Source organism: Bos mutus, chromosome 18 (assembly GCF_027580195.1).
Source record: "Bos mutus isolate GX-2022 chromosome 18, NWIPB_WYAK_1.1, whole genome shotgun sequence".
NCBI lineage: Eukaryota > Metazoa > Chordata > Mammalia > Artiodactyla > Bovidae > Bos > Bos mutus.
In genome coordinates, this window is record NC_091634.1 from 17,949,091 (window position 1) to 18,093,269 (window position 144,179).

General features: G+C 39.5%; 1 protein-coding gene and 1 pseudogene across 7 annotated transcripts; both read right to left on the minus strand.

Annotated features, from left to right (window-relative positions):
* Nucleotides 1-1,240: 1,240 nt before the first annotated feature.
* On the minus strand, nucleotides 1,241-55,114 carry LSM14A (LSM14A mRNA processing body assembly factor). 7 transcript variants are annotated; one of them, XR_011467691.1, is made up of 12 exons: nucleotides 54,816-55,112; nucleotides 30,587-30,750; nucleotides 28,227-28,356; nucleotides 19,314-19,436; nucleotides 14,653-14,829; nucleotides 14,312-14,377; nucleotides 9,997-10,179; nucleotides 9,716-9,887; nucleotides 8,374-8,605; nucleotides 4,362-4,398; nucleotides 3,344-3,400; nucleotides 1,241-2,347 (listed from the first exon to the last, which is right to left on the minus strand). XR_011467691.1 is itself a non-coding variant. In XM_070387982.1 (11 exons), exons 1-10 carry the CDS (start codon nucleotides 54,934-54,936, stop codon nucleotides 3,377-3,379), a joined length of 1,392 nt encoding a protein of 463 aa, XP_070244083.1. In that variant the 5' UTR covers nucleotides 54,937-55,112; the 3' UTR covers nucleotides 1,241-2,347; nucleotides 3,344-3,376. The 7 variants fall into 7 exon arrangements, 6 of the variants coding, with proteins under 6 accessions (XP_070244083.1, XP_070244082.1, XP_070244086.1 ...); XM_070387982.1 differs by lacking the exon at nucleotides 4,362-4,398; XM_070387981.1 differs by lacking the exon at nucleotides 3,344-3,400.
* Nucleotides 12,783-12,878, minus strand: LOC138991917 (U6 spliceosomal RNA; annotated as a pseudogene).
* Nucleotides 55,115-144,179: the final 89,065 nt, after the last annotated feature.

The following is a 144,179-nucleotide window of genomic DNA, read 5'->3' on the forward strand; positions in this document are numbered from 1 at the left end:
GTGCTTTTGGAGGGAGAAATGGTCTCTCCAAAGACAAGTTCGGAGGAATCAGCCCTCCCCTTTTCCCTCTTTTGCACCTGCCTGCCTGTAGAGCATGCATTCTAGCCTGAGGTTGCCAGTTTGGCCTGTATCTGGCTGGCTTAATCTCCTCATGTCATGGATTGTAACTAAGGAGCTGGCTGCATGCTAAGAGGGGGAGAGAAGGCTTCTAGCTTTACCTAAACACCTACGACAATATATAAATCCCAGGAAAATAGAAATTAATTTTGCTAATTTTAAGGAATATAAACCCTTACATGTTAAAGATGCCTTATACTGTATTTCTTTCTATTGTAAGGATAATGTTAGTGTTTAAAGAGAAAGAACTTTGACGAACATTTTTTATTGAATAATTTTATTCTGTCTCAGAATAAAAATCTGCTTTAATATTGTAAGGTGCACTGCAGGTATGCCATGCTGCCAGTTATTATTGGGGTACCAAACGCCCTAGTCAATGACCCAGAGGGCTTGGCAAAATGCATGAATTCATATTTTCAGAGCATGTAGAATTGGTATTTACAGTTTTTCTTTTTTCTTCAAAGTAGCCCAGGATATCTCCGACAGTCTACACAGGTATTGTCATAGCACTTGCTTTGATGTTCCGAATGTCTCGGAAATGTGTTCAATATCATGATTGGTGGGTCCTCCAAAAGACTTTGTTGTTAACATGCAAGCAAACAGTATTAAATGATATCATCTAAACTATGGCTGCCGAGAGCTGGACCTCGATACTGAAACTGAATCACAAAACATTTTCTTGTAGAGCCTTACAAAAGATATAAAATTAAAATTAAAAATATCAACTACCTTTAAATATTTCAATTCTCCTACAGTGCAGTTTTTTGTATCTTTACCACTACTGACTATTTTAAGGAGAAAGTTAACAAAAATCAAAATTGATAAAAATATTTAAATCTTTGGATCCCTTTATTCCATGGCCTTCATAAAACACAAAAGTGGCCAGATTCCCCCCCACCCCTGCCCGCAACTATAGCTTAAAATAGAAAAAAGATTTACTAATAATTTATCATTAGCAATGAACTCTATACTGAGTCACATCTGTGGGTCACAGGCCAAAGGACCAGTGTTATGGTATCTCGTAGGTTGCCAAAATAATTTCTAACACTCTGAATCCTCTTGAAATATAATGGAATAAGTCAAGGTATCACAACAAAATTCCAGGCATATCAGGAAGAACAGGTTAATTGACACCTAGTTTTATTGTCTTAAAAAAGGGGGGATACTTATTTGAAAATACAGCTAATACATTCTTATCTATGATTATTTACATTTGTATACTGAAAATATCTATTATTTGGATAAATCCTGTGATATGCCATTTGCTACAAAATAAACTTCTTACAACAAGCATGAGTAATTTATCCTTTTTAGATAATGAATGTATCAAATCTTCATTTATGTTCCAAACATTAAAAAAAAAAAATCAAACCAACAATCTTAAGCCTGAAAAGCTATGAAAAAAAGACCCACCCACAGTTCTGCTCCTCAGCACATCAACTTCTGCAAGGACACAGTATGTTTGCTGACTTTAAAATGTTTATTCTTTAAAAAATTAGTTGCTTTTTATACAGCTATACAAAGTTCTTAATGTTTCTTTGGCAATGGAATATAATGGAATTTTACAACTATATAAAAAGTTACCTTTGCCTAAGAAACAGTATTTACTGTGTGTACATAGTTGACTGACAAAATTCTCTACCATCCAGCACCCTAATTAATTGACGAAATAAGCTACCTCAAAAGGGATATTACAGGATCTCCAAAAAAGAAAGAAAGAAAAAAAAGAAAAAAGCAAAGAAAAGATACAGACAGACAGACACACACACACACACACACACACACACACACACACACACACACACCCTTCTGTGGCTCAAAACACAGTATCACGGCCCTATCTGCAGGTAACTTGCAGGAATCGCCAAATACAATTTAGTGATAAAGAAGATCCTTTCAGTGATGAAAAAATACCTGTAAGTTTCACTGGAGTACTGCTTTAGTTTAACTATACATAAGAAATTACTTAACCTTCTGCTATTCCAAATATAATTAATGCTCATTTTTTAAGATGAGCCTTCCCCCCACCCCCAAAAGTAACTGCATTGTATCTCTGAAATTAAGCAGAAAAACAAACAAACAAAAACCCAGTGCTGGTGACAAATATACAGCAAATTCACGTCTTCATTCTTCTCAAAGACTGAAACCAATTCTCAGGACCACGAAGAACTAGAAATCCATCTATTTCCAAAGACTTGTTTGTAGACTATGCAGCAACTTTGTTGTCCTTCTAAAAAGGAAAAAAAAAAAAAATTAGCTCATGTTTCAAACTACTGGGGTTTATTAATAAGTATTTCTCTCTAATTTGCTTAAGTATATTTTTCATTACCTTTAAATTCACCCTCCTAACTTTCACATATAAATTTGTTTCACTGATTTCCAGGAAACACTTTTGACACCTTACACACTCCGCAGTAGCTCATTACTGCTAACTGTATTTTCCAGTTAATAGAGGTTAAAGCAGTGGTGCTGTCCGAGCAAGAAGGCTCCCCGGTTAAAACAGAGGTATGCCCTACTACCTTTGGTGCTGTCCTAATAATTTCAAAAAATAATTAAGCCTTGAACATAGTAGTCAAACTCATCAAATACAACTGACAACATATACTGGAAGAAGATTAATAAAATCCCTAAGTCTCTGATATCTTTACTAAGCAATAAAATATCAGGTGGCAAAATAACATTTCTCTTCGAAGTTTCATGCCGGGAGAAAGCCAATGATTTGAAAAATACATTTTAAAAGGACAACTTTTATGAAAATATGAAATAAATATGACATGTTAAATATGATTAAATAAATCTTAAATATTATTATTTTAAATATGAAATCAAGTTCTGAAAACCAGAGCAGTGTTTGTGAATTTGTTTTTTTTTTTAAAAACTAACCAGGGAGAAGAAAGCAATAAAATTCTCAAGGAGCCTCTAGTTTTCCAGTGAGATTAATTCTAAACCAAAGGCCTGTACACAGAGCCAAGGGAAGGGCTTCTCTTTTCCTCAGGAATAGCTGCTAGCACGTGCCTGATTTTTACTGCCGATTCTTACCCTGTTAGAAACACACACTTTATGAAAAACTTTATCTGCATATACAAAAACCATTTGTACAATGTTATTAAGTTAGAATACAAACAGCATGGGATTAGTTGATGCAGAAAGCAAGCTGCTGAAGACGGTCCTGTTGTCCCCACCAAGGCCATATTTCACATGCCCCTATTTTTAATTTTTTTTTTACCTTTCAGAAAGCTGTATGATCAATCCAGACCTTTTAGGGTTGAAATGCTGTGGTTTTCTGAAAGGTGAAAAAAAAAAAAGAAAGCAAGAAAGAGAAGAAAAGAGGGAGGGAGGACGCAGAAGGAGGGGGAGACAGAGAGGTAGCAGGAAGGAAAGGAGAAAATAAAAGGGGCAAGGGAGAGAGAAAGTACTATGCTGAGTCATTTCAGATACTTGCCTCTGGACCCTCTGTGAAGAACATAAGACTCAAGTGGAAGGCAACCTATCTCACCCACCATGGTGGCTCAACCTCCCTAGCAGCAGCATATAAAATAATAGTGGGCTACTCTCTTATTATGCCCAGCCTCATCTTCCACTCCCAAAAAATAAAGAAAAGAAAAAGCACTACAGGACCAAACTCACCATAAGTTTATGTTTCTAACACTATCCTTAAGGAAAACTCAGAAGTCAAGGAGTGAATTTTGGCTTGATTAGCTTGTATCTAGATCAAGGAAGTTAACTCCTCTGGGTTCCTGGCTTCCTAACTATTTACTGGGAGGAGGGTGGGAGAGAGGTTCTAGTTTGACTGGTATTTCTGAGGAATCCTTAAAAAACAAAAAACCTATGATTCCATCTTTACCCACGTTTGCATTAAACAACCAGACCTACTTATATTGTTTATGTCAGTGAAGCATAAAGAAAAAAGCTAACCCATTACATGAAGGCTGCTGCAAATGTCATTGCACTTCATCTCTGAGAAATACTAGACGTTTCAGAACATGTTTAATCCTTTGAAGATAAATCTCCTTTATGTAATACTGGTCTCTCACTATTTCCACTTTTAAAGGTGCCAGACGGTATGATTTGGAACGAATACGCTGCTGAGAAGGTCTAGGATCTAGTGGTAGACAGAAGAAGGATCATTTAACTTTGGAATAAACAATCAATGGGTACCCACACTGATGGACCTTCAGCCTCACTGAAGGCTGATGTAACTTATTCCTAATCAAGGAATCACGCTAATCAGGCTAAGTACTTACTTCAAGCTCACTATGGCTCCACGCTGGCAAAGGCGTTCTGGTGGAAAGAAAAGTAAAATACATATTCACTAATGCCAAGAGGTCCCATCTAGTTGGTGATGCAGAACAAAATAAAACACCTGAAACAGGGAATACGGGTATATGTAAAATGTGTGGTGACGGAAGCAGATGCCATGGGAGGTCAGAAAAGAAAGAAATCAGAGGTGGAAGGAAGAGAAGCTTTTAAGGACACAGCAAACCTTGGGCAAGACCGAAAGGAAACCCCTGACTTTTAGCTCTGTCTGTCTTTCCACGGGAATCTAATATCAAGGCTCCAAGTGTTTTGTTACCACCAATGTCTAGCACAGAGCTTGGCATATCCTAGAAATTCAATATATTTGGTCAATGAATGAAGTTTAGTTGTAATCAAGCAACCGTTTAAGAGATGATCAAGAGTTAACCTATTTGAATTAGACAGTTTAAAGGGTAATAAGAAATGGGGCTGGATATAGCAAGTGGGACTCTCGTAGGGTAAAAACAGCAAGCAGTGCAATGTCATGTTAGAACCTTCTAATCATCAGCCTAAGGTCCACTCAGGTTTCACTCCTTGAAACACCCAAGCAGAGGTTGAACTATCCGTCAGGGATATCCCAGTATGGATAAAGACAAATGCAGGACTTCCCTGGTGGTCCAGTGGTTAAGAATATGTCTGCCAATGCAGAGGACAAGGGTCCAGTCCCTGTCTGGGAAGACCCCACATGCTGTGGGACAGCTAAGCCTGTGAGCTGCAACTACTGAAGTCCGTGTGCTCTATAGTCTGGGTTCTGCAACAAGAGAAACCACGGCAATGAGAAACCTGCACATCACAGCACCACAACTAGGGAGCAGCCCCTGCTTGCCACAACTGGAGAAGGCCCATGTGCAGCAACCAAGACCCAGCAGAGCCAAAAAAAAAAAGACTGATGCAGACACCCCCTAAATGCATTCTAATTCTGCAATATATATGACAGAAGTTTTAACTAAAAGCTCAAGAGAGCTGAACAGTGAGACTCGACCTTAAAAAGAAGGCTGGCATTAGTAAACGGATATACCATGCACACAGTGTGTTGTTACTGTTCAGATAAAGGGAAGTAATGGTCCAGTCTTAAAGATAACATGACAGCTATTTTTTTTTCAAATATATGAAAAATCATCATGAAGAAGAGTATATATTCTGTGTGAAGAGTTAAACTAATAGGTTGACGATAGAGGGAAAAAGATTTTCATTCAAATTCCATGTGTCTGTGAAATTCTAATAATTAAGAGCACCCTTGTGGTGGAATGGATGCTCTTAGAAACAGTAGTAAGTTCCCAGTCCCTACAGGGGTACCAACAGAAGAGGCGTTTGGGTTGGCCAGGAGGTCACATCTTTCAGATGTTTCCCAACTCTTGAGACTTCAATGGTCTTTAAAAAGTGTATCTGAAATAAATCTGTTCAACTCTCTACCCACAAATGTCAAAACCGAGGGCCTGATAGGTTTAACAACTTAAATCGATGCCATACTGGCAAAGATTACAAAAATTCTCATCAGGATCACGGTCTGATTTAAATGTATTTTTTCTCAAACCATGGACCTCCCTGGTGGCTCAGACGGTAAAGCACCTTGCTTACAATGCGAGATACCTGGGTTCGATCCCTGGGTCGGGAAGATCCTCTGGAGAAGGAAATGGCAACCCACTCCAGTACTCTTGCCTGGAAAATCCCTTGGACAGAGGAACATGGTGGGCTACAGTCCACTGGGTCGCAGAGTTGGACACAACTGAGCGACTTCACTTTCACTTTTCTCAAACCAAGCTGACTCAATGTGGTCTTCAACAAGGAGCTGCCATAGGTTCTTCAACAGGTAGCTGATACGCTTCAAGTGAGGTAAAGACAGACTGAAGGTCTGAAGAGCCATCAGTGGGTTACTATGGTAATTGGCAGAAATATCTCAAAGGAATGAATGCGATGACGTGGACATGGATACTCCACCACCAGGGTGACCAAAAGAACACCAAACTGATATGATGGGAAAGTGAGAAGATGATGAGGTCATTCTGAGGAAGGTTAAGTTTAAGCTGATCACAGGACACAATGCAAGTAAATAGAGAAATATGTAGGTCAAGGTCCAAGTTGAAAAACTGATTAGAAGCTATGAATAGATCAGCTCAGAGAAGGGAGGGGGAAATCTCTGCAGGAGAGGAGAGAGGGAGGAAGACAGAGAGATCAAGCCTACACAAGAGTACAAACGTGAGCTCGATAGAGCAAACTGAACACTGCAGGCAGAAGGAATGGGTAAAAAGGTGAGACAGGAATAAGCTTGGCATTAAACAAGAACAAGGTCTGTATATCTGTGGTGGAATGGATGACAGAAACAGCTTGCAGTCCCACCAGCAACAAGATATAGAGTAAGTACTAGACTTGTGACCTGGAGAAGCAAGCAGATCATGAAGTACCTTATAGGCTGTGGTGAGGAACATACTTAATTTTTATAATGAGAAAAATATCAAAAGTATTTATGGGAAAAAAAATACCCAAGAAGATTCCAGGTTGGGTGGTAGTTATCAGTGTCAAATATTGCAGAGTTATGAAGGGCAAATATTTGTGAAAAAGCTATTGAATTCGGTAAACAAAAGCTCACTGGCAACCTCAAGAGGAGTAATAGTGGCAAGTAAGAAGCATTCCATGATTCCTAAGACAGTCTCCAAGTTGGAATGGCTATTTTGGAAGTCAAAAGTCCTGCAGATACATCAGGCTGCGTCTACCATGGCTGGATGTCCTGACCTAATGATCTGAGGCTAATTTTCAGCAGTCTTGGCTGTGATGATACAGTATCAAAGGCATTAAAAATAACAGAACAGATCCAAAAGCCACAATTAATGATCCTTCAAGAGGGAGCTCAACAATGACCAGTTTTAAATATAGAAGAGTGAAATTCCTGATAGTGGGTCTTTAAGTTTCTAGCTGCTTTCTGTAATTCCTAATAGACTTCTTTATGATGGGATTTTCATCCTTTCTTTCATTATATACTTTCCTCTCCACTATCCCTAAAGTCAATAACTAGGATAGTAACATTGACTTAAAGACTCCTTTAAATACATTATACATATATTTTTTTATACAAGGTCCTACTGTATAGCACAGAAAACTACATTCAATATCCTATAATAAACCATAATGGAAAAGAATATGAAAAAGACTGTGTATATGTGTGTGTGTGTGTATGTAACTGAATGACTTTGCTATACACCAGAAACTAACATTGTAAATTAGAAATTGCAAGCAGCAGTTTCCATATACCAATATGATATTTTTAAGACCATGGTAAAATAAAAAACCAGGGAAAATGTAGTTGAGTTTTCCACAAAACTAATTAAGATCATGGACTGAGGAACAAATGTACTAGGTTCAAGATCCAGCATCATCACTTATTAGCTAACCTTGGGCAAGTTATTTAATATCTCTTTACCCATTTCCTCATTTGTACACACAAAATACTACGTTAGCTATATTAAATGCACAGGTTTGCCTTCCATTCTGGAATATGTTCTTCCTAGATTCTTTTGGTATTAAAGCATACTTTGTAACATGAAATAAAAGTGATATAATATGGTCTTTTTTTGTATTGTGTAATATCTTTTAGCGATCCCCTGTGCCTTCAACAACAAAACTTTTTAAGAAAAAGAAATTAAGTCAGTCTCTAATAGTTTTTTGGAAGAAATTTTACCAGTCCATGAAATCTGAAACAATGGTTCTGTAACAGAAGATAAAAATATATTTCTCTCACTTCCTCCAATTGAAAAGAAAATAGTTTAAAAAATTAGATCCATTAGCCAAGAAGTTACTTCTCCTTAAAATTATATAAATATCATAATCAAGTATATCCTCCACTGAAAAGTCAAATGGAAGTTACACAGATGTCCTAGAAATACTCACTCCCAATAGATAAAAATTTAAAACATTTTGAGTTTCATCCAACTGCAAGCCAACCCCAAAGCATGTAATAACACTTACCCTATACTCAAAATCTGCAAACTCCCTGCCCCCACGACCTCCTCTGAATCCACCACGAAATCCTCGAGGAGTGGTGAAGGCACCGCCTCGGCCACTGCCACGCCCTCGGCCACCACGGAAACCAAGACCCCCTCTGCCTCTGTACCCTCCACGGCCACGGTTTGGACGAAGCGGGATTCCAAATGTTTCTGCATTTAATCTTCTCTCTTCAGCCCAGGTTGGTCTCCGTTCTCTATTAGGAGGACAAATAATCTTTAGTATATCAAGTTGTTTTTTTTTTGTAGTGTATCAACTTTTAAAGAACATTTGCCAGCAAGACTATGTAGCACTTAATTTCCAAATTGAGGCTAAATAATTTCTAAGCATCAAAAAAATCATAAAAAACAACAAAAAACCCCAAAAAAGTACCTAATCTAAGTCATCACAAGCTGTCCATGGCAATATGTTCCTATTATATTCTGTTACACTTCATGTGAAAGTATGACTGGTATTGTTTATTGCAAATGCAGCTGATGATACAAAGAAACTGAATAGCCTCAATAAATGGACTGGCAGTTGACTCTACCCTCCAATCAGCCTCAAAGGAAGAAAGGGAAAGGAAACCCTGCCTCAGGATGGGAGGAGATAAAGGGTTGATTCCCAAGATCCTACTAGGCTACTGGTCCAACCTCTGGACCTGATGCCTAAAGTTTCTGAATCACTGCTGCTGGCCTACAGCCCAATCAGATTCAGCACCATCGCCATCCATGTTTAAACTGAAGCAGACAACCACCACTGGGTGGCACCAAAATGCAGCAGAAGGACGGCCTGAGCCAGGCAGCAGAAACTCTGCAACTTTTGTTATGCTGAGTCCTCTAATCAACCAGTTTTCTGGATTCATATTTACTGCAATAGAGCAGAGTTTTACTACATCAGCAAACTTCAACTGAACTACACTGTAGAGGGGTAGAGTAAAAGGTGTTTAGATGTTAGATGAATGCTTCTATTTTAATTACTAATTTTCGAATGTGAACGCATCCCCAAACAAAAATATATGATTATTTCTTCTTTTCCAAAAGTAGTATCATTTAAAATTTTAGTATAAGTTATTTTCTTTTATCAAAACATTAAAAAATTGTAGTCATTAGATTTTTTGGGGGGGTTGCACCACACAGCAAGTGGGATCTTAGTTCTCCAACCAGGGATCAAATCTGTGCCCACTGGGAAGCATGGATCCTTAACCACTGGACCATCAGGGAAGTCCTTAGGGACTTTTAAATATTCATGACACTTTGTGAATTTATCAGGAATCACTTCACACTTCAACCTCCTAATTGCGTAAGAGCAGCTTAAAAGACTGTACCTATTATCATCACAAGAAATATTATCAAAGAAGGATTTAGTTTTGTCATAATAGCAATTAGGTCCAAGTGGATCTTCTTCATCTGCATTTCCTTCACTGTTTTGAGTATCAACTCCTGAGTCTCCTTTATCTTCACCATTGACAGGCTTCTCCTGTTTCTCAAGTTTATCTTCTAATGGAAAAAAAAAAGTACATACCATATTAGTCAAGATTTGGCCTAAATATCCATAATTCACATGGTCAGAAAAGAGTACTCTCTGAGGAGAAAAATAAAAACTCACCTTTCAGTTTAAGTTTATTATGAAACTCTCTGTCAATTTCCTCCTTGTTAAATTGTGCATTTGCACTTTCAAAGTCAAAATCTTTCTCAAATTTCATTGGACCATCTCGTCGAATACCAAATCTTCCTCTGCCACCTCGATGACCCCCACGCCCTCTCCTTGGAGCTGAAGGAGCACCTGTAACTATATTAATAAAGAATAAGCTGGTTTAAAGCAGAAGCTATTATTATGGTCGTTACGGTCAACAACAGAAATGCTTATGTCTCTATATACCTGACTATATTTGTATTTTTTTACTATAAAAAAGAGATGAAGTTTCACAAATATTTAATACATAGTAGACTGAGAAGAAAGTGAAAGAAAGTGAAAGTCACTCAGTCACAGCCAACTCTGTGGACTATACCATCATGGAATTCTCCAGGCCAGAATAATGGAGTGGGTAGTTGTTCCCTTCTCCAGGGGATCTTCCCAACCCAAGGATGGAACACAGGTCTCCCACACTGCAGGCAAATTCTTTACCAGCTGAGCTACCTGGGAAGCCCAAGAATGCTGGACTGGGAAGCCTATCCCTTCTCCAGTGGATTTTCCCGACCCAGGAATTGAACTGGGGTCTCCTTCACTGCTGGAGGATTCTTTACCAGCTGAGCTACCAGGGAAGCCTCCCTAGACTGAGAAGAGTGCACATAAAATTTATAAATATGAAATTTATAAATGTCCTTAATGAAATTTATTCCTATGGGGTCTGTACTCAAACATGCTGCAGATACAGTATGGTAGTAGTGGTTTAGTTGCTAAGTCGTGTCCGGCTCTTGCGACCCCATAAACTATAGTCCGCTAGGCTCCTCTGTCCATGGGGTTCTCCAGGCAAGAATACTGGAGTGGGTTGCCATTTACTTCTTGAGGGGATCTTCCCGACCCAGTGATTAAACCTGGGTCTCCCACATTACAGGTAGATTCTCCACCAATTAAGTTAGGGCTGATACAGTATACAATCAAACAATTTGGGAGATTTCTGCACTACATTACTTTGTTCTGCTTATATCCCTAATACCTATTAAGTGTCAAATGTATACTGGGTTCTCAAAACTTATGAAGCCTTTTATGGAAAGGATAATAGAAACCAAGATTTACAGGGAGAAAAATAAATGAGCACATTAGCACAAACTGCAAGAGAACTCAAAAGACAAGAAGCACCAGATCTCAATCCCTCCAGCCACTTCCTGCTTCACCTTCACTGTCTCTCTCTAAATAGATCCATATTAGTCAAGTCTTCCTGTATCTATCCTTTCTCTACAATTCAATACAATAACAAGATTTATGAGGCATGGTAAAGCAATACCAAAGTAGCATAAATTACAGTGAAAACTTGAGAATCCAAATAAGAGGAACAGTTAAAAAAAATTATAAGAGAAACATGGAATAGTATTTGATGAGTTAACCGAAAAATATGGGCTCCCCTAGTGGCTTAGAAGGTAAAGACTCTGCCTGCAGTGTAGAAAACCTGGGTTTGATCCCTGGGTTGGGAAGATCCCCTGGAGAAGGGAACGACTACCCATTTCAGTATTCTTGCCTGGAAAATACCAAGGACAGAGGAGTCTGGTGGGCTATAGTCCACGGGGTCACATAGAGTTGGACATGGCTGAGTGACTTTCACTTTTTTCACTTTCAACAGAAAAATACAGAGCACAAAGCAGGATGAATTCAATGATTATAATTATGTGAAATGTTTAACACATAATGACTACACAGTAATAGACATCTCTGTGCTCAGTTCAGTTCAGTCGCTCAGTTGTGTCCGACTCTTTGCGACCCCATGAATCGCAGCACACCAGGTCTCCCTGTCCATCACCAACTCCCGGAGTTCACTCAGACTCACGTCCATCGAATCAGTGATGCCATCCAGCCATCTCATCCTCTGTCGTCCCCTTCTCCTCCTGCCCCCAATCCCTCCCAGCATCAGAGTCTTTTCCAATGAGTCAACTCTTCCCATGAGGTGGCCAAAGTACTGGAGTTTCAGCTTTAGCATCATTCCTTCCGAAGAAATCCCAGGGCTGATCTCCTTCAGAATGGACTGGTTGGATCTCCTTGCAGTCCAAGGGACTCTCAAGAGTCTTCTCCAACATCACAGTTCAAAAGCATCAATTCTTCGGCACTCAGCTTTCTTCGCAGTCCAACTCTCACATCCATACATGACCACAGGAAAAACCATAGCCTTGACTAGACGGACCTTTGTTGGCAAAGTAATGTCTCTGCTTTTCAATATGCTATCTAGGTTGGTCATAACTTTTCTTCCAAGGAGTAAGCATCTTTTAATTTCATGGCTGCAGTCACCATCTGTGCTCACTAGTCTCTAAATAAAACTTTGCAATTGTCCAAGTTTGAGAAAACAAACCACAAAAACCCGTAGCAGTATAGCCAGACACTTAAATCTGGACAGGCAGGATGTTTAAATATTCAGCTTTACTACTGAAAATGTCTTGGCTACGAGCCAGCAAGTACAGCATGATATGTTTTAAATTTTGAAAGGTAGCTAAAGATACTTATATTTATTGTTTGACATGATTTATTTATTTGCTTGCTTATTTGGCTGTGCTACATGGCTTGTGGGACCAGTTCCCTGAACAGGGATTGAACTTGGGTCTCTGGCAGTCAGAGTGCAGAGTCCTAACCATTGGACTGCCATTCCCTATTTATTTTAGTAACTGAAGTATACTTGATTCACAATGTTGTATTAGTTTCTGGTATATAGCAAAGTGATTCAGATAGACACACACATTCCTTTTATATTAAAATATGAAATCTTCATGAATTTGCATGTTATCCTTGTGCAGAAGCCATGCTAATTGTTCCAATATTAGTGTATGTGTTGCCAAAGTGAACACTACTTTACATGATTTTTGAATGATGGAAGCATAGCAATTATTTTATCTTGAGAAGAGAGGAGTTCTTTCATTTTTGCAAATTAAAAAAAAAAAAGTGAAACAGTAAAACCAAACCCCAACCTCTGTTAATTCTATGGCACACAGCATAAATAAAAACACATATGAAAATGTACAGAAGAAATACAGTGTTTTCTAGCTTGCTAAACTTAAAGATCATCTCCCAATTATTATGTAATTAAGTTGATCACACACTGCCTTTCTTTTTTAACTTGGAAGAGTTTTAAATCATAATTTATTCTCTGCTAATGAATATGAAAATAAAAAAATAGATGGATTTGGGGTATGTTACAGATTACCAAAAAGATCAAGTTTACAAGTATTAAGTCGATAATTATGAAAGAAAGTTAAACTTCTTGAATAATTCAAAAAAAAAAAAGGAGGACTTAATTTTAATGAGAAAACTCAAATTTTTAAGGTATAGATAATTTCATTATTTTTTAAAAATTTATTTTATTGAAGTATAGTTGATTTACAATGCTATGTTCATTTCTGCTAGTGATTCATATACATATATATATTATAGTCTTTTTCATATTCTTTTCCATTATGGTTTATCACAGGATATTGAACATAGTTTCCAATGATTCCATTCTTTTTTCTTTTCTTTTTGGCTGCGCCATGTGGCTTGTAGGATTTTAGTCCCCAGAAGAGGGACTGAATCCAGGCCATGGCAGTGAAAGCACCAAGTCCTGACCCATGGACCACCAGTGAATTCCCGATTCCATTTTTAAAAGCATAAAAAACAAAGAAAGCAATTTTATAATGCTAACATGAAACTGATACAAAAACATAAAAAAATACAAAAGACAGTACAAAAGGGACAGCCATTAAACAATATAAAATATAAAAATAAAAGTATACAAATCTCACTAGCAGATATTTAAGAATATATTAAAAGACAATTGCTTACCAACAAGTAGGTTTTATTCCACGTAATGATGATTTAAAAAAAAATCTTTTTAAATAATTAGATTAAAAAATGGAAAAAGTAGTACAGAGTGCCCATCACCCAGCTTCCCCTCCAACAGTAACATCTTGATTATCTATTGTACATTATCAAAAACTGGGAAAAACGAGGACACTGGCACAATATAATTAACTACACTAAGATCTCATAGTCAGATCTCAATAGTTTTGCATGTACTCATTTTTTGGTATGTCTTTACATACAGTTTTATGACCTCTTGCTACATACACAGATCCACAGCACCAGCACCATAATCGAGGTAACACAATCAAACTCTCCTGTGCTACTCCTGTATAGCTACCAAACCTTGCTGTTCTTTTTTAAAAATAGTAATTACACATCATACATTTCAAATGTTTAATTGAAAAGCAGAGGATTAGACTTTCAGATCCATGTAACAACTTACCTATTTGTCTCTTGCTATCATTTCTGAGTTGCTCATTTTCTGGTCTTGAGACTTTATGTACTTCAGCTATAGAATATACAGAAAGTGACAGTCAACTTGGGACACATAATCAAAAACTTCTGGAAAGTCAGAAATGGAAAAACAAACAAACCCAAAAATCCATATAACCCCACCACCATCACTACTTTGAGTAGAATTTGAAAGACTGAACGAACATTCTCTCAAGTTCAGTTTACACCTTCTAGGATCATTTCACATAAAGTAAATCTTTTTAATAAAAATAAGTTGAATGGAAGATGCTGACCGGTCAATCAAGAAATAGTAAACAGCTAAAGTTCTACCTCGCCTGTGCTCTTGATTCTCTATTGGTTTTTGGCTGGTAGATGGTAAAGGCCTGGTTGATACAGGGCTCCTTCTCCCAACAGGTGCTGGAGCAGGTAAGTGAGCCGAGGCGGTCTGTACTGCTTGTTCCATGGTTGGGCTTTTTCTCAAAGGGTCTAACTGAGGGCTTGAACGACCTAAAACGTAACCAAAAGATAAGAAACTACCCTAACCTTTGGGGGTTTCAAAATAATCTAGACCCTAAAAATACATCTAGAGCTTTATTTCCACCAATTCAAATCCTTTGAATAATTTGAATCCATCTACTTATTAGACCAGAACTTAAAATTATCTTTAGTGGGCTGTTCACTTAACTACTGTAAAAAAAAAAAAGAAGAAGAAAAAAAAGTAAAAATAAATCCCACCCAAACAAACAAAAAACTGTGAAAACTGAATCTGTATTTCTAAGTATGAATGAATATTATCAAATGAATATTATCAAAGAGCATTTAGGCAGATCAGATGTAGGCTTTCCCCAACAACCACAATCACAAGATTATACTGACACTTTAGTCATTATTTTCAGAGGCTTTAACTTTTTTAGTGTTTTCTGAAGATATATCTAAAGTGATACACTTATATCTGTAAGTATTATAAAGGAAGTAAAGAATTAGAAAGTACAATGAAGTTCTTCAATACCTTAGGGGCTTGGGTAATTAATACTAAAAGACCAGCAACAAATAAAACCTTCAGATAATTACATAATAACTATACTCAATCTTTGCTATTTGAATGATCTCTAGGCAAGTTTTTGCTTAATATGGTTTGGTACTTACAAATTCCATTTTTCCTTTTATGAAGTCAGAGCCTGGTCACAGTATGAACAGAAGAGTGTAACACTGGGTGCTCCTATCATGCTTTTGTCCCCTATGTTTGCTGTAAATCTCTGCTCAACGTGCTCTCACATCCCATGATATTGTAGCAAAATAGGTTTTGCTTTAAAAAATAATGCTCACTTTTATGTAAAAGAAAAAAAAATCCCAAATATGCTGCAAATGTTCCTATCTACCTGTGCTATTATGCACAGGCTCCAAACTGGTGACCTGGCCGAGTGCTGATAGCACACTGGCTGTTGTGCACCAGGTGCTTCAGGGATTATTTATCAGTATCCTCCCCTGGTTCATGGTTATCTAAAGTATGCAACAACAAATGTGTGTCACTATTTCTAGCATTACATTAATGTCACAGTTCAGTCTGCCAACAACAGAAACACTGTAATTTTCCCATTAATTATAATGGGAAATCATGGTGCAAGTTTATGTAAGTTTGGACCTAAGAGAAAAATTTCTGTAATTATTTATCACCTTACAGAAGTATTTATTTGTTAAAATAAAGGTGATTTATTTACTGAACAAGTGTTATGTTTTTTGAAAAGCTTGTTATTTAGGTAATTCTATCTTTAATCTCTGTTTATTTAGTCACATCAGGTCTTAGCTGAGGCATGCAGGATCTTCAACATGTCATGTGGGACCTTGTGGCACAGACTCTTGTAGCTCAAGGGCTTAGCTGCTCCACAGCATGTAGGATCCTAGTTTCCTGACCAGGGATTGAACCTGTGTGCCCTGCAATGTTATATGGATGCTTAACCACTGGACCACCAGGGAAGTCCCTGTTTATAGGTAATTTTATGATAGTCCATTAAATGATCTTATTTATATAGGGGCTTCTCAGGTGGTGCTAGTGATAAAGAATCCGCCTGCCAATGCAGGAGATTTAAGAGACATGGGGTTCAATCCCTAGGTTGGGAAGATCCCCTAGAGAAGGGCATGGCAATCTACTCTAGTATTCTTATCTGGAGAATCCCATAGACAGAGGAGCCTGGTAGGCTATATACAGTCCATAGGGTCACAGAGTCAGATACAACTGAAGCAACTTAGCATACATGCAAACATAAAACTCAAAAGCTCTTATTATAAACACACTCCCTCAAGTTACCTTCATTCTTATCTTCCCAGTTGCAAGAAAATTCTAGGCGTTAAAATTTGATAAATTTCAGAAATTTAGTTGGTGAAATTAAAATGCAGAACCCCAGGCCTCCTCTCTGTTTCTTGTAAATTTTTTTTAAAAAAACATTTTAATTTATTTAAAACTTAGTCTGAAGTATGAGGGAAGAATTCTGGAGTTAACTTCCCAAATGATCAGACAGTTATCTGTTAACATCATTTACTGGACAACAAGTCTTTCTCCACTAATTTAAAAACAGCATCCTTATCATATATTAATTACGTATTTATACTTGGATGTATTTCTGACTTTTGCTCCATTCATCTCTAAATTTATTCCTGCATTGTTTATTTTATGTATACTTTATTAAGAGGTAAGCCCTATCTCATTACTTTTATTTTTAAAACATGTCTAGGTATCAGATCAGATCAGTCGCTCAGTCGTCTCCGACTCTTTGCGACCCCATGAATCGCAGCATGGGGTCCTGTCCATCACCTGTCCATCACCAACTCCTGGAGTTCACTCAGACTCAAGTCCATCGAGTCAGTGATGCCATCCAGCCATCTCATCCTCTGTCGTATCTGCATGCTTTTAAGACAGTCTGTGTATGTATTTTATTAGGTTCTCTTACAAAGTACAGTAAAGTTATTATGAGAAGTAAAGTCTTCCTAAAACTAAATCTTTGTATTTAGAGATAAGATATGCTTTTCTGATTATAGGTAACTTCTTTTATGTCCCTCTATTATACTTTCTTTCATCAGAGGCTGGTCATATTTATTATATATTTTCTATATAATTTCTATTTCTCATTATTGTGAACATTTTCTTTTATCCCCATTAATAATCAGTGGGTTAGGTTTTAGGACATCTATTGATTTTTGTACTTATTCTCTACATTTTACCTCTAATTGAAGTCCCTTATTAGTTTTAGGTTTTTCAGTGAATTCTCAATTCCAAGAAGAATGTTACCATCGACAAATAATACTAATTCTAGTATTCATATTTCTTTCTTTTTCCTGACATAGCTAAAAATTCCAGAACAATGCTGAGCAGCAATGAGATCCAGAGTTATTATGATTTTAATAAGAATCTTTCTGGTGCTTCAATATTAAGGTTAATGCTAGTTATTAATTAAGACCGCTAACATCTACTGAGCATGTTCCCTGTCAGGTACTATGCGGAGGGCACTACACACATTTTTAAAAAATTAACCCTTACAATAAGTCTGTTAGTTTATCAGTAAGTCCTATTTTATAGTACAGAAAATTAATGCTTAAAAAGAGTAAGTATTTTCTCTCAGAAGGAAATCTTATGTTAAAATCTGCAAATAAATATGTTATTTCTGGGCAGTGAAATCAAGTATTTTTATTTTCTTCCTATGCTGAGTGTAATTCTTTCTTTAAAGATGTATTTTATTGAAGTACTCACAAAGTTGTGTAATTTCTACTGTAAAGCAAAATGATTCCGTTATATACATACACACACGCACATTCTTTTTTCATGCTTTTTTTCTATTATGGTTTACCACAGGATATTAAATATAGTTCCCTGTGCTATACAGTACACTTAGTCTATTTCTAATTTATTAATACTTATAAGAAATCTTCAGAATGTTAACAAATTAAAAATTAAGTTAATATGAATAAGAGTAACTACAACTATTTCAAAATATCTAAAGTGAGATACACAGGATTATGTTTAGCACTGGCTTGATTTTACCCTGAAGAGTTTTTGAAAATATTGTCCTGATTACAGCGTATTTCTGAAATGACTTTACATTGTTTTATTTGAAAGTAAATATCCATATAAAGCTATGGGCCAGTATCATCTACTTTAGCAGCAGATAAAGACAAGGAATCTTAGAATCACTGAAGGTTATGAGACTGGCTGGTAGAAAAACAAAATTAAAAACAAATGAAACAGGATCCTTTAAGAAGTTTATTAAAATGCAGATCTCCAAGCTCCCAGGATTCTTATGTATCAGTTCTCAGGATCTACATTTTAAAGCATTCCAGATTAGATTTGGTTCTAGGTGGCGGCCACACTGAGAGCCACTGCTCTAGATTATGAGGATGCTAGGAAAGATGCAACAGCATAAGGAACAGCTTGTTTCCTCAGCTACTATTTCAAATTCAGAGAATTCATCCTCAGTAGTGAGTCTGAGTATAATATTTTAAGTATTGTATACAAGTACATATTATATATGGCTTCCCTGGTTGCTCAGCCAGTAAAGAATCTGCCTGCTATGCAGGAGACTCGGGTTAGATCCCTGGGTCAGGAAGATCCCACAGAGAAGGAAATGGCAACTCACTCCAGTATTCTTGCCTGGAAAATGCCATGGATGGAGAAGCCTGGTGGGTTTCAGTCCATGGGATCACAAGAGTCAGACATGACTTAGTGACTCAACCACCATATACAAGTAATATAATCGCTTTGTTAGAAAAAAAAAAAAAAATTCAAACAGTGTTCACCGTTTTCATTTTATGATCTAAGAATTGTGAAAAGTCTAAACAGTGGAAGTCATTCAATAATGTACTTATTTGGATGACAATTTAAAAAGAGCTAAATAGAAATTATATACGTGATTCACAATCTGCAAAAGCTCTTCCATTCAAAGAAAGACAAAAACCACCACAGAAATTTAGAATGGAAATTTTTGAAGGAAAAAACAGCTTACCTTGAGATAGCTGTGTTTTTAGAGCTCTTGAATCCTGTGTAAAGGCAGAACCAACCGCACTACTTTGGGAGAGGGCACTGCTGCTTGATGCTTCTGTTCCAAAGGATGTCAAGGAGCTTCCGGCTTAAAAAAAAAAAATTTTAATGAAAATAAAAAAAATTTTTTTTTAACCTTTCTATTATATAAAGTAATATACCATGTTAGTGATGATAACTGTCCTTCCCCATAACACCTGAGCAAGTTAGTAATACTAGAAATTAATGAAACTGAATCAAAAAATAATTTTGAGAAAATTTTGGCAGTATATACATATAAAAGCAAGCCCATATGTACTCCAGCTTCTTTGGAAACGATTTTTGTAACATATGCAATACTGTCCTGAGCAGTTATACAGGTAGGACAGCAGAATGCACATCAGATAGAGAAGTAGCAGAAATGGTATATTCAACACTAACATGAAGGTTCAATTATTTTAAAACCAAATATCTGTATAAATAGCCAAATCAGCAGACAGGTCTACAAAGAGCTTTTCCAGCATTTCCAATGGACAATGTACTCCAGTCCATTTTAATGCTTCTCCTCAGGACAGTATTGTGGGGCTATGTTCTGCCTAAAGCAACCACAAAAAGCTCAGATAATATGAAGAAGAAAAAAATCCCTCAAAAGGACTCAATTCTTTGCTATATTAGGTTATGTCAATCTTCTCTACATTTCTTCAGAATTTATGAATCAATCACTTTCCACATGCTGTGATCTCTTAATATTTAATCTACATAGGTTTTCAACAGTCTTCCTTACCCACCTCTATCTGCTTTAGTTTATAAGCAATCGCCTCCGCCCCCCGCCAATCTGCCTACCCCTCCCCTCATTATTTTCATGTCTACTCCACAACAGAAGTTTAATTACCTGCTTTTAAATTACTTGAACATTATGGACATGTCCCTCACATCTTATTTTCAAGCTAAGCAACTCTAGTTCCTTCAACCATTACTTACCTTCACATATTCTTTAAGCCTTGCCTCTGACTTCCCCCTAATTAATGGGGCAGCAGAACTTATCACAGCACCTCAGACAGTAAGAATGAATGGGATTCCTTAAGAGTTGTAATCCATTCAGTCTGTGGCCTCAGTCAGCTAAGGAGAGGCCTAACATAATCTCCCACAACATGCCCAGAAATGTTGAGACTAGTGCTCTCAATAGTTCTGTAGAATGCTGAGTCCCTCATCCCTAGCATTTCTAGGTAATGACCAAGATATAGACTACTCTGATGATGCGTAGGCAACCCCCACCCTGCTCTGTTTTCTCACCTGACTCAACCTCCTACTCCTTGCCCTCTGGTTAGAAAACTCTTCTATATTCTCCATCTCTTTTCTGAGCTCTTGGTCATACAACACCCACCTCCTTCATGCCAATTCTGCTACTGATTTATCTCAAATTACCTTTTATGCATAGGGTTAGGGAGGGATCAATGTTAATTTTTTCCAAATAGATACCCAGCTGCTGCAACATTATCTGTTGGAAAGATTTCCTCCTTTCCACTGAACTGCACTGGCATCTTTGTCTTAAGTCAGCACTTAAATAGGTCTATTTCTAAACCCTCTATTCTCTACCTGTGTTTGTCTATTGTTGTACTGATCATTCCCTGTCTTGAATCTTGAAACAGCATATACTTCAAACTTCCTCTTTCTTCCAGAGTATATTGGTTATTATAGTTTGTATTTTCATACAAATATTAGGATCAATGTGTTAATTTCTATTTTTTAAAGTGTGATGGGATTTTTACTAAGATTGTGTTCAACCTGTAAATTTGTAATTTGGAGGAAAAGTGTCACCATAAAAATACTGAATCTTTTAACCCCTAAGCATGGATTTATGTAGATTTGTAATCTCTCTCAGCAACGTTTTGTCATTTTCATTGAACAGCAGTTTTCCAAGCATCAGCACTACTGACATGGTGCGCCAGACAATCCTTTGTTTTGAGGGCTGTCCCATGCATGATAGGATGTTAAGCAGCAACCCTGGCCTCTGTCCACTGGATAGTAGTAGCACCCAAGTTGTGACAGCCAAAAATGTCATCCAACATTATCACATGTCCCCTGAGGGAGGGGGATGAAACAAACTTCCCTCTACTGAGAACCACTAGTACAGAGGCTTTTAAATATCTTTTTTTATATTCATTCCTGGGTATCTGATGTTACTGATGCTATTATAAGCTGCATTGGATTTTGTATTTCATTTACCAATAATCTGTTCTAGATCAGCAAATTTTATAATTTGTCAAATGGTAAATAAAATATTCTAGGCTTTTCAGGCCACATGATCTATTACAACTATATAACTCTGCACCTGTAGTGTAAAAGTAGCCACACATGCAAATAAATGGGTATGGCTGTATTCTAATAAAACCGGAGGCTGGCAAGATTTGGTCCACAGGCCATAGTTTGTCAACCTGCCTATTCCGAATATAAAAATCGGGTTGATTTTTGTGTGCTTACCATGTATCCCTTACCATGTTAAATTCACTTATTCATTCTAGTGGTTTTAATATTTCTTTGCATTTTCTATACACAGAATCATGTCACCTTCTGATAATGACATTTTTAGTTCTGCCTTTCCAATCTCTGAATCTTTTATTTTTTCTTGCCTTGTTGGACTGACTAGGAACCTCTAGAAGAACACTACATGAAATAAGATACAATTCTGCTTTCACTTTATTCCTTACCTTAAGGGAACAGCCTTCATTATCCCACATTATGTATGCAAGCTTTTCATTATCCCACTATTATGTATGCAAGCTTTTCATTTCACTGATCAAATGAGGAAATTCCCTCCTATTCCTTAGTTGTTGATAAATGATATCAAATTTTATTGAACACTTCCTCTATATCTTTTGGGACTGCAGCTTTTCTGCTTCATTTTGTTAATGTGGTAAATTACCAATGATTTTCAAATGTTATAACATCTTTGCATTCCTGAGATAAACTTTGTCATTATGTACTAACCTTCTTATGAATTGCTGACTTCCACTGATAAGACTACGTTGAGGATTTTTATATGTATGTTCATGGAAATTAGCTGTAATTTTATTTTCTTGTAATTTCACTTACATTTTGGTATCTTATCTTGCCTTCATTACCTGGTTAGGAAGTGTTCTTCTCCTTTACTCTCTCAAAGAGTTTGAAAGATTGGTAAAATTATTTCTTCCCTAAATGGTAGAATTTACCAGTAAAGCAAACAGTCTAGAATTTTCTTTATTTTAAATTACAGTTTCAACTTCTTTAACAGAGTGCTAGTGAGATTATACTTTCTCTTGTATTGGTTTAGGAAACCTGTAGTTTCAAGAAATTTGGCAATTTCATCTAAAATGACAAGTATGTTGACATAAAGTTGTTCACAGTATCTTCACATTATCCTTTTAGGATCTACAGTGATGTCTACTCTTTCGTTCTTGATATCAGTATTTGAGTTTCTCCCCCTTGTTTAGTTTTGTTAGAAGATTATTAATTTTATGAAATTTCTTTAAAAGCCAATTTCTGGCTTTATTGATATTATATATATACATACTTTTTTTTATTAGTTTCTATTTCCTGTTTTAATTTTTTTCTTCTTTCTAGTACTTTTGGGCTAATTTTCTTTCCTTTTTTTGTTTTACCCTTCTTAATAAACTGGTAGCTTAGAGCACTGATTTTAAAATATTTTTGTTTTCTTATATATGTGTTTAAGGTATGAGCTAAGCAATGCTTAAGCTCCACTCAAAAATTTTGATATGTTGTGGTTTATGATCATTATATTTTAAAATATCTTCTAATTTCTCCTGTGATTTCTTCTTTAATTCATTAATGATTTTATGTTTGTTCAACTTCTAATTACTTGTCTATTTTTTCAAGTTATCTTTATTATTAACTCCAAACTTAACTTCTTTGTGGTTTGAGAAAATACCGTGCTTTCAATCTTTCTGAATTTAATGTAACTTCTTTTATAGACCAAGATTTGATCTATCCCAATGATTGATCCACACTTACTTAAAAAGAATCTGCTGCTGCTGCTAAGTCACTTCAGTCATGTCCAAATCTGCGATCCCATAGACAGCAGCCCACCAGGCTCCTCTGTCCCTGGGATTCTCCAGGCAAGAATACTGGAGTGGGTTGCCATTTCCTTCTCTAACGCATGCATGCATGCTAAGTCGCTTCAGTCACGTCCAACTCTGTGTGACTCCATGGACGGCAGCCCACCAGGCTCCTCTGTCCATGGGATTATCTAGGCAAGAATACTAGAGTGGGTTGCCATTGCCTTCTCCATGAAAAGAATCTATATTCTGCAATTGTTGGTGTTGGTGTATTATTTTATAAAAGTCACATACACATTTAGGATTGTTACAGCTTTCTGATGAACTGCCCACTGTACTGTTATAAAGAATCCTTCTGTATCTTTGGCAGTACTTCTGATCTTTAAGCAGTTCTGTCTGACGTTAATTTTTCTAACATACTTTTCTTATCATATAACAGGGTCTTTTTAAAAAATTTATTTTAATTGGAGGCTAATTACTTTACAATATTGTGGTGGTTTTTGCCATACATTCACATGAATCAGCTATGGGTGTACATGTATTCCCTATCCTGACCCTCCCTCCCCATCCCATCCCTCAGGGTCATCCCAGTGCACTAGCCCTGAGCACCCTGTTTCATGCATTGAACCTGACTGGCGATCTATTTCACATATGATAATATACATATTTCAATCCTATTCTCTCAAATCATCCCACCCTTGCCTTCTCCCAGAGTCCAAAACTCTGTTCTTTACATCTGTGTCTCTTTCGCTGTCTTGCATACAGGGTCATCGTTACTATCTTTCTAAATTCCATATATATGCATTAATATACTCTATTGGTGTTTTTCTTTCTGACTTACTTTGCTCTGTATAATAGGCTCCAGTTTCATCTGCCTCATTAGAACCTAACAGGGTCTTTTTTAAAAAATTCAGTTTGATGATCTCTGCCTTTTAACCGGAATGTTCAATTCCTTTACACATTACTGAAGTAGGTCTTTTATTTATTTTTGGCCACATCACATGTCATGTGGGATCTTAGTTTACCCCAACCATGGGTCCCCTGCAGTGGAAACACAAAGTCCTAACTACTGGACTGCCAGGGAATTCCAAAGTAGATCTTTAATAATCCTTAGTCTGTCATTCTTAATGCAGGAAACACTCTCCTGGTTTATACTAACTTTATAAAGTTCATAAGCAAGTTAAGTGTTCATTAAACTCAGTGATTAAAAATTAATCTGTACAAAACACTAGAGACCTAAGAGAATCACTGTCCAGTATGATTTGATTATTTAAGCAGCTAAAATGTATTCATTTGCCTGACTGTTCAGGCAATATACCTCCTCTTGCGCACAAGAGTAGTATGAGAGAAAGCACGCCATGGCTGTTTGCTGCTTCAGTTTATTGAGATAATTAATTTTTCCTAAAGGCCTATGAATTAAAGGCAGTAGTGACCTAATCTTTGCACATAAGAACAATCTGAGTGTCAGCTTAAAAAAATAACGTTGTAATTCTACGCACTGCATCATTTCTTTCAAAGTATGAGAGTATCTGTTTCCTCATAATCATGACAAAACAGAATATATTCAAACTTCTGGGTTTCTGTCAAATTGATAATGAGAAATGGTGTTGTGGTGCTGATTTAATTATCTCACCATAAGCAAGATTTAAGCATCTTTCCATGTTTAAGGGCCATCTGTATTTTTTTCTGAAAAAGGCAAAGTTAGTTCCTAATCTTTATCTATTTTTCTGCTGGGTTGTAGATCTTTATTTTCAGAAGCTCTTTAGATATTACAGATACTAATCCTTCATGATATAAACTGCAAATAAAACTATAAAAAGATGATAACATATGAAAATTAAAATGGAAAAAATTCCCCCAAACAGCAGTAGAGTAATCCCAATTTATTTAAACGTTCTCTTTACATCAGAATACTAGGCACAGAAAATGAAAACAAGAGGCTTAGATTAAAATCTGGCTTAATTTGTATCAACACAAACTGTATCTGAGTTAATTCTGTTTCTAAAGAACATCTGCCACCTTAATCAATGCTACAGTTTTCCTCCTCCTCATTTAACTATTTCTAAATACTATATATAGTTCTTTAATTAGCCACTCCACAAATTATTCTACCAGTATGGAAATCAAACAATCAAAAATAATTTGCTACTGCAAAAGCTAGTCTACTCATATGGAAAACACAAGTAAAACCTATGTTTTGACATTCAAAGAACAATTAGATAAAAGTATTTATAAGGAATATATTAATGTATTTCACCACCACAAAATACTCTGATCAGAGGAGCAGGATGTGAGGAATAGCAAAAGCAGCATTTACTATGCAGACATTTTGTGTTAGACCCTGTTTCAAATACTTTTATAAATACTGTCATGCAACTTCACAGTAATGTAGAAGGCAAGTACAACAATACAGACGTTAGCTAACTATTCAACTTAGTGAAAGGAATCTCAAAAGGATAAAATAATTTGCAACTGTCCCTTATTTTGAATCCTCAGAATAGGATTCTAATAACATAGGGTATACCTTGATTTAACATGGATAAGTTAACATTGATCTTTCCTTGAGTAGGATTAGGAGGTACATGGACCAAAGTTATTCCACCTATCCAAGAAGTAATTAAATATTTAAATTCTGATTAGAGATGAAAGAACTACCACCCCCAACAAAAATATATAAACTTGAAAAATGTCAAACTTGTGTCAAAAAAAGGGAGTACACTGAATATCAATATATTCCTCACCTAGCTCACCAACTACTAACTTCTCACCACGCCTATCCCATTTTTTTCATTTTTTCATATTGCGATATACAGACTTCTCTTTTCACCTACATATGCCATAATCAATCTGACTCTTCACCCTTCAGTACTAAAGTCATCTCGCTAAAACATATTCTCCTATATGGTTAACCACAATACCATTACCATCTAAGAAAATGAACATCATCCTACATTTAGTCCTCACTCAAAGTTCCTCACTAGTCCCTAAAACATTCTTTATTATCAGCTTTTCCTGAAACTTGGGATCTGACCATATATTACATTTGGATGCTATGTTTCTTCAGTCTTCCCAAGTCTAAAACAGCCCTGCTCCCTCTCTTCTTCACAACACTGAATCCTTTGAAAAACCTGACCTTCTGAAAATGTATGTCAGTTTCTTCAAGGTTAGAGTCTGCAGTTTTAGCAAGAATGCCCAGAAGTAAAGGTGTTTACACCTCTCCCATGTATCATCACACCAGAAGACATATAATCAATAATTATGGCAATACCAAACTTGACAAATTAATTAAGATGGTGACTGACCATCAGATTTCTCCATTATAAAGGTACATCTTCTCCCTTTGTAATTAACAAGTAAACTGTGTGATGATACTTTAAGATTATTTTAATATCCTGTTTCAATCTCATTCACCCAATGATTTTAGCATCCACTGCTAATCCCTGCTAATTATTTCACTAGAGATTAACAATGGTGATTTTCTATGTCCACCATTCCTTATATTTCTTAGCTAGTGCTATTTTACTAAAAAAAGAGTTTCCTTTTTCTTGTTTTTAAAAGGGGCCTAGATTCCGTTTAGTGGGGAAAAGTATTTAGAAAGCAAGAACTGGGTCTACACATGTCCTTTGCTACTGGGTATCATTGCTTCTAGGCCTTTTCTATGAACAGAATCAGGAAATAATCATTTTTAAAACTTTTTTTAAAAAAAAAAAAGTTTTTTAAAACTCAGTTTTAAAAAAATGAGTTCACACCTATACCTCCAATTCACATTCACTACCACAACACTGTTCTTTACCTTTCCCCATTCAATATGTGTATCTCCCTTCTCCAAGGTAAAAATACCGTTTATCAACATCAATATATTATTCATATGCCTTATCCTATTATACATACAAAAAGTAGTTTCAAAATGAACACCACCAATACCACTACCAATTATAAACCCTAAGTCACGTTTTCTAAGAGTTGTATTTCTTCTTTTAAGAGTGTAAAATATCAGTGTAGAAGTTTACTTAATTAATAAAATCTACTAATATACTAATGAGTTTCAAGATAAACTTGAAAACTGGATTTGTGATTCAGTGAAATAAACTGATAAGTGATTATTTCAATGAAATCAATAAAGGTATACTTAAAAGGTAAAATGCACAGCTACAAAAACACAAAAAAGTTCATCTCATTATATCTAGTTGTACATGAGAGCCTTTGTCTTCTAGTCACAAGTAGGACTGTTACTAGCCTAGCCTGTCTATATTTTCTATAGTGTTGTGTATATTAGTTGCTCAGTTCTGTTCAACCCTATGCAAAGGACTGTAGCACGCCAGGCTCTTCTGTCCATGAAATTCCTCTAGGCAAGAATACTGGAGTGGATAGCCATTCCCTTCTCCAGGGGATCTTCCCAGTCCAGGGATTGAACCCATGTCTCCTGCATTGCAGGCAGACTCTTTTATGACTAAGACACCAGGGAAGCCCGTACTGTTGTTTACTATTCCTTAACAACAGGATTATCTCCATTTCCCTTTTTGAAAACCCATCCTATTGGAAAAAAATGTTTATTTTAAATGGCTAAAAAAAAATTTTTTTTTAAAAATAAATGGCTATATCTTGTGTAAATTTAAAATAATATTCAATAAAATTTGGTAATTGGATATACCTAGATTTTTAAAAGTTACTATTCTAAGAGATGGCCTTTATAGAACCACTAATCATTAAGGACCAAAGTCTTCAAAATAACAGGTTATAAAAGGAAGATCAAACAATGTCTGAAAACTTGTGGACGGTTTTATACATCTTTATGATAAAGACAGGAAAATTACAAAAAAGAAAGAAAGGAAAAAAGCACAACATACCAACACCAACAGCCCCAAACTGCTGTCCAACTAATGAACTTGGACTGAACTGACTGTACGTTGGCATCCTGCCAAAAGGTCCATAGGAGCCCACTGACTGGAATGAAGAAGTAGATGAACCTAGTGAAGACTGAAGAAAAGATTATGGGTTAATTTATCAGGCTCTAAACAATATGTACATAATGGAAATAAATTTGCATATTTACAGTTTAAAGAAAACTATTAAATTACAATTACTAGACACAGAAGCAATTATAACAACTTGCAACATGCACTTAATGTTATAACAGTTGAATAATCTGACTGCAATATTTGATTTTATTTGTCAATTATACTTAATGTGATTTATAAATACTTTTTTCTACAATGAACTCCTCTTTTAGGTTTCATTTTAGAGCAGATTTAGGAAAGAACCAAAGAAAAGTTACCTGAGTAAGTAAATGAACTTTGTTTAAAGAAAGAATACGAGAAAAATCAAATTTGGTTATATCAACAGTACTAAGTTTCAGTCTTGTAAGATATTTCACTTTTGATTTTACTCTTCTTTTCAATCGTTAGAGGTATACTATTACATTTACAGGAAAGAGACTATCCCATACAAAATCATTTACTATTTATACTTTAAATATAGTTATTATTATGCTGGGGCTTCCCTGGTGGCTCAGACAGTAAAGAACCGGCCTGCAACGCAGGAGACCCAGACTTGATCCCTGAGTTGGAACAGCGCCTGGAGAAGATTCCTTGTTCAGTGCAGGCAACTATTTACACGAGAACATGCCTTTTCTCCCTGCATTAAAGAAGTTTGCATTTTCTCAGGGATCTTCAGTTGTGGCATGTAGGATCTTCATTGCGGTTTGTAGGATCTAGATCCCTGACCAGGGATCGAACTCAAGCCCCCTGACCTGGGAGTGTGAAGTCTCAGCCACTGGACCACCATGGAAGTCCCAGCCATTTCTTAATAAAAAGCTTATCTTGTATTCAGAAAAAACAGTAAATAAATGTTAAAAGGTACTTTTTCTCTCCCCCCCTCCCATTTTAATTTTACACAGCACTTAATATTTTCTTTAGGAGCGTTCATTAGGTATTTCCTTTTAAAAGCTGGAAAGTACATTCTCTGCAAGATAATGCATATACATTTTGTGTGTTTTTAACAATCAGTTTTGTGAAAAACTAAGATTTTTATCACTCTCAGCATAAAAGAGTAAGTTAAAAAAGCCAACAAGCATAATTTAGTGCAAATTACCAAAGGCTTCTGATAGAAAAAAAGTTGGAAAGAAAATGGATTCAGAAGGAAAGTCACATGGGGGCAACAAAGCTTTCAATCAGTTATGCCCACAACTAAAAATACTCTTATGTTAACCTGTCTCCTGTGCTGCTGCTATAGTAGAAATCCAGAGTTTCTATGTATTTCCAATTAACATATAAACAGGTACTATAATGAACATCCTCTTTAACTCATAATTTGCAATCTATTAGACATCACATGTTTCTGTTTTTAATAAAATACACAAATTTTGAAATTTCTCTTAATGAGAAGCCTTAGGATCTTCTTTTTAATACTTTATTACAGAATCGAATAATATATCTGTATATGTTAAAATCCTTTTGTGTTTGTGCTGACTATATAACACTCCATGTACACTATACAAACATATAACGTGATTCAGCATTTTTCTCATTAAACCTAGTAACATACCTAAGAGTAGCCACTATCACCCTGGTTTGTAAAATGAACCACGTATGAATAATATAATATATAATAATAGAATATATGTGAATAATATAGTGGAATGGATCCTGGATTCTGGAGCCAGAATGCCTGGGTCTGTTCAAATTATGACTCTAATTCAATTTCCTCACTTATAAAAAAAGAGAATAACTATAGTACCAAGCTCAGAGAGTGTTGTGAGGTTTGCTTTATTATATGTGCAGTGCTTTTAACAGTGCTTCTCATAAACTCAGAACTCAATAAACATTAGCTACTTTGTTGCTGCAATCAGAGAATTCTTATGATAAAAATTAATTCCTGGGTTTCTCTGGTGATCCAGCGGTAAAGATTCCAGGCTTCCACATGGGAACTAAGATTCCACATGCTGTGTGGCCCAGCCCAAGAAAAAGAAAAAAAAAAGAAAAATCCCTCAGCTATTTCTTACTCTATTTAGTTCCGATTTATCATCTAAAGAGAGAAACCTGGATGAGAACATTACCCAGGTATTCTGGGTACCTAGGTAACTAGAAAATGGTAATAAGCTACATGAATGTTCAATAGAGAAAATTTAAAAGACTAAAACGAGGTAAAATCCAAGGCTAGTTATGTGTATGAAATTTATTTGTACTCCAAGACAGATTTACAATGTTACCTGAACAATAGCTGGGTCCTGAGGCAAAGAACATTGTGGTTTTGGCGGCTCACAAACAGTAAGGTCTTTAATATCACTCCCACGGAATATTATGTATTCAAAGACTTCATCTCGAGGTGGTATTGGACGATCTGTTGGTCTGTCTTCTGTACCAAAGGAGCGAACTGGTAAGAAAACAGAGGATATGAGATAGGTGTCTACTCACTGTATTCAGGTAGCGCCTCTTACAGTGCACTGTTTCCAGTACTAAGGAGCAGTCCTTAAACGCCTTCCATGAGAAAGTATTCATTAATTTGTTGCTAAAGTAAATTCTTTTTAAAAGTGGAAAAGAAAGTGGGTTTTGCATAGAGTTACATGTATTCAATTTAAAAGACTATCAGTATTATGAATATTGTATTAGAAAGTATTGTGTTCTTTCTACATTGTCACTTACTTATATCTTTGGTGGTTGTGGTAAGAGGTGCTAAAAAAAGCCCTTTCATTGTTGATTTATTTTTAATGTCCCCATTCAGCAAAATAAAAAAACTGGCAACTTGTGTGTTGTGTGTGTGTGTGTGTGTGTGTGTATAGTCAATCTTCACTGAGTGAAGATTTTCCCAATCTACAAAAATCCCAAAGTCTGGGAAACTGAGCTTCAGGTTTAAGATAAGACAATGAAAAGAATATCTTCCTTGGTTAGTAGTACGTCCTCTAGAAACCAAGTAAAGCCTCTGTCAGCTACTCGGCTCCATGGGACAGCCTGAAATGCCCTAGTTACCTAAAATATCTACCTCGTAATTAAATCTGACTATTCTAACACTCAGGGTGGCATTATTCAAAGTTGAACTGTGACCAGCTGTTTCAGGGTAAACTAGCTAAAAAAAAAGATTCTGGAATCCACTGACTCAGATTTTCTGTGAAGAGGATACAGAAATCTATATCTATATTTTAAATCAATTCCTCAAAAGTTTCTTATCAATACTACAGTTTCAGGTTCACTATCTGAGGAGACTTCTGAAAATGTTGACATCCCCACAGAAGCTCCAAATAAGAAAGTTTGCCATATCAGATATTATTCATTTAAAGAGTATCCTAGAGGAAGCAAATCCCTTAACACTGTGCAAAGTTTTATATTTCTCTGCAGAACTTATCCATAGCTAGACTGAAGATACATATTTCTGCTTAAATGCCTTTTTTTAATCCTAAAAATTTTTTGAGGTACTCATGAGACTTTCAGGAAAAGATGATGGCATCTGTAGGTTTGCAAATGACTATTCTGCCCTATAACTAAAGAAAATTAAAAAGTTAAAATACCCCTAAACCAAGAAAATACCTCAAACCTATGCCAGAAAACTTTATTAAAAAGTATCATGCAGATATTTTTTGAGTTAGTCCACTCTGGAAGGCCAAATCCAGTATCCATATATAGCATGCTGAGAAATTTTCCCAGGCATACTCCAACTTGATGGATGGGGACACAGATGTGATAAAGGAAAAGATGTAGAATGTCAGAGCTGAAGCTCCCCTCCCTCTCTGGTGGCCAAACAATACTGTATCAGGGCAGAAGTAACAGACATGGTTTTACGTTTTGTCCTTTAACCAAAAAGAAAGCTAGGAAAATTACAAGCGGATCAATCTCACTCCTAAACTCAGCACCAGCACTATTACCACCATACAAAGTTTTATAAAGTCCCAGACCTCCAAGGTAACAAATTAGCTCATCCTGAAGCTGCGGGCAGGTGGGGTGGGGTTAAAGGTCTTCCATCTATAAAACCAAAGAGAAGCTCTATTAGGCTATCCAAGGCTTAACAAAACCATTCAAATGATATCCATATATCCAAAAGAAAGATGAAACAAGAAAATTTCAGAAAGAACTGCTTTATATTCTTAAGAAAAATAAAACTCACATACTGAAAACACATAGAGTTAAAGAAAGAAAAAAGAGGTAAGACAAATATAGCTGCAGAATAAACCTAACAAGAACAGTCTATGAGAAAGACAACAGAACAAGTAAGACAAAATGCAACTAAAGATAACAAATTTCCTGACATAAGGACCTAAATATGATGAGAAGGTTTCACTGTATTTCCAGAAAAAAAAAAAAAGAACTTTAGTGCACTATAAGCCATACAGACTTATCCTTTGCTACATCAAAATAAAGAACTCACAGAGACAATGGCATTAAAAAATAAAGAGATGGACAATAAAATCATTTAAACATATTAATGTATGTGACAATTTACCAAGGTGCTAGTGTGCATGCACGTTCAGTCACTCGGTCATGTCCAACGCTTTGCGACCCCATGCCTGCCAGGTTCCTTTGTCCATATAATTTTCCAAGAAAGAATATCGGAGTGGTTGCCATTTCCTACTCCATTCCCCACTCAGGGATAGAACCCATGACTCCTGCATTGGCAGGCGGATTCTTTACCACTGAAGGTGCTAGGATAGAATGTAAATTTAATAGTTCTGAAAAACATTACAAAGTTACAAAGTGTTAGAAAAGTTAAGTGATGTTGCTCAGTCCTGTCTGACTCTTTGCCACCCTGATGGACTGTAGCCGACCAGGCTTCTTCGTCCATGGGCTGTTAAGATGGTATCTATTTCACACTCTATTCTCACAAAAATTGGGAGATGAAAATAAGAAGCAAAGGAAACATGAAAGGAAATTCATAAATGAATACTCTCAACTTTTACAGTAAGGAGTTACCTAATAAAAGATTGGGGGAAGTTGATAAATTCACATACATTGGCTTAAAAATTTGTTATCTGCACTCCTAAAGATAACCCACAATAGAGCTGAAAATTAAAAGCATACTTTCCAAAATACGGTATGAAGACAATCTCTATCATACAGCAGGAGAGTCAAAGCAAAAAATTATGGCAACAGACACCATGAAGAATGATTTGCACACACTAAGAGTTTGAGAAACAGGTTCTAATGATAGAGACTATCTGATCAGATTTAATGTTTTCAAGACAGTTCTTGTAGTATTATAAAGAATAACTTAATTAGAACAGCAATCAGAAGGGTATACATGTCTGGAAGATAACAGAACAAATGAGAGGTAGTGAAGGCTGTAACCTGGATGCTAAGAGCAGAAAGAGAAAGCAGGACAAGAACAGAAAAAGTAGAAAATTACCAGTAGTATTCTGCTACAAATAATTTTAATACATGAATTAGCTCATGTGCAACTGGCTAATAAGGGAATTACGTCAGTACAGTCAGAAATCACATTGTTTCATTCCTAATTTATTATAACGTGCTATTTTATTTTGTTTTATTTATTGTATTTTAGGGAGCAGTGGCTAAACATAGAAAACCACATAGGAACAGTATATGATTCCCACTCACCCCAAGTTTCCTCCTGGCTCAGTAACCAGTCCTTTCTGTGTGGTTCTTCCTGATCCTGAGGCACTCTTTCCTTGCCTCCAAGTAGCAGACTCAGCTCTTTGTTATACTTTCTTCCATCGTGCTACCTTACTTTTTTTCCCTTTCAAACTGGCAGACAACTCCATTGTTAGGTATACTTCACCAGCAATTTTGTTAATGTTATCTATTAATTCAATTCTTTTTCTTTTTGGTCGCATCACCGGGCTTGCAGCATCTTAGTTCTCTAAGCAGTGATTGGACCCAGGCCTCAGCATTGAAAGCGCCAGGTCCTAACCACTGGACTACCAGAGAATTCCCGATTTTTCTTAATCGCATTGTTGTTTAGTTGCTAAGTCATGTCCAACTCTTTTGCAACCCCATGGACTCTAGCCCATCAGATTCACTGTGGTAAGAATACACCACATGAGATCTACCCTCTTAACAAAATTTTAAATGTACATCACAGTATTGTTAATTACAAACAAAATTACAGCAGAGCTCTACAACTTTTATCACCTTGCTTAAAAACTTTTTGCCCATTGAACCACAATGCATCTTTTTCCCCTACCCCTAGCAACCACCATTCTCCAGTATTTTTCCTTCTGTGACTTGGAAGATAAAATGAAAAAGGAAGCACAAGGTCAGTTTGGAAGTTATTGGGCAAGTGATGGTGAAAAGGTACTTAAGGTCAAAATATAACATGATTTATTAAATGTAATTTCTTACTCAGAATCTACAACTCTGTCCACATTTTTTTTTCCAAAATAGACTGCTATATTATTTGTAACATCAAAAAGTTAGGTAAACATACAACAACATTAAACATGCTATTCATGAGGCAGATTATAAAACTATTAATTTCAAAAGATTACAACTATTTAAAATAAATACATAGGCGTGAGGGGCATCATGCAAGATGGTGGAGTAAGAAGATCCAGGAATGGTCCCTCTACCCAAATAACTACTGGGCTGGCAAACGATCTGAACAAACCATTTTGGAATTATGGAGTCTAACCAGATGCCTGTAAAATCCAAGTGAGCATCTAATGAAGAAAGAGGTCGCTAACTTTTGGTGAATTCTGGCATTTTGCAGAGTGGCTAGCTATTACCATTCATCATCTCCCATCTCTGTAAAAGGCAGCTATGGGGACAGTCGCCCATGTTCCTGGCTAGCTTGCTGGTGCCATGTGGGGAACAGGGATATTGTCCTCCAAAAATTTAGGGTTGTATGCTATGATCTACCTAAAAATTCACTGAGAAGCCAGCCAGAGAGGCTGACCATTTTTTTAACCCTCAAGGGCAGGGCAAAACTGACTTCCTCAGTAACACTGGAGAAGGCATTTAAAAGATTTAGAATATCTTTTCTCCCCCTCAACAACAGCAGAATGCACATTACTTTACATTGCACATAGAACATTCTTCACAACAGACCAAATTTTAGGCCAAACCAACTCTCAATAAATGAAAAGGATCGAATTTTATCAAGTATCCTCTCTGACTAAAATGGAAATAAGGCTAGAAAGTAGTAATAGAAGAGAAATTAGAAAATCACAAGTATTTGGAAATTAAACAACTGACTCATAAAGAACCAATAAGACAAAAAAGATACCATTAAGGAAACTAAGAAAAAATTTGTATGGCTGATTCATGTTGAGGTTTGACAAAAAACAACAAAATTCTGTAAAGCAATCAACCTTCAATTAAAAAATAAAGAAAAAACTTGAAGACAAATGAAAAAGAAAACACCACCTGCCAATATTAGGGGATATAAAGAATGCCATACTCAAGAAAGAAATTTATAATTATAAATGCTATATTTTAAAAATCTCAAATCATCTATTAAGAAACTAGAGGAATTTGCCTGTGGTCCAGTGGCTAAGACTCTGTGCCCTCAATGCAGGGGGCCCAGGTTTGATCCCTGGTCAGGGAACTAGAACCTACAGGCCACAACTAAGAGTTTGCATGCTGCAACTAAAGATGGAAGAAACCGAGTGTTGCAACTAAAACCCAGTGCACTCAAAGAAAGGAGAACAAAAAGAAGAAAGAAATCAGAAAAAGAGCAAACTAAGCCCAAATCCAGCAGACAGAAGGAAATAATAATACTGAATTCAACCCAAGATAAACAACACAGCAAACAGAGACACAGAATCATTAAAACCAAAAGTTGGTTCTTTGAAAAGATCAACAAAATAGACAAAACTTTAGCTAGTCTGCTGCTGCTAAGTTGCTTCAGTCGTGTCCGATTCTGTGTGACCCCATAGACGGCAGCCCACCAGGCTCCCCCGTCCCTGGGATTCTAGTCTAGACTAAGGAAAAAGATGGGGAAATGTAAATAACTAAAGTCAAATGAAAGCAAGAACATTACTACCAATCTTACACAGACTAAAAACTTATAGGAGAATACTATGAACAATTGTATGCCAACAAAATAGATAATCTAGACAAAAAAGAAAAATTTCCAGAAATATACAAATAACCAAAACTGACTCAAGAAGAAACAGAAAATCTCAACAGATCTTTAACAAGTCCAACAAGAGACTGGGCTGGTAGTCAAAACCCTCCAAAGAACCAGGACCATACTTCACTGGCGATACCAAATTTCACTGGTGAATTTTACTGAACATTTTAAGAATTAACATCAATCCTATTCAAACTCCTCCAAAAAACAGAAGAAAAAGGAATATTTCCTGACACATTCTATGAGGCCAGCATTATCTTGATACCAAGGTTAGACAAAGTTTCCGTAAGAAAACTACATGAAAATCTCTTAAGAATACAGACACAAAAATCCTCAACAAAATACTGGCAGACTGAATCAAACAGTACATCAAAGGGACTATACTTCATGACAGTATAGTCCCTCTGACTAACTGTGCTGGCTAGGCCTTCTAATACATTGCTGTGTAACAGTGGTGGAAGTGGACAACCTTGTCCTGTTTCTGTTCCTAGGGGAATGTTTTCTCTTTCACCACTGAACATGATGATGCTGGCTATCATGGAGTAGACTCCTGAAAGTCCCTTGGACTGCAAGGAGATCAAACCTCTATCCATGGAATTCTCCAGGCAAGAATAGTGGAGTGGGTAGCCATTCTCTTCTCCAGGGGACCTTCCCAAGCCAGGGACTGAAGCTGGGTCTCCTGCACTGCAGGCAGATTTTTAACCATCTAAGCCACCAGAGTGAAAGTGAAAGTGAAGTCACTCAGTCGTGTCCCACTCTTAGTGACTCCATGGACTGTAGCCTACCAGGCTCCTCTGTCCATGGGGTTTTCCAGGCAAGACTACTGGAGTGGGCTGCCATTTCTTTCTCCAGGGGATCTTCCCAACCCAGGGATCAAACCCGGGTCTCCCACATTGCAGACAGGCGCTTTACCATCTGAGCCACCAAGGAAGCCCATATAAATAGGTTCTCATCTCTAGCTTCTGACCAGAGCTCCAAAATTTCTGTTTTTTCTTAAAAGATAAATGTACTAAGGGCATCTTATGTTCTAATGTTTGGTCTTTGACCCTGGTTTCTGACACAGAGCTCCTAAATCTCTTGGAATTTCCTGAGTGATATCAGAGCATCACCCAGGAATTATGGATGGAGGTTTGTCACACAGTGGGAGAAGGCAATGGCAACCCACTCCAGTACTCTTGCCTGGAAAATCCATGGATGGAGGAGCCTGGTAGGCTGCAGTCCATGGGGTCGCTACAAGTCAGACACGACTGAGCGACTTCACTTTCACTTTTCACTTTCATGCATTGGAGAAGGAAATGGCAACCCACTCCAGTGTTCTTGCCTGGAGAATCCCAGGGACGGGGAAGCCTGGTGGGCTGCAGTCTATGGGGTCGCACAGAGTTGGACACGACTGAAGCGACTTAGCAGTAGCAGCAGCAACAGGAGGCGGTGACCAAAACTATCCCCACAAAGAAGAAATGCAAAAAAGCAAAATGGTTGTCTGAAGAGGCCTTACAAATAGCTTAGAAAAGAGAAGCGAAAGGCAAAGGAGAAAAGGAAAGATATAACCATCTGAATACAGATTTCAAAAGAACAGCAAGGAGAGATAAGAAAGGCTTCCTCAGCAATCAGTGCAAAGAAATAGAGGAAAACACTAGAGATCTCTTCAAGAAAATAAGAGATAACAAGGCAACATTTAATGCAAAGATGGGCACAATAAAGGACAGAAATGGTATGGATCTAACAGGAACAGAGATATTAAGAAGAAGTGGCAAGAATACACAAAGTGTGTTAGTCGCTCAGTCGTGTCCAACACTTTGTGACCCCATGGACTGTAGACCACCAGGCTCCTCTGTCTATGGAGTTCTCCAGGCAAGAATACTGGAGTGGGTGCCATTTCCTTCTCCAGGGGACCTACCTGACCCAGGGGTTGAACCCAGCTTTCCTGCATTGCAGGCACATTCTATACTATCTGAGCAACCAGGGAAGCCCCCAATGTATCTGGTATAATGGAAGACTATTTAGCCATAAAAAGGAATTAAATTCTGAAATACAATACAATATGATGAATCTTAAAAACACACTAAGTAAAAGAAGTCCATCACCAAAGATCTCATATTACGATTCCATTTATCTGGAGTCAGAAAATCCACTGAAATTGAAAGCACATTAGTGGCCACCAGGGGCTGGGGAAAGGGAAATGAGAAATTAAAGTAAGTGTCCTTCAAACTGTGGGCAGAACACAGAAGAACTATACAAAAAAAGATCTTCATGACCCAGATAACCAAGATGGAGTGATCACTCACCTAGAGCCAGACATCCTGGAATGTGAAATTAAGTGGGTCTTAGGAAGCATTCCTATGAACAAAGCTAGTGGGAGTGATGGAATTCCAACTGAGCTATTTCAAATCCTAAAAGATGATGTTGTGAAAGTGCTGCACTCAATATGCCAGCAAATTTGGAAAACTCAGCAGTGGCCACAGGACTGGAAAAGGTCAGTTTTCATTCCAATCCCAAAGAAAGGCAATGTCAAAGAGTGCTCAAACTACAGTATAATTGCACTCATCTCCCATGTTAGCAAAGTAATGCTCAAAATTCTCCAAGCAAGTCTTCAACAGTATGTGAACCATGAACTTTCAGATGTCCAAGATGGATTTAGAAAAGGCAGAGAAAAAGGCCAACATCCGTTGATCATAGAAAAAGCAAGAGAATTCCAGAAAAATATCTACTTCTGCTTTATTGACTATGCCAAAGCCTTTGACTGTGTGGATCACAACAAACTGTGGAAAATTCTGAAAGAGATGGGAATACCAGACCACCTGACCTGCCTCCTGAGAAATCTGTATGCAGGTCAAGAAGCAACAGTTAGAACTGGACATGAAAAAATGGACCAGTTCCAAATTAGGAAAGGAGTATGTTAAGGTTGTATACTGTTACCTTGTTTACTTAACTTATATGCAGAGTACATCATGAGAAACGCTGGACTGGATGAAGCACAAGCTGGAATCAAGACTGTAGGGAAAAATATCAATAACCTCAGATACCCAGATTACACCACCCTTACAGCAGAAAGTGAAGAGGAACTAAAGAGCCTCTTAAGGAAAGTAAAAGAGGAAAGTGAAAAAGCTAGCTTAAAACTCAACATTCAAAAAATGAAGATCATGGAATCCGGTCCCATCACTTCATGGCAAATAGATGGGGAAACAGTGACAGACTTTATTTTCTCGGGCTCCAAAATCACCGCAGATGGTGACTGCAGCCATGCAATTAAAAGATGCTTGCTCCTGGGAAGAAAAGCTATGACCAACCTAGTCAGCATACTAAAAAGCAGAGACATTACTTTGCCAACAAAGGTCCATCTAGTCAAAGGTATTATTTCTCCAGTAGTCATGTATGGATGTGAGAATTGGACCACAAAGAAAGCTGAACACCGAAGAATTGATGCTTTTGAACTATGGGGTTGGAGAAGACTCCTGAGAGTCCCCTGGACAGCAAGGAGATCAAACTATTCAATCCTAAAGGAAATCGGCCCTGAATATTCTTTGGAAGAACTGATGTTGAAGCTCCAATACTTTGGCCACCTGATGAGAAGAGCTGACTTGTCTTCTGGAAAAGACCCTGATGCTGGGAAAGATTGAAGGCAGGAAGAGAAGGGGACGACAGAGGATGAGATGGTTGGATTGCATCACTAACTCAATAGACATGAATTTGAGTAAACCCTGGGAGTTGGCAATGGACAGGGAGGCCTGGTGTGCTGCAGTCCATTGGGTCTCAAAGAGTTGGACAACTGAGTGACTAAACTGAACTGATGGCTACACAACACTGTGACTGGATTAAATCATACATTTTATGATGGTTAATTTTATGTTATTTGAATTTTACTTCAATAACACACATAGTGACTTCCCTGGCAGTCCTGCACTTCCACTGCAGGGGTATAGGTTCCATTCCAGGTCTCCCAGGAACTAAGGTCCCACATGCCTTGAGGTGAGGCAAAAAACAAAAACGAAACACACACACACACCCCCCTACAAATATAGCAGTAAGAGAAAACACAAAATGACAGTAAATAGTTGGAATAGAATGCTGAAACTAGGAGTAGTTGTCCTCTATACTCTTAACTTCACATTGTTACATTGCTTTAGTAAGTATTCTAGTTTTTCTTATTTCCCAAAATAGAAAAGTCCACATTTTAGGCTACCTTTCAAAAGACTGGGAAGTAGGGAAAGTATTTTTTCCTGCATTAGTCTTAAAAGAATATAATCAATTCCCTACTTCTGGCTACAAATAGCAAAGATTTATTAATAGAAATGCATCCCATGATACTATTTTTTAATAAAAAAAGAAATAAGGTCAAAGTTCTGGCAAAATCATTTATCTAAAATATCTCTATCTCTGAAGCTGAAGTGAATTTGCTCAGTCGTGTCTTTGCGACCCCACGGACTGTAGCCTACCAGGCTCCTCCATCCGTGGGTTTTCCAGGAATAGGTAGCCATTTCCTTCTCCAGGGGATCTTCCTGACCCAGGGATGGAACCCAAGTCTCCCGTGTTGTAGGCAGACTCTTTACCATCTGAGCCACTCTATCTTTAGATCATGGCAAACTCAAACATACACTAATGTTAAACTTGGTTCACAGTGTATTAATTACCCACGTATGTGCATACTCAGTCGCTGAACTGTGTCCCCATGGACTGCAGCCGGCCAGGCTCCTCTGTCCACGGGATTTCCTAGGCAAGAATTCTAGAATGGGATGCCATTTTCCTTTTCCAGGGGATCTTCCCGACGCAAAGTTAGAACTCACTTCTCCTGCATTAGTAGGCAGGTTCTTTACCTCTTGGCCACCAGGGGAAGACCCTTAATACCCACACATATAGTCAAAGTACACAACAAGAGGGAAGAGCTGTAGTGACCAAATTCCCAATACAGTATCTCCATTATAAAATACCAAAGCTTTGTTAAGTTTAAATATGATAAATATACCCATAGTTAAATGTAGTTGGCACCATCAAAATAACACTAATATTTCCCAAAAGCCTTAAGTTTTGGACACAAACTAAAAATTATAAATTAGGCTCTGATACTGATTGATAAATAAGAAAAACAAGTCTCCTGAATACTAAAATGTGAGAGCAATAAATAAAAGGCTGATTATTCAAGAAATGTCCAAAAGTAAGTTGGGAAACTAAGTTCAAGTGGAAATCCATAATAACATTTATGAAGTAGTCTTAAAAGTAAAACTCCTCTCAAGTATCAATTACAAGACCTGGTCCCAATCACTTATCTGAATGTGAGTTCAAACCAAGCTCATCATTCTCCATATACAGACCAAGTTTTCTGTCCTCCACCAAAGTGCCTCTCCACACGTGACCTATCCTAAATTTCAGCTTAGATACTACTTATATTCATCATAGTTCTGCAGAGAAACAGAACCAACAGAATGCACATATATAGACACAGAGAGATTTAAGAAATTGGCTCCCATGAAAATCCAAAATGTGCAGATTAGGCCAGCAGGCTGGAGACCTGGAGAAGAGTTGCAGTTTGAGTCCAAAGGTGGTTTGCTGGTAGAATTCTTTCCTCCTGGCTCAGAGGAGGTCAGTCTTTGTTCTATTAGGACCTTCAACCTGACTGGATGAGGCCCACCCACATCCCACATCATGGGGGAGCAAAGATGCTTTACTTAAAGTACAATAATTTAAATATTAATCTGGTTAAAAAAAAAAAAAACCTTCAGAAACATCCAGAATATATGACTAAATATCTGGGCACTGTGGCCTGGCTACGAGTGGGCTTCCCTTATGGGTCAGAGGGTAAAGAATCCATCCACAATGCAGGAGACCTGGGTTCGATCCCTGGGTTGGGAAGATTCCCTGGAGGAGAGCATGGCAACCCACTCTAGTATTCTTGCCTGGAGAATCCTCATGGACAGAGGAGCCTGGCGGGCTACAGTCCATGGGGTCGCAAAAAGTCAGAATGCCTGCACAACTAAGCTCACAGTGGCCCAGGCAAAGTGACCTAACACTAGCCATCACACAACTCCACCAGTAATTCCCAGGTGTTGGTAACATATTCTTCCTTTAAAAATCATACAGCATTCTACCACTGTATATAGTGACCTCTTTTAAAATCGAAAGATCTTCAGGACAAAGATTTGTATCCTTGCAATTAACACAAGTAGCTAACACAGTGCCTTAAATAGTGCTGACATCTGAATATTTCTTGAATAAATTTCAGAGTGGAAAAAGCTATTAAGTAAGCTATTTCCAAAATTACTAAGCACTGTTTAATACCAAAGGAACTGAATTAAACCACACAATAAACCTACTTAGAATAAAATGGGAAAATGACTATTTACAGCAAAAAGAAATAACAGCTGGACATCAACAGGATGGGAAAACAGAAAGCATAGCACATGGATTAAAAAAAAACCCCAGCATATAAGCATCAAATGGGGTTGGGGGGAAGTGCTGAAAAGCTACATTTGGGGGCTTCCCTGGTGGTCCAGTGGTTATGAATCTGCCTTACATTGCAAGGGACACCAGTTCAATCCCTGATCCGGGAAGATGCCACATGCCATGGAGCAACTAAGCCCATATGCTCAGAGTCCATGCTCCACAAGAGAATAGCCTCTGCTCATCGCAACTAGAGAAAGTCCATGTGTAACAACAAAGACCCATCACAACAGCTAAGGTAAAATAAATAAATTTAAAAACAAACAAACAAAAAGCTCCACTTGGTATTTCTATTTTCCTTACATTTATCTTTAAGTACAGTTCTTAGTGCATATCCAGTATGCTATACAAACTCTTGCTGAAACTATTTGAGACACTACATATTTGGAATAAGCTGTTATATAAGGGTTTAACACAAGGTTTAATTAAATATTAAAAGATCTTCATTTATCAAACTATCTCTTCTACAACACAGTACCCACAGACCCTGAGAGCAGGATAGTGGTAAGTGGGCTCCGGGTTTTTTTTTTTTTAACTTGGGTGGGGAGATTTATTTATTTTTTTTTTTATTTTTTTTTGGGGGGGGAGATTTAAAATATAAGATTTCACAGGGCTGCTCTTTGAAATCACGTCACAGCTTGTAACTGCAAACCTCCACTTTTGGCACATCTTGTACTCTCTGCTTTGGTCCATTCTTCACCCGTATCCACACTACTTTCTGTTAGGGTCTAATACTGCGCTAAATAAAACCATCTGTCTCCAGCCTCTGTAATCCTTTCTTGTACGTACTTCAGACCTGTCCTCCCCAACAGTGACTTTACTATTGACCTCTCTGCAGTATTCTCAATCTCCTGGCATGGGTCACATGCCAGTCACTGGTGACTCTAAGATAACAGACTTCATGGCCCAGATAACTTTCCTCTTACCTTTTCAAACATATTCTTAAAACCAACTCCTTTATCACTTAATTCTAAAAGTGAAAGTAAACTCCTCTTTGACTAAAATGACTCCAAATAATCTCGTCCTTTTCATTAATACATTTCATATCTTCACTCATTTTCTCCCCTCTTCCTCATAGTTTTGGGGGAAGAAAGACTTCTACATTTCTTTCAGTCCAATGTCACCTTCCATGATTATAGATTTGAGACCCTGCAACTTCACTTGCTTCCTCCCAGTGGATTATTAATATGTGCAGATTTACTCAAGACATACCTTTTTTTGTTCAACCATTAGCATTTCAGATTGAGTACAAGAAAATAATGACTAGCCTAAGAATTTAGAAAGAGTGCCAAGAAGAAAGAATTATAAAACCAAAAGGCACTTTGATAATTTAGATGGTGATACAAAACAGCAGCAGCGGTAATGCAAAACACAAAAATAGGACTTTTTTGAAATGGCAACAGGAGAGATCCTGAAACAGTTCTGTAAAGCATAGGACAGCAAAAGTAAATACTTATTGTTAATACTTATTATTACTTATTAATACTAATCTGAGAGAATAAAATATCAATACATACCATCTTCATTTATCATAGTGTCCTTTCCTATAAAACGTCAAGTTCAACCACACATTTTCTGACGAAGGAGACTTCAGAAATAATAATCCTTCATATTATCAACAGTTAATTTGTTAAGCACAAAGGACATAAGGAGGGAAAGATGTTGAAAAATAGTCTATAGTGAAAAATAAGAAAAGTTTGCTAAGCACAAAAAGAAAACAGAAGATAAACTGCAAACACAGAAGATGCAATATAGTTTCTGACTAGGGTAACTGGGGAAGGCTTTGAAGGGGTGAGGATGCTCAAGTAGCATCTAGAAGGATAAATGTGATTCCCTCTTGTTCCTTTCCTAATTTTGGTGGATAGGAATCATTATAGGTACTGTCATTCAATACTGTCAGCTCAAATTGTCCCTCACTCACAATTTTTGCACAATGCTGTCAGCATAAACATCCTACAGCTGGACTCTGACAAATCACTTCATTGGCTAAAAACTTTCCAGGGATCCTTACAATCCACCTGATAGCTCAGTTGGTAAAGAATCCACCTGCTATGTAGGAGACATGGGTTTGATCCCTGGGTTGGGAAGATTCCCTGGAGGAGGGAACAGCTACTCACTCCAGTATTCTGGCCTGGAGAATTCCATGGACTGCAGAGTCCATGGGGTCACAGAGAGTTGGACATGCCTGAGCGACTTTCACTTTCACTTTACAACCCACCAAGAAAACTCAGACTTGTTATTGTGCTATTCAAATGACAAACTGAATAAACTAAGATAAATGTAGCAGGGGAAGAAAAATAAAAGGGGAGGGAGGGGCTGGAGTCTGTTATTTGACACATTTTCACTGGGACCTTCCAGAGCTGTTGGTTCTCTTTCCTTTGTGACTTTGGTTCACTTTCCCAACAGACTGCAAAACTCCCCATGACCTAGGACTGGAGACTTTCCTAGACATCCTCTTCCTGTGGCTAACTGTGACTATCTGTCAGGCCCTACCTTAGCTGCTGGGTCCTCAAGAACCCTGTCTCTGGCTCTTTGGTTTCCTAGCATATAGCACAGTGTTTAACATGTAGTCGTAAAAGGTACTCAGCAATTCTCCTGAATGGATGTAATAAGCCCCAGGCATGTGCAAGCTTCCCTTATGCTCCCTGTGCTCCATGATGTCTTTGGTGTGGTAGGTACCTCTGCTCCTAAATGTGCTGAGGTTTCTCCAGAATCTCTAGTTTAACCTCACCAGAGTACCAGGATCGAAGAAAAGTAGCTATTCATCCAGATGTGGGAAATGCAAAAGAGGCTTTGGAAATCTGACCACTGTTGAAACAAATTTCAAGTTAATCTTCCAGTTCTGACCTCTATCTTCACCCAATTACTATAGTCCTTGTTTTCACTGCATATGATGATGTCAATTCCTGAGACTTTTAGGAGTTTGGGTTCACTTCTTGGCTTTACCCACTGCCTCCTTAGTCTATAGCTAAATTCTGCTAAGACATTTAAACTCAAAAGACAAAAACTTTTTTTTCACCCTTCAAAATGTTGTTGCTGTTGTCCCCTTTCCAATTCTACTTTCTCTTTTATGGGTTTATGTGTTTTAAAAAAATGCCTTCTCATGTAGTTTGAGTTAAGACTTATAAACAGGAAGAAAAAGGAAAAGCATGTCCAATTTGCAGTCTAAATTTAGCCTCAACCCTCTAAGCTGCTTTGTTGGGTATTCTTCCTTATGGTTGGTTTTGTATTTTACTCTCCCAAAGATATAACCAACAGAGATATAAAAATATCTTTAAAAGCAAATTAATTAATTAAAAATAACTTTATCCAATAGGAGTTAAAAAATAAAACAAAAAACAGAGGAGTGAAAGAGAAACTAATCTGAGAGTTGGACAAATTTACTAGGTTAAAGAAACTTGAGTCTTCAGATTTACAAGGCCCAGTGAAACCACTCAGGAAAAACACACTCCAGTGTGGCAACATTTCGAAACTCCAAGAACTTCCAGAGAGAAAAGTGAGAATCAAATTGGTATCAGCAACACCAGAATGTTAGAATACAATAATCCAATAATTTAAAATGTCCATATGAAAAAACAATCTGAATTCATAATATAGCCAGTCATCAAGCAATCAAGAACAACATAGATTCACTAAGAAAATTTGCCACCCACACATCCCACCTTTTTTTTTAATGACAAAGATGCACTTATGCAAAACTGAGGGGAAAAGAACCAACTAAGAAGTCAACATGGTAAACAAGAAACAGGAACCCCTGAATGTCTCTGAATAGACTGGACAGAGATAATGCAAAGTAGTAAAGTAGCAGAGGTGGTAAGAAGTAAAATTCTGCATGTATCTTGGAATTAGTTGACAAGATCAGAATCACAGTACGTGAGAGAAATTTAAGGATAACTCAAAGATCTTTTTATCTTAACCAACTAAAACAATAAATTGTCGTTCAATTAGAAGGAAAGGACTAGATGAAGAAACAGGTTTGGGACATATTGAATGGGAGGTGCCTAGCAGACATCCTTCCAGGTGGAAATATTAAGGAAGCCGATGGATACACAAATTAGGAGTCTGCAGGAGGGGTGCAGGATGGAGACAATAATCTACAGACAGCATCTGAAGTCATGAAATTCAGAATGAAATCAAGAGAAGAGTGCACATGATAAAACAAGGAAATAATCTGTAAACAACACAAAAGAAAAAAGAGAAAGAGAATAAGAGAGTGAAGATGTGAACTAAGCCCTGGCACCCTCCAACAATGGGAGGATTAGGAGTTGAAGAATCACAAAGGAGACAGTGAGGTCTAAGAGAAAACTAGGATCACATCAAGTGAAAAAACGGTTAGAAGCAGACGAGATTGACTGAGCAGTATATTGCTGATCAGTCAAGTAGACTGAGGATAAGGACCAGCCACTGAATTTGGCAACATGGAAATCTCTGGCAACCTCGATATAGACAACTTCTTCAAGGAGTTTTGGTGTAAAGGGAAGGAGAGAGAGGGGGCAGTAGATAGAAAAGAGTAACTGCGTTAAGAATAGCAGTGTTTTTGTTGTTGCTGCTGCTGCTGTTTTTAAGATGGGTGAAATAACAGCGTATCTGTGAGTAGACAGGAAAGGTCTGGTAGAGAAGGAGAAACTAAATATGCAGGAGAGGCTGTTGGAGCAATGTCCTTGAATCATGAAGAGGGGATGAAACCTACTGCACAAATGCATGGGTGACCTTAGGAGAGAACAGTTTATCTAAACAAAGAAAAGGAGAGGTTTGGGACAGATGCAGGTTACTGGGCACATGTGGGATGAGTTGAGCAAAATTCTCTTGTTTGCTATTCTCTTCTCAAATAAAGAAGAAGCAAGGTTCACAGGCTGAAAGTGAAGATGGGGGAAGAGATGATAGAAGTCTGAGGAAAACAAGGAATGGAATGGTCATGTACAAAACCGGAATGAATGGACTAAGGACATACAATATATGGGAAGTAACCATGACTTCTGGGCTTAGTGAACATAAATGTACAGTGAAACTGGCCAGCATGTCTGTGCTGATATAATTAGGGCTGTGAGGTTTGTACAGAAAGTGGGAGGGGGAAGAGGGTTGACAGTATAAGCTCTGTTCTGACTGTAACAACTCCTCATGGAATTAAAACAGGGGGTAAAGTTATAAGGAGAGTGTGGGTCAATGAAAGGTAGTAAGATCAAGAGACTGTAGGCTACAGTAGATCTGAATGACTGATGGAGATAGGTTGCTGCTGCTACTGCTGCTGCTGCTAAGTCGCTTCAGTCGTGTCCAACTCTGTGCGACCCCAGACGGCAGCCCACGAGGCTCCCCCGTCCCTGGGATTCCCCAGGCAAGAACACAGGAGTGGGTTGCCATTTCCTTCTCCAATGCATGAAAGTGAAAAGTGAAAGTGAAGTCGCTCAGGCGTGTCCAACTCCTAGCGACCCCATGGACTGCAGCCCACCAGGCTCCTCCGTCCATGGGATTTTCCAGGCAAGAGTACTGGAGTGGGTTGCCATTGCCTTCTCCGGGAGATGGGTTACCTAGACAAAGATGGAGATAGTGGTTGGAAATAACAATGAGAAAGCTACTCTAGTAAGCACTGTAACAAACTAGTTATTATAATACTTCTGGTATTATCTCATTTAATTCTGAGAATGACTCTGAAAGATGCACGTTACTATCCTTACTTAAAATATGAAGTTAAAGCTGAGATTAAATTACTTGTCCAAGGACACTACTAAGTTTTCCAACTGGCCTTTTAGGTCACATTTGCTTCCAAAAACAAACACTCCACAACACTAGAATAAATCTTTGTGAGTAAAATACTTCACAGACTACCTCACACTTGATCAATTTTACTTCATTGATATCCAGTTTTTAAAATAGCTAACTGAAGGACTACTTTAAAGTATCACAGAGAAAATAAAAGGTAAATTGCTCCTATAGGGAGCACCTTCTATCATGGAGTAATAAATTCAAGCTAAACCATCTACAGTTACTGCTATTACTACTTTGGCACTGAGTTAAATACAAAACTCTTGCTATGTGTCACACAGGTAAGATCCCTTTACTCTTACTATTTCTCTTCTTCTACTATTATTTTCCTCAGGCTTTATATTGTTTTCTTTACTTCCAATTCAGATAGTCATGTCTTGGGACATTCCTGATGGTCCACTGGTTTCCCTGAGCGCCCAAGGCAGGGGGCCTGGGTTTGACTCCTGGTTAGGGAACTAGATCCCACATGCCACAACTAAAGACCCCACAGACTGCAAAGAAGACTGAAGATCCTGGTGCAACCAAACAAAAGAAATAAATATAAAAAAAAGAAAGAAAGAAAGAAAAAGAAAGCCATGGCTTTTCTTACTCTACTGGAAAATGTACAGTTAGTTTCTGGCACCTGACCTGAGACTCTCAGAATTACCAAGAACTTCTGAGGACTATGCAACAACAACAAACTGTTTCCAAGGCTCCAAGTTCTGGCAATCTCACTAAATAGGGCAACCAAAAGAAACTGCAGCATTAAGTTTCACTAGACCTTTGCTGTTCCTAAGTAGTGATTTTGTGAATTGCTAGATTCAGATCCCCAAATCAGAGAGAAGGCAAGAAATCAATAAAGCACTTCACAGGCATTTCATCCAACACAAGCTCTCCCACTCTCTCTGGAGTTTATGACTATGTGGATAATTAACAATCAAGAGGTGAGTAAGCTACGCCAATGGGCAATATAATCCATTACCCACTTACCCACCAACTTACCCACTTTTATATTCCTCCACCAATCACTTGATTCTTTAAGAACAAACTGTTTGTTTTAAAAGCAGCTGGCTTATATAATCATTCTTCCTCACAAAGTCTCTTTTCCTAATTCAATGGCAACATGATTTTCATTTTAAGGGTTTATTAACCAGGTACAGTTAACTAAATGCATGTTAGATAAGAATTTTACTCACTTTTGTCTATTTAGTCTATTTTGGCCACCTGATGCAAAGAACTGACTCACTAGAAAAGACCCTTACTCTGGGAAAGATTGAAGGCAGGAGAAGGGGACGACAGAGGATGAGACAGTTGGATGGCATCACCAACTTAATGGACATTAGTCTGAGCAAGCACCAGGAGCTGGTGATGGACAGGTAACTGGCATACTGCAGTCCATGGGGTCGCAGAGTCATGAATGAGTGACTGAACTGAAATGAGTCTATTTTACTTAAATACTTTTAAAATCCACATATATAATGCTTATAGGATATGTAAGTTTTCTCCAACTTTGAGATTCCCACAATGAGAAACCTTCAAAAGCTATGTTTCCTTTCATTTATTCAAATATTACCAAGGGTCTGCTCTGTGCCTGGCACTATTCCAGCTGCTGAGGACAGAGCAATGAATGAGACAGAACCCTTGCCTTTACAAAGTTTCCATTCTGTGGGGAATCTCTTGGTATCCAGGATCTATTATGTGTTTGGGTGTCATATTCACAAATACAAGTACATATACAATTGGAAGTATCCTACAAACTACTGATGCACATCATCACTTTGCAGCTCCCTCAAACATTCTGAATTGATTCTTCTTTAAATTTTAAATGAAAATTATAATTAAGCTTGAGCCATAAGGTGAAAAACTCTGTATGCCCAACAATGTCATTTATATCATGCATGTCTTAAGATTTTATCCTGGACTTCTCTGGTGGTACGGTGGATAAGAATCTGCCTGGTTTGGGAAGATTCTACATGTCACAGAGCAACCAAGCCCATATGCCACAACTACTGAGCCTGTGCTCTGGAGCCTGTGAGCTGCACCTACTGAAGCCCATGCACCTAGAGCCTGTTGTCTGAAACAAGAGAAGCTACTGCAATGAGAAGCCCATGCAGTACTGTTCACAGCAACTAGAGAAAGCCTGTGCACAGAAAGACCCAGCACAGCCAAAAAAAAAAATTTTATTCTCTTATATTCCCATTCTCCAAAATTTCTTACTGTTGGTGGAGGGAACATACTTTATATATTTTAATTTTAAAGCGATACAACTGCAAACACTTAGAGATATCCCCAAGAGACTTCTATAAGATTAATAAACTAAAATGCTAAATAATTTTCATTTATTCATTCATTTAATAAATATCTGTTCATCCCAGGGGCTTAGACAATAAATACATGCAAATAAACAAAGATGATTACATGTAGGTCATGATCAGTACTAGAAGAAAAAAAACTCAGACCATGATAAAGACCTCAAGAAACAAACAACAATCCAGATTATCTATTAACATACTTATACTGACATTAAATTCTTCCTTACTTGCCCTTAAAACTTCCTGACATTGATTTAGAAGATTTCAATGTATCAAAGTTCATCAAACTTATCTCAATTTCACTTTTATAGAACTAAAGCTAGTCTGTGAAATCTCTAGCAGAAAATAAAAGATAACACCTATTTGACAGTATCTCTGGCATTGGGCTTTTGACTACATACAGTGGGACCATACAATTTATTATCCAAACTGCAAGATTTTCAAGAGAGAAAAAGGATGTTTTAACAATTTCGCCAAAATAACAGGCACAAACAAGGACTTTCCACCAGGGCAAAACAGGCCATATGGTCATCCTAATTATATACTACATCAAACAGAGCTAGCCCAAAATATCAAGAGTATTTTATAACTGCAGATGGATTTAAATTGTAAGTAATATCCAAGTAAAGAAACCAAATTATAATCTGGACCATATAAGCCAAGTGACTTCCTTACTAAATGTAAAGATTTAAATACCTCACAACATACACAAAATCAATTACAGGGGCATCATAGGCCTAAATGTGAAAAGGCAAAACAGAAAAGTTTTGATAAGATAATCAAAGTAAGTCCATGATCCTTGGGTAGGGAAAAGCTCCTTTGAAAGAAAAAAAAAAAAAGGACAAGAAACATTAGTCACAATGGAAAAGAGTGGTAACATATTTACAATAGAAGGAAGAACTTCTATACATCAAAAGAAACCATTAAATGAGAAAAGATACTTGCAACAGATATATCCAGCAAAGGATTCATATTCTGATACTGAACTCAAGAAAAACAACAACAGCAGCACGCATTTCAACAGGAAAATGGGCAAAAAATTTCTAAGGCACTTCATGGAAGATGAAATCCAAATGACCAAGATATGAAAAGGTGTTTACCTCACTAGTAATCAGGAAGGTTAAAACCACATACAAATACATACCCACCAGACTGGACAGAACTAAAACACCTGATGAAAGTGGCAGTTACAAGTATTACTGTTGGTGAGAGATGTGGAACAACTATAACTCTCATATGCTTTACTAATAACTGAAATAAAAATTAGTAAACAACTACTTTGGAAAGCAGTTTTTCATGATCTAATAAAGACATACTCCCCAGGATCCTGCAATTCAAAGTACAGAGCATAAAGAAATTTACATAAACATGTATCAGTAAACTCAAACACAAAGTTACTGTTCATAATTGCCCAAAACCGTAAACAAGTTGAATAGCTTCAGAATATCCAAAGCAACTGGAGAAATAAACAAGTTACATGCATGACGGAATCCTTTGTCACAACAAAAGTCAAAATAAATATATGCAACATGATTCCATTTATATAAAGTTCAAACAGGGACAAAACTCTTATCATTCAGAGATGTAACTTAAGTGATAAAACGATCAATGACAGAATAACATTTATATCTAGCTTAAGAAGGCAGCAGTTGTTGATGGGAAGATGCAGGAGTGGGAGGCTTGTGGGATGTTGGCAAAGCCAGTCTTTCCCTGGGTGGTAGTTACAAGAACCTTTGTTTAAAAATATTTCATTTTTATCCACATATCTTTACAACATGTGTGGTTATATTTCACACTGAGGGGAAAAAAAAAACACCTCTCTCTAAAGGGGAAAAGGATTAACGTCCTAAATAGAATTCTAAGAATGTTAGAGATAACTCAATTCATAGTTTAAAAAGAGTTAGCAAGGATCTCTAAATCCAAATACATACTGTATTCTAGACACACTGTAGTCTAAAATCCATGAATATACTTTTGGTTTCGTTGGGTAGACTGCCACTCTTCATCCAAATTTTGAAAAAGGTGGAATTTCAGATATCAGATTACTCAGCAAATTACATAAATTCTAAAATCTTAACACCAAACATCCCACTTCTAATTCTGAAACCTGAAATAAGTGCCTGGTTGTTGACTGCACAGTTACAAAGCAGTTTTAGATTAGAAACTGCCAAGTAGAATAATATCCACATTTGGTAACTCCAATTTTTGCAAACACAATTCCCAAGCCTCTGTTATATCAACAACTCAAATTTCTTTAGAAAAAAAGAATATATTACGTACGTGGGATTACATATCAAAGCCATGAGAACAGACATAAATTAAATCAATGATTAAAAAAACCTTTTCATTGCTATATAGATGTTTTTAGGTTCTTGCACAAAAGAATGTATTTATAGGTTTTTGTTTTTAAAAAGACAAATACATTAGAAATCTTAAAAATGCTTAGGTTATTTTCTTTGTAAGAAGTAAAGGTACCACAGTCAACTCACTGATAAGTCACTAACCTGGCAAGAAATCTTAAAAGTCAGATTGGGCCAAACAATGCTTTAAAAAAAAAAAAAAAACTATTAAATCACTTTAATGAGAAATACTATTTTCAGCTTATATGTGGCTCTCATCAAAAACTTTAGAGGGCCCTTTTCACAATTCCACAAAACCATAAAAATTATACAGCTAAATATGCATGCGGGTGGGTGGAGGGACGGGTGGGAGAGGAAAGAAAAGAAAATTAAGAGAAAATAATTTAAAGACTCCCTACCTAGATAGAAAATTTGTCCCAACAAGAGTGTTTTAAAAAGGATGTACCAGGTAATCCAAAAAGTATCTTTAAATACTTGCGTGATACCGCGAAATGACTCTCCTATCGGTCAAAGACTAATCTTTTTCTTAAAAATAGATTTAGAAAATTTTCTTCCTATCGCCGGACTTCTCTCCTTACCATGCTATTCTTTCTATAACTCTCCCAGATGTGCTGCGAAAATGACCTTAGTTATCTTGCTTCCCTCTCCTATATGTTCCCAAAACTTGTGAGGTTTAAGATCAGGAGCTAAAGTTTATTTTCTTCCTGGTTTCCTGGCGGAACAAAAACCCAGACTTGTGAACGGAAACAAAACCCACAAGACTGGGCGATGGTACGTACTTTGGGGTGGACACCTTCCTCCCCGACCCCAGAACTCTCGGACCCAGAGTGCCTCCACCGGGGTCGGTCAGCGCCCACTGACCACTTAGATCTGCCCTGGGAACAAGGGACCCGGAAAAAGCTGGCACCCTTCTTCCCACCGGATTTCCAAAAACAAGGCCGAAAGGAGAGCAGCAAACATTTGAAAGAGATAGTTGCACAACAGGTTTGGTGAAGGATTCCGGTTTAACAGGTAAATACCACACAGGAGACAAGTGGGATGTGATCTGCTCCAGGTACCAATGGCATTTCGAGGCCGTCTGCGTCGCAGGAGAAACCCAAACTTTGGGCACATTACTTAAAGTTCACCTGAGGAATATGCAACGAATTGAAATTAAAAACGCGAGAAAATGGGTGCTGGAAAATCAGCAAATCAGCGCTTTAAACTCAGGCTGGGCGGAAAAATTCTTTGAATACTCAGGCTTTGTTTGGTGGTTAAGAAGACAGAACCACCGAATTTCGGAGTTGGAAGACGCGTATCTCCGTGTTCTTCGGCCCGTTCTCGGACTTCAGGGCTGCCCCGCCCGGCCCGGCCGGGGTCCTTAGTCACCGGATCGAAGGCGGAACCCTGAGAGCCCCGGGGAGGCCGCGGCTCGGCCCGGCCCGGCCCGCGACGCCGGAGCCCGGACGGAGGGAGGGGAGCGGCACCCCAAGGAGGACGGTGGAGCGGGGAGGGAGCGAGGAGGTCGCGAGCCGAGAGCTCGGCGCAGCCCCGAACGCTCGGCCCGGCTTCGACCCCGAGGCCCGCCCCGGCATACCTTTGGCGAGAGCTACGGTAGAGTTCTCGGTGTCGATAGTGTAGAGGATGCCCTCGTAGCGGATCTCCGCCTTGGAGATAAGGCTGATCTTGCTGCCGATGTAAGGGGTGCCCCCGCTCATGGCGCCGCCGCCGCCGCCGCTCCCGGCCGCTCGCAGAGAGGCAGATCCCACGCCGCTGTGGCCGTTCTGCTCGCCCACTTGCTCCGTCGGCGCCTACAGCAGCCGCCGCAGACCCAACATGGCGGCAGCGCCGGCTCCGCTACCCTCCCCCAGCCTCCCGCCCTCAAGCCGCGGCGCGGCGGCGGCGGCGGCTGCAGCGGCGGCGGCGCGGGGCATGCTGGACGGGGAGGCCGAGGTCTCGCGAGATTCGCCTGGCGGCCGGTGGCTCAGGGTTCCTTCGCTCCCTCGGCAGTCCTAGCAGCGCCGCTTGGCCTGGTCTGTCGCTGTCGTTCCCCCAGGCCTGAGAGGAGATCCAGGGAGAGGCCAGGGCCTCGGAATGTAAGGATACTGTGGGCTGGCGTGGCGCCGCTCGCGGTCCTCTTGATCTCCGCTGTGGCCCACACCATTTCCAGACCCTTTGTAACCTGTCCTGAGTCCGGTTTCATTGCAAAAGCGGATCCTTCTAGCTAGAAAGTTCCAACGTGCCTCGAAGCTCTTGGTGAGCACCTCTGAGACCTGGTCATTTTCCTCTGGAAGCTACTGCGCCCCTCATGGAGCCATCATTACAGCGTCTGTCACCCGGCGAGTCTCCCTTCTACTCCCCTTCGCTGCTTCTAGACGTGGGATTCTGTCCAGAGCTTTCAAATGGTTCTCATTGCTTTCAGTGCCATTGCACACAGACCAAACCCTACTGTCTGCAGTTTTGTTCAGTTCTGTGAACTCTGGATTCATTTAAGCCATAGCATTGTTAGCTTTAAAAAAAAAAAAAAGCTCAACCTAAGCGTGAGAATTGTGCTTTCTTCCGGGGAGGTTTGGTGAGGACTTAAATCTGGAGATAGCTTCTCAGCTCTGAGGGACTGCTCGGAAGAAGTAAGGGAGAAGCCAGGATATATAGGAGTTTTTGAAAAATAGCAAAAACAACAAACGCAGGTAGTTTAACATCAAAACATTACTCTTAAAGAAAAACCATACATCTCAAGTTAATGAATTCAACACTTTTCTGTGTATGGGAAGAAGTTAGAGTCTGGGCTCATTGAAATCTTTTCCTTAACTATCTAACGTTAGTAAACCTTTTCTCCATCCTGAATCCCCTCAGGGTTCACAGTTGGGGCTGACTGCAGTGGCTGATGGCTTAATAGCTGCCAAATCGTTTGTTTACTTATGTGTCAGGGGACATCCACAGCCTTTTCAGCATCTTTAGTTGAATTCCTAATTGGCAAGTTTGTGTGTCTGAAGATTTCCGCTCTAAACCTAATCTTGGCACTCAACAGTTCATCCTTATAATAGTGAGACTTCTCACTCAGGCCTTTATCTGTTCTGACTACAAAATTCTGTCCTTTTCAAGTATAGACTGTATCCTGAATCTGATCATTTCTCACCATCTCCACCCCTGCCCTACAACAAACCACCCAGAATTATTGAAACATCCTCCTAGAAGACCCTTCTACCTCTGCTTTTGTCCCCCTAATTCTCAACACAGCAGCCAAAGGGATCTTGCTAAGATCGAAGTTAGATTGTATCCCGCCTCTACTCAATACTCCTTTCCCCAGTGAACTCATATCACACAGAATGAGAGCTAGCTAGACTCCTTACTTTGCCCTATAGAGACATATATGATTTAGTCCCTTGTTTCCTTGCTTCACCATTCTGTTCTAGCCATCCCCTTTTCACCTCAAACTTGCCTGCTTCATTCAGATCTCTACTCAAATATTGCTTCTGCAGATGACTCTTTATTGTCCTGTTTATAATGATAGCACCTGAATCACTCTACATACCCTTGCTCTGCTTTCTTTTTATTCATAGAGTTTATCTTCCTCTAATTGTTTAGTCACTCAGTGTGTCCGATCTTTTGTGTCCCTGTGAACTATAGCTCACCAGGCTCCTCTGTCCATGAAATTTCCCAGGCAAGAATAATGGAGTCAGTTGCCATTTTCTTCTTCAGAGGATCTTTCTGACCCAGGGATTGAACCCATGTCTCCTGCACTGCAGGTGGGTTCTTTACTGCTGAGCCACCAGGGAAGTCCCATCTCTCTCTAGTATGTTTAATTGGGTCTCTCTAGCCCCTTCTCTAGAATCTAAACATTTTGAGATAGGGATGTTACTCTGGTTACTACTATATGATCAGAACCTAGAACAGAGCCTGGAACAGAGCAGCTTTTCAGTAAGTTGGATGAAGCTGAAGGCAGAGCGTAGGTAGGATGTCTGGTGAGCTGAGTGAACAAATGATGAGAAGCCTGGCAAGAAACAGAGAGGGAAGCAGTACAGAAGACTAACAGCTGTGTTGGGTCTGGTTCACAGTAGCTTCAAAGGAAGACTGAAATACCTGTTTCAGTACAAGATTCCTGCCAAGGAGCTGAACTCTTACTTCCTCGCGCTTCCAGGCCTGGGACCTAGATTATCTTCCGTGCTTCCTGAGTGATCTCATCCTTTTTCATATATTAACTAATTCCCAAATTTACATCTTCATTCCAGATCTCTTGACTCTCAGGGTCACACTGCTGCTGCTAAGTCACCTCAGTCATGTCCGACTCCGTGCGACCCCACAGACAGCAGCCCACCAGGCTCCCCCATCCCTGGGATTCTCCAGGCAAGAACACTGGAGTGGGTTGCCATTTCCTTCTCCAGTGCATGAGAGTGAAAAGTGACAGTGAAGTCGCTCAGTCGTGTCTGACTCTTCGCAACCCCATGGACTGCAGCCTACCAGGCTCCTCCATCCATGGGATTTTCCAAGCAAGAGTACTGGAGTGGGGTGCCATCAGGGTCACACTAGTACCTACTTACTAGATACAGTTGCTTGGGTGTCCCTCAGGCACTTCCAACTCAACATGTTCAAAAATATATGCATCTACTCCATTCCCCCAAATAAACCTGCCCTTTATCCATGCTCTCTGTCCTTATCACTGGCCCCAGGACTCACTCAGGTGTCCAGTCTAGAAATCAGAATCCTTATCTGGCTGTACCCAGTCAATCACCAATCTTGCTGATTCTATTTTATGTTTGCAGTTCATGGCTTCCTGCACCCTAGGGCACCAGGAACTATGCGTAAGTGCAGCTGATCAGTGTGATAGCCCATAGTGTATTATGCATGTGAATCTCTAACTTAGGTACTAGAAAAAGACTGAGAAAGTGGCACCTTTCACTACCATTGTTTCTGAAAACCCAAGTCCCATGTTGCTCCCCTGCTTAAGAGCCATCAAGTATGTCTGCTGGCCTACAGAAAAAAAAACCAAACAAACAAACAAAAAAACCCTCTCCATTGAATGTTTCCAACAATAGAAAGTCTAGAATTTCTACATTAGAGAGGCAGTCAGGTTGGAAGAAGAGATGAAAAACATGGGAGACTTGTCCAAAGTTACGTTTCTAGCTGGCACACTGTTTTTTTTTTAACTTATATTTGTGTTTGCTTCGTGACGCTGGGGATTGGGTAATGGAGAATATGGGAGAAACAAGGTTCCTGCACCTCACTGGCTTTTGGTGTGCCCACGGTTATTCGTTGCAACTCCCAACATATTCTCTGCATGCCTTAGGCTCTGGCCATGCTGAATTCATTGCTTCTCAGAACATACATGTCACTCTCCCACCTCTAACCATTCCTTTGTCTCCTGTTTGATATGAAAAGCTCTTTATTCCATCTCCATTTGACAAGATTCAAAATCACTTTCACAGTATAGATAAAAATTAGAATAAATCAAAGACCTTAACGTAAGAGCTAAAACTATAAAATTCTTAGAAAAGGGGTCCCCAACCTCTGGGTTGTGGACGGGTACATCCTGTCAGATCAGTGGCATCATTAGATTGGAAATAAGAGCACAATAAATGTAATGCACTTGAACCATCCCCAAACCATCTCTTCCCCAACCCTAGTCTATGAAAAGTTGTCTTCCAGAAACTGACCCATGGTGCCAAAAAGGTTGAAGACGACTGTCATAGAAGAAAACATTGGGGTAAATCTTCTTGACCTGGATTAGGCAGTGATTTCTTGGCTATGCCACAAAAAGCTCAAACAATCAAAGAAAAATAGGTATATTAGATTTCATAAAAATTAATTTTTGTGCTTCAAAGGACATCAAGAAAGTGAAGAGACAGTTCACAGAATGGGAGAGACTATTTGCAAATCATAGATCTGATAAGAGATTCAGGATATATAAAGAATATGTAAACAACTCTTACAACTAAAAGAAATTATAACACATTCAATTGAAAAACAAATTTCCGGATTAAAATTTGTAAACTATCATGGAACACAATATTAAAAAAGAATGTATATGTATGTATGTATCACTTCGTTATACAGCTGAAATTAGCACAACATTGTAAATCAACTATACGTCAATAAAAAGTAAATGTTAAAAAATGTGTAAAGGATTTGTATAGACATTTCTCCAAAGAAGATATACAAATGGCCAAAAAAAGGGACGGAAAAAGATGTTTAACATCATTGATCTTTAGGGAAATGCAAATCAAAGCCACAGTGAGATGCCAATTCATACCTTCTAGGATGGCTAGTAATTATAAAGGTGGACAAGAACAAATGTTAGTAAGGTTGTGGAAAAATTGGACCCCTCATACAGTGCTGGTGGGAATGTTAAGTAGTGCATCCTGTTCAGCAAAGTTTGACAGTTCCTTGAAAAGTTGAACATAGTTACCATATGATGCCACTGTTCCAATCCTGGGTCTATAACCATGATAACTGAAAATACGTATCCCACAAAAAACTTATATGTGGATGTTTATAGCAGTGTTATTTACAATAGAGTGGAAACAACCTAAATGTCTATTAACTAATAAATTGGTAGACAAAATACATATACCCATTCAATAGGATATTAGAGCCATAGAAAGGAATGAAGTACTGGTACATGCTACAACATGGGTGAACCTTAAAACTGTTATGCTAAGTGAAAGAAATCAGACACAACAGCCACATATCATATGATTCCATTAATATGAAATGTTCAGAGTAGGAAAACCCATAGAGACATAAAATAGATTAATGAATTAGTGGTTGCCAGGGGCTAGGGGTTATGGCTGGGGTCTAGGAAAGGGGAGTGACTGCTAATAGTTTCTCTTTGGGGTGATGAAAATGTCTGGAATTATTAGTGGTGGTAGTTACACTACATTATGAAAATTCTAACTTATACACTTGAAAAAGTGAATTTTATGGTATGTGAATTGTATCATAATAAAAAGTATGTCTCCTCATTTTATGACTCTTTAAAGTTACATGGCAAATGGGCACAGGTGTATAAGATATATATATATATATATATACACATAAAAAATTCCGTATAGTTGATTTGCAAAACTAACCTGCTAGTTTCAGGTATACAGTAAAGTGAATCAGTTACACATAAGAGAATATTTAAGATAAAAAGCTAGATACAAACTTACATGAGTATGAAGACTTCTTTAAAAGAAAAAAACCAGACAGCATGTTAAAGCAAGAGAGTAATAATTTCCAAATGCTACTGTATCAAGGTATTACATATAAGATTTTATGGTACTTTTTTCCCCTCTATTAGTTACGCAATTTGGAGAAAGCAATAGCACCCCACTCCAGTACTCTTGCCTGGAAAATCCCATGGACAGAGGAGCCTGGTAGGCTGCAGTCCATGGGGTTGCAAAGAGTTGGACACAACTGAGCGACTTCACTTTCACTTTTCACTTTCATGCATTGGAGAAGGAAACGGCAACCCACTCCAGTGTTCTTGCCTGGAGAATCCCAAAGATGGCGGAGCCTGGTGGGCTGCCGTGTCTGGGGTTGCAGAGAGTCGGACATGACTGAAGCGACAGCAGCAGCAGCAGTTAGGAGATGTGCTCTGGCTATCTATTGCTGTATAACAAACCATTCTAAAATTCAGTAATTTCAAACAATTACCTTTTGTTCTGTTTCACAATTTTTTGGAAGAGGCATGACTAAGTAATTCTGTTTCATGTAGCATCATCTAGGATCATTGAGTGGCCACTTGCCTGGTCTAGCCGGTCCAAGATTGTTTCATTCACTTGACTGGGAGGAATGCCTAGAAGGCTGGGACTTTCATGACACTGTGGAGCCACCTTACCAACTTGGCCTGTCAACTATCTTACTTGTGTCAGAGTTATTTTAAGTCTCTCTTAACTAGCAGTCAAATGCATTTCCTGAATGATGCAAAAAGAAAGACAAATGCCTGGGTCAGTCATTTTACATACTTTGGAGGAGCCGCATCTTAGGAATTCTAAACTCAGAATATGTGTCAGTTCGTCCTTCTCAGAAATAGATATTGAGACAGGAGCGAAAGAGGTTTATTGGAGGTAATGCCTGTGAAAGGTGAAAGGGAGTGGAAGCAGGATGGAGCAAGCAGAATTTGCAGATCTGACCAAGTCTCAAGTCAACTTAACAGGAGGCCTGGAGCAAAGATTACTTTTTAGAATAGCCCCATATCAGACAGAAACTGTCAGGCCTTAGGCCTGCTGTACCCTGTCACTGGCCTTGGTTACCCAGGAAAAGCAGGGACTTATGAGCATGGACTTGGATTGAAAGCTGTCCACTAAACACACTCCTTGCAGCAGCCTTGCAAATCCTTTCTTTCTTTCCTTTTAAAATTTTTGTTGGATTACAGTTGTTTTACAATGTTATGTTAGTTTCTGCTGTACAGCAAAGTGAATCAGCTATATGTATATGTATATCCCCTCTTTTTTGGATTTTCTTCCTATTTAAGCCATCACAGAGCACTGAGTTGGGAGAAGGCAATGGCAACCCACTCCAGTACTCTTGCCTGGAAAATTCCATGGACAGGGGAGCCTGGTAGGCTGCAGTCCATGGGGTCACGAAGAGGGGGACACGACTGAGCGACTTCACTTTCACTTTTCATTTTCATGCATTGGAGTAGGAAATGGCAACTCACTCCAGTGTTCTTGCCTGGAGAATCCCAGGGACAGGGGAGCCTGGTGGGCTGCCATCTATGGGGTCGCACAGAGTCTGACACGACTGAAGCGACTTAGCAGCAGCAGCAGCAACAGCAAAGCATTGAGTAGAGTTCCCTGTGCTATACTGTAGGTTCTCATACGTTGTTGTTCAGTCACCAAGTCAGGTCCAACTCTTTGCAACCCCATGGACTGTAGTATGCCAGGCTTCCCTGTTCTTCACTATCTCCTGAAGTTTGCTCAAATTCATGTCCACGGAGTTGGTGATGCTATCTAACCATCTCATCCTCTGCTGCCCTCACCTCCTTTTGCCTTCAATGTTTCCCAGCATCAGGGTCTTTTCTAATGAGTCAGCTCTTTGCATCAGGTGGCCAAAGTATTTGAGCTTCAGTTTCAGTATCAGTCCTTCCAATGAATAATCAGGGTTGATTTCCTTTAGGATTGACTGGTTTGATCTTGCCATCAAAGCAACTGTCCAGAGTCCTCTCCAGCACCACAGTTCAAAAGCATCATCACATCTTTGGTGCTCAGCCTTCTTTATGGTCCAACTCTTACATACATACATGACTACTGGAGAAACCGTAGCTTTGACTATATGAATCTTTGTCGGCAAAATGATGCCTCTGCTTTTTAATACACTGTCTAGGTTTGTCATAGCTTTCCTTCCAAGGAGCAAGCGTCTTTTAATTTCATGGCCACAGTCGCCATCCCACAGTGATTTTGGAGCCCAAGAAAATAAAATCTGTCACTGCTTCTACTTTTCCCTTTCTATTTGCCATGAAATGATGGCACCAGGTACCCTGGTCTTAGTTTTTTGGATGTTGAGTTTTAAGCCAGCATTTTTTCTTTCCTCATTCATCCTCATCAAGAAGCTCTTTTTTAGTTCCTCTTCACTTTCTGCCTTTAAAGTGGTATCATCTACATATCTGAGACTGTTGATACTTCTCCTGGCAATCTTGATTCCAGCTTGGGGTTTATTCAGTCTGGCATTTCGTGTGATATACTCTGCATATAAGTCAAACCAGCAGGATGACAATATACAGCCTTGTTGTACTCCTTTCAAAATTTTGAGCTAGTCAGTTGTTCCACGTAAGGTTCTAACTGTTGCTTCTTGACCTGTGTTCAGATTTCTCAGGAGGCAGGTCAGGTGGTCTGGTATTCCCATCTGTTTAAGAATTCTCCACAGTTTGTTGTGATCCACACAGTCAAAGGCTTTGGCATAATCAGTGAAGAGAAGTAGATGTTTTTCTGGAATTCCCTTGCTTTCTCTGTGATCCAACGGATGTCAGCAATTTGATCTCTGGTTCCTCTGCTTTTTCTAAACCCAGCTTGTACATTTGGTTCTCATTAGTTATCTATTTTATACATAGATCTGTAAATATGTCATTCCCAATCTCCACAAATCCTTTCTTGAAGCAAGTAAAAATTAGGTAAAGTCAACAGTTCCCTGGGCTGCCCTGGTGATTCAGCAGTAAAGAATCCACCTGCATTGCAGGAGACTCAGGAGACATAGGCTCAATCCCTGGGTGGGGAAGATTCCCTGGAGGAGGGCATGGCAACCTACTCCAGTATTCTTGCCTGACTAATTCCATGGACAGAATATGGGGTCTCAAAGAGTCACATGCGATTGAAATGCCTGAGCACAAGCATGCTGCAACAATTCCCTAAAGTCTTTTTCTATGATCACATCTTACTTTAGCAAGTGTTAGTGAATTTGATCCCCATTTAATAAGTTTCTCTTCTGTAACACTTTATATTCATACATTAGAACTTCTGAGATTTTGTATTTCTTCTATCAATTTCTCTGTTTTTTTAAAAAGAAATGTGATCTAAGTTGTGGAATGTATTGGCATTAACTTATTATAACCTGTTAACAAACTTTTAACGTTTGTAGGCTCTGTAGTGATGTTTCCCCTATAATTTGAGTCCTCTTTCTTTTTTCCCTCTATCAGTCTTGCTAGGGGTTTATCAGTTTTGTTAATCTTTTACAAAGAACTAGATTGGGTTTTGTTAACTTTATCTATTGTTTTCCATTTTATTGACTTCTGTTATCTTCATTATATCTTTTCTTCTAGTTATTTTGGTTTTAATTTGCTGTTATTTTCTCAGCTTCTTAGGGTAGAAGCTTAAATTATGGGTGTTAAAGAATTCTTCTTTTCTAGCATAAGCATTTAAACCTGTAAGTTTCCTTCTAACAACTACCTTGGCTGTATCCCTCATGATTGATATGTATTGTTTTTATTAGTTCAGTTAGAAATGTTTTCTAATTTCCCTTTATCATTTCTTCTTTGGCCCATAAATTATTTCCAAGTGTGTGGGATAATTTCCAGACATTGGAGAATATTCTAGTTGTCTTTTGTTAATAATTTTTCATTTATTTCCATCATGGTCAGAGATTGTGTTCTGCATGCAGTCCTTTGAATTTATTGATACTTGTTTCACAGCTCAACTTCTTAATGAATGTTCTATAGGCACTTAAAAAGAATGCGTATTCTGCAGTTACTGAGTGTAGTATTTTATAAATTTTAAATTGGTTGAGAATGTTCTTCAAATATTTTGATTTTTTTGGTCTGCTTGTTCTATCAATTACTGAGAAAGGTATGTTAAAAACCTCTATGGGTATATATTTATCTATTTTTCTGTTATATCTATCAGCTTTGTTATTTAGTGAATGCAGTTTGGATTGTTACTCTCTCCTGATGAAGCAACCCTTTTGAAATGTCTATGAAAACAATCACTATGAAATACTTTCAGGTGATTTACCTGATACTAGGAGAAAAGGAAAGATATAAACATCTGAATGCAGAGTTCCAAAGAATAGCAAGAAGAGATAAGAAAGCCTTCTTCAGCGGTCAATGCAAAGAAATAGAGGAAAACAACAGAATGGGAAAGACTAGGGATCTCTTCAAGAAAATCAGAGATACCAAAGGAACATTTCATGCAAAGATGAGCTCGATAAAGGACAGAAATGGTATGGACCTAACAGAAGCAGAAGATATTAAGAAGAGATGGCAAGAATACACGGAAGAACTGTACAAAAAAGATCTTCATGTCCCAGATAATCACGATGGTGTGATCACTGACCTACAGCCAGACATCCTGGAATGTGAAGTCAAGTGGGCCTTAGAAAGCATCACTACGAACAAAGCTAGTGGAGGTGATGGAATTCCAGTTGAGCTATTCCAAATCCTGAAAGATGATGCTGTGAAAGTGCTACACTCAATATGCCAGCAAATTTGCAAAACTCAGCAGTGGCCCCAGGACTGGAAAAGGTCAGTTTTCATTCCAATCCCAAAGAAAGGCAATGCCAAAGAATGCTCAAACTACTGCACAATTGCACTCATCTCACACGCTAGTAAAGTAATGCTCAAAATTCTCCAAGCCAGGCTTCAGCAATATGTGAACCGTGAATTTCCTGATGTTCAAGCTGGTTTTAGAAAAGGCAGAGGAACCAGAGATCAAATTGCCAACATCCGCTGGATCATGGAAAAAGCAAGAGAGTTCCAGAAAAAAACATCCATTTCTGCTTTATTGACTATGCCAAAGCCTTTGACTGTGTGGATCACAATAAACTGTGGAAAATTCTGAAAGAGATGGGAATACCAGACCACCTGATCTGCCTCTTGAGAAATTTGTATGCAGGTCAGGAAGCAACAGTTAGAACTGGACATGGAACAACAGACTGGTTCCAAATAGGAAAAGGAGTTCGTCAAGGCTGTATATTGTCACCCTGTTTATTTAACTTATATGCAGAGTACATCATGAGAAACGCTGGACTGGAAGAAATACAAGGTGGAATCAAGATTGCCGGGAGAAATATCAACAACCTCAGATATGCAGATGACACCACCCTTATGGCAGAAAGTGAAGAGGAACTCAAAAGCCTCTTGATGAAAGTAAAAGTGGAGAGTGAAAAAGTTGGTTTCAAGCTCAACATTCAGAAAACGAAGATCATGGCATCCAGTCCCATCACTTCATGGCAAATAGATGGGGAAACAGTGGAAACAGTGTCAGACTTTATTTTTCTGGGCTCTAAAATCACTGCAGATGGTGACTGCAGCCATGAAATTAAAAGATGCTTACTCCTTGGAAGGAAAGTTATGACCAACCTAGATAGCATATTCAAAAGCAGAGACATTACTTTGCCAACAAAGGTCTGTCTAGTCAAGGCTATGGTTTTTCCTGTGGTCATGTATGGATGTGAGAGTTGGACTGTGAAGAAGGCTGAGTGCCAAAGAATCGATGCTTTTGAACTGTGGTGTTGGAGAAGACTCTTGAGAGTCCCTAGGACTGCAAGGAGATCCAACCAGTCCTTTCTGAAGGAGATCAGCCCTGGGATTTCTTTGGAAGGAATGATGCTAAAGCTGAAACTCCAGTACTTTGGCCACCTCATGCGAAGAGTTGACTCATTGGAAAAGACTCTGATGCTGGGAGGGATTGAGGGCAAGAGGAGAAGGGGACGACAGAGAAGACTCTATACATGGACATCACCTGATGGTCAACACCAAAATCAGATTGATTATATTCTTTGCAGCCAGATGGAGAAGCTCTATACAGTCAGCAAAAACAAGACCAGGAGCTGACTGTGGCTCAGACCATGAACTCCTTATTGCCAAATTCAGACTGAAATTGAAGAAAGTAGGGAAAACCACTAGACCATTCAGGTATGACCTAAATCAAATCCCTTATGATTATACAGTGGAAGTGAGAAATAGATTTAAGGGCCTAGATCTGATAGATAGAGTGCCTGATGAGCTATGGAATGAGGTTCATGACATTGTACAGGAGACAGGGATCAAGACCATCCCCGTGGAAAAGAAATGCAAAAAAACAAAATGGCTGTCTGGGGAGGCCTTACAAATAGCTGTGAAAAGAAGAGAAGTGAAAAGCAAAGGAGAAAAGGAAAGATATAAACATCTGAATGCAGAGTTCCAAAGAATAGCAAGAAGAGATAAGAAAGCCTTCTTCAGCGATCAATGCAAAGAAATAGAGGAAAACAACAGAATGGGAAAGACTAGGGATCTCTTCAAGAAAATCAGAGATACCAAAGGAACATTTCATGCAAAGATGAGCTCGATAAAGGACAGAAATGGTATGGACCTAACAGAAGCAGAAGATATTAAGAAGAGATGGCAAGAATACACAGAAGAACTGTACAAAAAAGATCTTCATGTCCCAGATAATCACGATGGTGTGATCACTGACCTACAGCCAGACATCCTGGAATGTGAAGTCAAGTGGGCCTTAGAAAGCATCACTACGAACAAAGCTAGTGGAGGTGATGGAATTCCAGTTGAGCTATTCCAAATCCTGAAAGATGATGCTGTGAAAGTGCTACACTCAATATGCCAGCAAATTTGCAAAACTCAGCAGTGGCCCCAGGACTGGAAAAGGTCAGTTTTCATTCCAATCCCAAAGAAAGGCAATGCCAAAGAATGCTCAAACTACTGCACAATTGCACTCATCTCACACGCTAGTAAAGTAATGCTCAAAATTCTCCAAGCCAGGCTTCAGCAATATGTGAACCGTGAATTTCCTGATGTTCAAGCTGGTTTTAGAAAAGGCAGAGGAACCAGAGATCAAATTGCCAACATCCGCTGGATCATGGAAAAAGCAAGAGAGTTCCAGAAAAAAACATCCATTTCTGCTTTATTGACTATGCCAAAGCCTTTGACTGTGTGGCTCACAACAAACTGTGGAAAATTCTGAAAGAGATGGGAATACCAGACCACCTGATCTGCCTCTTGAGAAATCTGTATGCAGGTCAGGAAGCAACAGTTAGAACTGGACATGGAACAACAGACTGGTTCCAAATAGGAAAAGGAGTACGTCAAGGCTGCATATTGTCACCCTGTTTATTTAACTTATATGCAGAATACATCATGAGAAACGCTGGACTGGAAGAAGCACAAGATTGCTGGGAGAAATATCAATAACCTCAGATATGCAGATAACACCACCCTTATGGCAGAAAGTGAAGAGGAACTCAAAAGCCTCTTGATGAAAGTGAAAATGGAGAGTGAAAAAGTTGGCTTAAAGTTCAACATTCAGAAAACGAAGATCATGGCATCCGATCCCACCACTTCATGGGAAATAGATGGGGAAACAGTGGAAACAGTGTCAGACTTTATTTTTCTGGGCTCCAAAATCACTATAGATGGTGGCTGCAGCCATGAAATTAAAAGACGCTTACTCCTTGGAAGGAAAGTTATGACCAACCTAGATAGCATATTCAAAAGCAGAGACATTACTTTGCCAACAAAGGTTCGTCTAGTCAAGGCTATGGTTTTTCCTGTGGTCATGTATGGATGTGAGAGTTGGACTGTGAAGAAGGCTGAGCGCCGAAGAATTGATGCTTTTGAATTGTGGTGTTGGAGAAGACTCTTGAGAGTCCCTTGGTCTGCAAGGAGATCCAACCAGTCCTTTCTGAAGGAGATCAGCCCTGGGATTTCTTTGGAAGGAATGATGCTAAAGCTGAAACTCCAGTACTTTGGCCACCTCATGCGAAGAGTTGACTCATTGGAAAAGACCCTGATGCTGGGAGGGATTGGGGGTAGGAGGAGAAGGGGACGACAGAGGATGAGATGGCTGGATGGCATCACTGACTCGATGGACGTGAGTCTGAGTGAACTCCGGGAGTTGGTGATGGACAGGGAGGCCTGGCGTGCTGTGATTCATGGGGTCGCAAAGAGTCGGACACGACTGAGCGACTGATCTGATCTGATAGCTTGTTTACTATGCTGTGCAGTAGAAACTAACACAACATTGTAAAGCAGCAATACTCCAATAAAGTCTTAAAAAATTTAGTACTCTATAGTTAATTACATGTTGTTAGCATTATTCAAATGTTTGTCCCTTGATCTTAACAACAAGCAATAGAAATGGGTAAGAAGTGGGTCTGATTGGAAAGTCTTATCTTTCCAAAATAATGAAAATTAATCTATAATGAGTTTATCTGAGGAAAATGTTTCTAAAATGCAAATCTGATGATGCCAGAACTGACCTGCAAGCCTTTCCCCTCAATCTTACTTATTCTTAGAGTACGCCAGGGTATGTTGTTTACAAAACCCTGTAGAAGTTGGCTCCTGCTTAGCTCTCCCATCTCACTGTCCCCGTTCTCTCCACTTCTCAGACTTTGTCCTCTATTACACAGGCAAGGTTAAACTTCTATCAGATTCTCTCCCTGAGCCTTCCCACTGCAGCTCTCAGCCTAGGTACCATGTCAGTTCAGGAGCTCCCTCACTGATGTCCTGAAAGCAGCATCTGAAACAGTTGCTCCTCTCAGGTGACCCTATCCAAACTGTACTAAGGCCTTTGTGCTAATCACATGGTGGTGAAATTGCTTGTTTCCATACGCACAGTCTGCCCTAGTCTGTAAGTTGTGCCTAGTTCAGTTCAGTTCAGTCACTCAGTCGTGTCCGACTCTTTGCAACCTCATGAACCGCAGCATGCCAGGCCTCCCTATCCACCACCAACTCCCAGAGTCCACCCAAATCCATGTCTATTGTGTCGGTGATGCCATCCACAGGGACTATATGTGCTTTTCCACCATTGCATTCTAGCACCAACTCAGGGCCTTGCATAGAGCTGACATGCAAAATATCTGTCAGATGAATTAATAGTTGTTTTTTTTTTTACTCCCCCCTGCCCCTCAGCGGGGCTTCCTTGGTGGCTCAGACAGTAGAGAATTTGCCTGCAGTGCAGGAGACCTGGGATCAATCCCTGGGTTGGGAAGATACCCTGGAGAAGGGAATGGCTACTCCAGTATTCTTGCCCGGAGAATTCCATGGACAGAGGAGCCTGGCGGGCTACAGCCCATAGTTTCTCATTTTTTTTTTTCATATTTTGTGAATTTACAACAAAGATACTCACAGTGGGAGGTGACCTTTAAAAAAAAAACCCAGAAGATATAGAAGGAACTACTTGTAGTTTGAAGATTGTTTTCATACATGAAGGCTTAAATGAGTTGTGTGGGACATCCATTACTGCACCTATGTTCTAAGTTTGGTTTTTAACATAAAATATTTTGCCCCAAATCCAAGCATTTTTATTCATTTCTTGTTGTGTACTAAGTTAACATGCAAATTTCAATTGCCAGTTGAGTGGTTCTCTATGGCAGACACCCATGGCTTTCTCATTCACCCCATCTGGGCCTCCAATGTGGTCTAATTATCCTGAAAAGCCAAGATGTGTTAGAGCCGAGCTTGATTACTCTAATGGCGCACAATGTTTTTACAAATCTCCCAGTTTCCTGAATAATTATCATTATCATATGTATGTGTTTAGCCAAAAGCTTAATTGGAAAATTCTAGAACGAAACAATACTACATGAGAAAAAATCTTTCAGTCATTTTCTTTGAAAAACATTTAAAAAAATCAAAATGCCACTAGTACATGCATAAGGTTAAACCATCATATCATGCAGAAGGACTTATGAAGCACAGCAATTATTCCTAGCCTACCTCTCCCCAGCCATGGACCTATGGAGGCCACCACTTCTAATTCTTTTTAGCTGCTTATCCTGGTGGTTATCTGCATCTCTAAATAATATGCTTATAGCATCTGTTCTTCATTCATCCATTGTAGACATTCACCATTAATTTCCAGCTATAATAAATGAAGATTTATCTCACAGAATAAATACTTAGATATATTTAGAAATTATTTTCCCGAATTGCTTGTATTTCCTTCATGAAGGACATAAGTCCAAGGCTATATGCATTGTAAGGTAGGCCTGATATGTCCTGGTGGTGCCTATTTTTGACTGTATATTCTTTGCTGTATTAACAGTTCCCCTTGCTTCTTGGGGACTTCCCATGGGCTTCCTGCTGGCTCAAATGGTAAAGAATCTGCCTGCAATATAGGAGGCCTGGGTTCAATCCCTGGGTCAGGAAGATCCCCTAGAGAAGGAAATAGCTACCCATTCCAGCATTCTTGCCTAGAGAATTCCATGGACAGAGAAGGCTGGTGGGCTACAGTCCACAGGGTCCCAAAGAGTCAGACACAACTGAGGGACTAACATTGCTTCTTGGCCGTGATTTTGTATGCTTATTTTAGAGTGAGTCTTTCATGTTGGAGGCTTTCACTGAAGTCTGGTGGCCACTGGAGCATATGTAAGAATGAGATCATGAATCATCCTTGTGATTGGGCCTTTGTGTTTGTAGTGGACTCACTGATAGAAGAACTTCACTGATGGTGATCAGGTGGGAAGCCACTCTTTTATTTAGTTAAAATTTTTAAAAAAATGAAAAAAAGTTTTAAAGGTTAGTTTTCCACTCACAGTTATTACAGAATACTGGCTATGTGCCCCATGTTGCACGATACATCCTTGAGCCTGTCTTACAGCCAGTGGTCTCTGCCACCTTTGCCCTCACCCTTATGTTGCCCCTCCCCCTCCCCCACTGGTAACCACTAGTTTGTTCTCTTTATCTGTGAGTCTGCTTCTTTTTGGTTTTATTCACCAGTTTTTTATTTTATTGTTTTAGATTCCACATAGCAATGTTGTGATAGTTTCAGGTGGGCAGTGAAGGGACTCAGCCACACACACACAAGTATCCATTCTCCCCCAAACCCCTCTCCCATCCAGGCTCCCACATAACATTGAGCAGAGTTCCTTGGGCTATACAGTAGGTTCTGTTGAGTCCTTCCCCAAGGCCACAGGTGCGAGACCTTGAACCAAGGCCACAGAAAGGCCCAGAAACCTGGTCACCTCTGAAGCTGACTAAGCCCTTTTGTAAATATTGCCAAAAGGCCCCCTGATCATCACTAGGAGGCTTCCTGACCGCAATCTGTTGAAAGTTCTTATCTCTTGGTGGATTCCCGGCTCACTGTGAATGGTCATTTCCCATCTCTTGTTGCACCTTTTACCTCTTTACTATTAATTTAGTGGGGTATGGGGAGGGCATGGGGATAAAAGTGTGGGTTAAACAATCATCTTTAGGGACTTCCCTGGTGGTCCAGTGGCTGTGACTCCAAACCCCTAACACAGGGGGCCGGGATTCAATCCTTGGTCAAGCAACTAGATCCCACATGCTGTAACTAAAGATCCCACCTGCCACAATGAAAATCAAAGATGCCCTGTGCTGTAACTAAGATTTGGTGTGGTCAAATCAGTCAATCAGTCAATGGTAAAAACAAACAAAAGATCCCAGCTATCTTTAACCAGGAGTTCACTCATTTTGAAAAGGAAGTGTTCTAACAAAAGGACAAATACTGTATGATACCATTTACATGAAGTACTGTGCTGCTGCTGCTAAGTCTCTTCAGTCGTGTCCGACTCTGTGTGACCCCATGGACTGCAGCCCACCAGGTTTCTCCGTCCATGGGATTTTCCAGGCAAGAACACTGGAGTGGGTTGCCATTTCCTTCTCCAATGCATGAAAGTGAAAAGTGAAAGTGAAGTCCCTCAGTCGTGTCTGACTCTTAGCAACCCCATAGACTGCAGCCTACCAGGCTTCTCCACCCATGGGATTTTCCAGGCAACAGTACCAAAACAGTCAAATTCATGGAGACAGAAAGTAGAATGGTGGTTACTAGGAGCTGGGGGCAGGCAGGGGTGGTTTTTGGGGTTGTTGTTTAGCTGCTAAATCATGTTATACTCTTTTGTGACCTCATGGACTGTAGCCCACCAGGCTCCTCTGTCCATGGGATTTCTCAGGCAAGAATACTGGCATGGGGTGCCATTTCCTTCTCCAGGGGAATCTTCCCAACTCAGGGATTAACCTGCGTCACCTGTATTTCAGACAGGTTCTTTGCTGCTGAGCCACCGGGGAAGCCCTAGGCAGACAGGGTAGTGGGGAATTTTGTTTCAAGGATATGAAATTTCAGTTTGGGATGATGAAAAAGTGCTGGAGGTGGATGATGGTGATGGCTATACAACAATATGAGTATATTTAATACCACTTAAAAATGGTGAAAATGGTAAATTTCTCAGTTATGTATATTTTACACAGTAAAAACTAGAAAGATTTATCTTCACTGTATATGATTTTACTACAATTGTCTAAGGAAGAATAACTCCTTTAAAATGGACAGTGAGGTTTTAGTTTGGAAAAAAGGAGTTTAAAATAACTCCTTTAAAATGGACAGTGAGGTTTTAGTTTGGAAATGATAGTATCTTGTATTGAACCGACTTATCTCTTGGTAACAATTATTAACCCTAGACCAAAAAGCTCTTTTGAATGCTATTGCTTGAAGGCACTGGTGAGCAATCTAAAGATGTCAGGAATTAAAGGGAATATGAGTCTTGTAAGAAGGGAAAGAAACTTGGTTGCTTCCAATTTATCAGGCTTTTCCATTAAGGGTACTTCTATTTTTCAACAACACAAGACACATGGTAGAATAGAGCTCAATTAGAAAGTGACAGGGAACTATACTCAATATCTTGTAATGACCTATAATGAAAAAGAATAAAAAAAACAAAAAAAATTTACTCAATATCTTCAGTTCAGTTCAATTCAGTCGCTCAGTCGTGTCTGACTCTTTGCTATCCCATGAATCGCAGCACGCCAGGCCTCCCTGTCCATCACCAACTCCCGGAGTTCACTCAAACTCATGTCCATCAAGTCGGTGATGCCATCCAGCCATCTGATCCTCTGTCGTCCCCTTCTCCTCCTGTCCCCAATCCCTCCCAGCATCAGGGTCTTTTCCAATGAGTCAACTCTTCGCATGAGGTGGCCAAAGTACTGGAGTTTCAGCTTTAGCATCAGTCCTTCCAATGAACACCCAGGACTGATCTCCTTTAGGATGGACTGGTTGGATCTCCTTGCAGTCCTAGGGACTCTCAAGAGTCTTCTCCAACACCACAGTTCAAAAGCATCAATTCTTCGGCACTCAGCTTTCTTCACAGTCCAACTCTCACATCCATACATGACCACTGGAAAAACCATAGCCGTGACTAGACAGACCTTTGTTGGCAAAGTAATGTCTCTGCTTTTGAATGTCTATGCTATCTAGGTTGGTCATAATTTTCCTTCCAAGGAGTAAGCATCTTTTAATTTCATGGCTGCAATCACCATCTGCAGTGATTTTGGAGCCCAGAAAAATAAAGTCTGACACTGTTTCCACTGTTTCCCCATCTATTTCCCATGAAGTGGTGGGACCAGATGCCATGATCTTCATTTTCTGAATATTGAACTTTAAGCCAACTTTTTCACTCTCCTCCTTCACTTTCATCAAGAGGCTTTTTAGTTCCTCTTCACTTTCTGCCATAAGGGTGGTGTCATCTGCATATCTGAGGTTATTGATATTTCTCCCAGCAATCTTGTGCTTCTTCCAGTCCAGCGTTTCTCATGATGTACTCTGCATATAAGTTAAATAAGCAGGGTGACAATATACAGCCTTGACGTACTCCTTTTCCTATTTGGAATCAGCCTGTTGTTCCATGTCCAGTTCTAACTGTTGCTTCCTGACCTGCATGTAGATTTCTCAAGAGGCAAGTCAGGTGGTCTGGTATTCCCATCTCTTTCAGAATTTTCCACAGTTTATTGTGATCCACACAGTCAAAGGCTTTGGCATAATCAATAAAGCAGAAATAGATGTTTTTTTCTGGAACTCTTTTTTTTTTTTTTTAATTTGCTGACATATTGAGTGTAGCACTTTCACAGCATCATCTTTCAGGATTTGAAATAGTTCAACTGGAATTCCATCACCTCCACTAGTTTTGTTCATAGTGATGCTTTCTAAGGCCCACTTGACTTCACATTCCAGGATGTCTGGCTCTAGGTGAGTGATCACACCATTGTGATTATTTTTGTCACAAAGATCTTTTTTGTACAGTTCTTCTGTGTATTCTTGCCACCTCTTCTTAATATCTTCTGCTTCTGTTAGGTCCATACCATTTCTGTCCTTTAGCAAGCCATGTGCAGGAGACAGGGATCAAGACCATCCCCATGGAAAAGAAATACAAAAAAGCAAAATGGCTGTCTGGGGAGGCCTTACAAATAACTGTGAAAAGAAGAGAAGCGAAAAGCAAAGGAACAAAGGAAAGATATAAGCATCTGAATGCCGAGTTCCAAAGAATAGCAAGGAGAGATAAGAAAGCCTTCCTCAGCGATCAATGCGAAGAAATAGAGGAAAATAACAGAATGGGAAAGACTAGAGATTTCTTCAAGAAAATTAGAGATACCAAGGGAACTCAATATCTTATAGTATCTATAATGGAAAAGAGTCTAAAAAAGAATCTAGAACAGAATAACTGAATCACTTTCACACCTGAAACTAACACAACAGTATAAATCAGCTAAAAAATTATTTTTTAAAATGGTGGTCTTACTAGCTGAAGACTGAGATTTTAGGATTGTCAAAACTGCCCTAAAATTGAAAACTGATGGAGGACATCTCAGAAGGGAGTGAGTCATGGAGAGTAACTACAAAATCTGCATATAAATTCCCCTCAAAGCTCTGGTTGACTTCTAACAGGAATACAAAGAGGGTGAGACTTCAGGGAACCCAGCTGAAAGTTTTAGCTATTAACAGAATTTTAGGCAGAAATTTCTGTACTAATTTTGAAGTTCGGTTCTTGCAACTAAGATAGGCTTGTGGAACTTGGAAAGTTTTCTTGTTGTTGTTCATTCATTCAGTCATGTCCAACTCTGTGACCCCATGGACTGCAACATGACAGGCTTCCCTGTCCTTCACTATCTCCTGGAGTTTGCTCAAACTCATGTCCATTGAGTCAGTGATGCCATCCAACCATCTCATCCTCTGTTGCCCTCTTCTCCGGCTTTCAATCTTCCCCAGCATCAGGGTCTGTTCCAATGAGTCAGGTCTTCATATCAGGTGGCCAAAGTGTCGGAGATTCAGCTTCAGCCTCAGTCCTTCCAATGAACACCAGAGTTGATTTCCTTTAGGATTGACTGGTTTGACGTCCTTGCTGTCCAAGGGTCTCTCAAGAGTCTTCTCCAGCACCACAGTTCGAAAGCATCTATTCTTTGGCGCTCTGCCTTCTTTATGGTCCAACTCTCACATCTTTACACGACTACTGGAAAAACCATAAATAAGTATAACTTTCTATTAAAATCCAAAATAAATAAAGCTTTCTGTTGAAATCCAAAAGGGCATGGCCATGTCTTACAAGTAAGCCCAGGATTAAGGATTATCAAATGTATCCATGGTATAGACCTAATGCAGAATGGAGCTGCAGAACACAGGAGAGTCAAATTGAAGACAGGTTTGTGGAAATTATTCAAATGAAGTATAGGGAGAAAATGGTTGAAAAAGATGAACAGAATCTCAGTGACTTGTGAAATAATATCAAGTTGTCTAATATATGTGTAGTTGGAGTTCCAAAAATGAAGGAAAAATATATCAAAGACCAGTGGTCCAGAATCCCCCAAATTTGGTGGGATACATGAACCCACAGGTTCAAAGTTCCAAAGAGAATCTACAGCAGAGGTTCATAGGTACTCTTACACTTGTTTCCCCCCTGAAATGTATGTGCAGATGTAAAGTTTGCAGAGAGCAAAGACTTAAGACAAGATGGGACATGAAGTTAAAATTCAATGACTTCGAGGCCCACACTGTGAGCCCAATGCAGAGGAATGCAGGGAAATGTAGAGGGTCAGTCCCTCTAGGATGGAACTTCAGTACCAGAGCACACTAGACCAGGAAACAATTACACTGGCTTATTCCTACAGCTGCAGGCTTTGGGTCTCCCCCCAAGGAATCAGGGCCAGGGCTGGTGAGAGACAAGGTAGGCATCAAGGTAGGGTGCAAAATTTAAGGAGGTAATTATTCTCAATGTACAATTTCAGTAAAGAGGACTGTTCCTGCAGGCTGCCACACCACTGCGGCATGAGGGATCATGATCCAATGAACAGACTTTACATTCAGTGGGATGATCACAAATAGCACATTAATATACTGTTAACAAAACATTTTATCAGTCGATCTTCATATGACTTCATGTGTGGCAGAGCAGGGAATCAGTATTAGCACACTCCTCTCTTTACACTGGGAAAACCAAGGGCCAGAGAAGGTTTTGACCTCAGGTGGACGATGGTGGAGTCAAGACTTGTACTCATGTATTTTCAGTCCAAACCTCAGTTCTTTCTATTACAGCACCCAGCTAGAAGAGAAAGTGGCCTACTTAGGAACTGGTTCTGCTTTACTTCCTTGTGGGAAAAATTCCTGTTTTTGCTCTATTGTGTATCTTAACTGATTTTGTGTTCTGATAGCTGACCAGGGTTATTGAAGATATAAATAAGTAAATTGTGGTAAGTAACAGGAATAACTATTGGCAAATAAAAATGATGGAGTAACTAATCAATGCATTGTTGCAAAACACTTACATAAAAATTTCCTTTTTCTGGAGATTCAAAGCATCATAAAAAGAAACAAATTACAATGGAACAACTTTTAGCGTTTATGTAGATATAACCTGGCTTCCCAGATGGCTCAGTGTGAAGAATCCACTTGACAATGCAGGAGCTGCAGGAGATGGGGGTTCGATCCCTGGGTAGGGAAGATTCCCTGGAGGAGGAAATGGCAACTCACCCCAATACTCTTTCTGGGAAAATTCCATGGACAGAAGGAGCCTGGCAGGCTAGAGCCTATGGAGTCACAAAGAGTCGGACATGACTGAGCAACTGAGCATGCATGAATATATATAACACATAGACACACACACACACACACACACATTGGCCATACCGCAGCAGTCTGTGGGGTCTTAGTTCCCCAACCAGGGACTGAACCTGGGCCCACATCAGTGAAAGCACCAAGTCCTAACTATTGGACTGCCAGGGAACTCCCTAGAGTTTATATGACATTTATAGAAAGTAATTTTAGAACAAAAGTAAAAAACTGAGCAAAATAATGAAAAAAAATAGTAAATTACATAACAATAAATTATATGTTCCTATAAATTTGAGAAGGAAATGGCAACCCACTCCAGTAATCTTGCCTGGAGAATTCCATGGACAGAGGAGCCTGGCAGGCTACAGTCCATGGGGTTGCAAAGAGTCAGGCATGACTGAGCAACTATCACTCACTCATATTATTAGTAATTGTGTAAATCATGTGGCAGTAATTAAATTTGGATGTTTTTGGCTGTCTTACCGAAAGTATTACATTATCGAAAGTGATATTTACAGACTTACCTCTAAACAACATTAAAAGTTAGAGGTACTTCACTGGGTAATATTTTTTAAAATTGCTCATTTTTCCAGATACACCTCACTTCTAAGATCTGGGCACCATATTGGTGTTATTTACTTAGTTGGAATTCCAAAGTGTCTTGGACATAAGTGTACATTAGTGTTGGTAAGATGCACCCCCTGCAATATCTTTTGGATTTAGAGTGTTCTGGGAAGAGAAAATGAGCCTTAGGACCATGCGCTGACCAGGGGCAGTTGTGGCAGTGTGGATGCGGTATTGAAACAGAGCAGGACTGTATGGTCCTTGCCCCCCATCATGTTCTCTGCCTTCCTTTTGCCTGTGGAAAACGTCAATCGAAGGATAAATTTAATCAGAGAAGTGAAAAATGCTGAAACAAAGCAAAACAGTCTAAGGAGACTAAATAATAATAACGTAGTCACTAAGAACAGTCAAGGCCGTTCAGTTCTATTTCAAAGGCTATAGATAATATTCTGAGCCGTATCCTGTGAGCTGTCTTGTAGGTACCAAAACACCAGGTGGAGGAGTTAACTACATGATAACCAGACTGTACCTGGACTTGAGCTGCCACAGTTCTGAGAACTGACTGAAAAGAAATGGGAACAAATGCACACCCGAACTGAAGGTTAACTGTACCTAAAACAAGCAACATGATGCTAGTCAGACCACTGATGACCAATTGAAGATGACTGTCAGAGATGACTGTGCTGTTTCTGCATGTGACCCCAATCCCCACTCTGTCTATAAAAGCTCTTATCCCCTGCTTGTCAGTGGGGGGAATAGGCCTTTGGACAGATGTCCACCCCCCCACCCCCCACCCCCAGTTGCCAGCATCTGAAATAAAACAAACTTTCCTTTCCACCAACCCGGCCTGCTTTTTGACTTTTGAGGGGCGAGCATCCAGATCCCCCATCCGTACCTTTCAGTAACAGTAGCTATGGTGGTGGTAGTAGTGTGTTAAATAAATAAGAGGAAGACTAACTTCCAAAGAGTCTTCCCTGGCAGTCCACTGGTTAAGACTCTGAACTTTCACTGCATGAGGTGAAGGTTTGATCTCTGGTGGGGGAACTAAGATCCCATATGCTGCGTGGTGTGGTCAAAAAAAAAAAAAAAAAGAAAGAAAGAAACGTCTAGAGGTCTTAAGTCCATCATAGGGGATTTTTTTTTTTTTTGTCAAATATCAAGCTGTTCAAAGAAATTAGATAAACTAGAAAGAAAAGATATTCCAGAGGTAGAGAGTGGAAAGAACGAGGAATTGGCCAGTTTGGATTCTGCACTGTTGTTGAAAATGCTGAGCACTAAGCCTGGGGCTTGTCACCAAACTGAGTGGGTGCAGGCAAGGGAGGCTGGGCGACATTGCCACTGACATTCCTGATTCTCCCAGGGGCAATGTGGAGACAGGAGTCAGCTTGCAGATTACCTTCTCAGGTGAACACTTGTGGGGACCAGTTCACCCTAAGACCGTTCTGAGAAGTGTTTGTTCTTTTACACAGGGTATTCCATGGTGGAGCAAGGTCAAATTACAAATGGGTCATGTATCATATGTCGAAATGTTTAACAGTTACAATTCAAGCAATAAGAGGTTAAACAAAATGTTACTTTATTTTTCTAGATAAACTGGATAACATCACCAACTCAGTGGATATGAATCTGAGCAAACTCTGGGAGATGGGGAAGGACAGGGAAGCCTGGCGTGCCGCAGTCCATGTCTGACTGCAGAGTCAGACACGACCTAGAAACTGAAAACAGCAACAGATAAACTGTACCTTCAAACTGACTGGGAAGACCAGGTCAAATATAGACTTCTCTGACTCCTTGGAGTTCCATGTCAGAAGAACATGGTGAAGGGGGAGAACCACCCCCAACCATGGCCCAGTCCCTCTTCTCTTCCCACTCTCAGCTCTTTCCAACAGTGTGAAGGCCCCATCTGTGTGGTCGAATCTGTCCACATTCCTCCAAACAGCCAAGTCATACTCAAGCCTAAGGAAAAACATCCTGTAAGTGACAATGTGTCATGCTTCAGGATGGTGGACTTAGGAAGAGAGGCCTGTGGAGGCCTATTTAGAAACAAGCTTGAGGTGGGACTCCTCTGGTGGTCCACTGGCTAAGACTTTGTGCTCCCAGTGCAGAGGACCCAGGTTTGATCCCTCGTCAGGGAACTTGTCACAGCTAAAGATCTTATGTGCCAAATAAGTAAATAAATATTAAAAGAAGAAGAAGAAGAAATAGGCTTGAGGCTCTTTGGGCATGGAATTCTGGAGTCCTGAGCCACTGGGATCTATGGAAATTTTCATGGGTCTGTTAATTAGGTAATAGCATTGTGTTGATATTAATTCCCAGTTTGAAAATTGTACCGCAATTATGTACATAGATTTTTTTTAATGTGGACCATTTTAAAAGTCATTATTGAATTTGTTACAATATTGTTTCTATTTTATGTTTTGAGTGGGATCTTAGTTCCCAGGTCAGGGATCAGAACAGCACCCCCTACATTGGAAGGTGAAGTCTTAACCACTGGACCACTGGGGAAATCTACATAGATGTTTTGCTTTTAGGAAGTACACAATAAAATATTTAAGAATAAAGGGGTATGATGGCTGTAACTTACTCTCAAATAAAAATAATGATAATAAGTATGTATATATATATATATATATATATATATATATGTAGAGAGAGAAAAACATAAAGCAGTGTGGCCAAATGCTAACAATTAATCAATTTTCTGTGAATCTTTCTAGGAATTCTTTATATTCTTTTTGCAACTTTTCTATATGTTCAAATATAGAAAATATGCTTTTCATAATAAAAAGGGAAACAGTAAGCCATAGGGACATGGCATCCCTTCTCCCCTTGTCACCACTGTACTCCTCTCCCTCCCCTCAGCATTATGCTGACTGTAATTCAACAAATTATAACAAATAACAAATAAAAAGGAAATGAATATAGTTACAGAAAACAAAAGGGAAAAAAAAAGACATTTTGGGCAGCTGACTTAAGTACCTATGCAAGGCCCACTGGGCCTCTTAGGCTTATTTAGGAGTTCAATCCTTGGCTCAGAAAGATCCCCTGGAGAAGGGTTACCCACTCTACTCTTCTTATCTGGAGAATTCCTTGGACAGAGGAGCCTGGTGGGCTACAGTCCATAGGGTTGCAGAGTCAGACACCACTGAGCGACTAACAGTTTCACTTTCAGGCTTATTGAGACTCACAAGATAACTGCAAGCCACACTCAGTCTGTTTAGAGGGAGATAGGTTGGGGGAGCTTCAGACGTTCTTTGCCACAGTTCTCTGGGTAGGTACAAAGATGCTAGATGCACATTGGACCTCAATGAGAGCTGCTTTGGTTTAAATGTCTCATGCCTCATGGCAACCCACTCCAGTATCTTTGCCTGGAAAATTCCACAGACAGAGGAGCCTGGCAGGCTACAGTCCATGGGGTCGCAAAGGGTCAGACACGACTGAGTGACTTTACCTCACTTCACTCTCTGCCTCACAAGAGACAATCTCATAATTCCACAGGCACAGTTTCCAGGGTTTCTGCAAGGGATATGCCTAGGTATAAGAGTCCAGCACTCACAAAGCCCCAAAAATGGCTTCCCCGTTAGGTAGTTGCAGATCTGTCAGTCCAGTTTACCAATGATAAAACATTTTTTAAAAATTAAAATTTTGGGGGGCTATACTGTGGAGCATGTGGGATCCTAGTTGCCCAACCAGGGATTGAACCCACACCCCTTACATTGGAAGTGTGGAGTCTTACCATTGGACCATCAGGGGAAGTCCCACCAATGATCATTTTAAGATTAGCTTTTAAAAAAACTATTTAATTTTTATTTTTGACTGCACTGGGGCTTCGTTGCTGCGTGCAGCCTTTCTCTAGTTGTGGCGACTGGGGGCCACTCTGTTGTGGTACATGGACTTCTCGTTGAGGTGGCTTCACTTGTTGCAGAGCACGGGGTCTAGGCAAGACGGCTTCAGAATTTGGGCTCAGTATTTGAGGCTTTTGGGCTTAGTTGCTCTGCAGCACGTGGAATTCTCCCAGATCAGGGATTGAACCCGTGTCCCCTGCATTGGCAGGTGGATTCTTAACCACTGGACCACTAGGGAAGTCTCTACCAATGATCATTTTTACTGTAAGCAATGTAGCCTTTCTTTCCTGGTGACTCAGTAGTAAAGAATCCACCCGCAATGCAGGAGACACAAGTTTGATCCCTGGGTCGGGAAGATCCCCTTGAGAAGGAAATGGAGATCCACTCCATATCCTTGCCTGGAAAACCTTGTGGGCAGAGGAACCTGATGGGCTAGACTGAAGTCCATGGGGTTGCAGAGTCAGACACAACTCAGCAACTGAACAACAGTAACAACATATAGCCTAGCAACACACTTGACATACGTTCAGGGAAATAAACCTAAGGTTAGGTTATCATGCAGAAGTGTTTTTTTTTTTTTTTTTAAATCTTTGTCATGGCTTTGATTAGAACTTTAAAAAAAATTAATTTTGTTTTAATTGGAGGCTAATTACTTTACAATATTGTAGTGGCTTTAGCCACCACATCGACACAAATCAGCCACGGGTGTACATGTGTCCACCATCCTGAACCCCCCTCCCACCTCCCTCCTCAACCCATCCCTCAGGGTCATCTCAGTGCATTGGCCCTGAACACTTTGTCTCATGCATCAAACCTGGACCGGTGATCTATTTCACATATGCTAATATACATGTTTCAATGCTATTTTCTCAAATCATCCCAACCTCACCAACTCCCACAGAGTCCAAAAGTCTGTTCTTTACATCTGTGTCTCTTTTGCTGTCTCACATATAGGATCATTGCTACCATCTTTCTAAATTCCATATTTATGTGTTAACATACTCCATTGGTGTTTTTCATTCTGACTTACTTCACTTTGTATGATAGGCTCCAGTTTCATCCACCTCATTAGAATTGATCCAAATGCACTCTTTTTAATAGCTGAGTAATACTCCATTGTGTATATGTACCACAGCTTTCTTATCCATTCCTCTGCCGATGGACATCTAGATTGCTTCCATGTCTTAGCTATTGTAAACAGTGCTTCAGTGAACATTGGGGTACATGTGTCTCTTTCAATTCTGGTTTCCTTGGTGTGTATGTCCAGCAGTGGGATTGCTGGGTTGTATGGCTGTTCTGTTTCCAGTTTTTTTTAAGGAATCTCCACACTGCTCTCCACAGTGGCTGCACTAGTTTGCATTCCCACCAAGAGTGTAAGAGAGTTCCCTTTTCTCTCCACCCTCTCCAGCACTTATTGTCTGTAGACTTTTGGATAGCAGCCATTCTGACTGGCGTGAAATGGTACCTCATGGTGGTGTTGATTTGCATTTCTCTGATAATGAGTGATGTTGAGCATCTTTTCATGTGTTTGTTAGCCATCTGTATGTCTTCTTTGGAGAAATGTCTGTTTGGTTCTTTGGCCCATTTTTTGATTGGGTCATTTATTTTTCTGGTATTGAGCTGCATGAATTGCTTGTATATTTTTGAGATTAGTTGTTTGTCAGTTGCTTCGTTTGCTATTATTTTCTCCTATTCTGTAGGCTGTCTTTTCACCTTGCTTATAGTTTCCTTCGTTGTGAAAAAGCTTTTAAGTTTAATTAGGTCCCACTGGTTTATTTTTGCTTTTATTTCCATTACTCTGGGAGGTGAGTCATAGAGGATTCTGCTGTGATTTATGTCAGAGAGTATTTTGCCCATGTTTTCCTCTAGGAGTTTTATAATTTCTGGTTTTACCTTTGGACCTGTAATCCATTTTGAGTTTATTTTTGCGTACGGTGTTAGAAAGTGTTCTAGTTTCATTCTTTTACAAGTGGTTGACCAGTTTTCCCAGCACCACTTGTTAAAGAGATTGTCTTTTCTCCATTGTATATTCTTGCCTCATTTGTCAAAGATAAGGTGTCCATAGGTGCATGGATTTATCTCTGGGCTTTCTATTTTGTTCCATTGTTCTATATTTCTGTCTTTGTGCCAGTACCATACTGTCTTGATGACTACAATTTTGTAGTAGAGCCTGAAGTCAGGCAGGTTGATTCCTCCAGTTCCACTCTTCTTTCCCAAGACTGTGATTATCACTTTTAACATAAAGGACAAGTTTGAATATTTTGCCATCACCAGGATTTGTATTACAGTAAGGATGTTCCCGCCATATCCTATGAATCTAGAATGATCTGATCATCTGTATTTATAGTGCCTACAATACCTTATTTTGGGATTTCTAGGTATTTTACAGCTAACAATATTACATGATTAGTTTTTAGCAGACAGAACATACTACAGTGAAATTTATTTAACTTTTTAAGAAAAATGATCTGTTCTCCCTATATACCATTTGTATATCAAAGGTTTTATCCAGTCTGAAAGTGTACAGTGCAGGCCTTTAAAATAACGAAGTATTGCTTTAACAACCTCTTCTCACTTTAGAAAGTGTTTGCATTCCCACCAAGTCTTCACTAGATGGCAGCAGAGGACATTGGTCAGGCTCTTGTGTAGCCTTAAGTGGCCTCAAGCATTCTCAATCCACAGCTTTTATCAGAATTATAAGGTATCCCTTACCATTTTCTTTAATCTTTTATTGGTGACCCCATATGCTATTATACTGCTGTAGCTCTGCTTGGACCTGATGGTCATCACACAGCCTGCTGTCTGCTTTTGCCTTCTGCTCTCTTGGGCACTCACAAACATCTCTCTGTAGATTCAAGTTTGCATGGAATCAGTCTACCTGGCAGTCATGCCTGCTTTATCAGGTGGCAGTCCCATCACAGGCATGGTGTCTCATGATTCATTCTTTTGTCTTTGCCACCCCTGTCCAACATCTAACCAACCAAAGTTTGTTAATAAGTTTCTGTGGCCCAGCTGCAGTGGGTCCCACAGTGAACAGTGAGAAATTTCTTCTCTCAGTGTGAAGTTGGTTTTACTTCAACCCAAATCTGCTTCCCACAAGGGGATGATTTATCCCCTCTTATATACAGCAGAGTTTTCAACATCAGAGAATGGGTAGATGGCTTCTCTCGCACATTTAGTACCTTGTCAGCAGTTTCTTCCTCATTCCCTTATCTCACAGTCCATTGGTAAAATTGAATGGAGGGTCTAAAAGTCTAGCCTACTGCTGCTGCCACTCTGCAATGCCCGTGAGGCTCCTTCTTAGATTTGACTAAATATCTTCAGACTCACAAGACTGTTGCAGGCCACACATGATATAGGACAGGCCTATGTAATGCAGGAGACACCAATTTGATCCCTGGGTCGGGAAGATCCCTTGGAGAAGGAAATGGCAAACCACCCCAGTATTCTTGCTGAGGAAATTTCATGGACAGAAAAGCCTGGTGGGCTACACTCCATGGGGTCACAAAAGAGTCAGACACAACTGAGCAACTAAACAACAGCAACAACATTCAGGACATAGGACAGGAACCACACAGGCAACCAAGCAGTGTCAGATATTCCTACCAGTGGGAATATTTGCAGCAATTCACTCAGCAGATGGCCAAGCGTCCCTTCAAGGGACTTGCAGGTTAAAAATGAACTACGGTGACTCCAAAGATGGAGAAGCTCTATATGGTCAGCAAAACAAGACTGGGTGCTGACTATGGCTCAGATCAGTTCAGTTCAGTTCAGTTCAGTTGCTCAGTCATGCTCAGATCATGAAATCCTTATTGCCAAACTCACACTTAAACTGAAGAAAGTAGGGAAAACCACTAGACCATTCAGGTATGACCTAAATCAAATCCCTAACAATTATACAGTGGAAGTGACAAATAGATTCAAAGGATTAAATCTGATAGAGTGCCTGAAGAACTATGGATGGAGGTTCATGACATTGTACAGGAGGCAGGGATCAAGACCATCCCAAGAAAAAGAAATGCAAAAAGGCACAATGGTTGTCTGACGAGGGCTTACAAATAGCTGTGAAACGAAGAGAAGCTAAAAGCAAAGGAGAAAAGGAAAGGTATATCCATTTGAATGCAGAGTTCCAAAGAATAGCAAGGAGAGATAAGAAAGCCGTCCTCAGTGATCAATGCAAAGAAATGGAGGAAAATAATAGAATAGGAAAGACTAGAGAGCTCTTCAAGAAAATTAGAGATACCAATGGAACATGTCATGCAAAGATGAGCTCGATAAAGGACAGAAATGGTATGGACCTAACAGAAGCAAAAGATATTAAGAAGAGGTGGCAAGAATACATAGAAGTACAAAAAAGGTCTTCATGACCCAGATAACCACAATGGTGTGATCACACACCTAGAGCCAGACATCCTGGAATGTGAAGTCAAGTGGGCCTTAGGAAGCATCACTACGAACAAGGCTAGGGGAGGTGCTGGAATTCCAGTTGAGCTATTTCAAATCCTAAAAGATGATGCTGTGAAAGGGCTGCACTCAATATGCAAGCAAATTTGGAAAACTCAGCAGTGGCCCCAGGACTGGAAAAGGTCAGTTTTCATTCCAATCCCAAAGAAAGGCAAGGCCAAAGAATGCTCAAACTACTGCACAATTGCACTCATCTCACACGCTAGTAAAGTAATACTCAAAATTCTCCAAGCCAGGCTTCAACAGTATGTGAACCGTGAACTTCCTGATGTTCAAGCTGGTTTTAGAAAAGGCAGAGGAACCAGAGATCAAATTGCCAACATCTGCTGGATCATAGAAAAAGCAAGAGAGTTTTAGAAAAACATACACTTCTGCTTTAATGATTACACCAAAGCCTTTGACTATGTGGATCACAACAAACTGTGGAAAATTCTGAAAGAGATGGGAATCCCAGCCCACCTGACCTGCCTCCTGAGAAATCTGTATGCAGGTCAAGAAGCAACAGTTAGAACTGGATATGAAACAACAGACTGGTTCCAAATTGGGAAAGGAGTACGTTAAGGCTGTATATTGTCACCCTGCTTATTTAACTTCTATGCAGAATACATCACGAGAAATACTGGGCTGGAAGAAGCACAAGCTGGAATCAAGATTGCTGGGAGAAGTATCAATAACCTCAATATGCAGATGACAACACCCTTATGGCAGAAAGCAAAGAACTAAAGAGCCTCTTGATGAAAGTGAAAGAAAAGAGTGAAAAAGTTGGGTTAAAACTCAACGTTCAGAAAACTAAGATCATGGTATCTGATCCCATCACTTCATGGTAAATAGATGGGGAAACAACAGAAACAGTGACAGACTTTATTTTTCTGGGCTCCAAAATCACTGCAGATGGTGACTGCAGCCATGAAATGAAAAGATGCTTGCTCCTTGGAAGAAAAGTTATGACCAACCTAGTTCAGTTCAGTTCAGTTCAGTTGCTCAACATCGTGTCCGACTCTTTGCGATCCCATGAATCACAGGACACCAGGCTTCCTTGTCCATCACCAACTCCCAGAGTTTACTCAAACTCATGCCCATCAAGTCAGTGATGCCATCCAGCCATCTCATCCTCTGTCGTCCCCTTCTCCTGCCCCCAATCCCTCCCAGCATCAGGGTCTTTTCCAATGAGTCATCTCTTCACATGAGGTGGCCACAGTATTGGAGTTTCAGCTTCAGCATCATTCCTTCCAAAGAACACCCAGGACTGATCTCCTTTAGGATGGACTGATTGGATCTCCTTGCAGTCCAAGGGACTCTCAAGAGTCTTCTCCAACACCACAGTTCAAAAGCATCAATTCTTCTGCGCTCAGCTTTCTTCACAGTCCAACTCTCACATCCATACATGACCACTGGAAAAACCATAGCCTTGACTAGACAGACCTTTGTTGGCAAAGTAATGTCCCTGCTTTTTAATATGCTATCTAGGTTGGTCATAACTTTCCTTCCAAGGAGTAAGCGTCTTTTAATTTCATGGCTGCAATCACCATCTGCAGTGATTTTGGAGCCCCCCCCAAAATAAAGTCTGACACTGTTTCCTAGACAGCATATTAAAAAGCAGACATTACTTTGCCAACCAAGGTCTGTTTAGTCAAAGCTTTTTTTTCAAGTAGTCATGTATGAATGTGAGAATTGGACTATAAATAAAGCTGAGCACTGAAGAATTGATGCTTTTGAACTGTGGTGTTGGAGAAGACTCTTGAGAGTCCCTTGGACTGCAAGGAGATCCAACCGAAGGGAGATCAGTCCTGGGATTTCATTGGAAGCACTGATGCTGAAGCTGAAACTCCAATATCTTGACCACCTGATGCGAAGAACTGACTCATTGGAAAAGACCCTGATGCTGGGAAAGATTGAATGCAGGAGGAGAAGGGGACAACAGAGGATGAGATGGTTGGATGGCATCACTGACTCCATAGACCTGAGTTTGAGTTATGAGTTGGTTATAGACAGGGAAGCCTGGTGTGCTGCAGTCCATGGGGTCGCAAAGAGTCCGACAGACTGAGCAACTGAACTAAGTAACTAATGGTGACTCCCAGTCCAGATAAAAGTTGCAAACCATGGGCGACATTGTTATTATAAACAATGTTACCTAGTGGGCACTTACCATCTTCATCTACTTCCAGGAAAATATTGTTAGAAAATTAACCAAAAGTTAGATGCTCATATAAAGGAGAAAAAGTTTTAACATTTTACACATGACCTAGAAATAAAAATAATCAAATGAAAAACTACTAAAATGAATGAAGGAGTTCAATAAGGTGGCCAGATATTTTTGAAAAAGTAAAGAGCTTTTTAATATACCAACAGTGATTAGAGAATATAATGAGATAAATATTTCTTTATAATACAATAGAAATCATAATTATGTAATTACATCATATACATAATATACCAAAAAAATGTTCAAGTCCTACATAACAATGCCTTAAAAGTTGGTTGAAAATTCCATGACTTTTCAATAATGAACCATGTTAATTGAATGGAGTCAATGTTGTAGAAGGGCTTCCCAGGTGGCACTAGTGGTAAAGAATCCACCTGCCAGTGCAAGAGATGTAAGAGACACGGGTTCGATCCCTGGGTCAGGAAGATGCCCTGGTGGATGGCATGGCAACACACTCCAGTATTCTTGCCCATGGACAGAGGAGCCTGGTGGGTCACAGTCCACAGGGTCTCAAAGAGTTGGACATGAATGAATGCACACACACACAGTATTGTAGAAATGTAATTGTTTTACAAATTAACTATATAATACAATCCCAATTAAAATCACAATAGAAAATTTCTAAAGAATTAGAAAAATTGATCCTAAAATTCACTTGAAAACATACATTTGCACTGGGATGACCCAGAGGGATGGTATGGGGAGGGAGGTGGGAGGGGGGTTCAGGATGGGGAACATGTGTATACCCGTGGTGGATTCATGTTGATGTATGGCAAAACCAATACAATATTGTAAAGTAATTAACCTCCAATTAAAATAAATAAATTTATATTAAAAAAAGAAAAGAGTTAAACTTATTTTGTAGATATCAAACTTACTAGAAAGTTATAGTGATCAAAAGAGCAGTTTGGGCCCAGAAATAGGCATACATATCAGAAGAATTGAATAATTATGTTCAGAAACAGACACTTTAGTTTTCCTTTATGTTGATATAACTTGCATACATAAAATGCATACATTTTACATGTAGAGAATAGTGAGTTTTACATGTGTATATGTAGCAGCTTAGACACTACTCAGACCAAGATATAGAGCATTTCTGGTACCCCAGTAGGTTTGTCTGTACTCTCTTCCAGTCACTATCACTTCCTCCAACAAAAGTAACTTTTTGGTGGGTTAGTTTTGCCTGTTTATGAGCTTCACACAGGTATAATCTTTTGTACTCAGCATATTTTGGTCAATGTTGTATTTGTGAAGCTTTCCAGGTGGCGCTAGTGGTAATGGGCCAGCTTGCCAACGTAGGAGATATAAGAGACGAGGGTTCGATCCCTGAGTTGGGAAGATCCCCTGGAGAAGGGCATGGCAACCATTCCAGTATTCTTGCCTGGAGAATCTCATGGACAGAGGAGCCTGCTAGGCTATGGTCCATAGGGTCGCACAGAGTTGGACCCAACCGAAACGATTCAGCACGCAGCACGTATTTGTGATATTCATTCCCATGCTTGCACATAGCAGGGATTTCTTCTTTTTCGCCATTGTAGTATTCCATTCCATACAGTAGCATTCCACCACGTGAATATAATACAATATAGCCAGTTATCCATCCTACTGGTGATGGACATTTGAGTTGTTTCCAGATTTTGGTCATTATAAATAAAACTGCTATGAACATTCTTGTACATGTCTTTTGGTGGACAGAAGCATTCATTTATGTTGGCTATACCCAGAGATGGAACTGCTGGGTCACAGGATGAACATGTATGTTTAGCTTTTGTAGATACTGCTAGTTCTCCAAAGTGGGTGCAGCATGGTGGAGGTGAGTATGTTGGTTTGTAGTGGTATCCCAATTGTGGTTTTAATTTGCATGTTCTTGCATGACTATTGATGTTGAATGCTTTTTCATCTGCTTATTGGCCATTTGGATATCTTCTTTTGTGAATATCAGTGCAAGTCTTCTGTCTCTCTGCTCTCTTAAAGTTGATTCAGATTTTTTTTTTAAAAAAATCAATTTACAGGAGTCCTCTGTCAGATACATGTTTTGCAAATATCTTTTCCTGGCCTGTCACTAACTTTTCCACTTTCTTCATGGCAATTTTTTTTTTTAAATAAACATTGTGTACCTTTTTTTAAAAAGAAAGTTTAATTTATCTGAGGCGGGTCTTAATTGTGGCATATAGGATCTTTAGTTGCATTATGTGGGATCTTTAATTGAGACATGCAAACTGCTAGTTACAGCATGTGGGATCCAGTTCCCTGACCAGGGATCGAGTCCAGGCCCCTGCGTTGGGAGTACAGAGTCTTAGCCACTGGACCACCAGAGAAGTCCCCTTCATGACATCTTTTGATGAACAGAAGTTTTAGTAATTAAGTTAATATGTAAATTAAACTTAATTCATACATTAAATGGAATTAATTTATTAATCTTTTTTTGGGTCCCATTTAATAAATTTTTGCCTGCTCTTAGCCCTTAACATAGTCTCTTATGTTTTCTTTAATAGTATTATTGTCTTACCTTTCACACTTAGCTCTATAATACTTCTCAAATTAATTTTTGTGTGTTATGTGAGGTAGGGGTCAAGTTTCATGTTTTCTTAGATGAATATCCAATTGACTCAGCTTCACTTATTGAAAAGACAATCCATTTCTCACTGAACTATACTGGAGGTTGTAGCTAGTGCAATAGGTAAGAAAAAGCAAAGTCATCCAGATTTTAAAAAAAGAAGAAATTTATCTTTATTTACTGATAACTGATACTATGATTGTATCTATAGAAAATTCTATAGAATTTATAAAAAGCTACTCAAACTATTGAGTTTAGCAAGTTTTCAGGATATAAGATATATATATATATATAAATCAGTTATATTTCTATTTATTAGCAATAAATTATTAAAAATGTAGAAACAGGGCTTCCCTAGTGGTCCAGTGGTTAAGAATTCCTGTCAATGCACAGGACACAGGTTTAATCCCTGGTCTGGGAAGATCCAATGTACCTCGGGGCAATTGAGCCCACACTCTAGAGCCCAGGAGCTGCAATTACTGATTCCACATGCAGCAACCACTAAAGCCCATGAGCCCTAGAGCCCATGCTCCATGACAAGAGAAGCCACTGCAACGAGAAGCTAGTGCCCTGTAATGAAGCATAGCCTATGCTTTACACAACTAGAGAAAGCCCTCATACACCAGTGAAGATCCAGTGCAACCAATGAAGACCTGGTGCAGCCAAAAATAAATAAATGAAAAATTCTTTTAAAAATGTAGAAACAATACTGTTTATACTAGCATACAAAGTATGAAATAGGCATAAATCTGACAAAAGACTTGCAAGGTGTGTACACTGAAAACTACAAAACAATTGTGAGAGAAATTATAGAATACTTAAGTATTATAGAATACTTAAATACTTAAATGGAGATATATACCATATTTATAGACTAGAAGACTCATTATTTTTAAGGCATCAATGTGCCATAGATTAATCTACAGATTAATCTGTAGAAAGACTAAAAGTCTTTACTGAAAGACTAATCAAAACCCCACTAGGCTCTTTTTTTGTTGTTGAAATTGATAAATGGATTCTAACATTCCTTTAGAAATGCAAAGGATATAGAATAGCCAAGACAACTTTGAGACCAAAAAACAAAGTTGGAAGATGTAAATGACCTTATTTCAAGGTTTATTATAAAGTTATGGTAACCAAAGGCTTCCCTGGTAGCTCAGCTGGTGAAGAATCCGCCTGCAATGCAGGAGACCCCGGTTCGATTCCTGGGTTGTGAAGTTCCCCTGGAGAAGGGATAGGCTACCCACTCCGGTATTCTTGAGTTTCCCTGGTGGCTCAGAGGGCAAAGAATCCACTTGTAACAAGGGAAACCTGGGTTTGATCCCTGAGTCGGGATGATCCCCTGGAGGAGAGCATGGCAACCCACTCCAGTATTCTTGCCTGGAGAATCCCCATGGACAGAGGAGCCTGGCCATCTACAGTCCATGGAGTAGCAAAGAGTCTAACACGACTGAGTCACTAAGAACACACATGGTAATCAACTTCAAGACAGAAAAATAGATCAATGAATGGAATAGATTCCATAACTAAACCCACATTGATTTGATCAGTTGCTTCTTAATCAAGTGGCAAAGACAATTCAATGGAGAAAGAATAATCTTTTCAACAAATAATTGAAACAACTGGATTTCTGTATTTGAAAAAATTAACTTCAACTCATATCTTTCACTGTATATTAAAATTAATATAGCATAAGTGAAAAAAGGTGAAAGTTGCTTAGTCATGTCCGACTCTTTGTGACCTCATGGACTGTTCAGCCTGCCAGGCTCCTCTGTCCATGGAATTCTCCAAGCAATAATACTGGAATGGCTAGCCATTCCCTTCTCCAGAAGATCTTCCCAACCCAGGGGTCAAATCTGGCCTCCTGCATTGCAGGCAGATTCTTTACTATCTGAGCCACCAGGGAAGCCCATAATGCACTACTACTCAGAAGTAAAAAGGAATGAACTGTTGATATACTCAACAACATTGACTAACCTCAAAATAATTAAGCATGACTCACCCCCAACCTCTCCCAAAGCTCGTAGCATATAATTCCATTTATGGTCAATTCTATAAAATGTAAACTGATCTACAGTGACCAAAAGCAGTTCTCTGAGGAGTAAGTATAGTAGGTTGTGACTGGCAATAGAGATTACAAATGAGCAGAAGGAAATTTTGGGGGATGATGTGTATGCTTACTCTCTTGACTTTGATTATGGTCTCAGGGGTGTATACATACACATGTAAAAATAAAATTGTACACTTCAACTATGTGCAGATTTTAAGTATATCACCTCAATAAAGTCGTTTGAAAAAACTATGGAGAAACACAGAGGCCACGTGTGACCCAGATTATGTGACCAAAATTGGGCTGGTGTTCCTGGGCCAGTCACTTAAGAATCCTCAGCTGTAGAGATAATACCGCCCTTGCGACGCTTGAGAGACAGTGAAAACTTGTGTAATGCATATGACCCTTGGCCATACATTCTGTTGTTCCACCACTCAAAGTGGAAGGGTAGTAGGCAGTCTGCAATCTATTTGAAGTTCTAGTACATCTTGGATCTCTGACTTTAAGCAAGTTCTTTAACTTGTTTCAGTGTCAGTTGCAGAGGGTATTAAAATGACATAATGCATGGAATTAGCGTAGTGCCAGGTACACAGGTGGGGAGGAGGTGTCAGTAGCGTTAGACCCTGGCTGGTTGCTGGGATCACTGGGTGGGTCGCGGCAGGAACTTTCTGGGTTAGGGGCTGGTAAGCCTGGGAGGTAAAGACGGCTGGAATAGTACCAGTGGTAAAAGCGATACCCAGTGGCCGCGGCGAACACCTGAGCAGCGGAACAGGTAACCAACCTACGCACCATGCAACAAGCCCCTGACACCTCCCAGCCTGCCCCGCGCCTTCGGGCGCAGGCGCAGTGAGATAGGCGGTGGTGGGGGCCCAGTGAGGTCCGGCCCCGAGGCTGGGTGGGCGTGGCTTGGACCCTCGCCCCGCCTCTCGACCTGGGCGGTGGTCGGAGGCGTGGCTGCGGGTCTATGAGCTACCGTACCCCCTCAGGTGAGAGCGGCGGGGCGATTGCGGGAGCGCGGGGTTATTCGTACCAGCTGAGTTGCTGAAGGGAAGGCAGGATGTTGCCGGTGTTAAGTGGGATGATATTCCCCAGTTCGGTGAGCTCACTTAGGACCGAGCCCGAGTCCGGCGGCAAGTGGGACCAGCTATCCAGGAGACGCTCTCCTCGTCCTCGCGCCGGCTTCAAGAGCGCTTTTGAAAAAGAGACGAAGCATTTGGGTGGTTTGTTTCTTCCTAGGTGGGGAGTTTTAGGCTTAAATATAGTTGTTCCTTCCCATGCTGATATAGTATGACAGTGCATGAGGAAACTGAGGTACAGAGTAGCAAAGTTGCCGCCCACAGATCTCACACACTGTTAGTGTGACAGATCTTGACTGCAAGATCGAAATCTCCACAGACTGCAGACTGGCCTCAGAGATTATGCTGTTCCTGATTACTCAGTATTGCCTCCAGGTTAATTCCCTGTCAGACTGTGTTAGACGTTTACTTAAATTGCTTAAAAAAAGAGAAAGAATAAAATGCCTGAATTCTGGATGCTAATTTGCTTCATGAAACAAAAGTTATCCAGGGTAACCTGATGTGTTCCATTCATACTTGAATTAAAAACTCATGGTTTAGGCAGTTGTTATTTTACATACCATCAAGTTAGCAAAAAAAGTTCAGGTGGCCCAGTGGTAAAGAATCTGCCTGCCAATGCAGGAGACATAAGGGAGTGGGTTGGATCCTGGGGTTGGGCAGATCCTCTGGAGGAGGAAATGGCAAACCACATCAGTATTCTTGCCTGGAGAATTCCTTGGACAGAGGAGCCTAGTGGGCTACAGGGGTCGCAAAGAGCGGCACCAGGTCATGTCCACGGGGTTGCAGAGTCGAACATGACTGTGTGACTCACACACAAGGAGTCTATGGTGGTTTTAAGATATGTCCACAAATTATTTCATACTCCTCTCTTCAAGAGATGGAGCCTAATTCCTCTCTTTTTGAATGTGGGCAAGACTTGGCTACTTACTTCTCACAAATAGAATAAAGTGGAGGTAATATACATTTCAGAAACGAGGTCATAAGAGGCACAGAGTGTCTTCCTTGCTCTTGCTTGCTTGCTTTGGAGGAAGTCAGCTAAGGAGTCATGATGAAACGCAAGTGACTGATTAAGATATCCTTGAGTTGAGAAACTGAGGCTTTGTATCAACAGCCACATGAGTGAACTTGGAAACTGGCCTTTCACCCCCCAGTCAGATCTTAGATAACTATGGCCACATCTGATATCTTTTATTGTTATTGGTGTGTGTGTGTGTGTTTTGGTTGTGAGGTATTGGTTGGAAGGAGGCTCATTTTACTAATATAGGCAACTCTAACTTTAAAGAAAATTGTTTTGATGTACAGATAACAGAAGGGCATGGTGGAAGAATAAGGAAAAACAGTAAATTAAAAGTAGATTTTGAAATACTGATCACCAAAAGTTGTTCTAGAATGAGAAATTCAAAGATAATGGTTAAACAGGGATCAGCAAACCATGGCCTGTGGGGTGACAGTCTGGTTTTTTTTTTTTTTTTTTACAGTAGGGGTAGTCTCATTTTATTTTTTTTTTTTTTTTTTTTTTTAGCTTTATTTCATTTATTATTTTTACAGTACGCCTGTGAAACTGTCATATTTCTACTTTACAGAAAAACAAAACAAAATGAAAACAACTAAGAAAGCAAGCTAAGTAAACTGTCTAGAGAAATATAGAAATACAGGATGGGAGTTTAGTCTCTCAGCTAGTAGACTCCAGAAGGATTTGGAAGGAATAAAACAGCTGTTTGAATGTGACTGTTTGCACTTTTTTTTTTTTTTTTTTCCTGGTCTGGAGGATTTTTATTTTTTTTTTTTTTTTTCATTTCAGTATTATATATTTTTGCATAAAATTTTTTTGTTTGTTTGTTTGTTTGTTTGTTTGTTTTTCCTTGTTAATTTTCTGTTTAGTTGATCTATCCATAAGTGTGAGTGGGTATTAAAGTCTCCCACTATTATTGTGTTATGGTTAATTTCTCCTTTCATACTTGTTAGGATTTGTCTTACATACTGCATGGTGCTCCCATGTTGGGTGGATATATATTTATAATTGTTATATCTTCTTCTTGGATTGATCCTTTGATCATTATGTAGTGACCTTCTTTGTCTCTTTTCACAGCCTTTGTTTTAAAGTCTAATTTATCTGATACAGTATTGTGACTCCTGCTTTCTTTTGGTCCCAATTTGCATGGAAAATCTTTTTTCCAGCCCTTCACTTTCAGTCTGTATGTGTCCCCTGTTTTGAGGTGGGTCTCTTGTAGACAACATATGTAAGGGTCTCTGTTTTTGTATCCATTCAGCCAGTCTTTGTCTTTTGGTTGGGGCATTCAACCCATTTACGTTTAAGGTAATTACTAATAAGTATGATCCCGTTGCCATTTACTTTATTGTTTTGGGTTGAGTTTATACACCTTTTTGTGTTTCCTGTCTAGAGAATATCCTTTAGTATTTGTTGGAGAGCTGGTTTGGTGGTGCAGAATTCTCTCAGCTTTTGCTTGTCTGAAAAGCTTTTGATTTCTCCTTCATACTTGAATGAGATCCTTGCTGGAGTACAATAATCTGGGCTGTAGGTTATTTTCTTTCATCATTTTAAGTATGTCTTGCCATTCCCTCCTGACTTGAAGAGTTTCTATTGAAAGATCAGCTGTTATCCTTATGGGAATCCTTGTGTGTTATTTGTTGTTTTCCCTTGCTGCTTTTAATATTTGTTCTTTGTGTTTGATCTTTGTTAATTTGATTAATATGTGTCTTGGGGTGTTTCTCCTTGGGTTTATCCTGTTTGGGATTCTCTGGGTTTCTTGGACTTGGGTGATTATTTCCTTCCCCATTTTAGGGAAGTTTTCACTATTATCTCCTCAAGTATTTTCTCATGGTCTTTCTTTTTGTCTTCTTCTTCTGGAACCCTATGATTCAATGTTGTAGCGTTTAATATTGTCCTGGAGGTCTCTGAGGTTGTCCTCATTTCTTTTAATTGTTTTTCTTTTATCCTCTCTGATTCATTTATTTCTAGCATTCTATCTTCTAATTCACTAATCCTATCTTCTGCCTCTGTTATTCTACTATTTGTTGCCTCCAGAGTGTTTTTAATTTCACTTATTGCATTATTCATTATATATTGACTCTTTTTTATTTCTTCTAGGTCCTTGTTAAACCTTTCTTGCATCTTCTCAATCCTTGTCTCCAGGCTATTTATCTGTGATTCCATTTTAATTTCAAGATTTTGGATCAATTTCACTATCATTATTTGGAATTCTTTATCAGGTAGATTCCCTATCTCTTCCTCTTTTGTTTGGTTTGGTGGGCATTTATCCTGTTCCTTTATCTGCTGGGTATTCCTCTGTCTCTTCATCTTGTTTAAATTGCTGAGTTTGGGAGTCCTTTCTGTATTCTGGCAGTTTGTGGAGTTCTCTTTACTGTGGCGTTTCCTCGCTGTGTGTGGGTATGTAGAGGTGGCTTGTCAAGGTTTCCTGGTTAGGGAAGCTTGTGTTGGTGTTCTGGTGGGTGGAGCTGTATTTCTTCTCTTTGTTCAGTCGCGCTATGGGGAGGGAGGGAGGGATGATGCAAACAAATGACAAAAAGTGCCTCAGCCACACTGGGTCAACTCAGCCACACTGGGTCTGCCCAGCTCGGCGTAGCGTGTAGCCTCCCTGCCCACACTGCTCAGGCTCTAGGTTGTTCCGCCGGGAACAATCTGAGACTGGCCCTGGGTTGCATGCACCTCCCAAGTCCGAGCTGCTCAGGTTCAGGCACTCAGGTAGTCCTCAGAGGCGCAGACTCAGTTGGGGCTGCGTTTTGTGCTCTTCCCAGGTCCGAGCAGCTCAGGTGATGAGGTGTTTGGCGAGCGCCAATGCTGCGACTTATCGCCTCCCCGCCACTTGGTTATCTGGGTGTAAAACCGGCGCACCTTCTCAGGCAGATGTTGACCGTCCAGACCCCCAATAAGTTTTAGTTAGCAAATAAGCCAGTTTTATAGATAATGTCTCTCTGGGGCTGAGATTGCCCCCTTCCGGCTCTGGCTGCCTGTCACCGGGGGAAGGTTTGTAGCCGGCTACCTCTGTTTAGTCCTTTGTTGTTCGCGCTTGGGCTGGCGGTGTCTTAAGGGCTGGCATTTTCGTGTGGTAGATATCCCACAGTCTGGTTTGCTAGCCCAAATTATTTCGCTCAGGTAGCGCTCAGGTATTCGGGCCAGATTCTTATTCTCAGTGATGCAGCTCACGCCGCGCCTCCCTGCCCAGCCCCCTTTGTTAATGGCGGATGCAGGCGTCTGCGCTGCTTCTCCCGCTGGAGGAGTTACCGTAGGGCTCAATCTGCGAGTTTTAATTGTTTATTTATTTTTTCTCCCTGTTATGTTGCCCTCTGTTTCCAAAGCTCGGCACGGATTCGGCAGTGAGAAGGTTTCCTGGTGTTTTGAAACTTCTCTCTTTTTAAGACTCCTTTCCCGGGACGGAACTCCGTCCCTCCCTCTTTGTCTCTTTTATTGTCTTTAATATTTTTTTTTCCTACCTCCTTTCGAGGAGTTGGGTTGCTTTTTTCTGGGTGCCTGATGTCCTCTGCCGGCATTCAGAAGTTGTTTTGTGGAATTTACTCTGACGTTTAAATGCTCTTTTGATGAATCTGTGGGGAGAAAGTGTTTTCCCGTCCTACTCCTCCGCCATCTTGGCGCCTTCCCTCTGGTTTTTTTTAAATAAACTTCAGATATTGTGATTTTATTACAGTGGTATAATTTTTGATTTACAGCTCTTGGAGATATATTTCATGTACCATGCAATTCACCCATTAAAAGTATAAAGTGCCGTGATTTTTTAATATATTTACAGAGTTGTAAAACCATCACTACAATTTAATATTTCCAATACCCCAAAATAAAACTGCATACACATTAGCAGTCACTCTCCATTCCTGCGCCATCATTTTTCCTGTTTTTAAGGGTTTACCTATTCCAGATCTCTGCTCATTGAGTTCTGCAAATTTTCCAAATGTTGGCATATTTCATTATACAAAAACAAAACAAAAAAGCCTCATGATGATTACTTCTACCACTAACCTATCAGTGAAGAGTCTTTTTTTTTTTTTTAATATTTGTTTGGCTGTGTCTGGTCTTTGTTGCCTCATGTGGGCTCAGTAGTTGCTTGCGCCAGCTTGTTTGCCCCATGGCATGTGGGATCTTAGTTCCCCTACCAGAGATGGAACCCGTGTCCCCTGGATTGGAAGGTGGATTCTTAACCACGGGACCATCAGGGAAGCCCCCAAGAAGAGTCTTGAGTAGTGTGAAATTGTCAAGCTCTTTGTGTCAGGTATAAGTTTTCCAAAATAATTTTTGTTGAAAGCTTGAATTTTTTTAATTGCCAGCAAATACTAAGTTGTTTTCCTTGAAGTAATAGGCTCACTTACAATAGTTCATTTTAGAGGAAATGTGTGCCAGATACTCAAGACTGAATAGCCTCAGCTTGTCAATCATTGTTTTAAGTAAAAATGACATTCTATCAAAAGAATGGCTGTATCAGTTTACAACTCAAATTTTCACACAAGTGCTTTTCCTCATGACAACCATTGAACTTAAGTATGGGACAGAAGTGCCTCATGCATACTTCCCATTTCATCACATATTACACATTATATTAAAGTAGTAAAACGATGTATGTTGAAAAGCAAGATTTAATAAAGTTAATAATATTTACTGTTCATCAAGAACATTGTTTATTGAAGCGGGCTTTTTCTCCCTTTCTCAACTTGAGGGCATGGCTGTGAAGAATACAGTGACTAACAGTTTAGTGCCACTGCTTTGATTTGTGTTAAGGCACCAACTCTTTCCAGTCATATCTGCTCCCCCCAACCTGGGGGCTGAGAACCCTTATCCTAATGTCTTTTTTTTTTAAATTACTTATTTATCTGGCTTCACTAGGTCTTAGTTGCAGCATGCGAGGTCTTCCATCTCGGTTGTGGCATATGGGATCTTCAGTTGTGGCATGCAAACTCTTAGTTGCAGCATACATGCAGCATACATCAGGATCTCTAGTTCCCTGACCACGGATCAAACCTGGGCCACCTGCATTGGGAGCTCAGAGTCTTGGCCACTGAACAACCAGGGAAGTTCCCCTAACTTCCTTTTAAAAAAAATACTTCTTTTAAAAAATTTGTTTGTTGGGCTGTGCTGGGTCTTTCAGAGAAGACAATGGCAAGCCACCCCAGTACTCTTGCCTAGAAAATCTCGTGGACAGAGGAGCTTGGTAGGCTGCAGTCCATGGGGTTGCTAAGAGTCGGACACGACTGAGTGACTTCACTTTCACTTTTCACTTTCATGCATTGGAGAAGGAAATGGCAACCCACTCCAGTGTTCTTGCCTGGAGAATCCCAGGGACAGGGGAGCCTGGTGGGCTGCCGTTTATGGGGTCGCACAGAGTCTGACACAACTGAAGCGACTTAGCAGCAGCAGCAGCAGCAGCTGGGTCTTTGTTGTTGTTTGAAGGGTTTTCTCTAGTTGCAGTGCATGGGCTTCTTGTTGCGGTGTCTTCTCTTGTTGCAGAGGCTTCTCTTGTTGTGGAGTGTGGGCTCTAGGCACACGGGCTTCAGTAGATGTGGTGAATGGGCCCGGTAGTTGTGGCTAGAGGGCTCTAGAGTGCAGGCTTAGTAGTGTGGTGCACGGGTTTAGTTGCTCTGTGATATGTGGTATCCTCCCATCCTAGAGATTGAACTGGTGTCCCCTGCATTGCAAGGCAGATTCTTAACCACTGGACCACCAGGTAAACCCCTCTCCCTAATTTCTATTATGTAGTTTTTGAGCTTCATGTAAATGGAATCATAGAGTCTGTACTTTTTTGTGCCCAGCTTCTTCACTCAGCATTGTGTTAGTAAGATTCACATGTGTGTGTGTTGTTGTAGTTTGTTTTATTTTCATTGCAATTTTTTATTTTCTGTGTATATATATTTTGTTTTCTGTTATACATAGACATTTGGGTTATCACCTTTTTTTTTTTTTTGGTTTTTGGCTTGTGTAAGTTGTGCTGCTATGACTATTGAACTTGTCTTTTGATGAAATTTTGTACATGTTCCTGTTGGCATTTACTAGGAGTAGAATTTCTAGGCTGTGTTGATCTTTAGAATAAAACAGCCAGTGTTTTACGAGCAAAATGGGCTTATTGATATTTGGGAATAGTAGAGGAATTGCAATCCAGGATGCACAAGCTGTGGCAAAACCATAGGCAAGTCTGGCAAAAGGAGAGGAAAGTTACTTTCTAGAGAATAAGGAAGTTGGAGGTGGCTGTTTTGAAAGAAAGTCCATTGGAGGAAAGAGAGTGTTCAGGGTGATGATGGTTTCTTTTGGCTGAATAGTTTTTCAGCCTGAGGCTGTTGCTGGACAAGGAGAACTCTTTCTTTTTTGGAGTAAGGAGAGTAATAATCTTCCTGTTGGAGATCCAAGTTACATCTCTTCCTGTTTGGGATCTGCAAACAGTAATGAGGGACAGTGCGGGAGATCTTCCCCCTTCATGACTTCTGCTTTCTTTTTATTTATTTATTTATCTTTTGGCTGTTCTGCATGGCATACAGGATCCTAGTTTCCCCACCAGGGATTAAACCCGCTCTCCCTGTATTGGCAGTGTAGAGTCGTAACCACTGGACCACCAGAGATGTCCCCCAGCTTCATTTTAAATGGGGTTTTCCTTTTACTTTTCAGTCATAGAATATATGTATATTCAGGTTAAGCAACTACTGATAACATAGAAATCAACAGATTTTCTATGATTGTTTTATTATTGAAATTATTGAGTTAATGAAACCACTTTGGTTTATAATCATCCCCCAGTATTCATGGGGGATTGGTTCCAGGACCCCCTGCTGCTGCTAAGTCACTTCAGTCGTGTCCAACTCTGGCTCCCCCGTCCCTGGGATTCTCCAGGCAAGAACACTGGAGTGGGTTGCCATTTCCTTCTCCAATGCATGAAAGTGAAAAGTAAAAGTGAAGTCGCTCAGTCATATCCGACTCTTAGCGACCCCATGGACTGCAGCCTACCAGGCTCCTCCATCCATGGGATTTTCCAGGCAAGAGTACTGGAGTGGAGTGCCATTGCCTTCTCCGTCCAGGACCCCCTACTGATACTCAAATCTATGCTACTGAAGTCCCTTATATAAAATGATGTAATATTTGCATATAACCTATATTCATCCTCCTGTGTACTTTAAATCATCTCTAGATTACTTAAAATACCTAGTATAGTATATATACTATGTGGTGTGGTGTTTAGTCACTAAGTCGTGTCTGAGTCTTTGTGACCCAATGGACTGTAGCCCGCTAGGCTCCTCTGGCCATGGGATTCTCCAGTGAGTTGCCAATTCCTGCCAATTCCAACTCACAATGGAGTGAGTTGCCATTCCCTTCTCCAGGGGATCTTCCTGACCCAGGGATTGAACCTGTGTCTCCTGCTTGGCAGGTGGGTTCTTTACCCCTGAGCCACCAGGGAAGGCCCAAATATTATGTAAATAGTTGTAAATACAATGTAAATACTGTGTAACTAGTGCTAACATGCAGCAGGTTCACGTTTTGCTTCTTGGAACATTCTGGAATTTTTTATTTGTTCTTGAATGTTTTCAGTCTGTAATTGATTGAATCTGTGGATTTGGAACCCATGGACATAGAAGGCTGACTGTATATATACAAGATAAAAGATGTAAACATTTTGCTAGATTGGAGAGGCAGTTTGGAGCTATACTGTTCAGGGCCTGAATGCCATGTGAAGGTAAGGTAGGCTGTGTAGTACAATGAAGAGGCTAGGTGACTCTTGCACCCACTACTTACATTCTGTGTTACCTTGGCTAAGTCACTTCACATTCCTTTTTTTTTTAATATATTAAAAAAAATTTATTTCTATATGGCTGCACTGGGTCCTCACTGCTGATCACAGGCTTTCTCTAGTTGTGGTGAATGGGGGCCACTCTTTGTTGTGGGGCATGGCCTTCTCATTGTGGTGGCTTCTCTTGTTGTGGAGCACAGCCTCTAGGGGGCATGGGCTTCAGTAGTTGCAGCACGTAGGCTCAGTAGGTGCTGTGTTCAGGCTTAGTTGCCCCAGATCTTAGTTCCCCAACCAGGATCCAACCCGGGCCCCCTGCCGTGGGAGCACAGAGACTTAGCCACTGGGCCACCAGGGAGGGCCCTGTGACTTGTCTTCTTTAGCTTTATCATGAAGTAGAGCTTGAAGGTTGGAGTTGGAAATGGCAACCCACTGCAGTATTCTTGCCTAGAAAATTCCATGAACAGAGGAGCCTGGCGGGCTACAGTCCATGGGGTCACAAAGAGTCGGACATGACTTTGCAACTATACAGCAACAGCAGCAGAGCTTGAAGGTGTCAGACTGTGATGTGGTTATTTGTGATCTCTTCCAATTAAATAAGGTATTTGCAGCAGTGAACATCCTGGAAATGTTCATCCAGAAACTGGTTTTTTTTTTTGGGATAACTGTTCTCAAAGCTTGAGTGAATAAAAAGGAAAGCTCCCTACAGAGAGGCCAAGTAGATTAGTGACAGCTTCCTCTCATCCTTCTGTCTCATTCCATGTCAGAGTAATTTTCCTAAAATACCACATTGATCATGGGAAAGCCCTGCATTAAACCGTTAAGTGGCTCTCATTGCCTATACATTTCAGACTTCTCATCCTGGCATTAATGGTATTTACTTGAATTGGTCTCATTCTTTTGTGAGCTTTTTTCCTGATTACCTTCTAAACCATATTCTCTTCTTTAGCAAAACAAGCTTCCTTGAGCTTTCATGATGTTTTCAGTCTTTATACTTTTATAAATCCTACTTGTTCTTCAAGGGCTAATTAAAACTCATTCCCTGTCTTTCTTGAAGTTTTTTCTTTGAAGTTCAGCTTCAGGTATCCTTCCTGTGAATTTCCATAGCAAGTAATTTGTTCATATTTAATATGGCAACTAATCTTATGCCACTCTATCATGATATTTTATATTAATGTTATTTATATCTTTTTCCTCTTTGCTTACCTCTTCATTTTTTCTTTTTTACTCCAACCAATTTGTGAATTCCTTAAACCATATCCCTGCTATCTAGTTACTATTTTTAAAAAATCAATTTACTTTTTCTGTATAATTATATCAAGCTAATGATTTGCAAGTAATAGACCCAAAAAAAGATTATGTGTATGTGTTAATAGTAGAAATAAAGATAAGTAAATCTATATGCCATCAAACATGAAGGATATCCTACAAAACTAGATTTTCATAAGAAATGAGAACTAAATATTCCTGGAGCCAGACGTGGTGTGGTGATGCATAGAATAGAGGATGCCATGTATTCTGGAAGACCAGTCTTATTGGAAGACGGTCACATTGGGTGGATTCTTAATCCAGCCAGGAGTCTCAAAAGTGTATTACTTTATAACACCCCACATGACTGTAAGTCCTAGGCATGCTGCAGATTTTAAGATTGTTGGATAAGTCTTTTGCCCCAGAAATACTTCATTATTCATTTATTTATTTCATTTTTACTGCCACCTGCTATGTTCAGACACTGCTGTAGGTGGTGGTGGTTCAGCAGTGAAGAAGACAGACAAAGTCCCCACTTTGTTGGAACACATGTTCTAGAGGATGTGTTCAAAATGAGGGAGGAAGAAAGAGACAAACAATATATAAAAAACTTTTGGAAATGTTACTGAATCAAACTGGGGTCTGCTTGCCTGTGCACAGTGAAGCCAATTAAATGACACTGGGTTGTGATGAAGGAAAGTGCAGCATTTACTGTAAAGGCTCTCATACAAGGAGAATGGGTGGCTTGTGCTTTAAACCCCAAGCTGCCCAAAGGGTTTTAGCAAAGCATTTGTAAAGGCCAGGTAAATGGGGAGTGGTCCCAGGGTGTAGGATCAGCTCGTGTACAGTTCTCTGATTGGTTGATGGTGAGGAAACAAAATGGGGTCACAGGGGTTAACATTATCAATCCTTAGGTGCCAGTATGTCTGGAGGTTCATAATCATCAAGTAGTTAATTTCTTCCAATTGATGATGGTCTTAGTATCTGTAAAACAACCCAGTCAGTGTGCGTCAGATACTATGATCTAGGTACTTCAGAAAGATGCTATAGCAGAGGATATAGGGGAGGAGTCTGTCCCAGGAAGACCTCACAGGGTCCTTCTTGGTTATAGAAGCAAAAACTAGGGTGATTGAATAGTAACTGGGTGGGGTGGAATAGGGAGTGGCTATGGGTCTACTTTAGGGATAGGGTGATCAACAGCTTTTGTCAAATGTTGTGAAGGGAAGAGCCACCTGAATTTAGAGCCAAGAAGACTTGGACTCTATTCAGCTCTGCCAGCGTGACCTCAGGTAATATGCTCAGTATCTATGAACTTTAGTGCCTCATATGTAGCATGAAGATATTGATAATTGCCTTACAATATTGTGAAAATTAAATAAGCTGATGCATATGAAAGGATTCTTTTTTTTTTTTTTTTTGTTCTGCTTCTTGTTGGATCTTAGTTCTTCAACCAGGGATCAAACCCAGGTCCTCAGCAGTGAGAGCTCAGTCCTAACTACTGGCAAGCATGAGTGCTAAGTCATTTCAGTCATGTCCGACTCTTTGCCACCCCACGGACTGTAGCCTGCCTGGCTCCTCTGACCATGGGATTCTCCAGGCAAGAATATTGGAGTGGGTTGCCATGCTGTCCTCCAGAGGATCTTCTCAACCCAAGGCCTGAACCCACATCTCCTGCATTGTAGGTGGATTCTTTACTGCTGGGCCACTGAGGAAGCCCCATTAACCACTGGATTGTTAGGGAATTCCCTGAAAGGAAATGTGTGTTAACTAAAAAGAGCTATAGAAGTACGATGTTATTTCATTTCTCTGTTGACTGTGTGAATTTCATGCAGAAATGATGGTTGTTGACCAATCCTTTGGTGGAACTTTGAAACAGAGACCTGGGCTTCTGGACCACTGGTGTTCTCAGGAGAGTGCAGGGTATGTGCTCCTGAGAAGGTGGCTGCCTGCCTGGCTGCAGGAAAACAGAGGTCAAGGCTAGGGGGACTGCCACAGTAGGAACAGAGTAGCCACCAACTCTTTATTTACTGTCTGCATCCTGCCCTGGATCCTTGTGGGAACCATACTGGTTTTAATAAAAATCCTTTTTACATTGTGGATCTTTTTCTTCTCTCATATACTAAACAAGTATAGCTGTTAAGAGGTCATGATCTCAACTTGTTTTAGGCAAACTAAGTAGTAAGAAAAATATGTACAGATGTTTAGGCTGTTTGGAATTTATAAACATAATTAAACTGTAACAATTCATAGAATTTCTGTCTTGATTCCTAATTATTTTTGATGTTAAAAGATGACAGCAATGTGACTGCCATTTGTGTCCTAAAAAGGCAGGCAAGTGCTGCCATCTAGTTTTATATGTTTGATTGTTGTTGTTCAGTTGCTCAGTTGTGTTTGACTCTTTGTGACCCCATGGACTGCAGCAGGCCAGGCTACCCTGTCCTTCACCATCTCCCAGAGCTTGTTCAAACTCATGTCCCTTGAGTTGGTGATCCCATCCAACCATCTTGTCCTCTCTCCTGCCTTCAATCTTTCCCAGCATCAGGGTCTTTTCTTATGAATCAGCTCTTTGTATCAGGTGGCCAAAGTATTGGAGCTTCAGCTTCAGCATCAGTCCTTTCAGTGAATATTCAGGGTTGATGTCCTTTAGGATTGACTGGTTTGATCTCCTTGCAGTCCAAAGGACTATTATCTTTGCTGACATTTGAGATGATGAAGTTGCTAGAGAAACTTTGAAATACTAAACAGAGTTTTATATATAAGGACCAAGCTGATTTTTCATTTGCAGCTTGTTGGAGTTGATTTAGTACTATTTTAATTATGAGACATATTTAATACCTTTTGTATGACCTTTTCTCATGGCTGCAGTCACCACCTGCAGTGATTTTGGAGCCCCCAAAAATAAAGTCTGACACTGTTTCCACTGTTTCCCATCTATTTCCCATGAAGTGATGGGACAGATGCCATGATCTTCATTTTCTGAATGTTGAGTTTTAAGTGAACTGTTTCACTCTCCTCTTTCACCTTCATCAAGAGGCTTTTGAGTTCCTCTTCACTTTCTGCCATAAGGGTGGTGTCATCTGCATATCTGAGGTTATTGATATTTCTCCCGGCAATCTTGATTCCAGCTTGTGCTTCTTCCAGCACAGCATTTCTCATGATGTACTCTGCATATAAGTTAAATAAGCAGGGTGACAATATACAGCCTTGATGTACTCCTTTTCCTATTTGGAACCAGTTTGTTGTTCCATGTCCAGCTCTAACTGTTGCTTCCTCAGCTGCATACAAATTTCTCAAGAGGCAGGTCAGGTGCAGATGGTGACTGCAGCCATGAAATTAAAAGATGCTTACTCCTTGGAAGGAAAGTGATGACCAACCTAGATAGCATATTCAAAAGCAGAGACATTACTTTGCCAACAAAGGTCCGTCTAGTCAAGGCTATGGTTTTTCCTGTGGTCATGTATGGATGTGAGAGTTGGACTGTGAAGAAAGCTGAACACCGAAGAATTGATGCTTTTGAACTGTGGTGTTGGAGAAGACTCTTGAGAGTCCCTTGGACTGCAAGGATATCCAACCAGTCCATTCTGAAGGAGATCAGCCCTGGGATTTCTTTGGAAGGAATGATGCTAAAGCTGAAACTCCAGTACTTTGACCACCTCATGCGAAGAGTTGACTCACTGGAAAAGACTCTGATGCTGGGAGGGATTGGGGGCAGGAGGAGAGGGGACGACAGAGGATGAGATGGCTGAATGGCATCACTGACTCGATGGACGTGAGTCTCAGTGAACTCCGGGAGTTGGGAGGGAGGCCTGGCGTGCTGTGATTCATGGGGTCACAAAGAGTGGGACACGACTGAGCAACTGAACTGAACTGAACTGTATGACCTTTTTACTAAAACTATCCTAGAACACAAGGAGAGTTTTTTTTATTAATAGGATGGAAAGGTACTGTAGCTGACTGAAGGACAACGTTGTCTGTGAAGTTCACTGTTTTGGCCATGGTGGTGTGCAGACAACTCTGAACACTGTTAATTTTTCAGCATTTATTCATTTTTTAAAAAACTTCAAAAAATTTATTTATTTACTTTTTGGTTGTGCTTGGCCCTTGTTGCTGCAAGTGAGCTTTCTGCAGTTGCAGTGAGCAGGGTCTGCTCTTCATTGAAGTGCACAGGCTTCTTAGTAGTATAGTGGCTTCTTGTGTTATAGAGTACAGGCTCTAGGCACGCAGGCTTCAATAGTTGCATCATGTAGACTCAGTAGTTGTGGCTCCTGGGCCCTAGAGCTCTCTTGATGTGAGCCTCATTACCCTGAGGCATGTGGAATCTTCCCCAACCAGGGGAATCATCGAATCCATGTCCCTTGCATTGGCAGGTGGATTCCCATCCACTGTACCACCAGGTAAGTCCAATTTTCGGTATTTAAAAATTATTTTTAGTTGTGGGCTGAGAGTGGAAAGTGAAGTTTTTGGAATAGATTAAATTTTGATCAGGGGCAAGCTTTTGTATGACTTTCTAAGTCTCCTGTGTGGCCTGCAAGCTCTGCTGGTGGTTTTCCCACCCATCTGCCTCACCACATGTGACTTTCTTTTCCATACTGTCCTGTTCTTAGTTCCTGGATGATACCATCTCCTTCTTCTTCTAACTAGGTTCATGGCAGTTCTTTCACCAGGAAGTTTTTTTTGTCTCTGCTCCTATTTGTTTACTTGTTAATTTTTAGAAATTAAAAGATGCACAGCAAAGAAGAAAGCAATCATTCCCATTCCTTCCACTTAGAACAACACCACTGCTAACATCTTTGCATATTTGCTTTAAATCTTTTTTTTTTTTTAAAGAAAAATCACCATCAGTTTGTGCAATATTGTGATTGATAAGAAATATATATTTTGTCATTCAGATGATCAAATGGTGTCTGTGGTTCCTGGCTCACAGCTCCCCAAACCCTTGGAGTGTCCTAGGTGGTGAGAATTTAAAGGTATTGCTTATATTAATTAAGTGATTTTTGGAGAGCCCTAGAATGAAGGTTGGTTACTAGGAGAACCAATCTGGTGATTAGAGGGTTGGAACTTTTAGTCCCACCCTCTAACCCCCTCTGCTCTGCCTTCCTGCTAGCATTGAGGATTATATCTATATAAGAATTCAACAGAGAAATGGCAGAAAGACCCTCACTACTGTCAAGGGATTGCTGATGATTATGATAAAGAGGAACTAATAAAGGTGTTTAAGAAAGAAGTTTGCCTGCACTGGTACTGCAGTTGAACAGCCAGAATATGGAGGAGTAATTCAGCTACAGGGTGACCAGCACAAGAACACATGCCAGTTCTTCATAGAGATTGGCTAGCATGACCAGATGAAAGTCCATGGGTTTTAAATGTTTTGGGTTCACTGAAGCTTAAATGAGGATTTTTTTTTTTGTGCAATGAGTATAATTTCCTTTTTGTCCCTTGTCACAAGTTTAAAAACCTCACAGCTTGTATAATGTAACCATTTGGGGTCTGCTTTTAACTTGAACTAGTGTAACTCTTTCATGCAATAAACTGAAAAGAGCCCCCGCCCCCCCCAAAAAAAAAGAGAGAAAAGGAGAATGGCTGGAAAAAGAGGAAAGAAGCTGGAGGATGAGTCAGTAGCTAAAGATGATTGATCTAAGCAATCATACCTATGTAATGAAACTTTGGTAAAAATCCAAGAGGATGGAGTTCGGAGAGCTTCTAGGTTGGCTGACGTGTGGAGATTTGGAGAGAGAGGCACTCCTGGAGCGAGTATAAGTTCTGTGCTCCTTTCTCCCCATTTTGCCTGATGCTTCTCTTCCATCTGGCTCTTCCTGAGTTACATCTTTTTATAGTAAACTGGTAATCTAGTAAGTAAAATATTTCTTTGAGTTCTGTGAGCTGCTCTAGGACATTAATCCAACCTAAGGCAGGGGTCATTGGAACTCTAGTCTATAGCTGGTTGGTCAGAAACCAGGTGATAACTTGTGCTAGTGACTGGCATCTGAAGTAAGGCAAGGAGACAGAGTGCTGCTCGACTGAGCCCTTAACTTGTGGATCTGGTGCTGTCTCCAGGCAGAGAGCATCAGAATTGAGTTGATTTGTAGGCCATTTTGCTGGTATCCTGAGAATTGGTGCTGTGGGGGGATCTTTGCTCTACCCCACCACCTGTACTGTTGCCAGAAGGGGGAGCCCTTCCAGGGCCCAAAAGTGGGCTCCTGTCTAACACTTTTAAATGAATTATCCAAGGGGACACACATGCTGACAAAGCAAGAAAGGGTATTTTATTGGAAAGGGTACCCAGGTGAAGAGTAGTAGGATAAGGGAACCCAGGAGAACTGCTCTCCCATGTGGCTCGCAGTCTTGGGTTTTGTGGTGATGGGATTAGTTTCTGGGTTCTTTGGCCAATCATTCTTACTCAGAGTCCTTCCTGGTGGCACATGCATTGCTTAGCCAAGATGGAAGCCAGCGAGAAGGATTCTGGGAGGTGATCGAACATGTGGTGTCTTCTTTTGACCTTTCCTGAAATCTTCTGGTTGGTGGCGGCCTATTAGTTCTGTGTTCCTTACCAGGACCTCCTGCTGTAAACCAACTCATGCAAATGGTTACTATGGTGCCTGGCCAGGGTGGGCAGTTTCAGTCAGTGTGCTTCCCCTAACAGTACCACAATGAAAACTGGGATCCAGAGCCCTTTTAGTTTGATAACAGTGATATTTGTTTATTCTAAAGAGTTCAAATAATGCGTTAAAAAAAAAAAACCCATCCTAAATCCCACCACCTGGAAATAACATTAAATGGACGTAATAATGGCACACACACAGAACTGTCACACATTCTTTGCTGCAGCACACATTTCCGTGTGGTCTTCTAGCTTTTTTATAATGGCACAATCTTTTTTTTTTAAATTTTCAAAATATTTATATATTTGTTTGACTGCACCTGGTCTTAGTTGCAGCATGTGGGATCTTTAGTTGTGTCATATAGACTCTTAGCTGTGGCTCTAGATCCTGAACCAGAAATCGAACCTAGGACCCCTGTGTTGGAAGCATGGAGCCTTAGCCACTAGACCACCAGGGAAGTCCCCATCTTCTGGCTTTGAATGCTGCCATGGGGCATTCAGCATTCATCTGAATGCTGAGGCCATCTAGATCCTGCTACCTGGTACTGAAGAAATCCTTATGATGGAAGTTTGGTGGCTTTGATAGGAGATTGAGCTTTTTGTATCCAATTTCTTGTCATGTAGTGTAGACAAAATTTGTTGCTTGCCATTCCAGTAAACAGTGAGTGTTGCCTACTGTCAACTGCTGTAGCCACCCTGATGGTATGTCCTGAGGGGAATTCAGGATGGTGAAACCAGACATCTTCCCCAATGCAGAAAAGCACTAAAATCATTAACATGAGATGTCTGTTTTTTGTGTGTTTACCAGTAATCTTTTGATGTTCTTTTGATTTTTTCTTTTTTTTAGCAAAATCTCCTATACACACATACTTCTTTTACCTCTTTAGGACAGTTTCTTAGCACTGTCTGAGAAGCTGATTCCTGGGCTAGAGTCCTCAGTAATAGCCTCTGAGTAAAATATAATTCTCAACTTTCAGATTGACAGTGATATGACCTTTCAGTTTCCAGACTTCCCCCTCTCCCCAGTTCAGGGAATCAAGATTGCTGGGAGAAATATCAACAACCTCAGATATACAGATAATATCACCCTAATGGCAGAAAGTGAAGAGGAACTAAAGAGCCTCTTGATGAGGCTGGGAGAGGAGAGTGAAATAGATGGCTTAAAACTCAACATTCAAAAAACTAAGATCATGGCATCTGGTCCCATCACTTCATGGCAAGTAGAAGGGGGAAAAGTGGAAACAATGACAGATTTTCTCTTCTTGGGCTCCAAAATCACTGCAGATGGTGACTGGAGCCATGAAATTAAAAAATGCTTGCTCCTTGGAAGAAAAGCTATGACAAGCCTAGACAGCATGTTAAATAGCAGAGACATCACTTTGCTGACAAAGGTTCATATAGTCAAAACTATGGTTTTTCCAGTAGTCATGTATGGATTTGATAGTTGGACCATAAAGGAGCCTGAGCACTGAAGAATCGATGCTTTCAAATTGTGGAGCTGGAGAAGACTCTTGAGAGTCCTTTGGACAGCAAGATCAAACCAGTCAATCCTGAAGGAAATCCATCCTGAATATTCATTGGAAGGTCTGATGCTGAAGCTGAAGTGCCAATACTTTGGCCACCTGATGCAAAGAGCTGACTCATTGGAAAAGACCCTGATGCTGGGAAAGATTGAGGGCAGAGGAGAAGAGTGAGACAGAGGATGAGATGGTTGGTTGGTATCACCAACTCAGTGGACAAGAGCAAACTCCAGGAGATAGTGAAGGACAGGGAAGCCTGGCATGCTGCAGTCCACAGGGTCACAAAAAGTCGGACCCAACTTAGCAACTGAACAAAAATTCAGGGAAATTATCTTGTGTTTCATCTTTTAAAATTTCTGTTCTACTTGTTGGGTTTTTCATTATAGGCACACCAATCATTGTAATACAGAATCATCTTCACCTGACCTCCATAGCAATATTTCCCTCCAGTTGCTTAATTTTTTTGACTTTTGAATCTTTTTTCACTGCCATTTCTGTAACCCCCTTTTCCCTATCTGTCTTTAATTTAATCATCAGCTGTGGTAGAGTCTGTTTCTTGCCATTTCCAACATGCTGATTTGTTTTGTAATGTTTTGATCCTCAGTTTCATTAAGTCTGCAATCTTCCTTTTCATACCATTTTGTTATTTTCCATCTTGTCCTTGAGTTTTATTGAATTCATGTTCTCTTTGACTTGTTATCATGAAAAGTCACTGTAGGGAAGTGTTCCTCTGTTTTTTGAGTTAATTATCTTCAGGGTTAGTTTTGTGTGCTAAGTTCTTGGGAGGTGTTTGCATAGTGCATGCTTTTTCCCTTGAACCTGGTCATGCTTGGGTGGCTCTGCATGTATGTTAACCTCCCTGTCTGCTCAGTGAGGTGCTTCAGTGGGGTGACTTCTTGGCAGTCTTTCTATAATACCTGGGAAATTTATTTTCCTTCAGGAGCCACAGAGTGAGGACTGGATATTTTTCTGTGTTATCCACTTCTCTGTGCCCTGAAGTAGTGGCAGATGAGGGTGGTGTGGAATGTGAGTTGGAGGTATTGCTCAGTTAAACAAGGTCAGCTGCACAATTTCTGGGGCCCAGTGCAAAAGAAGATATGATGCATAGGTTGATGGAACAGAATAGATAACCCAGAAATAGACCTCACAGATATACCCAGCTTAATATTGACAAAGTGCAAAGGCAGTTCAATGGAGGAAGCATAGCTTTGTAACAAGCAGTGTTGGAACAATTGGACAGCCATAGACAAAAAAATTAATCTTGACCTATAACTCAAAATGTAAGATACAAGAACTATAAATCTTTTATGAAAAAAACCAAAGGGGAAAATCTTCATAATCTAGAACTATACAAAGTGTTCTTAGCCTTGATATCAAAAGCATGATCCACAGCAGGAAAAACTGATATACTGGATCTCATCAGAATTAAAAACATCTGCTCTTCTAAAGCCCAGGTGAATAGGATAAAAAAACAAGTTACAGACTGGGGAGAAAATATTTGCAAACTATGTATCCAACAAAGAACTAGTATTTATAATATATAAAGAACCTTCTAAACTGAACTTTAAGGAAGAAATCTCTATTATTTTTTGTAACTACATGTAAGTCTATAATTACCTCAAAATAAAAAAGTTAATTAAGAAAACCCCACATCTTCAGAATATCCTTTTTTCTGGCCCTCCAGACTAACATTCTTGTTGAACTCTAAGCTTTTCCTTTGGAACATTTGTCATGATTTTGTTATTAGTTGAGTGGTTGTTAGTTTAATGTCCATCTCACCTACTATGCTGCAAGTTTTCTCCTACTGTATCTTCAGTGCTGAAACAATGCCCAGTAAATATTTATTGAATGTGTTACATTGAAGAGCCAATATTGACTCTATGTTGGATCTGATTCTTTGACTTTTAACATTTGCTTTTCCTTGCTTTTGCTATTATAATTATACGTAATGGCCTGCCTCTGACCCTGCCTCTGCCTGAATGTTAAACCAAAATACCTTTGCTCAGGACCCTGTCCACCTGTGGATGCCTACAGGAAGGAAGAAATTAACACATCTCATCTGATCATTCCAGAAGATATTTGTAAGATTAATGGCCCTTTTTACTTTACTTCTTCACCTCCCCTCTCCCCTTCTATAAACAAACTGGACATCCAAACCCTGATAAGATGGTTATTTTGAGACATTAGTCTGCCATCTTTTCTGTCAGCTGGCTTTCTAAATAAAGTCATATTCCTTGCCTCAACATTTTGTCTCTTGGTTAATTGGTTGTTACATGGTGAGCAGAGTGAGCTTGGACTTGGTAACAAATGTATAAAAGTTAGTACCTTGAAGAATTATCGAAATGTTTGAAATTTATATTTGGTAAATACTTTAAATCCATGCCTCCTCCACTGTAAAAAAATTTAAGTTTATATTAGCCGTGCTGGGTCTTCATAACTGCATATGGTCTTTCTCTAGTTGCAGTGCATGGGCTTCTCATTGTGGTGGCTTCTCTTGTTGCAGAGCACAGGCTGGCTCTAGGGCGTGTGGGTTTCAGAAGTTGTGGCTCAGTAGTTGCGGTTCCTGGGCTCTGGAGCACAGGCACAGTAGTTGTATTGCACAGGCTTTGTTGTGTGGCATGTGGGATCTTCCTGGACTGGGGATGAAACCTGTGTCCCCTGCATTGGCAGGCAGATTCCTAACCACTGGACTACCAGTCCACTTTCTTTTTTTGAAAAAATGAGCACCTCATCCTCTTCCCAGGATGCCCCTCATCCTTTGATCCCCTTGGCTGAGCCTCGCATCATCATCAGCCTTTGTACAACATCTGCTGTTTCTCCAGACTCCAAGTTGGACAGCTGCCAGGAATATCTGCCCCCTTGGCCTCCTCAGGGCTGAGTTTACCCAGTAATTAGTCTCATTATTCTGTGTTGGAATTTTAGAAAGACAGCATGGTGGTGTTATTATTCAGTGAATAACAGCATTTAAATTGATCCAATGCTCAGTGAAAATGACATTTCTAGGTCTGTTTATAAACAACCTGTTCAAACATTTTGACTTATTACTAAAAGCAATTCAACTGCCTTCAAATTCTCAAACGACAAATTATTTTCAGAAAATATATGGAGGGGAATCCCTGTGATGGGTAAGACCTTGTAACATAATGATTTGACAGGAAAAGTTAGTTTTAGAATTCTGTGAATTTCAAGCAGTGTTTGCATGAGAAAGAAGGGATGGTTTGGGAGGTTACAGGTGGCCAGCATTCCTGTTTGCTGTTTTGAACCAATCTGGTTGTTGAAGAAATCAGTATGCCTCTCTTAGGCAGGCTGACTTTGCACAGCATTATTATTATTATTTAGTATTTATTTTATTTGACCATGTCAGGTCTTCTTAGTTGCGGCACATGGGATCTTCACTGTGGCAAGTGAAATCTTTAGTAGCGGCATCTGGGATCCAGTTCCTTGACCAGAGATCAAATACAGGTCCCCTGCATTGGGAGCATGGAGTCTTGGCCACTTGAACTCTAGGGAAGTCCCTTGCACAGCATTATTGAAGAATATATATATAATATATTTGTATATCTTGAGAATATAAAACACTATATTAAGACAAGACAACAGAAAAATCGCACTTTATGATTACAAAAATATTAATCAATGCAGGGGACCTAGAAAATAGTAAAAAAAACAAATCCCCCCAAATATTAACACCAAGAGAGAATCACTCTTTTAAATTTAAAATGTTGAACTAATTTTAGTCTTTGAGAAAAGTTGCAAATATAGTTGTGATAGGAAAATGGTCCCCCAAAGATATCCCTGCCATAATCTCAGATGCCTCTGACTATATTATGTTGGATGGCAAGGAGACTTTGCGGATGTAGTTAAGGTTGCAAATAAAATAGGGAGACTAGCCTGGAATATCCAGGTGGGTTCAATCTAATCACATGAGCCTTTAACAGAAGAAAATTTTTTCTGGCTGAGGTCAGAGAGATTCAAAGCATGAGGACTCAACACGCTTCTGCTAACTATAAGATTCAGAGGGCCAAGGGTAGGGACTAGAAAGAAGCCTATAGGAGATAAGGATGGCCCCCAGCTGACAACCAGCTAGGAAGTGCAACCTTCTTCCTGTAACTTGGAGGAATTGAATCCTGTCAGCAGCCTGAGTGAGTTTGCAAGAGGATCCGGTGTCCCATATGAGAAACCAGTCTCTATGGATACCTTGATTTTGAGCTGGTGAGACCCTCAGCAGAGAGTCTAACCATGAATGCCAGACTTCTGACCTATGGAACTGTGAAATAATAACTGAGTATTGTTTTAAGCAGCTAAATGTGTGATTATTTGTTATGTAGCAGTAGAAAATTAATACAACAGTACAAAGAGGTTCTGTATAGCTTTCCCTCAGCTTCCCCTAATGTTAATGTTTTCCTTGCCATTATACAGTGATCAAAACCAGGACATTACATCAATAAATGGATGGATAAGGAAGCTGTGGTACATATTAATATATGCAATAGAACACTACTCAGCCATAAAAAGGATGAAATAATGCCATTGGCAGCAAATGGATGCAACTAGAGATTATCATACTGAGTGAAGTAAGACAGAAAGAGGAAGCAATACTATGTGATCTCACTTATATGTGAAACCTAAAATAAAACAGGAATGAACAGAAACAGACTCACGGACATAGAGAATAGACTTGTGGTTACCAAGGGAGAGGGATGGTGGGGTAGTTTGGGGTTCAGTTCAGTTCAGTCGCTCAGTCGTGTCCCACTCTTTGCGACCCCATGAATCGCAGCACGCCAGGCCTCCCTGTCCATCACCAACTCCCAGAGTTCACTCAGACTCACGTCCATTGAGTCAGTGATGCCATTCAGCCATCTCATCCTCTGTCGTCCTCTTCTCCTCCTGCCCCCAATCCCTCCCAGCATCAGAGTCTTTTCCAATGAGTCAACTCTTCCCATGAGGTGGCCCAAGTACTGGAGTTTCAGCTTTAGCATCATTCCTTCCAAAGAAATCCCAGGGCTGATCTCCTTTAGGATGGACTGGTTGGATCTCCTTGCAGTCCAAGGGACTCTCAAGAGTCTTCTCCAACACCACAGTTCAAAAGCATCAATTCTTCGGCACTCAGCCTTCTTCACAGTCCAACTCTCACATCCATACATGACCACAGGAAAAACCATAGCCTTGACTAGACGGACCTTTGTTGGCAAAGTAATGTCTCTGCTTTTGAATATGCTATCTAGGTTGGTCATAACTTTCCTTCCAAGGAGTAAGCGTCTTTTAATTTCATGGCTGAAATCACCATCTGCAGTGATTTTGGAGCCCCCAAAAATAAAGTCTGACACTGTCTCCACTGTTTCCCCATCTATTTCCCATGAAGTGATGGGACCAGATGCCATGATCTTCATTTTCTGAATGTTGAGCTTTAAGCCAACTTTTTCACTCTCCTCTTTCACCTTCATCAAGAGGCTTTTGAGTTCCTCTTCACTTTCTGCCATAAGGGTGGTGTCATATGCATATCTGAGGTTATTGATATTTCTCCCAGCAATCTTGATTCCAGCTTGTGCTTCTTCCAGCTCAGCGTTTTTCATGATGTACTCTGCATATAAGGTAAATAAGCAGGGTGACAATATACAGCCTTGACATACTCCTTTTCCTATTTGGAACCAGTCTGTTGTTCTATGTTCAGTTCTAACTGTTGCTTCCTCAGCTGCATACACATTTCTCAAGAGGCAGGTCAGGTGGTCTGGCATTCCCATCTCTTTCAGAATTTTCAACAGTTTATTGTGCCGATGCAAACTATTATATATAGGATGGATAAACAACAAGGTCCTGCTGTACAGCACAGGGAACTGTGTTTATAGTGATAAAACATAGTGGAAAAGATATTTAAAAATATATATGTGTATAACTGAATTAAAAATATATATATCAGCAAACAAAAGCCTGGGTCCAGATGGCTTCACAGCTGAATTCTACCAAAAATTTAGAGAAGAGCTAACACCTATCCTACTCAAACTCCTCCAGAAAATTGCAGAGGAAGGTAAACTTCCAAACTCATTCTATGAGGCCACCATCACCCTAATACCAAAACCTGACAAAGATGCCACAAAAAAAGAAAACTACAGGCCAATATCACTGATGAACATAGATGCAAAAACCCTTAACAAAATTCTAGCAATCAGAATCCAACAACACATTAAAAAGATCATACACCATGACTAAGTGGGCTTTATCCCAGGGATGCAAGGATTCTTCAATATCCGCAAATCAATCAATGTAAAACACCACATTAACAAATTGAAAAATAAAAGCCATATGATTATCTCAATAGATGCAGAGAAAGCCTTTGACAAAATTCAACATCCATTTATGATAAAAACTCTCCAGAAAGCAGGAATAGAAGGAACATACCTCAACATAATAAAAGCTATATATGACAAACCCACAGCAAACATTGTCCTCAATGGTGAAAAATTGAAAGCATTTCCCCTAAAGTCAGGAATAAGACAAGGATGCCCACTTTCACCACTACTATTCAACATAGTTCTGGAAGTTTTGGCCACAGCAAACAGAGCAGAAAAAGAAATAAAAGGAATCCAAATTGGAAAAGAAGAAGTAAAACTCTCACTGTTTGCAGATGACATGATCCTCTACATAGAAAACCCCAAAGACTCCACCAGAAAATTACTAGAGCTAATCAATGAATACATTAAAGTTGCAGGATATAAAATCAACACAAGAAATCCTTTGCATTCCTATACACCAATAATGAGAAAATAGAGAAATTAAGGAAACAATTCCATTCATCATAGCAATGAAAAGAATAAAATACTTAGGAATATATCTACCTAAAGAAACTAAAGACCTATATATAGAAAACCATAAAACACTGGTGAAAGAAATCAAAGAGGACACTAATAGATGGAGAAATATACCATGTTCATGGATTGGAAGAATCAATATAGTGAAAATGAATATACTACCCAAAGCAATTTATAGATTCAATGCAATCCCTATCAAGCTACCAACGGTATTCTTCACAGAGCTAGAACAAATAATTTCACAATTTGTATGGAAATACAAAAAACCATGAATAGCCAAAGCATTCTTGAGAAAGAAGAATGGAACTGGAGGAATCAACCTGCCTGACTTCAGGCTCTACTACAAAGCCACAGTCATCAGGACAGTATGGTACTAGCACAAAGACAGAAATATAGATCAATGGAACAAAATAGAAAGCCCAGAGATAAACCCACGCACCTATGGACACCTTATCTTTGACAAAGGAGACAAGAATATACAATGGAGAAAAGACAATCTCTTTAACAAGTGGTGTTGGAAAAACTGATCAACCACTTGTAAAAGAATGAAACTAGAACACTTTCTAACACCATACACAAAAATAAGCTCAAAGTGGATTAAAGATCTAAATGTAAGACCAGAAACTATAGAACTTTTAGAGGAGAACATAGGCAAAACACTCTCCGACATAAATCACAGCAGGATCCTCTATGACCCACTTCCCAGAATATTGGAAATAAAAGCAAAAATAAACAAATGGGACCTAATTAAACTTAAAAGCTTCTGCACAACAAAGGAAACTATAAGCAAGGTGAAAAGACAGCCTTCAGAATGGGAGAAAATAATAGCAAATGAAGCAACTGACAAACAACTAATCTCAAAAATATACAAGCAACTCCTGCAGCTCAATTCCAGAAAAATAAATGACCCAATCAAAAAATGGGCCAAAGAACTAAATAGACATTTCTCCAAAGAAGACGTACAGATGGCTAACAAACACATGAAAAGATGCTCAACATCACTCATTATCAGAGAAATGCAAATCAAAACCATCATGAGGTACCATTTCACGCCAGTCAGAATGGCTGTGATCCAAAAGTCTACAAGCAATAAATTCTGGAAAGGGTGGAGAGAAAAGGGAACCCTCTTACACTGTTGGTGGGAATGCAAACTAGTACAGCCACTGTGGAGAACAGTGTGGAGATTCCTTAAAAAACTGGAAATAGAACTGCCATATGACCCAGCAATCTCACTGCTGGGCATACACACCGAGGAAACCAGAAGGGAAAGAGACACCTGTACCCCAATGTTCATCGCAGCACTGTTTATAATAGCCAGGACATGGAAGCAACCTAGATGTCCATCAGCAGATGAATGGATAAGAAAGCAGTGGTACATATACACAATGGAGTATTATTCAGCCATTAAAAAGAACACATTTGAATCAGTTCTAATGAGGTGGATGAAACTGGAGCCGATTATACAGAATGAAGTAAGCCAGAAAGAAAAACACCAATACAGTATACTAATGCATATATATGGAATTTAGAAAGATGGTAACAATAACCCTGTATGCGAGACAGCAAAAGAGACACTGATGTATAGAACAGTCTTTTGGACTCTGTGGGAGAGGGCGAGGGTGGGATGCTTTGGGAGAATGGCATTGAAACATGTATAATATCATATAAGAAATGAGTTGCCAGTCCAGGTTCGATGCATGATAAAGGATGCTTGGGGCTGGTGCACTGGGATGACCCAGAGGGATGGTATGGGGAGAGAGGTGGGAGGGGGGTTCAGGATGGGAAACACCTGTACACCCGTGGTGGATTCATGTTATGTATGGCAAAACCAATACAATATTGTAAAGTAATTAGCCTCCAGTTAACATAAATAAATTTATATTAAAAAGTAAAATTAAAGAAAGCAAAAAAGAGCTTCAGGGTAAAAAAAAAAAAAAAAAAAAAAAAAGAAGGTGATCCTTGGGGCCATACTTTGAGAAACACTACTTTTGGCTATAAGCAACCTTAAGAGATTATTCTTTGGAGACTCTAAGAAAAATAAACTTAACTTATGAGTTTATGCCTTCATTTTCACCATGTGCTAGGGCATACCTTCTCTAGGCTTTCTCTCATAAATATCCACTTTTCAGTTAGTCTTCTTTTCTTTATTTTTGGTCCTGGCTTTTTTTTTTTTGAGACTATACTTTTCCCAAATAGAAACATTTTCTTTGTTTCAAATAAATAATCATATTACTCCTACCATTTCATTTCTCCTTCAGCCTGTTCTGCTTTGATGCTCATATTTCTTCTGTGTGATGCCATGGGATGCTCACAGTGGCCCTTCAGGCTAAGGGGAACTGGTCTAGTTACCCATTGCATTTGCAAAGATTAGGAAACAGGCTTAGACAGATGAAGGAATAATAATAATTACATTCGCTGAGCCTCTGTTGTGTCCTAGCACCCCTGCAGAGTGGAAATTAATATCCTTAGGCCTCAAAAGTTCATGAGACTGACCTAAGTGAGCTGATTAGAAACTGAGCTGAAGTTAATATCATAGCCTGGTTCAGACCGGATTCTCACTGTAATTTATCAAGCCCACTGCTCCTTGATGGCAGAACTGGGATGAAAGCTCAGGGTGCTGCTTCTGGTTGCTGAACCACAGCACCTTCAAGTATATTTAACATGATTCTAGGGTGTGAGTGTGTGTAGTGGGGGTCAGGGTCCTTAGAATTCTGGGTTCTTGACTCTTGGTCTGGTGTAGTGTCTACTGAATGTACTTACAATCTTAGTGTATATATATTTGGTGAAGGAGGGTTTGTTGTTGCAAAACTCAGGCTTAAATTGAAGAAAGTAGGGAAAACCACTAAGTCATTAAGGTATGACCTGAATCAAATCCCTTATGATTATACAGTGGAGCTATTGAACAGATTCAAGGGATTAGATCTGGTAGACAGAGTACCTAAAGAATATGGACACAAGGCAGTGACCAAAACCATCCCAAAGAAAACGAAATGCAAGAAGGCAAAGTGATTGTCTGAGGAGGCTTTACAAATAGTTGAGGAAAGAAGAAAAGTGAAGGGTAAGAGAGAAAGGGAAAGATATACCCAACTGAATGCAGAGTTCCAGAGAATAGCAGGGAGAGATAAGAAGGGCTTCTTAAATGAACAATGCAAACAAATAGAGGAAAACAACAGAACAGGAAAGACTAGAGATCTCTTCAAGAAAATTGGAGATATCAAGGGACCATTTCATGCAAAGATGGGCACAATAACGGACAGAAATGGCGAGGACCTAACAGAAGCAGAAGAGATTTTTAAAAGGTGGCAAGAATACACAGAACTATACAAAAAAAGGTCTTAATGAGACAGATAACCAAGATGGTGTCGTCACTCATCTAGAGCTTGACATCCTGGAGTGTGAAGTCAAGTGGGCCTTAGGGAGTATTACTATGAACAAAGCCTTTGATTATTTATATATTTGTATATTTTTGGCTGTGCTGGGTCTTCATTGCTTTGCTCGGACTTTCTCTAGTTGCAGCAAGCAGGGGCTACCCTTCGTTACAGTGAGCAGGCTCCTCATTGCAGTAACTTCTCTTGTTGTGGGGCATAGGCTCTAGGCCCATGGACTTCAGTAGTAGCAGCATGTGGGCTCAGTAGTTGTGGCACATGGGCTTAGTTGTCCATAGCGTGTGGAATCTTCTCAGACCAGGGATTAAATTCATGTCTCCTGCACAGGCAGGCAAATTCTTTTCTACTGTTCCACCAGGCACATCCCTTCCTTGGATTTTAGAATGCCTTGGTTCCCTAACCCCAACAGCCCCAACCCCAACAGGGAGGAGAAAATCCACTCAGTACATCCAATTTATGAAAGCTGTTTATACCTCATACACGGGTGGGCTATGGCTGGTGTGGAGGAAATGAACCTTCATGAGTGATGGTGAAAGCTGCATTACTGCTCCTGAATCTGCAGGCTGTTACATAATTTTTAAAGTGAACATGAAGCATTTTAAGGTATAATACCTAAAACGTACTTGGCATTAAATCATAGTTCTGCGTTTAATTTACTTTATAGGGAACATGGAACATGCTTTCATTCATAGGTTATTAGGCTCAGTTTCCTAAAAGAGACTAGCTTCTTAAAGTAATGGGTTTGATGTGTACAAGGATCATTTGTAAGTACCTCCTACACTGTGCAGTTGAGAGCAGAGAGAGTGAGAACTATGTTGAACTTACTTTATGTAAAGGATGTGCATCCTTCTTTTATCTCAAGGTGACGATTACGTGTCTGCGTTAAGTTTAACAGAACACATAAGAACCCTTTTCATTAGATAGTGTACTGAGAGCAGCAGATCCTCAGAATAGCTCACTTTCTCTGGCTACAGAGTTAAGGAAAGAAAGCACTTGATTTCTTTTAGATGACTCTGACAACTTCTCTCTTTTCCTGAAACTTCATATACCTTCTCTCTCATTCTCACTTTTGAAACAATTTTTTAAATTTATTTTAAATTTTTTAGCTGTGCTGGGTCTCCATTGTGGCCTGTGGGTTCTTTTTTGCTGTGTGTGTGTGGGCGGGGGGGAGGGGGTGGTTTCTCTATTTGTGACTAGGCTTCTCTTGGTGTGGATTGTGGTCCTCTATTTAGTTTGTTAGTGGCCCCTCAGCATGTGGGTTTTCCTATAGCTCAGATGGTAAAGAATTTGCCTGCAGTGCAAGAGATCCAGGTTCGATCCCTGGGTCAGGAAGATACTCTGGAGAAGGAAATGGCAATCCACTCCAGTGTTCTTGCCCAGAGAATCCCGTGGACAGAGGAGCCTGGAGGGCTACAGTCCATGGGGTCACAGAGTTGGACGCGACTAAGTGACTAACACACACAGTGTGTGGGATCTTAGTTCTCGGATCAGGGATCAAACCCACGTCTCTTGCATTGGCAGGCGTTTCTTTACCACTGAGCCATTGGGAAAGTCTGTTGTATTCTTTCTCAAAGAAGAGGAAGATTTGTGCGCCTCTGTCCATGGGATTTTTCAGGCAAGAATACTGGAGTGAGTTGCCATTTCTTTTTCCGATGGATTTTTCTCCACCCAGGGATTGAACCTGAGTCTTCTGTGTCTCTTGCATTGCAGGTGGAATCTTTTCCTTAGAGCCAGTGGGGAAGCATCTTTCTTGACTAGAAGCCAAGTCAGATCAATCCTGTATTTAAAAACCCATTAGTGATATCCTGTTTTTTTTAATAAAGCCAGTCTCTACAAGACCCTACATGATCTGTCTCTCTCTTCTATTTCTCTGAACCTCATCTCTTCTCCCTTTTTCTTACATCAGAACTGATCTTGGGCTTAGTAAAATGAGTATGGTCTTATGATGGTGTACTGCCATGGAGTGGGAAGGTGAAGGCAGGGGCTGAAGATCTCTAGCCAAGTTGCTAATGGGCTTGTTTCATCACTGCTCATCCCTGTAAGCCCCAGCATTGCATGGTGTGAAGCGTTAAAAACAACCCAACACTGTTTGCTTTTCCCCTTCAATTGTAATTTCTAAGTAATACCTTGTAGAAACCTAGGGTCCCACAAATCCCTAGTTAAGAAACCTGATTTACTCCTCCTTTCTTGTCTTCTTTGGATTAATCAATTTCTTAGTTATTTGCTCCTCTGTTGTCTTTAGAGATAAACATTCTTGTAGTAATCTTTTCATGGTTACTTTAGAAATTACTGTGTACATGCTTATTTACTATAGTTATCGGTTTCTTTACATTAGTGTTTTTATCACTTTATAAACAATACAAGAACCTTTCCTCAGTTTGTAATACCTTCTGGCCTTTTTTCGTTTGCTATTGTTGTCATATGTTTTACTTCTGCCTGTATTACACAGTATATAAAACATTATCCTTATTGTTTTTAAAATAAGAAATGTGCCTTTATATTTACCCCATGTTTATTCTGTCTGGTGCTTTTCATTCTTTCCTGCAGTGTTGGCTTCCATCTGAGACCATTTTCCTTTAGCCTGAGGAATTCCCTTTATTTCAGTTCTGTTTTTGAAGGATCTCTTTACTAGATGAATAATATGTTTCAATTTTTTCCCCCACCTCTATAAAGACGTTATCCATTGTCTTTGCTTCCTTAGTTTCTGTTGAAAAACAAGCAGTCATCCCAGGGATTTCTATGTACTGGATATTGGCCTGACCTGTGTCAAGTGGTCACTTTGGCTTCAAGGTTGGGAATTCAAGTATATGTATATACCTAGCCTCTACTGCAGAGCAAGACAAGGGAGAAGGGAGTTGGATTTGGTATTGTTGAAGTAAATGACAATATGTGAGCATTGTATTAGGTGGTAACAGAAGGGATATATATAGTCAAGAGGTGTTGTTGGGATACTTCGCTGGTGAAAAGCGAAAGTGAAAGTTGCTCACTTGTGTCTGACTCTTTGTGATTCCATGGACTGTAGCTCTCCAGGCTCCTCTGTCCATGGAATTCTTAATGCAAGAATGTTGGAGTGGGTTGCCATTTCTTACTCCAGGGGATCTTCCCAACCCAGGGATCGAACATGTGTCTTTTGAGTCTTTTGCATTGACAGATGGATTCTGTACCACTGACGCCACCTGGGAAACTCTCCCTTATAGTTCAGCGGTTAAGAATCCACCTGCCAATGCAGAGGATGTGGGTTCAATCCCTAGTCAGGGAACTAAGATCCCACACGCTGTGGGGAAACTATAGAGCCTGTGTACCACAACTAGAAAAAGCCCACATGCAACAACAAAGACCCAGTACAGCCAAAATTTAAAAAAGAAAAAGAGGCATTATTGGAATAATTCATAAAATATGGTGGCTGTTTGAATGTGGAAGGAAAATTACAGGATAACTTTAAGATGTGTGGACTGAGTAACTAAATGTGTGTGTGTGCTCAGTCACTTCAGTTGTGTCCAACTCTTGCAACCCCATGGACTGTAGCTCGCTGCACTCCCTTGACCATGGGATTTTTCAGGCAAAAATACTGGATTGGGTTGCCGTTTTCTCCTCCAAGGGATCTTCCTGACCCAGAGATCAAACCCACGTCTCCTGCATTGCAGGTGGATTCTTTATTGCTGAGCTACCAGGGAAGCCTAACTAAGACAGTAATGATAAAATTCACAGAAATAGAAATATCTAGAATACTGCCTTCTTTTTGTATCTAAAAGATGAGTTTGGTTGAAACCTATTGAGTTTGTGAAGTTGGCAGGTATAAAATAGCTACTGATTTTTTTATGTTGATGTTGTATCCAGACATCTTACTAGTTCTTTTGGTAAGTTTTTCAGTTACTTGTATGGGTTTTTTTCAAGTAAGACAATCATAGGATCTTCAAATAGTTACAGTTTTTTGCTTTCATGTCAATATTTTCATATTAAAAATTTTTTTAAGGCATTTCTTTTTCTACTTTACAGTATTGTGGTAAGAAGTCATTTTGATCCTTAATCTTTTGTATGTTATTTTTGCCTCTCTGCAATTCATTATAATTTTCTCTTTATCCATGGAGGTCTAAAATTATATGACAGTGTGAGTTTTTAAATTATTCATTGAGGTGAGTACTCAGATGGGGCCTTTCAATTTAGAGATTTATGTTTCCTGATTAATGAATTCCTTCTTCAGCTTTCTCTAAGTTCGTTGTCTGGAACTTTTCTTATTTGAATGCAAAACCTCATGAATTGATTTTCAACCTTTTGCTGATTCTCAGTGTCTGTCTTCCTATTTGTCTGTCTCTCTCTTCTCTCTTCTGAAAAATTTTCTCTAGCTTATGTTTTTAAAAATCTCTTCTACTGAATCTTTGGATTGTTGATTTCCAGAAACTTTTCTTATTTTTTTTTCAGTGTCTTTTCTCTAGAGTCCCTTGTCTTGTTTCCTGGGTTAAATATCTTTTCTCTCTAAGGACATTAATTATAATAATTTTTTTTCTCCTTCATGGGTTTTCTCTTTTTCCTGGGTTTCATTTTTTACAATTTTTATTCAGAGTTTATAATCTCTCCCTAATTGTAAGGCCAGATACCATAAAACTCTTAGAGGAAAACATAGGCAGAATACTGTCTGACATAAATTGCAGCAGTATCTTTTTTGATCTACCTCCTAGAGTATGAAAATGAAAACAAAAATAAACAAATTATTAATTTGGACCTAATTAAACAGAAAAGCTTTTGCACAGCAAAGGAAACAATAAACAAAAAGACAACCCAAGGAATGGGAGAAAATATTTGCAAATGAAGCAAATAACAAGGGATTAATCTCCAAAATATACAAACAGCTCATGCAGCTTAATATCAAAGCAAGAAACAACCTAATCAAAAAACGGGTGGCACATCTAAACAGACGTTTCTTCAAAGAAGACATAAAGATAGCCAAGAGGCACATGAAAAGATTCTCAATATTTCTGATTATTAGAGAAATACAAATCAAAACTACAATGAGGTATCATCTCACACCGGTCAGAATGGCTATCATCAAAAAAATGTACAAACAACTGTCCCCAAACTACGTATTCCTTTCCAGTTGTATCAGGGATTCTGTTTACTTGAAGACTCCATTTTGCCTTCCCACTTTCTTTAACATAAGTAGGATCCACTATTCCCCACCAAAGACCTCTGGTTAAACTAGTGCAAAATAGGGAAAACAAAAAATACACTTTAGTTGAAATTACAATAGGAGGCATTATGTAGGAGAGCCCCTCCTCCCTACCCCCAAAGATAATGGTTAAAATACATGAAGGTCATTATTTCATTATATCTTCTAAAAGAGATGGAAGAAAAAGGAATGCTTTCAGAAAATTGCCATTCTATGGGGATTTGATAATGATGGACACGTGAGTGATCATTGATCAGCTTCTGGAGTCCATGGCTCTGATGTGATATACCTGTTGCAGTTTTAGACTCAGCTTGGTGATATTTTTAAAAAGGCCATGCTGCTAACTGAAATTCCTGAGTATGTAGTGGTGATTTTATCTGGATTTCTCATGACAGTTGACCCTCTGCTGCCGTAAGCCTTTTGGTTTAGCTGTCCTTGAAATCCTAGCTAAATCAGATGCATGGGTTCCCCTGACTTTGTGAGAAACAGGAAGTCGTTGCCTACATTGATTGTGTTTCTCAGGATGTTCTCAGGATGAATCAGGAAGGTTCACTTTCATGAGCCTGCCCAGGTTAGTTTACTTCTGACCACTAATTGCACTTTGTCTAGATTTTTCAGATCAGTAGATCAACAAACTACAATACTTCCTAGGTCCTGCAGTACTTGATTTGAGTGATAGGTCCTTAGCTTTTCCTAATGGTGGTGGCTATGGCATATTGAGTTCAAGTTACTAAAGTTACTGTCCTGATTTTAAGTGTACTTTCATGACCTCTCAATAAGGCGTAACCATGCTCAGATTGCATATGTTTATATATATATATATATCCCTTCTGATAGCTAGTTTTTGGACTCTTTACCAGAGAGAAACAGATATTTCATAGAATCAACCCTTAAAAACCACATACTCAGCAAACTACCAAATATATTTGGTATAGTTTGTATTTAGAAATAATATGGTTAATGTTTAGTCCAGTAATTATGTGGTAGTCATGGTTCTTATTTCAGGAGACTGAAATGACAACAAGGATAATTTTGAGGTTTGTTAAAACAGTGGAAATATTTGAAATGTATATGTGTTTATTTGATTTTTAGAGGTTTTTTTTTTTTGATCTTTAAAGGTAGTTAAATGTTTCTATTTTATTTCTTTTTTAATAGCATTATAGAATTTTTTAATGAAACTATTTAGTTGAAATAAATGTTTTCATCTCAAAAAAGAAAATCTATAAACAATAAATGCTGGAGAGGATGTGGAGAAAAGGGAGCCCTCCTATACCATTGATGGGAATGTCAACTGGTACAGCCACCAAAGAGAACAGTATGGAGGTTCCTTAAAAAACTAAAAGTAGAGCTACCATATGATCCAGCAATCCCACTCCTGGGCATATACCCACAGAAAGCCATAATTTGAAAGATACATGCACCGAAGTGTTCATTGCAGCACTATTTACAATAGCCAGAACATGGAAGCAACCTAAGTGTCCATCAACAGAAGAATGATAAAGAAGATGTGATACAGTGGCATATTACTCAGCCATAAAAAGAATGAATTCATTTGCAGTGACATGGATGGGTCTAGAGATTATCATACTGAGTAAGGTAAGTCAGATAAAGACAAATATCAAATGATATTGCTTGTATGTGAAATCTAAAAAAACAGAAATAGAGTCACAGATGTAGAAAAGAAACTTATGTTACCAAGGGGGAGGGTGGGTGGGGATAAACTGGGAGATTGGGACTGGCATGTACCCACTGTGTGCATGCTAAGTCACTTCAGTTGTGTCTGACTCTTTGTGACTCCATGGACAGTGTAGCCCACCAGGGTCCCTTGTCCATGGGACTGTCCAGGCAAGAATACTGGAGTGTGTTGCTATGCCCTTCTTTAGTGATCCTCCCAACCCAGGCATCTAACCCACATCTTTTATGTCTCCTGCATTGGCAGGCATTTTCTTTACCACTAGCACCACCTGGGAAGCCCAACATATACCCACTAAGAAGTGAGACAAAGGGAAAAGTGTCAGAAGATGCTGTTTTCTACAAAGAACTCACAGGAATTATTAACTTCATTTTTTTTCTCTTTTTTTTTCAATGAATTTTTATTGGAGTATAGTTGATTTATAATGTTGTGTTAGTTTCAGGTGTACAGCAAAGTGAATCAACTATACATATATGTATATACACTTTTTAAGGTTCTTTTCCCATATAGATCATTACACAGAATTGAGTAGAGTTCCCTGTGCTATACGGTAAAATAGATAACTAATAAGGACCTACTGTATATGCTTCCCCAGTGGCTCAGATAGTAAAGAATCTGCCTGCAATGCAGGAGACCTGGGTTCAATCCTTGGGTTGGGAAGATCCCCTGGAGAAGGGAATGGCAGCCCACTCCAGTATTCTTGCCTGGAAAATCCCTTGGACAAAGAAGCTTGGTAGGCTACAGTCTGTGGGGTCGCAAAGAGTCAGACATGACTGAGCAATGAACACTTTCACTTTTCTTCTATGCCTTCTGGAAAACCAAATTATTAATTCCAACAAGTACTGCTCCCAATAAGACCGACTGAAAGCAGCAATCCACAAAAAGTGTCTGGAGTTAGTCAACAGAAAACACAATCTTCCATCAGGATATCACAAGACTGCATATTTCTTTGATGAGCAGGTAACAATTGTTATAGCTTGGCTGGGAAGTTCTGACTCACCTGCTTTTTTCCACCAGAAATTGTTCCTTCGGATTTCCATATATTTTGGTCTTTGCAAAATTCTCTTAATGGAAAAAATTTCCATTACCTGGAGGATGGCAAAAAGCACCTGTAACAGTTCTTTGGTCAAAATGATAAAAAATTTTGGGAAAATGGAAAAATTATGAAGTTGCCTGAAAAATGGCAGAAGGAAGTGGAACAAAAGGGTGAATACATTGTTCAATAAAGTTCTTGGTGAAAAGGAAAAATGTGTCTGTTATTTTTACCTAAAAGGCAATGGCACCCCATTCCAGTACTCTTGCCTGGAAAATCCCATGGACAGCAGAGCCTGGTAGGCTGCAGTCCATGGGGGTCGCGAAGAGTCGGACACAACTGAGCGACTTCACTTTCACTTTTATACATTGGAGAAGGAAATGGCAGCCCGCTCCAGTATTCTTGCCTGGAGAGTCCCAGGGACGGGGGAGCCTGGTGGGCTGCTGTCTATGGGATTGCACAGAGTTGGACACGACTGGGGCGACTTAGCAGCAGCAGCAGCAGCAGCAATACAAAATAAAAAGTTTAAAAAAAAGAAGGGGGAAAAAAACCCCAAAGGAATGCCAATCCCAGTCTCCCAGTTCATCCCACCCCAACTGCCTTCCCTCCTTGGTAACCATAAATTTGTTTTCTACATCTGTGACTCTATTTCTGCTTTGCAAATAAGTACATCTGTACCATTATTGTTTTTGATCCCACTAGTTGGTTTCTTTTTTTAAAACTGTATTCCTGGCTTTGGTTTGCTAGTTTTTTATGAAGTTGATCTATGAATATAATTTTCCATTCTCTTATTGCCTTCTTTTGTGTTGGTATCCATTTTTATTATTACAGTTTCATAAAATGAGTTAAGTAGTGGTTCCACTTTTTTAATTTTTTAACTGAAGAGGTTTATAAAGTTGAAATAATTAATCCCTTGATTGGTAGAATTTACCTTCAAAACTATTTTGGACAATGTTTTCTTTTTCTTTTTCCTTTATGGGCTTGACTTTAATAACTGATTAAATTTCTGCAATAGTTATAGGACTATTATAAAAACTTTTTTTCTGGGTAAATTATATTTCCCTGTGAAGTTATCTATTTCATGTAATTTCCAGATATATTGGTATTCAATTGTAGAAAATAGTCTCTTTGAATTTTTTGAATCTCTACTTTTTTCTTAGTATTATTTGTGCACTTTTTTGTTTTTCTTAGCTGTTAGAGTTTTACCCATTTTGTCAGTACATGACAAAACCCAGTTAAGGCCTCCATATAAACTTTTAAGTTTATGATGAATGAGTGTGGAGTTCTATTGATCTTGCGGCTGCTCAAGACAAATCTTGTATGTAAGTTCCCTTGCTTGTTAAATCTGCCACCTACCAATCTGAAGCAGCCTACCTCTTTTTCTTGTTTCTCCTTGCCCTCCATGTACAGGGACCAACTTGTGACCCTACACTATTTAATTCTTTTGCCCATCTTTTTTTAAATTAGGTTTTGCCTTTTTATTATTATTTTTAAAAATATTTATTTATTTGGCTGCATCAGGTCTTAGTTGTGTCATATAGGATCTTTCACGGTGGCACATAGACTCCAGAGAGCTCAGGCTTCAGTAGTTGTGGTGTGTGAGTTTAGTTGCTCCATGGCATGTGAGATCTTTCCTGACCAGCGGTTGAACCTGTGTCCCCTGTACTGCAAGGCATATTCTTAACCACTGGACCACCATGGAAGTCCATGCCTTTTTATTATTGATTTGTACTTGTTTCGTGTATCTCCTGGATATGAGTCCTTTGTCAGGTATTATGTATGTGAATTTTTTATTCTAATCTGTGGCTTGCCTTTTCTTTCTTTTAATGATGACTTTTGAAGAGCAGAAGTTATTAATTTTAATGATATCCAGTTTATCAGTTATTTTATGTTCAGTGTTTTCTGTGTCCTTTTAAGAAACCTTTGCCTATACCAAGTTTCCCAAATATTCTATTTCTCCTAGAAGCTATATACTGCTGCTAAGTCACTTCAGTCATGTCTGACTCTGTGTGACCCCATAGACATCAGCCCACCAGGCTCTCCTGCCCCTGGGATTCTCCAGGCAAGAACACTGGAGTGGGTTGCCATTTCCTTCTCCAATGCATGAAAGAGAAAAAGTGAAAGTGAAGTCGCTCAGTCGTGTCCGACTCAGCGACCCCATGGACTGCAGCCTACCAGGCTCCTCCTCCCATGGGATTTCCCAGGCAAGAGTATTAGAGTGGGGTGCCATTGCCTTCTCTGAGAAGCTATATAGTTATAGCTTAAATTTTGCTCTATAGTCAACCCATTTTATCTTAAAGAATCTTTATTTCAGCTTTATTCTTTAAGGACATTTTCTCTGGATATTAAATTCTGGGTTGGCAGGGTTTTTCCCCCGTTCTTTTAGCACTTTAAAGGTGTTATCTCTCTGTCTTCTGAGCTCTGTAGTTTCTGATGAGAAGTGAGTGGTAATTTGAATTATTGTTCCACTTTTTCTCTAGCTGCTTTCAAGATTCTTTCTTTATTAGTAGTTTCACCAGTTTAACCATATTATGTGTATGGGCATTTTTTTTTATTTTGTTTTGTATTTACTCTACTTTCGAACTTTTTGAATATGTGAATTTATCTCCTTTACTAAATTTGGGAGTTTCAACCATTATTTCTTCAAATATTTATTTTGACCTTTTCTCTCTACCTCTGGTACTCCAGTTACATATATACTAGACATTCTTGGACTGTAAGGAGATCCAACCAGTCCATTCTAAAGAAGATCAGCCCTGGGTGTTCTTTGGAAGGAATGATGCTAAAGCTGAAACTCCAGTACTTTGGCCACCTCATGTGAAGAGTTGACTCACTGGAAAAGACTCTGATTCTGGGAGGGATTGGGGGTAGGAGGAGAAGGGGACAACAGAGGATGAGATGGCTGGATGGCATCACTGAGTTGATGGATGTGAGTTTGAGTGAACTCTAGGAGATGGTGATGGACAGGGAGGCCTGGCGTGCTGCGATTCATGGGGTCGCAAAGAGTTGGACATGACTGAGCAACTGAACTGAACTGAACTGAGACATTCTTTAATTGTTCCACAGACCATTAGGCCTCACACATGTGCCTCAGTGAGTATGTCTGGCAATTTTTCTGTCCTGTCTCACATATACTTAGTAAATGCCCAAGAAGCAAATTTGGCCAGATATACAGACTCTGTGCATGCTTGCTGTTAGGGTTTCTAAACTATCATGCTAACTTTTATTTAATTTCTAGAAATTCATTAAAAGATCAGTGGATTTCTTACCCATATGTGGCAGTGTCCTCTGCATCCCTCTGCTGTACCAAAGATGAAGGGAGCCATGTTTATTTGTTTTGGATTTTACTTGATTAGGCTTCATTGCATACTCAGCTCTCTGATGTACCTAAAGAGAAGTGTAAAGTCTACTCAGTGTTCTCTGGTGACCTTAATGGAAAGGAAATCTAATTTTTACATCCTAAGTGGAAGTAGAATTATCCTATTGGTTTGACGTGCTATATTTAAAGTAAGAAGATTATTTTTTCATTCTAAGCACATTCTAATGTCTATGATTTTTTTCTCTGACTATTCTGCTATCTCTACATTTGCAAATTTACAGTTTTAAAATTTTTTGTTTTTTATTATTGACTCCTAACTTAATTACATTTGATTAGATAAAGCCAGGTATGCTTTGGAATGTTTAATATTTATTATGATTTGCTTTATATCTTTGAATGGTCAGTTTTTATAAATATTGCATGTGAATGAAAAGAATAAGTATTCTTTAGTTATTAGTTCATTTGCTCAAGCTGTTGTTCAAATGTTCTTTCTAAACTTTATTAATTTTTGTCCTCTTGATTATAAATTGCTGAGAGATGCATGTTAAAATCTCCTACATGGCACAAAGACAGAAATATAGATCAATGGAACAAAATAGAAAGCCCAGAGATAAATCCACGCACATATGGACACTTTATCTTTGACAAAGGAGGCAAGAATATACAATGGATTAAAGACAATCTCTTTAACAAGTGGTGCTGGGAAATCTGGTCAACCACTTGTAAAAGAATGAAACTAGAACACTTTCTAACACCATACACAAAAATAAACTCAAAATGGATTAAAGATCTCAATGTAAGACCAGAAACTATAAAACTCCTAGAGGAGAACATAGGCAAAACACTCTCTGACATACATCACAGCAGGATCCTCTATGACACACCTCCCAGAATATTGGAAATAAAAGCAAAAATAAACAAATGGGGCCTAATTAACCTTAAAAGCTTCTGCACATCAAAGGAAACTATTAGCAAGGTGAAAAGACAGCCTTCAGAATGGGAGAAAATAATAGCAAATGAAGCAACTGACAAACAACTAATCTCAAAAATATACAAGCAACTCCTACAGCTCAACTCCAGAAAAATAAATGACCCAGTCAAAAAATGGGCCAAAGAACTAAATAGACATTTCTCCAAAGAAGACATACAGATGGCTAACAAACACATGAAAAGATGCTCAACATCACTCATTATCAGAGAAATGCAAATCAAAACCACTATGAGGTACCATTTCACACCAGTCAGAATGGCTGTGATCCAAAAGTCTACAAATAATAAATGCTGGAGAGAGTGGAGAGAAAAGGGAACCCTCTTACACTGTTGGTGGGAATGCAAACTAGTACAGCCACTATGGAGAACAGTGTGGAGATTCCTTAAAAAACTGGAAATAGAACTGCCTTATGATCCAGCAATCCCACTGCTGGGCATACACACTGAGGAAACCAGAATTGAAAGAGACACCTGTACCCCAATGTTCATCGCAGCACTGTTTATAATAGCCAGGACATGGAAGCAACCTAGATGTCCATCAGCAGATGAATGGATAAGAAAGCAGTGGTACATATACACAATGGAGTATTACTCAGCCATTAAAAAGAATACATTTGAATCAGTTCTAATGAGGTGGATGAAACTGGAGCCTATTATACAGAGTGAAGTAAGCCAGAAAGAAAAACACCAATACAGTATACTAACGCATATATATGGAATTTAGAAAGATGGTAACAATAACCCTGTGTACGAGACAGCAAAAGAGACACTGATGTATAGAACAGTCTTTTGGACTCTGTGGGAGAGGGAGAGGGTGGGAAGATTTGGGAGAATGACATTGAAACATGTAAAATATCATGTAAGAAACGAGTTGCCAGTCCAGGTTTGATGCACGATACTGGATGCTTGGGGCTAGTGCACTGGGACGACCCAGAGGGATGGTATGGGGAGGGAGGAGGGAGGAGGGTTCAGGATGGGGAACACATGTATACCTGTGATGGATTCATTTTGATATTTGGCAAAACTAATACAATTATGTAAAGTTTAAAAATAAAATAAAATTAAAAAAAAAATCTCCTACATGAATGTGGATTCACCAGTTGATCCTTGTAATTCTTTAATTTTTGTCTTAGGTCTTGTAAGCCACATAATTAGGTGTGTACAACTTTAAAATGGCACTTTATTTTGCTGCATGGTGTAATCTCATAGTGTTTCTTGCCTTCAAGGTTGTTTAACTTTAGTTTATGCTCCTCATTCTGGTTTCCTCTGTTTCTGGAATGTAGGAATTTCCCTTTATTTTCTGTCAAATTTGATTATATGTTTTAAATTTCCCCGCTTTCATTTTGTCTAGTATGTCAGTGTGTGTGTGTAGTTGCTGCATTAAGTGTTTGTACTCTTTAGCCCCACTGCCCATCAGGGCCTCTCCAGCCTCTCTCTTGGTCATAATCTTTTATCTTCTTCCATCTGAAAATGTTTTGTTTTCATGTCCCCATTCACATCCCCCAGCAACAGACTCTGATTGGCCTAGCTTTTTCTTATCCTTTTCCTCCAGGTCTACCATAGGAGGCCTGGTCCACTTATAAGTTAACTGCCCCTGGGACACATGCCCGTCCCCAGTCCAACTGGGTCTGTTAACTGGGCAGTTTCATGTACAGAGGGCTGTGGAATGGCACACTGGCCACTTTGGCCCTTCTGTCTGTGTGCTGTGTGTGAACTGGGCTTCCTTTGGTTGTCAGCCTCAGCTTCTTTTTAAAAAAACTTAATTTATTTTTGGCCTCGCCATGCAGCATGCAGGATCTTAGCTCCCTGACCAGTATCTGAACCTGTGCCTCTTGGAGTGGAAGTTCAGAGTCCTAGCCACTGGACTGCTGGGGAGTTCCCCTAGCCTCAGCTTCTGTAACAAGGATTGTTCTGTCTAGGACACTGAAATTCAATCTTTTGCCACCCTGAAAATTGAATTGTACAGCCCTATCTCAAAGCCAGGGCCTTCTGAGAGGCTCTGAGGAAGGCGGGAGATTCATATCTAGAGGTATGATTAGTGTCCTTGCCTCTCAAGCCAGCTTAACGTTCATTGTCAGGCCTTCTCCCCCCAACTCCAGTCCTCTGCCCCAAAGTCCCTTTTATCAGAGATAAAAGGTCATGTTGGGAGAACAGTTCTGAGATTGGCTGCTGGGCAAAGTCTTATAAAACAGAGCATGGAAAACAGCCTCTTATGATTTTTACATGGAAGAGTAGTTTAACCTATCTGGGATCAGTCTTTGGTTATAGCTATTCTGATCTTGAGGACCTGTCCAAGTATGGGAAATTTTCTTCATTGAAGTAATAGGAGCTAGTATTTATTGCAACTCTAAGACCGTCTTGGGGGTAGCCTTGTATATTCAACTCCTTGACCTGTTCATCAACTTCCTTGGTGAGTGATACAGGAGATTCACTGACCTCACAGAGCACCAGGTTGAGCTCCCTGTATTATACAGCAACTTCCCACTAGTGATGTGTTTCACACATAAAATTCAATGCTACTCTCAATTTGTCCCACCCTCTCCTTCCCCGGCTGTGCCCATAAGTCTATTCTCTTTGTCTGAGTCTCTACTTCTGCCTTGCAAATAGGTTCAGCAGTACCATTTTTTCTAGATTCCATATATACGTGTTAATAATGCTTGTAGTTTTAATATTTTGACAGAATTGACTTAGAATCTGCAGTGACAGGAATGTTTAGAATTTAAGGCATAGGAAGAGCTGTGGTCCCTTGATGTGTAACTGTAGGTGGGGGTAAATGACTTGAGTGAGTGGTGGTGTCGGGGGGAAGGTTTGGGAATCTGCACTTTGGGAATCTCACAGGGCCTGTGAGCTGTGTAGGAAATTATCAATGCTGCTGTAAGCCTTGTTGTGTCACCCTGCTCAGAGGAGAGACAGTGTTATCCCTCGTCTTGTTTTCAGTGTTCTGAGTTTCCCTTTTTCCTTCTTTTTTTCAATCCATTCCTGCCTTCCTCTCCTCTTCCACTGCTTTCTTATATACCATTAACCCCTCGTTTCTGCAATCTTTGTTTCTTTCTCTACTAACCTCTGACATGAAGTATTAATTTTTGGCATTTTTTTCCCCTTTCTTTGAAGTGCTCCTTCTGGCTACAAAAACTTCCAATTAAGTTTTTTAAATAAAAGATAGAAGTTAAAAGCAACTGCTGCCTGGGGTTAGCAGGATGGAAACTTGTAGTTGCTCGAAGCTGTACTTCAAAAAGAGAAAACTCAATTTTAAAAGTGTAGAATTTTATTCATATAATACATTGTGCTCAAAAAAATGACTCTTGTGAATACTGTAGGCTGTAGAGGAGTCAGGCGGCAGGTCAACTTGTTATGTTGTGTTTATTTACAGGATATTCTTTTTCTATGTAATGTTTTCCTTCTAAATCAAGGGAAATTTTTGAACATCGGATGGATTCTTGTTTATTATGTTCTCAGTACCATTAATTAATGTAATATTGAGATTCTCATCTTTATTAACTAAAGAACTTTCACAGAGTTCTTACATAAATTTCCTTTTATGTGCTGTTGCATACATACAAAGAATGTATGAATGTATCTCAAACTTCCTTAGCAATTTTTCAATTAGTCTTATAATAGACTCCCTAGAAAGTATAGATATATTCTGAAAGAAATCACAGGAATGAGGAGTCAGTTTTTCAGTTTTACAAGGGCAGCTTCCCTTATGGGCAGGTGTCCAGGGTGCTGTGCACACTCCTGGTTGCCAGGAGGAAACACCTATCCAGGCCTCTCTTTCCCTCTGGCCCAGGGCTATTCTAGTCAGCAAGTTCTAGCTATGCCTTTAATTCAGCATTCAGAGGCCCCAGCAAATCAAAGTGCAGCTTTTGATAAAAACTGGAGCTGACCAGCAACATGGACAAAAGAGGGGAAACTTCTGAGAAAGCACTTTACTGCCCCCCATCCCCCGCCCCAATCTTCATCCTAAATCCAAGGAAGGTGAGGGAAGAGAAAAATAAACAATCATCACTAAATGCAGTGCTTTTCAAACTGAAGTCTGTTTTCTGTTGATGGATCATGAAATCAATTTAAAGGCTCATGACATGCATTTGAAAAAAAGAAGAGTAAATAGAAAATAAAAGTACCTGGCACAGTGAAGGTAAGTATTGTTTCAGTGAATCTTTATATATGTGTTTCTGTGGCCACAGACACACAGACAGACAATCACATAGGAACATGATACAGAATGTATTTTTTAATTACTTTTTTAAATTATAGGATAATTGCTTTACAGAATTTTGTTGTTTTCTGTCAAACCTCAACATGAATCAGCCATAGGTAAACATATCCCTTCCCTTTTAAACCAAAAAAAAATTTTTTTTTGGCATTTCTGGGTCTTTGTTGTGGTGGTGGAATGTGGGATCTTAGTTCCCTGACCAGGGATCAAATCCATGTCCCCTGCAATGGAAAGTGGATTCTTAACCACTGGATGTCCAGGGAAGCACCCACAAAATGTATTTCTTACCAGAAGTTGACATGAAAGAAGTTGGGAAAACAGACTGGCTTACTCAAGAGTTCAGAATTTCTCCTATATGCCAAGCCCTCCCTCTGGGCAGAAGTCCATATTTACCATGGAAGCCCCATTTTTTACCTGTCATCTGTGGTCCTACTGACATTGTGCTTTTTGAGGGTTACTGACATCTTTTCCTTCCTTACCATTATCAGTGGTGTTGCCATTACCATTCTTTCCTAGATCTTGGCTTTGGAGCTCCAAGTCCACCCACCTTTCTCCACATCCCATATCCACCCTCTCTAGTCTAGCCTTTGTCATGTGTCATCTGGGAGACTGCCTCCTATAGGGGACTGGGGGCTGTGGGGAAAATATAATCAAGGAAAATGATATGACAATGAGGTCACAGTAGCACACCTAAGTTTTATTGGGTGATGCTTTGACAGTTCTCTGCTGAGGAAGTCCCTCTCAGTGAAAATCTGTCCAGAGGCTACAACATGGGAGTTGCTGCTCAGAAGGGGTGAGGGCAAGGGGCCTGTCGGCAGGGAGGGGGCATTTCTGGTGGTCCAGGTGGTGTCCTTTGGCAGCACAGTGGGAGTCTCTGGGTCAGGGTGCTCCAAAGGTCTTGTAACCACAAGTCTTTGCCTTAGCAATGGACTTGAGATGCTGGGTGTGGTTTTGTGGACTATGCAAGGCAAGGAGGCCCTGAATAGCTAAAAATTTGCTTGTTTGGGCTCTTTTCAAACAATTCATATGTAAAAATTTGAGTTTGGTGTCTGTGAGCTCTTGAGCTAACGGTGAAGAAATACAAGTAGACAACCTGCAGTTAAGAAATAGATAACCAAGGGGCCAGTATACAGAGGCCATTTCTCGCTTGTTTATGGAACACTCCCTCAATTCATTCTCCACACAGAAATTGGAGCCATCTTTTAAAAATGCAGATCAAGCCTTGACATTTCACTGCTTTCTTATTGTTTCCATTTGCCTGTTAACCTTTGCTGATCCCTTTATTTTCAGCCTTTCTCAATCATTTATGTTCATATGTGTCTCTTATATCAGCATATAGGTGAGTCTTGCTTTATGAGCCAAATTGGACATCTTGTTTTAATAAACCAGTTAATCCTCTGAATGGGCTTAATTTCATCCACATTAATTAATCCACTTTGTCATGTTATAATTACTGTGTATTATATTTGCTGTATTTCCTTCTCTACTTGATATTTTCTTTGTTTACTTTTATTTGGGTATTAAGTAAGGTTGATATTTTTGTTCTAGTAATTACCTCTGTACTTAATCTTATTTAACCTAATATCAGGTTTGTTAGTTTTTTAAAAGCTGTATTGAAATGCAGTTTATATGCCATAAGATCCATTCATTTAAAGTATGTAATCCATTGATTCTTATATATATTCACAGATATGTGCAACCATCACCACAGTCCATTTTATATTTTTTAATAAAAATTTTTTTAAAAGATTTTTTTGATGTGGACCATTTTAAAAGTCTTTACTGAATGTGTTACAATATTGTTTCAGCTGTTTATGTTCTGGTTTTCTGGCTGCGAGGCATGTGGGATCTTAGCTCCCTGACCAGGAATTGAGCTTGCACCTTCTGTATTGGAAGGTGGAGTCTTAACCACTAGGGCTGCCAGGGAAGTCCCACCACAGTCTGTTTTAAAACATTTCAAGCATCTCAACTCTCACATCCGTACATGACTACTGTTAAAACCATAGCCTTGACTAGACAGACCTTTGTTGGCAAAGTAATGTCTCTGCTTTTTAATATGCTGTCTAGGTTGGTCATAGCCTTTCTTCCAAGGAGCAAGCGTCTTTTAATTTCATGTCTACAGTCACCACCTGCAGTGATTTTGAAGCCCAAGAAAATAAAGTCGGCCACTGTTTCCATTTTTTCCCCATCTATTTGCCATGAAGTGATGGGACCAGATGCCATGATCTTCATTTTCTGAATGTTGAGTTTTAAGCCAACTTTTTCACTTTCCTCTTTCACTTTCATCAAGAGGCTGTTTAGTTCTTTGCTTTCTGTCATAAGGGTGGTATTTCTCCCGGCAATCTTGATTCCAGCTTGTGCTTCATCTAGCCCAGCGTTTCTCATGATTTACTCTGCATATAAATTAAATAAGCAGGGTGACAATATACAGCCTTGACATACTTCTTTCCCTATTTGGAACTAGTCTGTTGTTCCATGTCCATTCTAACTATTGCTTCCTGACCTGCATACTGATTTCTCAAAAGGCAGGTCAGGTGGTCTGGTATTCCCATCTCCTTAAGAACTTTCCACAGTTTATGGTGATCTACACAGTCAAAGGAGAGTTGGACTATAAGGAAAGCTAAATGTCGAAGAACTGATGCTTTTGAACTGTGGTGTTGGAGAAGACTCTTTAGAGTCCCTTGGACTACCAGGAGATCAAACCAGTCTATCCTAAAGGAAATCAGTCCTGAATATTCATTGGAAGGACTGATATTGAAGCTGAAACTCCAAAACTTTGGCCACCTGATATGAAGAAGTGACTCATTGAAAAAGACCCTGATGCTGGGAAAGATTGAAGGTGGGAGGAGAAGGGGATGACAGAGGATGAAATGGTTGGATGGCATCACCACCTCAATGGACATGAGTTTGAGTAAACTCCAGAAGTTGGTGATGGACAGGGAGGCCTGGTGTGCTGCAGTCCATGGGGTTGCAAAGAGTCAGACATGACTGAGCAACTGAACTGATCATCTCAAAAATGAAGCCCTGTAACCTTTACCTATCACTTCTACCCCTCTGGCCTTCTCTCCCAGTCACAGGTAACCCCTAATCTACTTTCTGTCTCTACAGATTTTTCTTCTCCATTCATATTAATGGAATCATATAAAATGTAGTCCTTGTAACACTGACTTCTTTCACTTAACATAATGTTTTTGATGTCTATCCATGTTATAGCATGTGTCAGTACGTCCTTCCCATTTGTGGTCAAATAATATTCTATTGTATGGATACACGGTATTTTATTTGTTTGTCAGTTGATGGAAATTTGGGTTGTTTCTACCTTTTGGCTATTATGAATAATTCTGTTATAAGCATTCATGTACAAGTTTTTGTGGTATATGTTTTCATTTCTTTTGAGTGTGTGCCCAGGAATTGCTAGGTCATGTGATGAGTGGGTGATCTAACATTAAATGCTTTGAGAATTGGCAACCATTTGGTAACCACTGTTTGCCAAGGTGGCTGCACCATTTTACATTCCCGCCAGCAGTGTAAGAAGGTTCTGATTTCCCCATGTCTTCACAAATGCTTGCTTTTATTGAATGTCTTTTTTCCCCCCTTTGGCTGTGCTGCACGGTATGTGGGATCTTAGTTCCCTGACCAGGGATCAAACCCGCACCCCCTGCAGTGGAAGCATGAGTTTTCAACCACTGGACCACTAGGGAAGACCTTTGGATGCCTTTTTGATTATAGTCATCCTAGTGGGTGTGACGTGGTATTTCACTGAGGTTTTGATTTGCGTTTTGCTGATTGCTAATGATGTTGAGCAACTTTTCTTGTGCTTATTAGTCATTTATATATCTTTTTTGAACAAATGCCAATTTAAGTCTGCTCATTTTTAAATTTGCTCGTCTCCTTACTGTTGAGTTGTAAGAGTTCTTTATATATTCTGGATGCAAGTCTTTTATCAGGTTTTCAAATATTTTTTTCTATTTCATGGGTAAGTGGTCTTTTTACTTTCCTGATCGTGTTCTTTGAAGCATAAAAGTTTAAAATTTTTATGAAATTCAGTTTATCTATTTCCTCCACTTGTTTGCTTATAGTTTTTAGTATCATATTTAAGTAAGATTTGCCTAACCTTAAATCATGAAGATTTATGCTTATGGTTTCTCCTGGGAATTTTATAGTTTTAGGCTTTATATTTTGATCAATGATGCATTTATTTAATTAATTTATTTATTTGGCTGTGCCAGGTCTTAGTTGCAGCACTCCAGATCTTCAGTCTTCATTGCAGCATATGGGATCTTTAGCTGAGGCATGTGGGATCTAGTTCTCTGACCAGGGATTGAATCCAGGCCCCCTGCATTGGGAGCATGGAGTCTTAGTCAGTGGACCACCAAAAAGTTGGCAATGATGCATTTTAAATTAATTGTTGTGTATGGTGTAAGGAAGGGAACAATCCCTATCCATTTGTTGAAAATACTGTTTTTTCCCTTTTAACTGATTTGGCACCTTTGTCAAATATCAATTGACTACATATATGAGGATTTATTTCTGGACTCTCATTGGTCTATATGTCTATCCTAGGTCAACATCCCACTGTTCTGATTATTCTAGATTACAGTGAATTTTGAAATGGCAAAGTGCGAGTATTCTAACTTTGTTATTTTTCAAGATTGTTTTGGGTATTTTAGGTCTTTCCACTTCCATATGTGGATACTTTAGGATAGCTGGTGACTTTCTGCATAAAGACAGCAGCTGGAGTTTTGATAGGAATTTCACTGAATTTGTAGACCAATTTGAAAAGTATTGCCATCTTAACAATCTTAAGTTTTCTGATTCATGAACATGGGTGTCTTTTCATTTATTTTAGGCCTTCTTTAATTTCTTTCAATGTGTTTTATATTTATATTTTTATGTACTTATCTTTTCAGAATAAGAATATTAAACATCTTTTGTTAAATTTATTCCTAAGCATTTTATTATTTTGATGGTATTATAAATGAAGTTATTTTCTTAATTTCAATTTTAGATTACTGGTTGATAGTGCAGAGAAATACGATTAATTTTCTATATTGATCTTGTATCCTGCAACCTTGCTAAATATGTTTATTAGTTCTAGTAGTTTTTTAGTGGATTTTAAAGGATTTTTCTATATGTATTATCATGTCATCTGTAAATAGAGACAGTTTTACTTCTTCCTTTCCAGTCTGGTTATTTATTTCCTTTTCTTTTCTAATTGACCTGGCACACCCTCCAGTACA

Excerpts from the sequence above, each read along its gene's own strand:
- LSM14A (XM_070387981.1), bottom strand. The coding sequence starts at position 54,936 with ATGAGCGGGGGCACCCCTTACATCGGCAGCAAGATCAGCCTTATCTCC. Across the intron at positions 9,888-9,996 it reads TAATAAACTTAAACTGAAAG|AAGATAAACTTGAGAAACAG; the intron begins GTGAGTTTTTAT and ends TTTTTCCATTAG. Across the intron at positions 4,399-8,373 it reads TTGCAGATTTTGAGTATAGG|AACGCCTTTGCCAGCGTGGA; the intron begins GTAAGTGTTATT and ends TCTTTCCACCAG.